At 46.3% G+C, this 144,179-nt stretch overlaps 1 protein-coding gene across 2 annotated transcripts in view; it reads right to left on the bottom strand.

Moving 5' to 3' along the window:
- Positions 1-1,092, bottom strand: part of Tmem218 (transmembrane protein 218) — a 16,461-nt gene extending 15,369 nt beyond the window's left edge. Inside the window, exon 1 of one of the 2 annotated variants that reach the window (XM_038322691.1) lies at positions 1,018-1,092. The gene's annotated coding sequence lies outside the window, so the exon portion shown is untranslated. Of the gene's footprint in view, positions 1-997 lie in introns of both variants that reach the window. The other variant, XM_038322692.1, reaches the window with a different exon arrangement.
- Between the last annotated feature and the right edge of the window lie 143,087 nt (positions 1,093-144,179).

Genomic DNA, 144,179 nt, shown 5'->3' with positions numbered 1-144,179 from the left:
TCTCAGGGAAAACTGAAAGTCCTGCATCTAGAGCTCATGAGATGGGAACTACAGCGCCCCCCACCAGGCTGAGAATCTAAAGGGAGAAACTGAGATCGGTCATAGGACAACTTCCTGTCCGCGGAGATTCCCAGGACGGAAGTGTGACTTAAGGCTTCTGGTGGATGATACCATAGTCTGTACCCCAATTTTCAGAACCAAGTCCTTGGGGGGGGGGAAAGATTGCCTTTCTGGAGAAATCATTTGCAATTCTCCTTGGCTTTCTGTTTGTTTTGCTTTTACTGCTGTTGTTTTAAGATAGGGTTTCCTTGTGTAACAGCCCTGGCTGTCCTGGAATTCAATTTGTAGAGTTGACTGGCCTCGAACTCACGGAAATCCGCCTGCTCCAGTCTTCCAAATGCTGAGACTTGAAGCTGTACACCGCTACACCTGGCTTCCCTTTTAGTTTTCTTTGTTGTTTATTCCAAACCTTCAAAAGTAGTTAGAATGGCCAGGTGTAGTGGCACACACCTTTCATCCAAGCATTCAAAAGGTTGGGGCAGGAGGATCACAAGTTTGAGGCCAACCTGGGATGTACACCAAGATCCATTTCAAAAAAAAAAAAAAAAAAAAAAAAAAAAACCGAAGGACTGAGCGTTGACACTTTTTTTACCTTAAAAACTTCAGCCTTGTTTGGACTTTAAAACATTAGGCTAATGCCTCCATCTTTGTTAGTCAAGTCACACGCAAGTCTGGGGAAAACCAACTGCCAGGCTGCCTGAAGACCACCAAGATGACACCTGACTGTAGAGAGAGGGTGCTCCACTGTCCCTAGGGGATCCTGCCCCTTTTCCTGGGCAGTCGGCTGGTCGCACTACACAGCAGCTCCCCGCAGCGGAGCTGGGAACCCGGGGATCCGAGCAGCAATCCCAGGCCTGCCGCCAGGGTGGCCTGCGGGGGTCCGCGCACCTCCCGCCCTCGCCTTCCCGGTCTCCGCGGCCGAGCATTTGATCCTCACCAGGCCTTCAGATTCCTTACCAGGGCTCACATCTCGCTCTCCATTCAGCTCACCGGGGCTTTGGTCTACTTTGGACGAATCACAAGTAGGGTTTCATTTAGAAGATTTACGATAGACCAATCAAACTCGCTATTTTAGCACTTAGCTTCCTCCTCTTTAGCTTCCGTTTGCTGTGGCTCCGGGCATCGCAAAGCGTGGTGGGTGGCGAATACGTCGGTCTCCTTTACGCCCTCTGATTGGGCTGTCATGCCCTGTTCTCAGTTTCGATTGGATCGCAATGTTTGTCAATCACGTCTCCTTAACCACTAAACCCTTGGACAACAACCGGGAGACCGTACTAGCTTCTTGCTGTTCGTGTTTAGTTTGCCCGCACCGCGGCGGAGGAGCCGCGTTAATGCTTCTGGAGGTGCGGAGAGCTGTTCCGCCGTCTAGACACCAGCTACTGTCCCTCAGTCTGTTGAAAAGCCAGTCCCCAATCTGTGGGAGGGGCCCAGGATTGCTAACACCTCTCCTGAATTGAGTCCAGATCACTAGCTGAAATAACACCATGTTCTGGATCATTACCTGGCCTTGTTTTTTTGGTCGTTGTTCTTCCCTTAGCTTTTGACACGTACCAAACTAAGGATCAGTGAAACCAAGAGACAGACTGGGGAAGAGGTCCGAGGTCAAATAAACCCTTTCATTATTGCCATGCCACCCAGGCAGCTGGTCCACACTTAGAGAGGAGTGTCTTCCCTAACTGCCACCCAGAATTTGTCAAGATTTTGTACCCAGGCTATAGGGTCTTTGATCAAAAGATCAAGTCAGTGAAAGGAAACGGCAAAGTTTGCATCCTCCACTGTGGAAGCAGGAAGGGAAAACAGACAATAACCAAAAGCTGTACCAGATTTGGGAAATGTGGTCCTCGAACGTGTGTCCTTAGACAAAATATGGAAATATTGAGAAGTCAGTTGTTCTGTCTAAATCTGATTTTGTGCATGCGATCCTCCAACCCCAGTCCCCACCCCTCCAGTCTCACTATATATATATATATATATATATATATATATATCTCCAGCTGTGTGTGGGGGGGGTGGGGGGGGTCCAGAGGGTCTCTCAAGCAAACAGGATGTTCTCACGGGAGCAGGCCAGCTGCGGGTTCTGAGGTGGGGTCCTGAGAGTCTTTCAGAACCTCTCAAGTGTGCTATTGCTGGAGTTCGAGGCCAGCTTGGTCTGCAGAGCAAATTCAGGACCATCAGTGCTACACAGAGAAGAAATCCTGTCTCAAAATAAACAGAAAAACAAGCAACAAAACCCCAAACCAAGCCTTTTTCCTTTTGATACCAAATTAAAAGAAAATGTTTGTAGCTATTTTCTCAAAAGAAAAATCCTCTGTCACATGGAATTCAAGTTTCTGTGACCGTAAGTGAAGTGTGATTGCCACACAGTGTGCTTGTTTGTTTTTATGTTGTTTGTGCCTAGTTTCCCTGTAATAACAACAGCTGGATTGTAACACAGACCATGGGGTCATAGCTTAAAGTACTCTGGAAACTTGAGGGAACCGTTGATTCTTTTACCTTAAATGTCTCCAGTAAGGTCATCTGGTATACCTATAGTATAAATGCTGAGGAAGCTGAGGCAGAAGGATCTCAAGTTTCAGAGCAGCCTGAGTTACCTGGCAAGTGTGAGGCCAGTCAGGAACTTATCTGAGACTATCTCAACAAAGCAGCACAAAATGATGCTGATTATGAATCAGGTTCAACTGGCTATTGGAGCTGAGAGGCCTTTAGAAATCATGCATTATTAGTTTATCTCAGATTGGCAGAGATTAAGTTACTTCTTTTCTAAAATCACACATTCAATGGACAGAGAAAGTTCTAGAAGCATGTTCATTGGTACAACATTTCTCCCAACTACATTGTTTCCTTTCTCAGGCAGGGTTTACCTCACTTTGGCTGAGGCCCGTGTTCTGTAAGCTGGCAGCATAGAAAGTTCATCAAAACTTCTACAATTTTTATTCCATGTCTCATTCAAACTCATACTGTGCAGCATCTATCAATATGTTAGACATTTAGACTTTCTTTTAGCGATTTTGAATTGCATTCTCTTTTCCATTCCCCTAACTTTTCAAAAAGCATGTGGCCGGCCACAGCTTTCCAAGGCTGAGACAAAAGAGTGAGCCAGCGGTCCCTTGGTCTGGCAGCCCGTGGCAACACTTCATGGTGGGATCATATGATAGAGCCCAGCTGCTCACTGTGCCATTGCCAGGAAACAGAGAAAGAAGGAGGAGCTGGCCCCCGCAGCCTCTTCAAGGTCACACCCCTTCCTCACAGTGACCTGACTTCCTTCTTGTCTGTCAGTTCTTGTCCTGAAGGTTCTACAACCTCCCCAAAGCACCATGAGTTGGGGGCCATATAAGCCTTTAAGAGAAAGAGCAGCCATCATGAGAGATTTTATCCTCACATCTTCCCTTCTAAAATCATTTCAATCCTTTTTCAACCATGGAAGTTAGAGATGCAGGACTTCTTTTCCAGCTAATGATGGTTAAAGGAGGTAAGGATGACTGGAAGATCTTAAAACACGTGGTTTTAACCTTGGAGTCCGCATGTAGCTGTGTGTACAGAAGGCAGAAGGGAGGTCCACAGATCTGCTGGACTTGTGTGTCTTAGTGAAGCAGATGTGAAATAGCTGTAGCTTTTATATAATTTGAAAGGAAATCCATGACCCCAAGAATATTTGAAATTATAGATGTTGTGGGGAGAGACTATTCAGATGTGTAACGGTGGAGACTGACCCAGATCCCCCAATCTGTCAGGCCTTGCTGGTTTTAAGTGAGGGCTCTGTGCCTGCTCACATCAGCCCATTCAAGTTTTACCCTCTCTGCCACTCAGAGGTGATAAAAATTCATCAGACTCACAGAATGGTTGAACTCAGATGGTGATAAAATCCCAGTATAATTCTCTCCAAAGAATGTTCTGATTAATAGAAACTGCAGAGGAACTAATTTTATGAAAATAGCAAATGGGATTGTTTCAGTTGAAGCGAGCTGAGAGAGTTGGTGCTGACGCCAAGCAGGAAGATACAAACAGCCCCATTGTGTGGAGCTGACAGCTCCAATCCTGCCGCTTATTTATTAAATGTCTTTCCGCTGTAAATTATTAAGCTTGGATTTGGGGAGATGTGGGAGCTGACAGAATAAGACAATAGAACAGAAAGCAGACCTGGATCCCTTCCTTCAGTCTTCTTGCAAGCATTGTGTTCTGTGAAAAGCCTTGCCCCCCTCCTCACCCACCCACCAGGGTTGGGGAAGGAGGATGATTCTCTCTTCCGAGAGCTCAGACATGGATGAGACAAGCAACATGCTTTTGATTTAGGAATTATTTGCTAGTCCTTACAAATCAGAACGGTTCTCAGAGAAAATTCAACCTGTCAGCTCAACAACTGGGTGGCAGATATTTTGTCTCTTCTCTGAAAGTGTTGTTCTTACCCAGACAAAGGAGAGCTTGGCCAGCCTTAACAAAAGGAAACACCACATTAAATATTTTAGGACACAGAGCTGCTGTATATAGTTCACGTGTCTTAGCTGGTAGTTGGAAAGGCCTTTTTCATATTAGGAGGGAGCTCCAAGGTTTGTTTTTTAAAGCCAAAGAGTAGGACAAGGAAAGGAAGTTGAATTCTGACTGTGTTTGTCTCCATTTGAAAGGCTGGCATTCTGATGAAGAGGGGAGGACTGGATTTACATGAATCTTAGGTGCAGCTTTTACTCTCTGCCTTCTGGACCACACAATGGAGGGGTGTGGCTATGTCTCTTGGCCAGATACCACCTACTTACCCCTCCAGGACTAGCAATAGCACGGTTGTCAGTTGGCTGCCTGAGCACGATCGCTTATGGCATTCACTTATTGTTACTGTGTACTTTGTGCCATTTTGGAAAGTGAGATTAATGAATGAACAAAATCACAAACTCTCATTTTAGTAGGCAGAGCCAGGTAGTCAACAAATACAGCCACAGCTGATGTCTTTAAGTGACATGAAGATACAAAGCAGAGGGAAGGGACAATGAGTGATGAAGGTGCATGGTGGATGGCCACCAAGGAAGACTTCTCTGAGGAAGTAGTAACCTGAAGAAAGTGAGCAGACAAGCTACCAGGGGAAGACCCAAGGGCTAAACAAGCGTTAAGAGTCCCGTAGAGGGGAGGATGATGGGAGCTCCTCTTTGCTGGACTTCACCGGAAAGCATAAACATTTTTCTGAATGGTACGGGAGACTGGAGCAGTTTTGAGCAGGCAGTTAATATGATCTGACTGTCCCATGCAACATCCAGAACGTCTTGTGGTTACTATAGCCCCTTCTAGAAAGGATTCTTCCCAGAACACCAAGCCCCACACCAGGTTTTAATGATTCCTTCAGTCCTGAGGGAGAAGGCTCAATCTTACATCTCACCTGTGGGGCAGGCAGAGTTTCTTTGTAGGATTATGATTAAATGGAGGTTGATATTTCTTTGCTCTAAAAATTAGCAAGAGAACATAAAACCATCTGGTGGACCTGGAGAGATGATTCAGCTCTTGCTGCTCTTCTGGAGGTCCTGAGTTCTGTTCTCAGCACATGTATTGGCTGGCTGGGAGGCTCACGGATGCCTGCAACTCTGACTCTAGACCATTGGTTCTTTCTTCTGGCCACCACTGGCATCACAGAGACATAGGCCCATATACATAGATGCAAATTTAAAAAATATTTTTAAAAAAGACAACAAACAAAAGAATATAAATCTACGAGCCCCAGCCCTCCCCATAGCTGTGTTTGCAATCCAGGTGTCTTGCCTGGGGAACAGATATTAACTGGCTGGTCAGAGGTGGAGTCCGTGAGTTCTGCTATTCTCAACTTCTGTGAATCATGTGTGTAGAGGGCTGAAGGAGAGACACAGCACCAAGCCCCCGCTGGAAAGACATGCAGAAAACCCAGTCCGAGCCCAAGAGGAACATTTGGTGGGTCGGGGGAAGAAAATTCAAAATGCTTTATGGGAAAGAGTAAGAGTATTGGAATAACCAGGGAATTTCCAAGTCCCCAGATGTCTTGACATGGTTATGGCCCATGACAGGTCTGGGCTCCACCGTTCCCCCACAGACTTGAGAAGCAGCTGAAAATGATCGGGTCCAGCTGGCGTCAGTCATATCAGCCATCACATGCTGTCTGTCCTATCAGAGCCTTCAGAAAGGTTCAGGCTGAAGCTTGATGGCTCCATCTATTTTGAAGTCATTAAAATACACAGAGAGATTTTCCTGTGACTTGCAGCAGTCAAGTGGATAAACTTCACAGATTGGCCACGTCCAGGATGGAAAGGACAAATACTTAGAATGCAGACCTAAAGCTAAAGGAGGGTCAAGACTATAGTTCTGACCAGGTTTGGGGGTCTCCTGCCTGAAACCCTAGGATGTGGGAGACAAAAGCAAGACGGTTGCCCATGAGTCCAAGACCGGTATGGTTTCAGAGTGATACCCCTTGGCAAAACCAAAACAATGTACTTCTCTTTAAAAATTATTGAGTCAAGGATAGTGGCACATGCCTTTAATCCTACAAATTGAGAGGCAGAGGCAAGCGGATCTCTGGGAAGCCAGAGATTTATATAAATGGGTTCAAGACCAGCCAGGGCTGTTTAGTGAGACCTTGTCTCAAAAATTTTTTTTCTTGCATCTATTTATTTGTTGGGGTGGGACACCACAGCACACTCGTAGATGTCAGAGGACAGCTTTCATGTGTCAGTTCTCTCCTTCCACATGTCAGTCCCAGGAACTGAACTCAGACCGCCAGCCTTGGTAGCCAGCATCTTTACCCCTGAGCCACCACACTGGTTCAAAAGAATATGGTCTCACAAATACACCATTTTTGTTTATTTATTTTGAGCAGAGAGAATAGCCATGAGGAGCAGAAAGAAGCCTTGATGATTTCAGTTTTGGCTAACCTGTGGGCTATCACACCAAAGTGGTCCCCATAAGAAGTTACACAAACTCAGAGTCCTAAAGGCAGTAGATGGATTTAAACTTAATCTAACCAGGAAATGATGATAAACAGACCCGCTGATTGCTAAATATGTGCCTGGATAAAACAAAAGAAGGAGTCAGTGGTCGTGTAGTGGGAAACACAGAGAACACTGGGGAATGATGAAGGGCAGGGAATAAAGGCACTGAAGAAATTGAAACCATGTTCCTGAAAGACAAAGAAGTACAGTGTGAAACCCTAGGTGTTACAGGGAGGGTTGACAGGGAGTGCTGTTCACTGAGTGGTCAAAACTCCCTGAAGCCTCTGTTGCCAAGCTTCACATACTGCCTGACTCCATGGCTGTGTTTTGATCTAAGGAATACAGGCCTGGCGAAACGCATTCCGCACGCCGGGCAGCTTATGGCACTATGGTAGAAACTGGGGAGCTGGAGCTAGGACACATTTCCACATCTTTCATATTCTATTGTGGAGGAAAACACAAAATAAAGCAAATCTACCTCCGTTGCAAATCTAGGGTGTTTGGGAGGTATAAAGCAGGAAGCTGGAGAAGCAGGGGACATGACCTTTCTGGACGATTGCAGATTAGGCAGTCTGCAGGAACACATTTCTGCATCTGGTGGTGTGACTTGCCTAAGCAGGTTATGGGCCAGGACCTAGGCATGTCTGTAGTGTAGGGTGTGCTGAGGTTGAAATTGAGGGAGCTTGGAGAGCAGGCATAGGGTTCTCCATGCAAGTCTGGGGGAAGCTTGTGTGACATAAAGAATTTGGACAGTATCTCACAGACGCCAATGAGCCTTCCGCTGAAAGGCAAGTTATTACAAGGGCAGGTATTTAGTCTAGACATATTTTCCACAAATCTCTTATGAGATCATTTGACTTCTGCCTGAATACATTCAGGGTTCGGGCGTCCTCAGTTCCCCAAAGCTGCCCATTTACTGTTGCATGCCTATCCTAGAAAGCTGTTTCTTACACGGAGCCAAATTTTGCCTCCTCAAGATTCCTACTCATTTGAGTCTCATTTTACCATTTGTAGCAACACACAGAAGGCCATTTTAAAAATACATGAAGGTACCTGTCAATCTTTCCCGTAGTTTTCAGTTTCCAACTTTCCACAGGGCTCCAGTACTCTGAGGGTATTTCGTTGTTCCTTTACTCCAGTCTCAAGGATCTGGATGGACTGGGGCTTGGCAGTATTGTCTTTCGGAGTCTGGTGCTGGGTGTTGCTTCAAAAGCTCTGAAAGGCTGAGACCATATTGATGCTTTTATGGCTGCCTTTGACCTGGAATCCATTTGATCAACAGTGATTCTGGGATCCTCCGTTTGATACCTTCTGACTAACCGAAGTGGCCAGGGCTTTCAGCTCCTTGACTGCTGTCAATCCCTGCCATAATTAGTCTGTGTAATTATTTTTGAAATCTAAATATAGAAATTAATGCTTATTTGATTTGTATCTTGTTGGTCTGAGCTCAGTTTTCCAGCCTAGTAGACTCATTTGGAAAGTCTTGATTCTCATTCCTCTGAGATTCGTGGCTCTCTTTTCACCTTTGATAAATGTTCTCTGAATGTTTTAATCCAAGTCCCTAAAAATATTGCCTAGACTGGGTAGCACTGGAGATCTTCTCCAGTCCTAGTGAGTGTTCAGACCGCTTCAATTTTACCTAATGACCCATTTTACAACATTATTTATAATATTGAAGATTTATTAAATAGTGTCTTGGAATCCTTGAAGATTTATGAACTATCCTGCTAAAGTCAAGATGCAATGTTTGGTGTTTCCTCCCACCGGAATCAATAAACGTACCACAGCTAGCTCTGACCTTCACTATTTAATACGTCCTCCAACTCTGGTAATGAACCACAGCCGTTTCTTGAGCCCCAGCCACAGACTTGTCTCTGCTTTGAATTTCTCATCTGATTTCAGATGCCCAGTTCCGCCATGACCTCTCTGGCATTTCTGTCTTGCCATGAATCTCACTTGATCTCACTCCTTCTGGCACATTCTTGGCTTCAGTTCTTTTGTCATGGCTCTGTGACCTACTGCATCTGGCTGCTCACTTTAACTCCAATTCTGGCAGTCACTTTCCATCTCTCCTTCCCAGAGCCTGCTGTGTAGTTGAAGAGAGCGCGCTAACTCATTATATACTATATTATTTACAAATGATTGGTCATTCGAATGTGCTAAGTGTTCTGAGTTTGGAGACAGAATTGAATGGAGAAATTCAAGAATGTTAGGAGGAATGTCTTTTTCTGGGCATTTTTTTTTTCAAGCAAAAGAGGACACTTCTTTGAACTGAAAAGGGGGGGGTGCAGGTGGAACTTCCTGTGGCGTTTCCTATCATTGGCTCCAAAGCTGCCTATCTTACAAGAACTACCTTGTCTGTGCCATCTAGTGGTTACCACCAGAAGCCTTACCCGCCTCAAGGAGAGAGCAATTTAACGCCATTTCCAACTTAAGCACCATATCTACAGGGCGTGAAATTAGTTCCAGCAAGCAGCAAATTTGCTGCTAATAAAAATATTTAGCGATTCACTTGTCTTTAAATCAGCAGCAGAATATTCTTTTACTTGCATCAGTGCCTGTTTCTCCCAATTCTAATATTTGATAATCAAGCTAGAGTTGTTTAGCTTAAAGCTCTGAGACCGCAAGCTCACCAGCTCTGCAAAAATCGCAGCTTCTGGAACAGGATTTCCTATTTCCTTTGATGGGAAGTAGGCCTGTATGTTCCTTGAATCATAGAGACAGAGCTGTGCCACTGATCTGAGGGTCTTAGAAATAACTAACCATGCTCTTCCCTCTGCCAACATTTGCTCCGATGTCATTGGACACGGAGAGTCTGGGGTGCCCTGAGAAGCCATGGCTTCTGTTTCATGTTTAAACACATTTTGCTCTGTCTCAGTGCCAAACTCATTTAGCTTTAGTACCTATTTCTTTTCATGAGAGTTTCCTAAGCCCCGCAGATATATTAGAATACTAAAACAGCTTTTTCATTAATCCAACAATATTTATTGGACATACACCATGAACAACCATTATTCCATGTCCTCTTTTGAATCAGGAGTGTTTCAAGGAGCTCAGTGTGATTTGGGGGCCATGCAGGTGACAGCTCTACCCTGTGTTGCTGGAAGGTGTTACATCGACTCACATGGTCTTCTTTCTCCTTTTTGATCTTATAAGGGAACAAAGAGCATCCATAGTCCTTCCCTGGGCTCTGAGTAGACCATGTGCTTCTTAGCCCAGATAAGCTAAAGGGAGAGTCTGGTGGGTTCTGGAGGCCCTCTTCTGTCCCACATGGACCCAATTTTGATCATCCTTACAAAATACATGGCAGCTTCAACTGCAAACTACTGCCCCCTCCTCATGAGGTTTAGAATTGAAACAGCTTCTCCTCCTTCTTCTTTTCCTCCCTCCTCCTCTTCTTCTTTCTTCTTCTTCATTGAGAGAGGGATCCAGTCAGGGTTGATAGCAGGGAATTAGAATCAGCGACTTGAGATGAACAGCCAGGCAACACTAACATGATGGGTGGGATTGGAAAGACTGAATGACGCCTGGCAGTAGCCAAAGGACCAACAAGGAGGCTCAGGATTGGGAGAAGCAAAAGAGCACTCATGGCTGGGAACCAGTGCATGCAGCCTCTATTCACGACCCTCTCTCTCAGGTTCATGACTCAACTAGAGCCCTTCCCCCCTCCTGACGTCAGCTTCTTTGGCTCTCATAGTGAACTTGACGGTCCACCCATGCTGCTCACAATACACTAGAAAGCAGAGTGACGGTGGCCTTGAAGGGCAGTGGGGACTCACCAGAGGTAGCTGTGATACACATGGGTATTTCTCTGGGTATACAGCCCAAGTACCACTTACCCTGGATGTTATAAAAATCCTCAAGACTGCATTAGTCTCAAAATCTCAAATAGCTGTGGCTCAGTGAGGGTCTACTTAAGTCCCCGACCCTTAAAACCCTGGCCATTTTCTTGGAGCTAGAGTAATGGGAGTCAGTATGTGTGAATTATTTAAGAAATGCAGCATGGCACTTGATGAATAAGCTGTAGCCATTAAGTACTTAAGCAAGACCTAGAATCAAGATGAGGAAAAAAGTAAAACCAAATGATGTAGTAATTAAAACTTGACATAAAGCCAGGTTTGATGACATATACCTGTAATCCTGGCACTTGAGACGTGGGGGGCTGAGAGTGAGGAGTTAAAGATCACTATATAGAGATGGAGGCCAGCCTCGGCTAGGTAGGATCCTGGTTCAATATAAATAAATGAATGAATGAACAAATGAATGAATGAATGAATAAATAAATACATAAGGAAGGAAGGAAAATAGAAATAAAAAATTTGGGGGGTTGGAGGAATGGCTCAGAGCACTGAGTTCAATTCCTAGCAATCACACAGTGGCTCACAACCATCTATAGTGGATCTGATGCCCTCTTCTGGCATAAAGGTGGACATGCAGATAGAGCACTCATACCTATAATAAATAAGCAAATCTTTAAAAAGAAAGAAAAGAAATAAAACATTTCTTCAACTCTGGTCTTGTCTTTCTTACATGCTAGTCACCTCTGGAACAAACACTGAAGGAAAGCAGGGGACAAGGAGGAAGCGTGCTGACCATTGCTGAGAACAAGTAAAGAGGGGGGGCAGCCTATGGCCACTAGGAAGCAGGAAACACAGGGAGCCAGGCAAAGAGAGATAGGAAGATTGGAGAGAAAGGAGGGAGCTGGCAGATAGAAACGTCAGGGGCTCTGTGAACCTCTGCAACCAAGAGACATAGACCACAGCGCTGGAGCAAGCATGAAGGGATTGGAACACAACTACAGGGCCTGAACTGGGGGAGCCTGGCCCAAATGCACCCTCCCGGCTGCCCTCTGGCTCAGCTGTTCGTTTCTCTGCTTCCCCTTCAGAAGCTTTGTGACCACAGCTACTGCACAAGCAAGAAGTCTCAGGTGTAAAACACTCTGCCGACAGGCGCCAGATTCTATCAGGAGGCCATCAGCTTTGAGCCTGGTTGACTCGAGCGGCTTAATTCCCATCTTTTCTGGAGCACTTCTTCTAATGCCATTAACCACAGGCCATGCTTAGGTTTCCCCGGGCTCTCCTTCATGTGATGTACATACTAGCTTGGCTTTTAGCAGCTCCTCTGTCAAGTCCTGATGTTCTGACCTTAAGAGGAGGCTAACTCCAAACCTAGTCTGAGTGGAGCACATGACTACGGGTCCACAGTCCAAAAACCCTTCCCAAGTGAAAAGGATGGTGTTGAGAGGCATTCAGTTCCTTTGCACCTTCAGACGGTGAAGGGAGTGTGATGGTTTATAGATCTGCTGAGTCGTCCGTGAAAGGGTTAACTTGCTAACTTCCTTAGAATCCTTATCCCAGAGGAGGAGACCCATGAGTCTACTTTTTTCTTTACAGAAATCTTAATCATATCTAGCATCACTGGGGTGGATAATTGCAGCCAGCACTACACCCGTGTACTAAGGGGAGGTGACAGTAGAGTCAGGGATAGTGAAGAATGCTTCTGTTGGGACACTCACATTCCAGAACAGGGGTGCCATTTGCAGAGCATCAAAGTGAAAAACAGAAACGACTTTCCTTAAGGGGAGCACAGTGCCCTGGTAAGCAGGCAGGTGCTCATGTGAACTGACTGGGTCTAACCCTGCCTCTGCCCCTTCCGGCCCTATGACTTTAGGCATGTTTCTAAGTCTCTGTGCTTGGTTTCTTCATCTGGAAAACTAGGAAATGGTAACCACCCAAGCCTCTATTTGGAAAAAAGAAACCCTAGAAAGTGATTGACCCATGACAAATGCTTGCAAAAACACTTTCAAATGGGAGACATCCTAGCAATATAGACTTCCCCTTGTTTATTGTAAAACTTAGGTAAGGGGAAGTCACCGCAGCTATGAGTTGGGCTTGGTGGGCCTGTGGGCCATGCTCTTCGTCACTTCTGGCTGCTCCCTTAGAGGAATTCCTCTAGCAGTCACCACAAAGCAAGATTTCTCAGTTTTGCCACGATTAACATTTTTAAGCAGGATAAATTGTTGTGGGAGCTGCCATATACATGGTACATTGTTTAGCAGAAATGCTGGTGCCTATCACTAGAAATATGTAGTGACTTGGGACAGCAATGTGATAACCATAATTATTTCCTGAATGTAGAGGGCAAAAATCACCATTCTAAACTTGTCTGACTTCCTGAAGTTCAGGTAACAACTTCTTGTAGGCAACTGCTTCTTCTGTGTTCTTCAGGAAGAGAGCATCTGAAGCTGGTGGTGACACATGCCTCTGGTTTCATCACTGGGGAGATGTAGGCAGAAGGACCAGAAGTTTAAGGTCATCCTCTACTACATATCACATTTGAGGACACGTTGGGCTACACAAGACCCCCAGAACTTTGGTTTTGAAAGGACTTCCTTCATGTTAATCAAAATTCTTCTTGAGGGGCTGGAGAAATGGCTCAGCAGTTGCGAGCATTGGCTACTTCTGCTTGTTTGAAATAGAATGGCCCCCATAGGCCTTATTTAAATGTTTGGTCCCTAACTGGAACTCTTTGGGAAGGATTAGGAGGTGTGGTCTCGTGGGAGAAGGTGTGTCACTGGGAGCAGGCTTTTAGGTTTATTCCTGGTTATTTTTTGAGGTTTATTCCCTGGTTATTATTTGAGGCTATTCCTGGTTAGTTCCTCCCTTCCTCTGCTGCATGTTTACAGTCTCAAACTGGGAGCTCTCAGCTTCTGCTCCAGCACCATGTCTGCGTGCTTCTGCCATGTTCCCAGTCATGATGCATGGACTCTGCTACCTTCTGGAACTGTGGACTCCAAAGTAAATGCTTTCCTTCATAAGTTGCCTTTGTCACGGTATATTGTCCACAGCAATAGAAAAGTAACTAAGATACAACCCTTTCAGAGGGTTTTGGTTCAATTCCTAGCACCCACATGGCAGCTCACAACTGCCTATAACTCTAGTCTCAGGGTATCCAATGCTAGATTCTTCTGCCCCCCTTTGGCACCATACACATACAGTACACAGACATACGTGTAGGGAAAATACTTATATACAGAAAATAAAAGTAAATAAAATCTCAAAAAAAATTCATCTCTAAGCCAGGTGTGGTAGGGCATTCCTATCACCTAACACTCTGGAAACTGAGACAAGAGGACTACAAGTTTGAGGCCAACCTGGACTACATAGTAGGACATTGTCTCAGAAAGAAAGAAAGATGGGGTGGGGGAGGAAGATGGGAGGGTCAGACTGGACATTGCCCTCCTTTCTTCCCCTGTAGTCTGGACTTGCCTCCTAGACTCGTGACTGCTGCACCTTTTGTTAACGCCCAGCTCTGCTACCCTTCCCCTCCCACTCACAGGGCTGCTGTTGTTCTCATCCCTCTCTGCCAAGGCCTTCACTTCTGTCTACACATGGGGTCCACGGCTTTCTTTCTTTCTTTCTTTCTTTTTTTTTTTTTTTTTTTGGTTTTTTCGAGACAGGGTTTCTCTGTGGCTTTGGAGCCTGTCCTGGAACTAGCTCTTGTAGACCAGGCTGGTCTCGAACTCACAGAGATCCGCCTGCCTCTGCCTCCCGAGTGCTGGGATTAAAGGCGTGCGCCACCACCGCCCGGCTTACGGCTTTATTTCTTAACACTGATCAGTGCTTGAATTACTCCCACTAAGCTAGTGGCCTTTTTCAAAAGGTTTTTTCCACCATCATGTTTCTAGGAAAAAGAAATAACCATACCTACTAATACTTGAGAGCACTTGCTCTGTGCAAGTCAGCGCCAGGTAGATCTGCTCTTTCCCTTAGTATCTGATACTGTGCATTCTGGCTACCCCACCCCACCCTACCTCACCCCACTTCTCCATTGGATTTACTTTTCCAAGCCAACAGTCCTTCTTGAACTGTTTTTTGGGACAGACCTCATGCATCCCAGGCTGGCTTTGAAAATGGAGGCTACCACCTCGAGGGCTTGGATTACATGCCTGGTTTATGCAGTGCTGGGAAGTAGTCCATGCTTTCCTAGGAGCCAGGCCAGCTGGGCTGCATCCGCTGCCCCCAGTTCTTTTCCTACCCTAGCTCTTGAGGCTGTGATCTGTCTCTGATGTTGGCTGGAGACATCTCCTTCCTCGGATTGTATTTTCTCGGGGCTTCCCTTTGATTAGCAGAGAGTTGGAAGGACTGATGGGAGTGATTTCTGAGGCCTCTGCAATGCTGGAACCTTTCCCATTCTGAATCCTCTCAGCCAGCTGCTGTCAGAGTACAGATCCTCCAGAACTAACAGAGTCAGGCCGCAGAGACAGGTCCTTCCATCCCTACCCCTAATCCCACTCCCAGCAGGCCCATCCTTCCTAGGGCTCAGCTTTCCCAAACACTCATGTGAAGCCAGAATGCCTCAATTTGTTGGCTGTTGGGTGTGCTCTCTGCTTCCAATTCCTCCGCTGTCTATGTAGACCCCAAACCTCTCTTACACACAGTGTCTCTCAAATAGCTCTTATTTTCCTTATTTTTGTCCCTACAACCACTGTTCTAATTCAGGCTTCCTCCTTAACTTTGTGGGGTTTTTTTTTTGTTGTCTGTTTGTTTTTGTTTTTGTTTTGCTTGAGATAAGGTCTCACTGTGCATTTCTGATTGGTCTGGAACTTGCTATGTAGGCCAGGATGGTCATGAACTCAGGGATTTGCCCCCCTTTGCTTCTGGAGTGCTGGAATTAAAGGCGTAGCTCCCATGACTGATCCTCATTAGTTTTAAATCCAGGTGTTCTCTTAGCAACATTATAGCTTCAATGCTTGACGTCTTCCCCTCCCTGGTCTTTGACAGCATCATTGCTTTCTTCCTCTGGAGAATAATAACTTAAATCCAGTGCTCATCACACATAAACGTGTATATACTGCTTCTTAAAAAGTTAATATTTGTGCTTTGAAATTCTCCTTAGTTTTCTATATACCCATCCCTGTCTGCGCCACAGTTCTCTAAAAGAACTGTAAAGTACCTCTACTTTGGTCATGGTGTTTTCGGGGGGATTTATCAGTTCCCCATCAGCATAGTTCAGCTTGAAGCTCCTACCACTGTCATCTTATTGCTTCCATCAACCAGTCATCTGAGTGCCAGTCTTTGGGGAATCCCTTGCATGCTTCTCCTAAAGGAGCCTCTGACTTCTTGAGCCCTCAGTCTCCCCTGTCCCCCTCCCCTGCTTCCCTGTCTACCTCTCTATCCCTCCCTTTTTCCCTCTTTTCCTGTTCCCCTTACCGTGTGTGTGTGTGTGTGTGTGTGTGTTATTTTGAGCAGTGGATCTATGATTTATGAGAGATAAATATTTTCTAGCACTTGCACTTTTGAAAATGTCTGTGTTGAACTTTATTACTTGACTCATAATTTGTCAAGATATAGAAATATTACTTAAAGGTCATTTTGCCTCATATTTTAAAAAATCTTGTTCCATCATTATTTTTGTATCTTGACCTATATTTCAAGAGATCCATTGTCTTTGTGACTTTTTTTCTTCAGGGCCTGGGTGCATGCTCAGTGCATACTCTGCCTGTGAGCTATAGTCTCTTGTGCTGAAATTCAGATTCTTTTTTCTTTTTACTGTGTATGTGTGCATGCGCACATGCATGTGTGCATGTGCATATGTGCTCTTACATGTGTGTGTGCATGTGTGTGTGCATGCGTGTGTATGTTTTCAAGGCAGGGTTTCTCTGTGTAGCTCTGGCTGTCCTCGAACTTGATTTTTAGACTAGTCTGCCCTCAAACTCAAAGATCTGCCTGCCTTTGCTGGGATTAAGGTTGTGTGCCATCACCCCTGGTTTGACATTAGATTTCTTAATCTTTTACATGTAACATTTTCTTCTTTGGAAGTTTTTAAGGCATTTCCTCCCTTCCCACTCCTACCACTGTCTTTTTCTGTAATACATCTACCTTGTTGACATATAATTCAGAGACCCCCACATGTCGCCCATAGAAACTATGCAAGTGATTTTTAGTATATTTAACTAAGTTATACAAGTATCACAGTCATTCTTGGAACACCTCACCATCCTGTAGAGATCCACCTCACACCAAACAATCTCCATTTCCCCTCAGTACTAACCCCTTCTCAGCACCAGACAACCACGACCGCTGCCCTGCCCCTGTGGATCCGTCTATGCTGGAAGTTTTGTGTAAACAGGATTGTACACACGTGGTCTTTCGTGACTGCCTTCTTTACTTAGTGTAAGGTTTCAAGATTCACTTACGTCATTGCATGTTCCTTGTTAAGACTGAATAACATTCCATTATACAAAGAGGCCATGTTTGCTTATCCATTAATAAGTTGATGGACAGCTGGCTTGTTTCCACAAGTTGACTCTTAGGAATAATGTACCCAAGCTTAGAATTTTCTTTAGATCCCTGACTGTCTGAAAATGTGCAGTGACCTTCCTTAGTGTCACTTTCCATTTACTGTGCTGGCGCCAGAGAGATGCTCAGTGCCGGGACATTGCGACCTCTTTCCTTTTTAGGGTATACAAATGCAGTGTATGTGTTATACATGTATGCATGACTTAGTGTGTGGGGACACATACATATAGGTGGGTGGGTGTGACCATGTATATAGAAGCCAAAGTTGAAGTTGGGTGTCTTCCTTGATCCCTTTCCACCTCTGGTTTTTTGTTTGTTTGTTTTGTTTTGTTTTGTTTTGTTTTTTTATTGAAGCAAGATGTTTCTGAGAGCTGGAATGTTCCATCTCATCTAGCTAGCCAGCTTGCCCTTGGGATCCTCTGCTTTGCCTCCCAAGTGCTGGGATTTCACAGATAACAGGTAGCAACCTTGACTAGCAGGCTTTTACATGGGTTCCGAGGATGTGAACACGGTTCCTCATGTTTGTCCAGCAAGCTCTTTCCACTTGTTTTAGTCATTGTCCTATTACTGTGACAAGACACCCTGACAAAGGCAACTTTTATAAAAGGGAACATGTCATTGGGGGCTTGTTACTCTTTAGAAGGTTAGTCCCCAATCTTCATGGCAGGAAGCAGGCAGGCATAGCACTTGAGTGGTAGTTGGGAGCTTTACAACCTGATCTGAAGGCAGAAATAGAGAAACACTGGGCCTGGCATGGGCTTCTGAGCCCTCAAAGCCTACTCCCATTTACAAACCTCCTCCAACAAGGCCATGCCTCCTAATCCTTCCCAAACAGTTTTACTCCCTAGTCACTAGGCATTCAAATATATGAGCCTATGGGAACCATTCTCATTCTAACCAGCACATTCGTTGAGCTATCTCTTCAGGTCTACTGTGGCCTTTTGCTAAGGAAATGTTAATATCCATGCTATATCTTTGCTCACCTTCCTAACAGCTCTCTCTGCTTCCTCCCAGTTGGAGTTAGGACTGCTGGGTAGATTCATTCTCAAATGTTACCCCCTTTTATTCTATTTTTTCATGCATTTGCTTTTGTTGTTCCGTTTCCTGGGAGACTGTCTCAGGTTGTTTCCAACTGACTCTTCCCATTAATATTTTGTTTTTATGTGGAAAAGTTCTTTATTATTTTCTGTTTCATTCTCTTCTTTGGGGAGAATACATGTCACGTCTTGATCCTCTCAATACTGAACTTGTTCATTCTATTTTTGAAGCTGCCATTTATATTTTGAATTGTCTGTTTCCTCAAAATTCTATCAGCTTAACTTCTGTCTTTCATGTTAGAAATTTCCCTCAGTTTTTATTAATTATTACCTATTAGCATTTTAGAACGATGTGCTAGGGAGCAGGTCACAGTATTGTTATTGTGCTGTGTGTGTGTGTATTTGTGTATGTGTATTTGTGTGTGTATTGCTATTGTGCTGTGTGTGTATTGTTATTGTGCTGTGTGTGTATATGTGTGTGTGTGTGTATATGTGTGTGTGTGTGTGTGTGTGTGTGTGTGTATTTAGGGCTTAGTCTGGGTGACTGGATGGCCTTAAAAGGATTGAACAAGGATCTGGTCTCTAGGCTGGGCGGTTGAAGCTCTGTTACTTAACCATTGTTCTGGAGCTGATAAATTTCCAATAAAGGAATTCTCATATCCTCTGCAGAGGCAAATACAGGCCTGGCTGCCAAAACCTAGTCAGAAAGAGAACTTGAGGATCCATTCAGTCTCCTGGTTCCTGAGTGATGCCACACCCCCTCTTTCAGCTGTGGCTAGTCTCTCTCTGTGTGGATTCCTGTCAGTCAGTCTCTCTGGGCTGTCCTATAGTCTGCTTGCAGTCTCACCCAGGTCACGGGCCTTGGGAAACCCCAGGGGCAGCTACAAGAGCTATTTCAAAGAGCCCATCTACTTTTGCTTGACACTCTGCTGCAGCCTCTGCCTTTGAGAGTTCGTGTCCCTTCTTTCGTTTCTGGTTGTTTCAGCAGGTTTTTACCGGGGAGCACAGATGTACCCTTGATTACGAGGTCTAGTCTACCATGCTTGACAGACGTCGTCATTGCTTTGAATCAAGTCATCCCATCCTCCTTGTGCCCATCTCTTCTCAAGTGTTTTTTTTAAACTTTGATCCAAGCTGTACATGCCTGCCAGATTTCTTTTTCTGAAACCTTGCTACGATGACAGACTCTTCAGTTAAAAATCTTTCCATTTCTATTACACTATATAAAGCTAGTATTAGAATAGACTACACAGAGCACTTTGGAGACCAAGGCAGGAGGGTTGTGAGGTTCGAGACAGCATTGGTTGCACAGTCAGACCCCTTCTCACCCACCCCCAAATCATGAAAAAGAAACCACTTCCACTGACCCCTTCAACTCCTTACATTTACCTACGAGGGGTGGAATAAAATGGTTGGAAGTGAATGTGTCTTACTTTGTACTATTGAGGACTTCGTTTTGTTGTTTTGTTTGTTTGTTTGTTTGTTTGTTTTTATTTTCAAGGCAGGGTTTCTAGGACAGCCTTGGTTGTCCTAGAACTCACTTTGTAGACCAGGCTGGCCTCGAACTCACAGAGATCCGCCTGCCTCTGCCTCCTGAGTGCTGGGATTAAAGGTGTGCATCACCACTGCCCAGCTACTATTGTTTTTAAAGCTGTTAATGATGTTTTATTTTTATATTCAGTTTACTTTTTGAGGGCATTAAAATTAATTTTGAACATAACAATGAGTTCTATCAATTACAAGGCTGCTCAAAAGCTAGATGATCCTGCAAAAACCCATTGGCTCTTCCCTGTGAAGTGAGCTTTCTTACTCTGAACATAGGGAGTACCCAGTAACGTTCTTATGATTTATGTCATCGGTTGTTTTCTGCAAGACTTCTTTTCCCAGCAACTGTAAGGTTGGTTCCTAAGGACCAAGGCTGTTTCTACTTTTAGGATCTGGAAAGCATGAAAACAATACAATTCATACCAAAAAGATGAGGAAGGAAAGACATAATTACCCTTTACTTGTGTTCATTTGTGTAGCGGGCGTGGTCGGTCTGCAATAGGAAATAACCAAACTAGCCTTATATAAAACAGTCAGCTTTAATAAAAGGAGAAAATGGGAGAAACTTACAGAGTCAGAGTTCCAGCAAAGAGCAGGAAACCAAGAGAGCAAAACAAACAAACATGGATCTTTTAAAGGTATTTTGAGCCCCGGAGGGGTCACGCCCCTCAGACAAGGGATTGGTCAGCTTCCCCATCACTTTTGAGCTCTGTCCTTTGCCCACAGGACAAGAGGATACTAGGAACTGCAGCCTCTGACTGGCCAATCATGGGACTTGTAGACTGTTGATCATTGCTTCTCTCTCTCCTTAACTTCCCCTATCTCAGTGCCCAGGTGTGTGGTACTAACCCAGACACCACAGAGACTTCAAGGAGGACAGGAGGCTCTGGAGATGAGGTAGGGAGACAGAGAGGAGATGACAGAGAGGTGATAGGCTGGGACATGGGGTGTATTGCTGAAGAATTTCACAGTTGGAGAGAGATGGAGGGGAGTTGGGATGGAACACATGAACATCCAGCTCTATGCAGACTCCAGCTCAGAGCTCTGGACTGCTTCTGAGTGTAAGGACTAGCTCCCTCAAGGGCCATAAAGGTGTTTTGTTTCTGCTGTGCAAAAATCTGTCAATTGTTGAGTCTTGGGTTGTTCGTTGCCTGAGGTGGAGCCATGTTCTCTCTCTGTCTCTCTCTCTCTCTCTGTCTCTCTCTCTCTCTCTCTCTCTCTCTCTCTCTCTCTCTCTCTCACACACACACACACACACACACACACACACACACACAGAGAGAGAGAGAGAGAGAGAGAGAGAGAGAGAGAGAGAGAGCCCTCTTCTCATGCTGGACAGTCTGTTTCCATCTCTCTCAGCTCTTTGTAGGAAGGACAGACTTGGGTGACCACTACTCTACAATCTGGTTCTTGAGGCTGACCCCATTTACAAAGAGACAAAACACGAGTCCTTGCTCACTGATCTCTTCCACTTCTGTTCTTCTGCTGATCTCCGCAGAAGATTAAATGGTGCTGCATTACAGAGAAGAGGGGAGACAGGTTTGCACATGGTCACGTAGACATGTTACATGTTTCACATGTTCCTTATTCTTGTCTTTGGGTGGCAGAGCTGAGGCAATCATATGTATTTTTGAGTGTATGCCATCTTCATCGTTGATGATTCCTACATTCTTGTTTTCCCCTTTTTCCCCTCACAGATGCCTCTCACTCTTAATTAGTTAATGTGTTGCTTAGGCAGAGCATCCCAGAAACAAATTCTGAGACGGGGGATCCAGACAGGTTTGTCCATGAAGTATCACACGGGAAGGAAGTCAGGGGGTTAGGATGGACAGAAGGTGAGGCCAGGTGAAACAGTTAAAAACTGAGCAGAGCTCACACACACTCTGGACACTTCAGAGTTTCCCAAACTGAAGCAAAGATGTCAGAGCATCAGTCAATCAGTGACTACTGGCCTTCCCCTGTCACTTGTCAGGGCAAGTCTCCCAAGAGACAGCTTGAGCCTTGTCCTGAAGCTGGAGAGTTGGGGGGATTGGACCCGAAAAAAGTGACAGTCCAACACCATCATGCCTGCTGTAATGCATGTCCTGCTAATCCACACATCGTAAGGCACCTATAAAAGTGCTGTGAGCTGAGCTGACAATATCGCCGACCACCCTGCAGCGTTCGCGGCCTGTCTTTCCACAAGTCCCCTGGTATCCCTACTAGTAGACTCTCAGGCTGCTGCCAGTTCTTTGTACTGCCGTTAGCCGGTGATGGATACACTCGTGAGAGGATGTAGCCCCAGTGCAGTTATCTACAAAGTGCCAATGCCGAGTCACAGGCCGTACGCAGTCTTCATTCTACAGGTTCAACCAAATTGTCCCTCACATGACTGTTCTTGACATTATCACGCTTTGAGTTTTGTTAATTTATTCACTATAAAGTAGGATCTTTGTTTGGTGTTTTTTTTTTTTTTTCATTCCTGGAGTTAGGCATTACTTCAGATACTTGTTAGTTAAGGTTCCTCTTTCTATCAACTACCTATTCATAATTTGCCTGTTTTTCTATTGATTCCTGTCTTTCTAACTAATTTGCTGGGATTCCCCGAGCAATTGTTGGTTGCTAATGTCTTTTCTAGGCATTACCCGTCTGCCGACTCTGCTGATGGAGTACTTCACTCAACAGAAATCTTTAATTTGGATGTAAAAAATCCACGCATTTTCCTCTGTGTGGTTTTGCTTTTGAATCTTGTTTTAAAAATTCTTTCCCTGCCTCAAGGTCATAGAATGTGATCATGTATGTTCTATTAATGAATTTGTAGTTTTGCCTTTAGTGTTCAGGACTGAGTCTCCATAGAGTTTATTCAGAAGTGAGGTGGAGATCTAAACTTATGTCAGCACTTATAAAATAGTTCATGTTTTATACTGTTTGATTTATGATGCCAGATGTGTCATGTGATAGGTCGTCATGTACCGTTCCCATTTGCTTCTGGACTCACACTCCAGTGCCCTCAGCAAGCTTTTCTCTCCCTTGCCAGTGCTACACGGTGCTAGGAGTTTGACCTTTGTGGCATCTCTCAGTACCTGATGCCATGTTTTCTGGGTTTGGCTCTTTCACTTTTAAACCATCTTAGTGTTAGTGTTAATTCTTCCTCATAAATTTTAGGGTTTTTCTGGGCATCTGTGCCCTCACCTCCGCATCCAAATCTACTGGGATTTCTGACTGCAATAAATAAAATTCGCAGTTAGTCTAGGGAAGTCATCCCTTACACAAGCATGACAGAATTGATCTTTATCCAGGTTCTCTCTGATGCCCTTTACCAGGGCTTAGAAACTTGCTCTATAAAAAGTCCTGCATACAAATTCTTAACCCCCAGTGTCTTAAGCTTATTTTATTTTATATTTTATTGCTATTGTAAATGGGATCCTATCTTACATTGGCTTTAAAACTTGTCTTTACTTTCAACAAGAGTTTGTATCTTATTTTCCTTTGGTGAGTTAATTGTTATCAAATATGATAGGGGAGTTAAGTACTGAAGAAACGCAGTATCTGAGCAGCCCCCTGCCTTTTGGTGCCAAATAACTGCTCTGAAGTTGCTGCTGTTGTCTGGGAAGACCAAAGGTATGAACCATCAATTAAAATGTCATAAATTTAGACTGGGAATGTAGCTCAGTGCTAACGTCCTCCCCTAGCCAATGTGCAAGGTCCTGAGTTTGAATCTCAGGATGGGGAGGAAAACCTTTCTCTGATTTATATTTAGTATTATTTTCAAGAACTGCTTGCTTGGCACCAGTCTACATCCCGTCTTTTGTACTTCTGTTTCCTCCCCACCACCGAGAACGCAAGGCCTGAAATGTCTGATTGAACTGGACCTGCCCTAGCTTCACGTAGGTGGGTCCAACCTTGAGTGCAATTCTGTTGATTGGAAAGTTGGGCCAGGGCCAGGGTAGAAAAACTGACAACTGTCTTTCCCAGACACCATTAAGTGATTCTGTTTCTGTCTCACTTCCCAGACTTAATGAGAAGGGGATCTTGGGAGCTAAAGAACATAGAATGCAGAGTGGGGCCTGGGCAGAGCTGTAGGGTACATTCCCTCACCCCATGGCGGGGGGGGGCAGACAGCTGAGCTAGGGGCTGTGGGCTGTATCCACTTCTTGCTAGATTCTTTCCTTCTCTGCCACAATCAAGTCTCCATATTTTACCAGAATGAAGGTGGCAGTTCTTTAATCTCAGTGACTCTGAGCATGCAAAGACAAGAACAACCTGCCTCTAATAGAGTGATTAGTGTTTAGCTTGGTGTGGTGGCACACTCCCTTAATCCCAGCACGCAAGAAACAGAGGCAGATAGATCTCTGTGACTTTGAGGCCAGCCTCAAAGTGGTCTACAGAGTGAGTTCCAGGACAGTTGGGGTTATTACACAGAGAAACCCTGTCTTAAAAATTAAAAATAAACAAACAAACAAACGAATGAATGAATAAATAACATTTAGTCCAGACAGTAGTGGTACTCAGCTTTAATCCCAGCACTTGGGAGACAGAGGCAGGAGGATCTGTGATGGAGGCCAGCTTTGGCTATAGAGCACATTCCAGGATATAGGGTGACACAGAGAAATTCTGTCTTGAAACCCTACCCCCCCCAATAGCTATGGAAACACAATTTTTTTGCACATTTTTCCATATCCATTATTAAACTGAGATCCACATCATATCAGGTTCTCAGTTTGTCTGAAAGAGAACAAAAGGTGTACCTATGGCTTCTCCTTGGCCTTAAAGTTGAGGTTCCAGCTTGCTCGGATGATATTTGTCTAGTTAGGGTTGGACTGCCACACATTTTGATTTCCTAGTTCAAATGCTCTCTTCTGTCACAGTTTTCACAGCCAGCTAATGTCCAGGGTCCCTAGAGATTGAATCCAGGGCTTTCAGAACAATGTTTAAGTATTGTACCACTGAACAACACAGCCCATTTTATAACGAGGAAAAGCATCCTCCTAGACATGTAATATTGACCATTTATGTCACTATACAATGGCTTAAAAGTTCAAAAAAATATATAATTTCCCAGCTACTTCTAGCTTTTTTTAAAAAAATAACTAAATACTCAACAAAATTCTAAAATTAAAAAAAGTCAAGGGGCTGGAGACATAGCAAAGTTGGTTGAGTTCTGGGCTAGCACGTACAAAGCCCTGGGTTCAAGCCCTGGCACCATATAAATCAGGCATGGTGGTGCATGCTTGAATTCCCAACACCCAAGAGGTAGTCTGGTATGCATAAGATCTTGTCTCAAAAAATAAATAATTAAAAAACATATGGGTGCTATTTGTCCAATTTGAACCGTAATGTTCTCCTGAAGGTAAATCACTGTCACAGACAGCATTGGTCTGTTGTGGTTATACACCATTACGGGGTGTGCCTTGCTCCTCTTACCCCCGCCATCCCTTTATTTGAACTTCTGAAAAATTCATGTTTGTTCAAAGCACCATGGCACTGTTTGTCTTCGCTTGCCACAAGCACACAAAGCGTAGCACCAGGTCCACCTCTGTCTCGTGCCCTTTTGAAGTTCATTGCCTTCGATGGAAAAAGACAGGAACTGAATGAAGTATTGTGGACCTAGTGGCTCGCATGATGCAATTAAACAGTCCTTGGGAGCAGAATGAATGGTTTCTAGATTCAAGGGTTTTTGAAAAAGTGCTCAGTCGGGCGTGATGAGTCATGTCAGGCATCCTATCACTCAGGAGGCTGAGGCAGGGGGACAGCCATGAATCTGAAGCCAGCCTGGGCTATGCAGTGAGTTCTGAGCCAGTCTGGGCTACAAAGTGACAGCATCAGGTCCTGTCAATGGGGGAGGGGGGAATCAGATGCTCCTCTTTGAGGAAAGGACATAAAGGGAAAATAAATACTAAAGAATTCAATTTTGCTCTACGAGGGCCTCCTCTCTGACAGGCAGTTAATCTATTTGTTGACATTGTGAGAAGAGAATATCCAGCAGGGAGAAAATTAAAAAATGCTCAGCGCCAGTTGCTACCCTGATGAATCTCATCCAATTATTTAACAGGACACTGCTGGGTATTCTTTTTTTTATTGTTTTAATTTTATTTTATTCTCTATTGTTTGTCATAACACTGTAAAAGTTTTCTGGATTAAACAGGCCTCCTTTCAGACTGTTTTCATTTGGCAATCGCTGCTTTTTATTTTCCCGCGTCTGTGCTTTTAACTGAGTTAGAATTAATGTAGGATGATTATTGATTCGTGTGTGGATGTATGTATGTATTTACTTTCTTCCCGGAATGCAGCATTTGAGAGGCTGGGTTCTGAAAGCAATTTGAAGGGCCTCAGTAGCAGTCGCGGAGTTTCAGGTGAGGGAGGAATGGCGGTTTCCTGTGAAACATGCGGGTCCCGTCCCTGTTCTTGCTTTGCATGGTTTTGGTTATGGAAGGTCAGTGGCAGCCTGACACTCTCAATTGCAGAATTCTGAGGTAAAGGACTCGCGTGTTTTGGGCTGTGCTCTGAGCAGGGCTCAGCAGCGTGATGAAACCTCGCGTCCTCCTCCGCCCCCACCCCGACCCCCGTGTCCAGGACGCCCAAGCTGCAGAGCTGCTTGCTTGTTGTCTCCAGCACCCGTTGATTATCAAGCCTGCTGCTGCATCTCAGTGTCCGTCTTCAAGTAGCTCTTATTTTACTTAGATTGTCCCCAAAGGCACAAGAGTGACATGAAGGTGGGGGTCTTGGACCTTTTTTTTCCCCTTGGATAAGGGGTTCTACTGTACTTGAGGAAATCAAGTGTTACTCCCACCCCCACCCCCATCATGAAGGACTTAAACAGGATGGCCTCCCAGGGAAGAGAAATTCTTTCTTATCAGTTTAGACCTTAGCCACCCCTAGAGTTTCAGCGGCCAGGTGGCTGCTCCCGAGGAATCTTTCTTCCCTGGAGAAGTTGCTCTGATCCTTTGGAGGTTCTGGCCCCCTCTTACAGGACCTGGCAGAGATGAACATGGCCACACTCCCTATGTGGCACAGAACCTTTAGAAATTAACATCATTTTTACAAGCGCCATCTATAGGTGGAGATTAACAGTCTAGCCCTGATGTGGTTATGGCTTCTCAGCATGCCTTAGTCCTGTCTGAAGCCTAGGGATAGAGGTGCCTGGTAAACATAGGCTAGGCCACCAGACGTCAATTTGTGAGCAATGAATGGGTTTTTAAAAACGCAGTCTTCCTAATATTGCAGATCAACTATAAGCCTGTGCCTCTCCCCTTTCCTCTGCCACGCTCGCTGCCCTAAATTGTACTGTACCCCTTTGGGCTGCCACATGCAGGCCAGTGCAAGGGTACACGTAGAGACGCTAGCTTAGAACTCTGCATTCTAATTCCTGTTGGAAGCATTGTTTTGCCTTCCAAGAAACCTGTGGCCCTTGACCCTAGGTCTGCAACCCGTGCTGGGGCGTGACTCTCTGCTCTGCTCCTTCCACTCTTACCTAAATAGCCACCCCTTATCCAGCCTGGGTACCTGGAGCATGGTCTAGAAGGGAGAGCAGGGCTCGCTCAGTGTCCCTTGCCTCGAGGGAGGGGTGCTCTGAAAGAGAGCTAATGTGGGCTCTTCAAAGAGCTATGAGTCCGGTGTGATGGCACATGCCTGGAATCCCAGCAGACAGGACAGCGCAGGTTCAAGACCAGCCTCGGCTCTACAGAAGAAACCCTGCTTTAATTCTCCCCTTTCCAAAAGAGAGGGAGAGACCTGATGGAGCCAAGTAGGGGTACTATGGCCCCACCACAATTCTAGAGGACACGTGTGGTAATGTCCTTGGCCCTGAAGTCTCTACTTGGTGGCCATCTTCCCTCCGCAACAGGGCTTGTGAAAACCAAGACACCCGGCTCTGTTATCCTTGCTGTGACATTTGACTTTTCTCTGTCCCCACGCTCAGTTGCCATGTCCTTCCTCATCTCCCTGCTACAGGACCTGGGTTCCCCAAATCCAAGATTATTGTGCCATGGGTGGGGTAAAGCCACCAAATTTAATTGAACAAAACCTTCCGAATGGGCAGTTTCGGTTTCTTGCCTTATTGGTGCGGCAGCCTGGAGTGTAGGAGGGAACAATCGCTTTAGTAGGAATTCACCCAGTTATTCCTCCCCCAGCCACTGGCTCCGGGCTGAACTCAGCTAGTCATTTTCCAACCTGGTTATGTGCACAGCCACACTGCCGCTTCTTTGATCCCCGCCTTTCCTGCTAACAGACAAACCGCTGCCAAAGCTCCCAGCTCCTTTCTCCATGGTGACCAAGCCCCTCATTTCCATTTAATCTCAGCCTCCCCATCCTGGGCGCCCACCCTCTCCTTTATGTGCAGCTTTCCTATTTCCTTTCTCTCCTCTCCCTTCCAGGGACTGACTCTAGCCAAAGTTTAATAAGCGTCAAATGTCGCTGTCCCTTCCGCTGTTTCTTACCTGTCCTCCTCTCTCTGCCTCCTTTCTCAGGCTGCTCCCAAATCTTTGCTTCTCCTTGCTTTGTGCTCTTCAAATGGGTTCCTCTTGGGGCCCTGCTTTCCCTGTTGTCTCTGATCCAAAAGAGATACAGTAGAGGCAGAAGCCAAGGGTCCTTCCCTTCCCCCTCCCCCTCAGTTGTGACTCTGCCCAGGCTCTGTGGTTGGGGGTGGGGAGGTGTCCAAATTGCACTATTTCCTTCAACCACAATGATCCAAGATTTCCTTAAGAGTTCTGTGGAGCAATCCCTGGAATCTCATGCTTCTAGAAACTTTACAGATGACCGCCCTCTGACTCTCAAGCAGGTTCTGCACCAGGTGAGCCGAGAAAGACAGTTGACCACCACACCTTGCTAGACTCACCTGGGGGTGTCGGCTTCACTGACAGGGCCCGGAAAGTCCACTCCCAAGGCTCCTCTGACTGAGGCCTTCAGCGTGGCGTCTGTTCATGGCTCACTTTTAACAGGCCAGTCCTGTTCATCCTTATCAAAGTTTTTTTTTCTTGCTCCTTATGGTAATCAGGTGATTTCAGTAGTGTGGGTAGAGAAACTGAAGCTGGGAGAGCTTCAATACATTGCCCAAATATTTGGACAGAGAAGGAATCGGTGAAGCTGAGCCAAGAATTCAGGTTATACTGCTCCTGGTTCCTGCCTTCAGTGACCTGTGAGAGGAAGCAGACAGGAGGAGGCTGTACACGCTGGAGAGGGCTGTTGCATTTCTGTCCAATTCACACTTATAAGAAATGTTAATTTATACTGTTCTTCTCAGTATTTAGTGATATCCGCCCCTTATGTGTGTCTGAGTTTGCCTTCCTTAGGCTCTGAGTGTCCTATTGAGTATTTCTACTGTACAGTTTCCTCAAGGAAGGCTGAAGGAAGGATTCCAAACAGGTCCATGTTGTTGAGCTGCAGACCTTGCAAGAGGCGTGTGAAAACAATCCTGATAACGTCATCGCTGGGGCCCCAGAGAAACCCAACTCTCTTGCTTTCCCATCTTCCTGTTGTACCCCAGCCAGTCTCCTTGTTAGTCTCTGTGAGAAATTAAAGCCCCAATAATCAAATCCACCCTTGTAAATTCCCTAAGAACAGCTCCAGAGTCTCGACAAGCCAGCAAACCCCAGACCCAAATCCATGTCAAATTTCATAGATATAATTTAAGCAGGGATCAAAACCCACACTAACCTAGTAAGTAAGGCTGCTCAAAATGCAGAGTTTATAGTCCATCTGCCTCTCTGCTTCAGGGAGTCTGTATTAAATTTATTGCAAAGTAAAACAAATAAACCCAGGCAAAGGCAAGATGGAAATCTGCATACTCGTCAGAGAATTAGCAGCCCTCTCTGGTTAGGAAGGCTGCCTCTCAATTTGCATCTCTAAGGAGTTGTGACTGGGCTGGGGGCTGGGGCTGCCCGGGCAGTACAGAGAGTTGAAGCATGACTGCACCCTGCTGGCTGGTAGTAGAACTGCAACCCTTTGATCTTTGAGGAGGACTTGGCAGGGTTTACCCCACACCAGCTGAAAAAGGAATCTGCAGATGAAATAGATGGTGAAAAGGTGTAGAGTTGGCAAAGCAGGCAACAAATAACACGGGAGGGCGCTGCGGGACGCAATCTGTATTTCTAGACTTAAGACTTGTGGCTAGGAAGTGGGTTGAAGGGAGGTAGTCATGGAGATTTAGACTTATCTTTTCCAGGTGTACCAACCAGGGACCATGACAAACTACACGGCTTCTCTTATTCCCCTTTCTTGTTCCTTCCGCATTGTTTTCCACAGCCATACTCACAACGGCCAGGAGGCAGGTACAGAAGCTCTAGCGATTCTTGCACTTTCGGCTGTAGAATATCAGCCAGCTGCAGCCTGAGTAACCCTGGGGTAAGCCACGCCATAGACAAAGAGCTGAGGTTGCAGGAGGACTAGCGCGCTTGGGGCCTTGAGAGGTGATGCTTCCTTCAGCCGCTGACGCCCGGCCCTGCTCAGTTTGCTCATCTGCTCTAAGTCTTTCGATGTGGACAGTTCTAAAGCTACGACTATGTGGTCCAGGAGTGCAGGCTCCCATCATGTTCTTTCTGGGAAACTCTGAGCACTTCACCTACTCTTCCAGGATGCTCCCGTCATCCTTTTTGCCGGGCTCAATCGGCACCATCTTTAGAGTGCTGTCTGTGGTGATTTCTGCAGTCAGGGGTAGGCTATGTTCTGTCTGAAATCTTATCAGTAGATGAAGAGATACATATCTATCTATAAATGTAATCATACGATAATAATTTGTTTTTATTTATTTATCAGCCCTACCATCTAGAAGGCTGGGGAGTACTCACGGCCATTCATGCTTCCCTCTGCTTGCTATTCTCAACCCCATGCCCAGGACACAGCAGGCTCAGACTCAGCTTTTGATGAGTGAGTGAAAGGATGGATGTGTAAGGGGTAAGTGGCTGCACAGTCTGCTTGGCTACTCTTCTTGATGTCCTTATTCTTCAACCACCTTGTGACAGGCCTATCTAATCTACTTCCTGAGTAGCTATCAAAGCCATCTGCTTCTTCATCAGTCCCTCAGGAGGCAGCAGTTCCCAGTGAGTGGGAGCCCAGATTCTGGAATCAGAAAGATCACAGTTCTTGTCCTGGCTACAGCACTCAAACTAGCCAGGGGAGCCAGTTTTTCCTGTCTGTCTGTCTGTCTGTCTGTCTATCTGTCTATTTCTGTTTGTCTCTCTCTGCCTGCCTCCCTCTCTCCCTCCCTTTCTCTCTCCCTCTCTTACATCAGAGCATATGGACACCAAGTCAGACTGCCAGACTGCCCAGGGTTTTAATCCTGGCTTCTCTGTCAGCTGAGTAGCTCTGTGAGCAGGTGACTTAATCTCTGGTGCATCAGGTTCCTCATCCATAAACTGGAGTTAATAGAATCTACTTCATAATGTTGATGTGAGGATTAAAAGATCTAATTCACATAAAGCCCCTAAAACAACACCTAATGCTTGGATGGCGTTAACTAACGCAACAAACGCTGGAGGTTATTAATAACAACAAGGGGATTTTTGTTAAATTGAAGGCCTATACCTGAAGGAGAGGCTGTCCTAGAAGATGTGTTGAAAGGTAAGAAGGAAGCCTTTGTATGAACAAGCAAAACCTGCCCATGAGGGGCTTGCATGCTTGCCAACAAGGGGGGTAAGAGCAGCTGTCCGTCTCTCTCCACCTGCAGAACCAATCTTGGCATTTGTTCAGCAGAATCAGAAGCATCATGGGATGAATCTCAATCATCCAAAATTCTAGCAGCTCGCTGGCCTTCGAGATCTTCAGGGCTATGTTTGCTTGTAGTCCCCATCCCCCACCCTCTTTTTCATCCTGGTGCCTCTTCCTCTGACCCTTTGGGCTATACTGAGAGAAACTGTGCTCAGTGCTTCCCAATGAACCCAAAGCTTCCACCTCTGCATCCTTGCTATGCAGGTGTCCAATCCAGTATTCTCCCCTCCTCATCTGTGAATCCTCCTGGCCCTTTAGACAGCAGGACCTGTGGAAAACCCTCTCCGCTGAAGCCTGAGCAGGGCCCCTAGCCTGTGTTCCCATAATACAGTGCTCTTCCCTTCTCCTTCCTGTGTTAGTGTGTGCCACCCAACAGCATCCCAACCACAGAAATTAATATATGGATGGTTCTGGAGGCTGGAAGTCCAAAATTAAGGTGCCAGTCAGGTTAGTTTCTGCTAAGGCTCCTTTTATTTCTGGCTTGTAGATGACTACTTTCTTCAGTTATTTTTACAGGGGCAGGGAAGAAACGACCATCTTTTCTGTTTGTTTGCTCTCTCTCTCTCTCTCTCTCTCTCTCTCTCTGTCCCTCTCTCTCTCTCTCTCTCTGTGTGTGTGTGTGTGTGTGTGTGTGTGTGTGTGAGAGAGAGAGAGAGAGAGAGAGAGAGAGAGAGAGAGAGAGAGAGAGTTTTTTCTCCAAGACAGGATCTCACTACGTAGCTTTGGCTGTCCTGGAATTCACTAGATGGGCTGGCTGGCTGGCTTTGAATTCACAGAGATCTGCCTGCCACTGCCTCTTGGGTCCTGGAATTAGTCATCCATCACTATGCCTCCCCAGTTCATCCTTTTTAATTCTTATAAATACACCAGTCCTGCTGGATCAGAGCCTCACTCTTAACCTTCCTTTAAGGTCCTTTCTCTACCTATAGATACCTTAAAGGTGAAGGGTAGGGTGCATTCAGACCATGGCACCCCAGCAGAAAACAAGTTCTATAAGGGAAGGGCTCTGCCAGTGCTTATGCATGTGTGTCCCGGAACTTACACCTCTCCCTGACCCCATGACCTTGCGATTCTGTCATTTCTGTAGCAACTGCTCATAGCGAGGGCTCCATAAAGAGCACAGTTGGCAGGCGAGGGAGTGAACGGTGATGGGAAGAGTTGTTTTTTGTTTTTTCGAGACAGGGTTTCCCTCTGTAACAGTCCTGGCTGTCCTGGAACTCACTCTGTAGACCAGGCTGTCCTCGAACTCACTGAGATCCGCCTGCCTCTGCTTCTCAAGAGCTGGGACTAAAGACATGCACCACCCAAACAGCTGTTTGATCTAGTTTAGCTTCCTCACTCTATAGCAGAGGAAACAGAGGCATGGAGGTCCTTGGTTGTTAAGGTTAGTGACAACAAGCACCCTGAAGCCAGTGCTGTTGCCTTGTGACATGGGTAATCAAAGTTCTGCCTGAGACTGACGGGTCTTTAAAACCCACCGAGTTTCCTTGCAAAGAACATATCTCCAGGTTTTCATTAGCAAACCAAAATCCTTCCTTGTTTTGCCCACTTTACCTTGTTGAAATATTTCCTGGCCCAGCAATCCTCTAACTCCTTGCCTTAGTCAGGGCCAGGGATGTGGGGAGAGCCTGGGCTGGGACTGCATAGGTTTTGAGTCCACCGACAACCCAGGTGTGTGGCTTTTCAGAACCTTGTTTCTCTGTTAATGGGTTTTGTTAACTGTTTGTCATTTGCGTATGCAAATCTACCTCTTTTCTGCATTAAAATGAACCCAATTATAAAGTGAAATCTTACAATTAAGCCACTTAGTGAAGGACATTAAGCGACCAGAAGGAATTGATTTGTGAAAATTTCAACGATAATCACCAAATGTTTCTGAGATGTGACTAAGTCCTAGGGTTTTTCTTTAAACAAACAGGTCCGTGCACATTTCCATACACACAGCTCACGGACACCGTGCACATTTTCACACACCTGGTTTTCATCTTCTCACTGCGGGGCTTGTTCTTGCTCCTTCTCTGGGTTTAAATTTTCCCCAAATAGAGGAAATTCCACCAGCCGTCAGATCATGTCTGCAAAACTCTTGGAGACCTTCCAAAAGAAGTGGCCTCTGGGCAGAGGAAGCCAGGGCAAGCAGGAACGCAGAAGAAGGTGCGGTGGCCTTAATAGTCTCTTTGCCACCTTGGGGACTGATGGATGTATTTTGGCATTTGTTTCCCTGCTCAGCTGTGATCGATAGCAGTTATAGACAGAGATGCAGGAAAGGGTGGGGATGTGGGATGGGGGCAGTATTGATTGGTCTTTACGGGAAAGAGCCCTGCCTAGGGATGATGGAGTGACCGTGAGAAGGCAGGACCCTGTTGTCCCTAGAGTAGGTTACCTTTCCTTACACCCCTCCCCTGCGTCACCAGGCAGGATGGCATCCAGTCAGACCCTGGATGGAGGTAGACAATGGAAATTCAGCCTTCCTGGTGTGCCAAAACCACATTTATCTTGTTTGTGGTGCCCACATTTAGAGGGTGGACCCTACTGTCTCCCAGGCTGGTGTGGGTGCAGGGAGCAGTGGGTAGTTGGGAACAAACACAAGTCACAAGGCAGCATGCTGCTCCTCGACAGACAGTGTACAGGGGATGGTTAGGATAGTCGCTGGAGCCAGATTGCCTGGGTTCGAAGCCAGTTCCTGATCCTTCAGATGTGACCTTGTGTGGGTCAATTAGCCACTCTGTAATTGCTCGTCTCATCACTAAAGTGGAAATGACAGAAACGGTCATTGCTAGAGTTGCTATGGTCATTACAGGGTAGCTTATACAAAGAATGAGTCTTAGGGACACTGAGCTCATGCCACTGCTGTCATCCACTGGAGGGGACGCTGCAGCCCCTTGGTGGAGCTTAAAGGTGCAGGTTTCTCTAACCACACAGGATCAGCTCAGCGTTTGTCTTCTAGCCATGTGAACATGGGGCTCAGCCCCCAGCATTCTCTGAGTAGATCGATCCATTAGCCACATGTGAGTTCTTAGCCCCCTTAGTTTAGCTACTCCGGCCCACACTTTAAAAGCTAAAGCCCAGGTACAGATGCAGAAGGGTGGGGACAAGCACATGATCAGGAGCGACACTTTCAGTGCCCAAAAGAACAAACACGAGACCTTCCTAAAACAAACACCTGGCTCTGAACCACGGCAGGCAGGGCGCCAGAGCTCTAAGGAAGGCTGCGAACCTGAACTCGGGGTTAATACATTCAGACGTGAAATCTTCCCCAGGACGTCATGTGACAAGTAGCTTTTGTGTAGCTGCAGATTCCCCGTGACTGGAATAATGCGTTTAAAACAGAAATGCTTCATTTGAAACTGCATGTGCCATTTAACATTTTTTGTTGCGAACTTAGCCGTGTTTGAAATAGTTTCACTTTATTTTACTGACATGTGTGGATTTTTACCCTCTACATATTCCTTTGGTACGTGGCGTGACTACGGAAACTGTTTCTGCTCCCAAGGCATAGACCTGGACTCTGTGCCTAAGAGAAGTAAGCACCAATGACTCCAGACTAGGGGTCCCATAGCAGCTCCTGAGAGGCTAGAGCTGGAAGAGACCTAAGGGATCATGGAGCTCATACTCTGGCCTTAGACAATAACCACTGGCTGCTCATGGTGCCACACACCTTTAATCCCAGCACTTGGAAGGAAGAGGCAGGAGGACTTCTGTGAATTGAAGGCCAGCTTGGTCTACATACCAAGTTCCAGGCCAGTTAGGGCAACATAGTAAGACCCTGTTTAAAAATAATAATAATTAATAAATAAGTAAAAGTTATTATGGGCCAGGGAGATGGCTCAGGCCGTGAAGTGCCAGCTATGCAAACATGGGAACCTGAATTTGGATTCCCCAGCATCCATGCAAAGGCCATCTGTGTCTATAACTGCATAGCTGGGCTGGAAGTGGGGTAACACAGGAAGACGCCTGAAGCACAGCCTGGCTCAGTCAATGATCTATAGGTTCAGTGAGAGACCCTGCCTTTATTTGTTTGCTTGTTTGTTTATTGAAATTTTAACTTCTTTATTGATTCTTTGAGAGTTTCACGTCATGCACCCCAATCCTGCTCACATCCCACCCCCTATATCCTGCCCTCACCCCTACAGTGCCCCCCCAAAAGAAAATTTTAAAAGAATCAAAACAAAATAAAACATGTAAGCTAACAAACAAACAAAACAAACTAAAAACAAAAAAAAAAAAAAAACCTTTTCCCCCGCCTCTCCAACACCTCTTCATATTTCCTGGTGACGCTGGGAGCCTCAGTGTGTCACACTTTTGTCCAGTCAGCTAGCAAATGCTCATCACACTGACCCACTGTCTGGTTCAAGGCCTCTGGTTTCTTACACACTATCTTCACTGGGTCCTCACTGGAACTCCTCTGGGATATCCCTAGCACCCCAAACCCCAGTCATGGAGATCCTGTGGATATTGTTCCACAGGACCAGTCCCTTCACAAGCTCCACCAGGTCCTAGATAGAGTAGATGCTAGGGTGGACCATCCCAAGGCTCAGGTGTGGACAGCCTGGGTGGTAGCTGAGCTGGTCATTCTGAGCCACTGGGGCCAAGGCCCTGCCTTAAAACAAACAAACAAACAAACAAAGATGGAGAGTTATTGAGGAGGAAATTGGATGTTGACCTCTGGTCTCTACACACCTACATGAACAAGTGCATCACACACACACACACACACACACACACACACACACACTCACTCACACACTAATTATTATTTTAATTGTAATACAAATTTATGGGGTGTAGTGTGATAATTTAATACATGTATACAGTGTGGGATGATCAAATCAGTCTAACAAACATTTCCATCTCCTTAAAGATTTTTAATTTTTTGATTAACACATAATAATTGTACATATTTATGAGGTACAGTATGACATCTCAGTATGTGTATACAGTATGCACTGATCAAATCTGGCTAATTTACATTTCCTTCTCACTGTTGGAGCCTTTGAATTCCTCTCTTTTAAGTCATTCAAAAATATATGAGCTTGGGGATGGAGAGGTGGCAAAGAGGTTAAGAGTAAGCACTCCCTGATCTTGCAGAGGACCTCAGAGTCCCATTCCCAGCACTCACATTGGATGGCTCTCAACTGTCTATAATTCTAGTTCCAGTGGATCTAACACCCTCTTCTGGCCTCGGAGTGCACTCACCTCCATGCGTACACAGAAGCATACATGCATGCATGCATGCATATATACATACATACATACACATAAAATCAAAAGTTAAATAAATCATATACATAGATGAGCTCATTGTGAATTAGGACTCTCCCCGTAGAGTGCTGCAGGATAACAGAACTCACTCTTTGCAAGTGTGTTTTCACACTCAGTTGGGTTGCACTCAGAGAAAGGGCGTGACTTCAGGGGCTCACCTGGCGTTCTGCACTCTGGTGTTCTCGTTGGTGTTTGATGATTTTCCTCATGCTGTGAGCTCAGTGTGGATGCCCTCTGAAGTAGCTTCTCTTAAATCAATCTCTCTCTCTCTCTCTCTCTCTCTCTCTCTCTCTCTCTCTCTCTCTCTCTCTCTCTCTCTCTCTCTCTCTCCAGGATCTTATCTAGCTAACACTGGCCTTGCAATATAGCTGAGGATGGCCTTGAGCTTCTTTAGGACTTAAGTGGTATGTACTTGCTCCTTTGAGTCTATGCATGTGTGCATGCCTGTGCTCATGCACATGTAGAGGACAAAGGTCCATGTCACGTGTCTTTCTCAATCATTCTCCACCTTCTTTTTAAGTTACATTTATTTATTTACTTATTAATTCACTTGGCAGGGAAGCTGTGACTGTGGAAGGCATAAGACAACTTGTGCTTGTTAGTTCTCTCTTTTGAGTATATGAGTCCCAGGGATCAACCTTGGGTCATTCGGCTTGGTGGCAAGTGCTTTTATGCACAGAGATACCTCATTGTTCCTCAACTTTTATGCTCTCTTGTAGATGGAGACTGCTCATTCATTTCCCATATGCTCAGACCCGAATAATAACATAGAAACTATATTAATTATAATATTGTTTGGCTGATGTCTCGGGTGTATTTCTAGTTACCTATTACATCTTAAATTAACCCATTTCTATTATTCTGGGTATCTCCATGAGGCTGTGGTTTACTGGGTAAGGTTCTGGTGTCTGTCTCCTTTGGTAGCTAAACTCCTTGACTCCACCTACTCTCTCTCTCTCTCTCTCTCTCTCTCTCTCTCTCTCTTCTCTCTCTCTCTCTACATATATATATATATATATATATATATATATATATATATATATATATATATATATGTTCAGATTTCCTGCCTGGCTTTACTCTGCTAAGCCATTGACTAAAGCAGCTTCTTTATTAACCAACAGTAATAAAACAGATTCACAGCATACAGAGGGGAATCCCACATCACCTCCCCTTTTCTGTCTAAATAAAAAAATAAGGTTTTAATTTTAACATAGTAAAATTACATATAACAAAGCAGGTATCAAACAAGAATTACAGTTACAATACTTATATCTAATTAATCTTTTTTTTTTTTTTGGTTTTTCGAGACAGGGTTTCTCTGCAGCTTTTTTAGAGCCTGTCCTGGAACTAGCTCTTGTAGACCAGGCTGGCCTCGAACTACAGAGATCCGCCTGCCTCTGCCTCCCGAGTGCTGGGATTAAAGGTGTGCGCCACCACCGCCCGGCTTCTAATTAATCTTGTATTATAACCAAGGAAAACTATAACTCTGTCTTCAACTTTTCAAAGGATATAATATTACCTAAGTAAACAGGAAGTGCACTGTAAGCAACTTCCAAAACTTTAGAACTGACAGAGACATCTCACTGCCTGAATAGTCACCCAAAGTTCTTCTGTAACTTTGGGGCATCCATCTTTAGCCTACAGTCAGAACTTTTCCACGAAGCAGGAGATTTAAAGATCTGCCCTATAATGGCAAAGTTCATCAGTTGCTTTCTTTTGTGTCATGAAGTTTTTTTTCTGTGAAGTAGGAACCCTGAAGAATTGTCTTACTTTCCTCAGGCAAGTTCAGCAGTCATTTTTCTGTGGGTCCTACATGTCCAGTTCGTATAGCATAGTATCAAGCAATTCAGGTAAGAGCAGTTTCTTACCCAAATGGCTGACCAACTCCATAAGGAGCCTCTTCAATGCCCATTTCTTCTTGAAGTAGATCGGTACTGCCAGGAAATATGTCTCATTGTCACAAAAAGTCTAAGGTCTTTTTTTTTCTTTTAAATTATTTATTTATTTATTATGTATACAGTATTCTGTCTGTGTGTATGGCTGCAGGCTAGAAGAGGGCACCAGACCCCTTTATAGATGGTTGTGAGCCACCATGTGGTTGCTGGGAATTGAACTCAGGACCTTTGGAAGAGCAGGCAGTGCTCTTAACCTCTGAGCCATCTCTCCAGCCCCTCTTAAAACATTTTAAATGATATATTTTGTAGGTCTTTGAAGCATTGAAGATTATCTATCTAACTGAAATATATCTCTATATATCTAGAAAACCTAACTAACATGACAAGTTTGACTATTAAAAATGACTATCATTAATTTGTAATTTTTAGTTATACATTACATTTTTAAATGAGCTGCACAAACACATAATACCTTAAACAATTGTAGAAATATACATATAACAAAATTGACCTTTGATGGAGGACTCTCATTGGTTAATAAAGAAACTGCCTTGGCTCTTTGATAGGGCAGGATTTAGATAGGTGGTGTAGACAGAACAGAATGCTGGGAAGAAGGGAAGTTAGTCTGACGCCATGCCTCTCCTCTCTGGGTCAGTCGCTATGAAGCCAGCCATCAGGTCAGACATGCTGAATCCTTCCCGGTAAGACACCACCTCATGGTGTTACACAGATTACTAAATATGGGTTAAGCAAGATGTGAGAATTAACCAATAAGAGGCTGAAACTAATGGGCCAGGCAGTGTTTAAATGAATACAATTTGTGTGTTGTTATTTCGGGGCATAAGCTAGCTGGTGGCCGGGAGCTGGGCGGTGGGATGCAGCCCGCAGCTCCTTCTACAGACCTTAAATTTGTATCAATAAATCAAAGTCCATACCAATGCAAAGTATTCATTTTTTCTATATCATATCCTGCTTTAAAGCAAACATTTATAAATAATCATTAAGGAATTTGGACATTGTTTTCTCTAAACTGCTTCCTGCTACTTTTGGATAAAGTATTTTTAGGGTTCATGGAGACCTTTCAGGGGGGTCTTGTTCTGGTGTAGGAGTTCCTTCTGGCTTTGTATTGCTTTCAATAGTTAATAAAGAAACTGCCTTGGCCTAGTTGATAGGGCAAACTTAGGTAGGCAGGGGAGACAGAACTGAATTCTGAGAGGAAGAAAGCAGAGTTGGAGAGACGCCATGGATCCTCCACCTGAGACAGATGCTCGTTAGAATCTTTCCCAGTAAGCCACTGCCATGTGGTGATATACAGATTAATAGAAATGGGTTAAATCAAGATGTGAGAGTTAGCCAATAAGAGGCTAGAGATAATGGGCCAAGCAATGATTTAATTAATAGAATTTCTGTGTGGTTATTTCGGGTGTAAGTTAGCCCCGTGGTTGGATGTACAACATTGTTCCATCAAATCATATTAGCCTGGAAGGAATCCACAGGTTCTCATCTTCTGTGAAAACAAAAACAGAACCTCTTTTCCAAAGAAACATATCCTTAGACCCAAAATTTTAAGTCAAGATACTTTTATGTTGGTTTAACTTAGCAGCCCCAGAATCAAAATCTCTCTACCATCAAAAAATTCAAAGAAAACACAATGATATACATAATCCAGATTCTCTGTGTTTATACATCTTTATGTGGCTTATTTTTCTTTACTCCTTTAATCTATGACTGCCTATATTCTTTTATATTACTTTTACTGTCTCTTTGAAGACTTTGTTCAGAGATTTACTTCTGTCTGATTCTGTCTTTATTGCATATCTGTAATCATTTTCTGACCAGGAGGGCTTCTTAAAATGCTAAGTGGTGTGGCTAGGACTAATTGGGTGTTTTGCATTTTGGTTCCATCCAGTCCAACATGGCGGAGGTACATTCACTGCCAGCTCTGCAAGCTATGCTCACTAACCCAGCTCCAGGAACACAGCAGGTCTAAGCAAGTTGTAGCACTCTGCTCATAAACCCAAAATGCTCTGTAGTAAGACCTCTAGAAAGAGCCAGAGCTATTCATGCAACTAATACAAACCTGGAAGCCTTCTTAAAGAAACCACAAAGTTTTTGCTGATACTGCTGAGTCAGGAAGCCTTCTCTTAAAGGAATCATGACTCTGCTTGCCTCTAGCAAACAGAGCCTATCTGAAAAAAAGTGGTTATTAAGAATCGGTGTTTAACTCTGTTCTAGAATTCCTTCTCAGAAAGCTCTCTCAGTTTTTATGTGGATGTAGTTGCATTACACTGGAGCCATTTGTAGAAGGAGACTGACTGTTCATTTCTTGGCCACCAAGCCCAAATAAACACACAGAAACTATGTTAATAACAATACTGTTTGGCTGATGTCTCAGGCATATTTCTAGCTAGCTCTTATATCTTAAATTAACCCATTTCTATTCATCTGTGTATCACCATGAGGCTGTGGATTACCAGGTAAGGTCCTGGTGTCTGTCTCCTTTGGCATCTCCTTGACTCCACCTACTCTTTCTATATATCTCTGTTCAGATTTCCCACCTGACTTTACTCTGCTAAGCCACTGGCCAAAACGGCTTCTTTATTTACAAGTAGTAATAAAACATATTCACAACATACAGAGGGGAATCCCACATCTCTCCATCTCTTTCTCTCTCTCTCTCCTCCTCTCTCTTCCCCCTCTCTGTGTCTTATACAAAAATAATTTTGTTTATTCTTTGAGAATTTCATACATGTATACAATGTATTTTGATCATATTCAACCTCAAACCCTCTTCAACTCCCCCACTCAGACTACCCCCAACATGTTCCTCTTCCAACTTCTCTTCTCCTTGTTTCTTTATAATCCACTGAGCCCAGTTCCTGCTGTCAGATGTGCATTGGGGTGGGGCCACTGGAGTATGAGCCACCTATCAGCAGCCACACAGCCAACGGAAATGACTCTCCTTTCTCACAGCCATCAACTGCCAATAACTCCGCAGCTAAGGATGGACCTTATGACCCTCCTCCATCCATGTTGGATATTTTTGTCTTTTAATTATTCTTTGCTAATTTCATACATGTATACATTGATCATGTTCCCCTTCCAATTTCCCAACACATCCCCCTCCCATCTTCATGTCCTTTCCATTTTTTAAAAAATATTTATTATTATGTGTACAATATTCTGTCTGTGTGTATGCCTGCAGGCCAGAAGAGGGCACCAGACCCCATTACAGATGGTTGTGAGCCACCATGTGGTTGCTGGGAGTTGAACTCAGGACCTTTGGAAGAGCAGGCAATGCTCTTAACCTCTGAGCCATCTCTCCAGCCCCCCCCTTTCCATTTTTTTTAATAACCCACTGAGTCCAGTTAGTGCCACCTGCTGGAATGTTAACGGGTCTTGTTGGCTTGATCTTGTGCAGGTAGCCAGAGCCGCAGTGAGTGTACTAGCACAATGGCCATGTTGTGTTCAGAAGCAGCATTTCACAGAGCACCTCCCCATCCTCCCCTTCCCACCTGCAAAGTCCCCTCAGCCTTGGGGACAGGTGGGGTTGATAGAGAAATTCCATTTAGGGTTGAACACCTTCTGCTGCCTGCTGCACTAATCTGTGTGTGTGAATATAAATATCCATCATTTTGTGGGCTTGCTTTGGCCAGTGAAATTCAAGGAGCAATACTATGTCGCTTCTGATTAGATGCCTTCAGGGGCTTCTCATGGTTCTGCCTCCATTTTCTCTTTTCTCTCTCAGGAAAGGAGGGCATGTGCTTAAAATGTTTCACTGCTTTCCCAACCCTAAGTCCCCAAAACATTGTCAGGCTTACCAACCCCTCTCCTGGTGCCAACTTCTGTCTTAGATTTTTCTATTGCTATGAAGAGATGTCTTGACCATAGCAACTCTTATAAAGAAAAGCATTTAATCAGGGCTGGCTTACAATTTCAGAAGTTTAGTTCATTGTTGTCATGGGCAAGAGAGCATGGCAGCACATAGGCAGATATGGTTCTGGAGAAGGAGCTAAGAGTTCTACATCTTGATCCACAGGCAGCAGGCAGTGAACTGAGCCTCATTTCATCCAACAATTCCGCACTTACTCCGACAAGGCCATACCTTCTCATAGTATCACTTCCTATGAGCCTGTAAGGGCCAATTACATTCAAACCACCACAAACCCATCTTTGTGGGGGTTGTCAGGATTGTGTGGCAAGCACCTTTACCTACTGAGCCATCTCCATGGCCCAGTCTGAGTCAAGTCCCCCAGGGGGTCTCTAATAAGTATACATTATTTATTACAGTTAGGGCTTGATCTTGAATCATCATCTGAATCTGTATCTTGAAGAGTTAGGTGTATCATGTGTGAAACATATTGGTTTTGAAAAAAATTGGTTTAAATCAGATACTATAAATACAGAGTTCAGAAATCAGTAGTTGTCTCCCTTGACACTTTGAAGTTCTCAAAGACAGTCACATCATTCATGTGCATATAGTTATGTATATACATATTATATATATTTTACATACTTTTTAATGACTTGTTTATTCTTATTTTATGTGCATTGGTGTTTTGCTGCATGTATGTCTATGTGGGGGTGTAGGATCCCCAGTAACTGGAGTTAGACAGTTGTGAGGTGCCATGTGGGTGCTATTATCTAACTCTATGTTCCTCTGTCTAAAAACTTCCTAAGAAAAGTTGCCTAGAAGGTGAGGTTCTTGAGCCATTGAATATTTACAAATATCTCTACATCCCTTTGAAATGTGACTGATAATTTATTGAAATATAGAATTTTAGATTAAAAACATTTTCTTTCAGAACTGAGACGATATTCCAGGGCTGTCTTTTAACTTCTGATGTTGCTTTTTTAAAACTTTGATGTTGTTCTTATGGTTTTTTCTTTTGCCTGTTCTTTTTTTTTCTTTTTTTTTTTTTAGAAAGTTTTAGAAACTTTTCTATCTCTTACGTTATAAAAATGACAATGGTTGTGGGCATTGGAGTATATCTTTATTCATTCTTTTTGCTGAGGAATCAGAGCATTTTATCCCCTAGTATCCATTTATCGATCTCTTTTTCTTTTTATTTCATTCTTTGGAAGATTTCTTCAACTTTATCATCTAAAATATTTAATTTTTTAAAGAAAACCTTTGTTTATTTTGTATATGAGTGAGTACACGGGTGTGGTACAATTTTACCAGTTGGCCCCTCTTGCTGTCCCTATATTTAATTTTTGAAAAATAAATTTAGCTATATTATTAATTTTATCTTTAGTTTTGGCATTGAAAAGTAAACCTGGACCCCCAGAGACTTTCTGAAATTAAAAATTTCATTTTCCGATATAACTTATTCAGGAGTTTTTTTAAATATTTATTTATTTATTATGTATACAATATTCTGTCTGTCTGTATGCCTGCAGGACAGAAGAGGGCACCAGACCCCATTACAGATGGTTGTGAGCCACCATGTGGTTGCTGGGAATTGAACTCAGGACCTTTGGAAGAGCAGGCAATGCTCTTAACCTCTGAGCCATTTCTCCAGCCCTCAGGAGGTTTTTTTTTTTTGTAAAAATGAAATGTTTTTGAATTGCTTTTGTTCTTTGTAGCTTATTTTTTACTCTTTGTAATAGTCCTATTGCTCCAGAACTCCATTTTCCCCATTTATTTCGGTCTCCTTTTCCACATTTGAGGCTTTTAAATAAAATTTATGGTGCTTGTGGCTGTTTGTTTATGTATCTAGTTAGGAAACACTAGAGTATGGTCATGCCTAACATGTACAAAGGCTTCGGTTCAAGCCCCAGGATGGGGAGGAAAAAAAGGAATTCTAAGAAAGAAACACTGTAAGTCAATTCGATTCTGGAAGCTTGACTGGTGACATCAGGTGATCAGGTGGCAAGCAATCCTTTCTCTTCAGCACACCAGGGCTTGTCTCTGGGTATGTTCATCTCTTCCTGTCTCCTAATTGGAAGCTGCCATTGCCAAGTACGATATTGCTCCTCCAAAGGGAACACTGCGGTTTCTTGAGGGACAGAGAAGACTGGCTGCCATTCACGTGAAGAGAGACCTCTTCTACCACATTTTCACTACCGTTCCTGTCTGGCCAGATCCCCGTGTCTGTTCTGGCACTGTGTTCTACCCCAGAGGACTTAGCTCTGTACTCAGGGCTCTCTGGAATGAGCAGCCATGCCACAGTCCCCAGGCTTGTGGTTCCTCTCTGCTGAGTGTGTTACATGCCTCTCTTCATTCTTTCAGAAAAGCCACTGTAGAGCTCTTAAATACAAGATTTTCCATGAGGATAGGAAGCTGTCTGTTTTACTGATGAGTGTAATCCCAGCACCCTGAGCGAGGAGTGCTTGACTTTGTAATAAATAAAGAGAAATTGAGCGGGGAAAGGGGTGTTCTGTACATCTCTGTCTTCTTATGAGGCTGGTAGAATTCCATGAAACTGGAAGCCCTTCCTGCTTGTGAGGAAAACAAAAGGCCAAACAGGCATTGAGGTGAGGCCCAAAGAGGCAAGCACCCCAAGCCCACGTGCCTCTGTGAACCCACATAACATTTCAGGGCTTCAAGAAGGGCAAAATTCTTTTTAATTTTTTTTAAAAAGTATTCTTCTCTTATATAATACATCCCTCCACTCTGGCCGTCCCCTATACCACCTCCCCTATACCCTAGATCCTCTGCTCTTCTGTTTCCCTTCAGAAAAGAGCAGGGATATCAGCGTACACAGCATAACAAGATGCAATTAGACTAGACACAAACCCCCATATCAAGGCTGGATGAGGCAACCTAGTAGGAAGAAAAGGATCCCAAGAGCAGGCAAAAGAGTCAGAGACACCCCTCTCCCACTGTTAAGAGTCCCACAAACACCCCAAGCTAAACAAGCACAGTATATATGGAGAGAACCTATTGCAGACCCATGTAGGCCCCGTGTTTGCTGCTTCTGTCTCTGTGGGACCCTATTAGCCCTATTTAGTTGATGCTGTGTGCCATGTCCTCCTGGTGTTCTTTACGCCCTCTAGCTCCTACAGTCTGTCCCCCCAAACTTCTGCAGGGTCCAAGGGGGAGTTCTTATAGTCTCTAGTAGGTGACCTGAGGGAACCTGTGACCTTGACTTCTGTGACCATCTTCTCATCTAAGTCCAGGACTATAGGAAGTGCTGCTTTTCCAAGAGGCTAGGTAATGGGTTCCTCCAATCCCCTTCTGTGCTTTTGGAGCCCTGGTGGGCTGAAATAGAATGGGTTGGCAAAATTAAAATTGCCACACCTGTCAGAAAGCCACACCTTCTGGTTTTGGGAAGGGGTCTAGTCACCCCTTTACAGATCGCAGTGAGGATGGGACCACAGCTCTCTTATCTATGCAGGGGAAACTCTTCATATTGTATCTCCTCATATTGTCCAGAGGCCCTGACTGGGCATTTTGGTTATCAGGGAATTAGAGGCTTTATTCCAAATCAGAAGCTGAGGAAAAGAGAATCCCTGGGCTACTGCGCATTGAGGCTTCCTTGTGTCTTTGTTTTAAGCTGCTGTCGTGGGAATGTGTAATGACCAGAGCACTGCCCTTTTGCTGCTAGCTGCCTGCAGCTCTGGGAAGCTGGCTGACCCAAGGTGAAGCCAAGGGTGGCTAATAAGTCATTAAGAGCCTTTATCAAATAAGGATTATAATCCATCTCAACATGCATGGGAAAACGCTTCAAATTATCCGCTTTCTTCATTGCAACTCCAAAGATTTGGCAGGAAATTATCATGAGAGATGTCTGGAAATTGACAGGCTGTGCTGATGTGTGGCTAAGCTTCCATGACCGTACTAGCTGGAAAATGCAGCCACACAACCAGGTCCATACGTTTATGCTGGAGCTGGTACACAGAAGCATTCCTGCCATAAATACTAGATCAGGACACTACCTAAGTAGACAGATAGGTGTACACACTCACAGCAGGTCAAGCCATTAACATTTATTCATCAGTTTATATAGGTTGACATTATTGCCAAATACAGGAAAATGGGAAAGAGATGGGAAGATAGGGAAGAAATATGTGGTCCTTTTCCTTATGAAGTTCTAGGTCTATTTGGGATGGGAGCCAAGGCACAAATATATACTTGAAATTGTAGAATATGAACAAAGCAAGCTCCAGGTGCATCATGTTCTGGAGAGAACTTGAACTCAGAAGGACCTTGGATCCGTGTACTGACAGCTAAGTAGAGCTCTTAGAGGGGATGGGTTATGATTTGGGTATGAATATTGCCACTGCCGTGGTGACACTAACCAATAGAGATGAAGCAGAAGAGCTGATAAGAACAAAAGGAGTACAGGCAATATAGAATGGTGACCATTCTATAATGTGACTTCTGAGTTCATATCTGGTGGCATGTAGCAGGCCCACTGGGGTGCTGTGGAGTGGTGATGAGGAATTAGGATTTTGGAGCTGAGACACAGTCAATGGACACTGTTATTATTGTTGCTATACTTCTTTCTTCTTCCTTGCTAAGCGAATCCTGTTCCCAGCGCTAGGTGAGCTGGGCTACCTTGCTCCTTCATTTGCTAACTCCTTGTGGACCTTCCTTTACAGCACAAAAGACAGACCCAGGTCCTGTGGGAAATGTGGCTTGCATCCTTCCCGAGCTGTTGGTAGCTTCTTCCCTCCCTATAGTCTGATAGCTGTAGGTTCTGGCAGCCAGAACAAGGTTGAATGAAGCCAGCCATGCACAGTCCTCAGCTGGGAAGCATTTATGGTGGGAAGCAATCTCAGAAGCAACAGCTGTGGCCAACAGAGTTCATCCCTCAGGGCGGAGAGGAGCAGAAGGAAGCAGCAGGGTGGTCCTGCGAGGATGAGGATGATGAGGGTGGTAAGAATGGAGAGAGATGGAGCTATGGAGACATGGGGACAGAAGGGTGACACTGGGGATGATGATGAGGGTGTCGGGTCCTCCGGGACAGAAGAGAGGGGTCTTTGTTTGGGGAGAGATGGGATTTTTCCCTCTGCAGCTTGAGGAAGGCAATGGATATCTTAACAATGTCCCTCATTCCTTGCTGCAGTCAGGTAGGGCTTGGGGAAGCAAACGAGACTGAAGAGCCAGAGTGACATGTTACAGTGATGACCGACAGACGTCAGCCTAGAAACACAGCTGACAGTACGACGAGATGACTCCAGTCAGGGGTCTTCAATGACAGAGAACGGAAGCCACATGGCAATTTAAAATTTTCTAATAGCTACATTTAAAAAAGAAAAAGAAGCAGATGGAAATATTTTTTTTCTAAACTCTTCTGTGTATTTAAAGTATTACACCACCTGGGATTGGACTCAGGGCCTCACTTACGTCAGGCAAGCCTTCTACCACTGGACTACCCACCAGTCCTAGAATAATCTGTGGAGTGTGTGTGTGTGTGTGTGTGTATGTGTGTGTGCATGTGTGTGTATGTGTGTATATGGGTGTGTGTATGTGTGTGTATGTGTGTGTGCATGTGTGTGTATGTGTGTATATGGGTGTGTGTATGTGTGTATGTGTGTGTGCATGTGTGTATGTTGTGTGTGTGCATGTGTGTATGTGTATGTGTGTGCATGTGTGTGTATGTGTGTGTATGTGTGTATGTGTGTGTGCATGTGTGCGTGTGTGTGTTTTCTTGGAGATCAGGCCTAAGGTTTCCCCATGTGAGCAAACATTCTTCTCTGGAGCTATAGTCACAGGGCTTGGTTGTTCTTATGTTTTGTTTGTTTGGGTCTTTTATTTTGTACTCCTTGAGACAAAGGGTAAGGTCTTGCTGTTCAGCCCAGGGCTTGCTGTGGAGTCCCAGTCTTCCTTCCTCACCTCTTGCACCACCACCGCCTGGCTCGAAAATCATTCTTTTTTTCTTATTTCAAAGATTTCTTTATTTATTATGTATACAGCGTTCTGCTTGCATGTATGCCTGCAGGCCAGAAGAGGGCACCAGATCTCATTACAGATGGTTGTGAGCCACCATATTGGTTGCTGGGAATTGAATTCAGGACCTCTGGAAGAGAAGCCAGTGCTCTTAACCTCTGAGCCATCTCTCCAATCTCCCTAAAATAATTTGTAATGAAATATTTTACACTCTGCATACTAGGTCTGCTACACCTGCTCTGTGTACTCCATTGGCACTCCCCCTCAGTTTCGATGGGCAAGGTTTCGAGTCTCAGGTGCTGTAAGTGGCTGGAACTTCTTTACTGGCCGGCAGAAGGCTGTGTTATCCTTGCTCGAGTTTCTGCGGCCATGCTCTTGGGATTTCTCAGAAACGGCTCAGCTTTAAACTCATCATGACATTCTTTTTTTTTCTTCCTAGAGCTGAAATATTTTATCCCAATCTCACTCTTTCTCAATTCTTTCAAACTGATAGGGCTAGTTCCCTCATTTCATCAGACCCTGCAAAATCACTTGCAATCCTCAGGGCGATGGTTCTCAACCTGTGGGTCGAGACCCCTTTATATTATGATTCATAACATTAGCAAAATTACAGTTATGAGGTAGCAATGATATAATTGTGTGGTTGGGTGTCACCACAACATGAGGAACTGTATTAAAGGGTCGCAGCATTAGGAAGGTTGAGAACCACTGCCTTAAAGACTCTCATCTGGATCTGAGGGTTGACCAAGTAAGCACACTTGAGAGAGAGGGAGGAGAGAGAGAGAGAGAGAGAGAGAGAGAGAGAGAGAGAGAGAGAGAGAGAGAGAGAGAGGGAGGAATGAATATGCACCTGTATGTGTAGTTGGAGAAGGAGAGGCGCTAAGAAGCAGACACAAAGAAGAAGCCTGCACTGCCATTATGTTCCCAGTGGTCAAATTTTGTCCTCCCACCTCAGAGGTAGGGAAAGAATCAGCAAAGGTGCTTCCTCAAGGTCAAAAGGAAGAAAGGTGGGAGGAAAGAAAGGGAAGGGAAGGCAAGGGAAAAGTGAGGAATCCAAGCTGGGCCAGGAGCTTGGATTCTAATTAGAACTCAGTGGCCCCACCTTTCAGGAGGCTTACTATGGCCTGGATTCTACAGAGTCCTATCGTGCTTTGTCAGGAAAGAAGTGAACCTTTCTCTTTTGGCCCTGGCCCCTCAGGCACCAGGGCCCAGGGTGGGAAAGGAGACCATGGCAGTCAGGATTCCCCTTCCTCTTTCTTTTACTTCCACTATCTGTGTTATGGCCCTCAGGGCCTGTCACAGCACTCTTAGTGTACAGTGTCCCTTTTCCTCAGGCCAATTAAATAGGCAGTCTAATCAAAGTCCCAGCAAAGTGCTGTGGTAGCCCCGAGTAAAGAGCTATTAAACCTAATGGCGGCCACATATTGAAGAGCCCCTCATGTGCCAGGACTGTGCTAAGCTCCTTACGTCCACTATTCTACTTAATCCCCATGGCCCCATGAGTTGGTTTCTATTGCCATCTTCATTTTATAAATGCAGAAAACAAAGACCCGGAGAGCACCAGCAACAGCCCAGATGGCCAGTTACTTTGTGGCAGTCTGGAGATCTGAGCCAGGTCCTGGTGACCCAAAAGTTGGAGTGAGACCCAAGATCATGATTAAAAGAGGTGATGTTTTGGCTAAGTCTTAGAGACAGAATGTGATATTGAAGTGGCTTTTCGGACTTAGCTGGAGAAATAGCTAGAGCCAATATGGGAGAGAAAGGGCACAGGGTTTGTTTTGGGACCCGAGAGCCTAGCAGTATCAGGAATGGTTGTCCCCAAAGCTCTCCATCACAAAGTTCCTAAAATATAGATTCCAGAGACCTTACTAGGACTACTTTCTCTAGAATTGGACCTCGAACCCTGAATCAAAAACATTCAGAAGTTCTGATGCAGGCAATCCACACACTATGATCCAGTGGATGGTGGAATGAGGAGGGAGAGAAAGTAAGTAGAAGAATACAAGGGAGATGAGAGAAGGGGAAGAAAGGAGGAGGGGAAGAAGGAAATGGAGGAAGAAAAAAGGAAGTAGAGAAAGAGGAGGAGGAGGAGGAATTTGAAGTCCACTCTTGGTATTGTAACGGCAAGGGCCCTCCTTTTTATTTTATAGCCCAACAAACTTTGTGGGGGTTTTGTTGTTCTTTTGTTAGTTTTTGAGGAAGAGTCTCCTATACTCCATGCTAGTCTTAAACTTGCTATATAGTTGAAGGTAATCTTGAACTTTCTCTACTTTCTAAGAGCTGAGATTACAGGCATGAGCTACCATATTCCTGGCTTATGTGGTACCAGGAATCAAATATAGGGCCTCCTGCATGCTAGGCAAAACCTTTACCAACTGAGCTATATACTTGTTAAAAAAAATACTTCTTATGTGTAATTGATAAATAGTGATTATGTGTATTTATGAATCACAGTGTGATATTTTAATATTACCAGTGTGTACCACATAATCAGCTCAGTACTTACTTGACATCAACTTTTTATCTTCCACATATAAATAAGAACACTGCTTGTGTCTTTCTGTGGCTGACTTATTTCACTTAATGTGATGTCCTTCTGTTCTATCTATAATGCCATGACTGATAACATTTTATTCTTTTGTGGTTGAATAATATTCCATTTTGTGTATGTATGTATGCAAATAATTTTTATTATTTATTGAAAATTTCAGCCAACCTTTACACTAAATCTCTTATGTAATAAAAATCACTGTAATTTTGAGGGGAAATCAAAATGTGATCCAATCTTTTTTTTTTTGGTTTTTCTGGTTTTCACAGGGTTTCTCTGTGGCTTTGGAGCCTGTCCTGGAACTAGCTCTTGTAGACCAGGCTGGTCTCGAACTCACAGAGATCCGCCTGCCTCTGCCTCCCGAGTGCTGGGATTAAAGGCATGCGCCACCACCGCCCGGCTTCCAACCTTTTTTTTTTTTTTTTTAAAAAAACTGTTTTATGTATTTTTTTTTAGGTATGAGTGCTCTACATGTATGTATGCCTACATGCCAGAAGAGGGCATCAGATCCCACAGTGGCTGTGAGCCACCATGTGGTTGCTGGGAATTGAGATCAGGTCTTCTGGAAGAGCATCAGGTACTCTTAACCTCTGAGCCATCTCTCCAGCCTCGTGATCCAACTTTTGTTTTAGGAAGAATATTCTGTCTGTGGTGGTAAGAATCAGAAGTCCTTAGACCATTTAGGAAAACAAAGTATCCCAGGTGACCGGTGAGAAATCTTTTACCTACAACTGGAGCCTTGACGAAGAAATACGTTCTGTTCCATTCAATAAGCATTTATTTAATATGTTTTCTATTCTGGGCATAATGCCAGGCTTTAGGGATCCTAAGAGAAAGTGAGATATTGTCTCCCATCACATTCTATCAAGGTTCATTTAAAAACAATTAAGCTGGGAAGGGAAAGAGTTGGTAGATGGGCAGTGTTATAGACTGACTTGTCTCTACCCCTTGACCCACTTATATGTTGAAGCCCTAACTCTCCATATGACTGTATTTGGAGATGGGTCCTTTAATAAGGTAATTAAGGTTAAATGAAGTCATAAAGTTGGGGCTGAAATCCAATTGGAATGGGGCCTCTTAAAAGGAAGAGGCACAAGAGTTGTCTCTCTGTTGCATGCACAGGAGAAAGGCCATGTGAGGACACAGAGAGGAGGTGGCATCTGAAAGCCACGAAGATCAGCCTCCCCAGAAAGTGAAGCGCCCTTGCATTTGGACTTTCAGCTTCCCAAACGGTGAGAAAATAAGTGTCTATTGTTCAACAATAAACCATCTAGTTTGTGGTATTTTGTTATAGTGGCCTAGGCAGAGCAATACAGATAGGTCCTAAATTTTCATTCATAGAATGATACAGGAAGGATTCAACTGGTCCACTATCCAAACACATCTGGAGCATAGAGGAACTACCTGCTGTGGACTGCTCATCTGAAGGACAAATAAAAACAGGTGGAAGGAAAAGAAGTCATGGATAATCTTAAGAACTCCAACATGCAGGTGTGTGTGTGTGTGTGTGTGTGTGTGTGTGTGATGGATGGGATCCGTAGGAAACTGCTTGCTTTTACCATTGTGGCAGTGAATTATGTGACAATTTGTGTATGGATGATGGGGAAGAAATTGCAACTTATACATTGTAAATCTGGAACAAACTCTACAGACTTAATTTCTATTCTATCTCTTCATGGACAGATCCAGGATTTAGATGTGGAGCCTAGGAATTTGACATACTGACAAATGTTCATTAGTTATATGCTAGCTGGAATCTTGGATGGCTCTTTTCCTGCCTTATATATTACGTTTATCTCCCTCTATGAGAATAAAAGTGGCTTGGGGAAGAGAGTTGTAATGTGGGCCTCTGCCTCGAAGCTGCCCTTACCACTAGTAGCAGGCCAAACATTTCTTTTCAGCAATTATAAAAAGAATGGTTACATGTTAGATACCGTTTTTAAGCCTTTGCAAGCTACAAGAACAGCCAAAGCAAGCTGTAGTGACTAAAAGTTTCAGTACGCATGGTAAAGTATGAAAAGGGTATTAGTGGCAATTGTACTATTTGAGAAGACTCCACAAGTCAATAGTAGATGCCAATGGGTCTGCTGTCTTAGATGAGTTGGGCATCAGAACTGGGTTTTAGGAAATGAGGATTTGGATAAGTACCGATGGATGGTATGTGGCTTTTGTCTATAGTATGCTCATCGGCTAAATATTTACCTCCAGCCTGGTTCTCCCTCCGACTCTACTAGCTCTCATAACCCACCAGCAAACCTCCTGCAAAAGAGAGCAATCCCTTTTCCTGGAAGTCTTGTGTGGGGCCAAAGGGATAGCTCCTCTCCCCATCTATGCTGCAGGTTTCCCTCTGAGACTTTATGGCAGGCTGACCTCCAGTGTCTGGGTTAGTGAGTCTGGCGTTTCTGTACTACATAAAAAGGGCAAGAGGATTCATTATTATTATTTTATTATACAATGGGTAATATATAGTAGCGATTATGCTGTCAGCAGCCATAGTTTTTGGCCACAGATCAGAGGTTGGGGTGACATAAATCCACCTAGTGAAAGTCTTTGGGGGCATCTACAGAAAGATGAGAGGATCCAATCCCATCTGTAGCAGCGGATCTATAGGTGAACGGTTGTCTCCCCACCCTCCACAGGAACATTGCAGATGAATGTGGACATCTGGATGTGATGCAGTCTCCTTTGAGCCTTGGGATCTAATAGCTCTCATTGCTGCCTGTGTCTGAGGCAGGGGATGAGTGGCCCAGAGTCTTGAAATGGAGTAAAAGGCAGGTTCCAACTTCTTGGGTCAGATCTGTTCCCTTTCAGCTTCCCTCGCTTCTATCAGGCACTTTGTCTAGGCTTCATCCAGGCTTCCAACCTGGCGAGGGGGTTACAGGATCAACTACCACCTGCCCGAGGCTGAAGCAGCTCCTCTGTATGGGCAGGAGGCATCCTTTCCTCCTCTGTATAGGAACTGAGGCAGTCTGCATCCTGGGTTGATGAGCCTATACTTGACACTTAGGGTGCTTGTCTCTGTTGACTAAATGGAAACATGCATGGTTGTCACCGGCTTGCTTTGGTCTTCCATTGTAGAGGTGACTTAGGTAAAGAGTCTTTTCTGTGTCCGGAACAGATTAGGTCACCCCAGCAGGCCCAAGCGGAGACAGAGCTGCCCCCAACCTTAACTGTGCCCCAGTTCCCAGGATACACTGGCTGGCTAAGTAAGAATGAAGCAGCAGTGGTTTCCAGGCGCTTGCCTGACATTTGCCCAGGGATAAGCTTCTGATAAAGCCTCTCCCCTTCTTATCGCTCCCCCTGAACCACCCCATCATACTGTCACCCCCTGGATGAACCAAGCGCCCCAGGAAGCCCACAGCAGAAAAAAAAGCTCTTGAGACTGGGGATAACTAACCATCTGAGCACCTTTGCTGGGGCCAAGGTAATGAGAATTATTCAAATGCAATCATAAAAACGAGGCCAGCCAGGCAGGAATGGGGTGGGGGTGTGATGGAAGGAGGGAACATTTCTTGCCAGTTTGAAGACTTCTGTTTTCTGGGGGTTCTCTTGAGGTTCAAAGAAAATTTCTCCTCTTCTCAATCTCTTCAGCACCTGCTGTCTTGGAACTCTGCACCAGCTGATCGCTAAGGAGGACATGGAGTAGGGGTGCGCCTGAATTTCTGGGGTCCACTGCGCTGCCTATGCCAGGCAACCTGAGTGATCTGGAGGTTTCTTCCCCAGTGCGTGCTGCCTCCCGCCAGCAGCAAACAGGCCGGCATCGGCTGTCTGAGCCTATCCTCCAGTAGAGGGAGACACTTTAGCAGCTCCTCGCCTGGGAAGGACGGGGCTGGGAGTGGGTGGGGGCGATGGGGGGGTGAGAAAGGGGGAGTGGGGAGAGGGGAGGTGTGCGCGCGCTGGGCCGGGGGGGGGGGGGAGTCCGGGGGGCGGGTCCCTGTGCCGCTGACGTCCCGAGCAGTGCTGGGAAGTATAGGCTGTGTTGTCACGCCGGTGTCAGTCTGATGAAGATTGGCATCAGGTAAGCTGTCATTCATTTCCATGTCAGAGACGCTTTTGCAGGCGGCGGCGGCGGCGGCGCAGCGGCGGCGGCGGCTGCTGCTGCGGGCGGCTGCCTCAGAGCGCGTGTGTTTTATTCCAGTCCCCAAGCCAGAGTATTATTCATTGCGACAGGGCAAGGAGGAGAGAGGGAGAGAGGGAGGCAGCAGGGAGGAGAGAGGGAGGCAGCAGGGAGGAGGGAGGCAGAGAGCAGAGAGGGACGGCGGGAGCGTGCAGAGAGAAGCTGGGGAAGCGCCGGGAGAGCGCGGAGCGAAGCGGCGCGAGGGGAGGCGAGGCCGGGCGAGGAGGCGGCGAGAAGCGCGGGGCCCACCCGCTCCCGGACCCGGTCGGTGTGCAGCTCCGTAGCCGCCGCCTCGCCCCGCTCCGCTCCGCTCTGGCCCGGGCCGGGTGCGCATTGTCTGCGGGTACGAGCAGCCGGGCGGCGGAGTCAGAGTGCAGTGGCCCGCGAGCCTGGAACGGGCGGGCTGGGAGCCGTGCGCCTGGAGCTTCCCGGGACTCGAGCCTAGGGACGAGCGCGTCCGCCCGAGTCCCGGCGCCGGCGGCTCCTGGCTGGGCGCTCGGCGGGGCTAGGCTGGGAACTGCGGGCCGGCTTCGGCTTCTCCTTTCCCGGGCTCTAGGAGTCCGGTGGCTGGCTCTTACTCGGCGTCACTAGCCAGGAGCTGCCTTCAAGTGGCTGGAAGCGGGAGCAGCCCTTGTGTGGACCAGCCGGGTGGCTGGAGTCAAGCGGCGGCGGCCGCGTCCTGCGAGGCCTGGGAAGGCAGGGAGAGTGGAGGTTTGCAGGAGTATCAGTAGAGGGGACCGGGGAACATGCGTTGGGGGTCAGAGAAACCAGGACCCGAGGGGCGACGATCTAGGACTCTAGCCGGGAGTAGGGAGAGAATTTGTAGGGTCATTGGCTTTCTGCGTATTGTTGGGTCCTTGGGGCGGGGAGGGGAGGATTAGGGGCCCTTGAGAAGAACTAGGAGATGAATTCGTAAAAGGGGGGTGGGTGGGCACGGAAATCGACCCGGAGCCGAAGGGGATGGGTCAGGGTCCTGAATGTGCCACATGAAGTTTCTGTTTCTTTTCAGTTAGGCGAGGGAGATTTGCTGGGCTCCCAAGCCGAGGAAGAAACGAGCGCAGTGGGCCGAGCTTTCTGGAGAGTCCTTCACAGGGCAGCCAGGGTTCCCGCGCGGGCGGGAGACCCGGGTTGGGATTGGGAGGGGGATGCGGATCAGCCCCAAAAGAAGGGCTCGGCTTTGGAGCAGGCTAGAGTTTGGGTTATAGGATCCAAGGTTGTTTTCAAAATTGGGACGGAAGGGTCGCTGTGTAGTTTATATGCCGGCAAAAGAGAGAGGGCTGGAGGTAGGCGCTGGGCTCCCAGTTACATCTGACTCCTGAGTGCGTGACGTTTTTTAGGACCGAAACACAGGATCAAGACTCGTTATTGGGGTTCAGGCTATTGGAATCTGGGGAGAACTGCGTGTATGGGTCCTGACAGCGTGATGAGGGAGGATAAGCTGAAACACAGGCAAGAAAAGTAGTTGATCCCAGTCGTGGTGAACGAGCCCCGAATGTCTGTTGCTTCACCCCCAAAGCCAGTTTTGAGGAGGAGAGGATTTGGGGTGCTCAGGGCTGGGTCCTAGGAGAAGGATTCCGGAAAGCAGACAAATCTAGGGAGATTGCGTGCGATGTGATCAGGTAGCCTCACCCAGCTCGTAGTGGATCCGAGGACCTGACCCTGCAGGCGCAGCCACTCTGCGGCCGCAGCGTGACGAGGTGGTTGCTGGTGGTCCGCCGGGACAGCGGCTGGCGACGTGGGCAAGGGGACTGCTAGTAGCGAGGTGCCACTGGGGCTTGTGGAGTAGTGGCTGACGCCAGGGAAAGATACTTCCGAACTCGGGAGCCCTGATCCGACTTGCCGCCTGTTCATCCCTAAGCGGTGCTTGCTTCATCCTCCGCAATGTCGGAGAGCGCACAGGCCGGCCCATCGGTGCAAGGTTTTGCGCTAGGGGCAGGAGGAAGTTCGGAGTTCCTTACCCTCACATGTTTTCTTGGGACGTCTCCAGGATGTTGACTTTTTGGAATTCAAATGCTCATCGCCTGGTAAAATCCAAGTTAACAAGCTAAAGCAGATTTAAACAACGCCCTCCCCCCAAACACACACCCCCAAATCTGTGAAATGACGGTGTTATCCCAAGATCTGGATCCTTTGCCCTCTCACTCTGCCTTCTGACCTTTCTGAGGCCCCAGGATCTTAGTGCAAATGTGTGTGTGTGTGTGTGTGTGTAGGGGTGTTTCTCATTTGCAGGATGATATCTCACACTCAAACTGCTTTCTCAAGGTTTGGGCCTAGCTCAATAGTGAGTGGAGTGTGAAGAGGTCCTGCAGAGGGGAAGAGCTGGGGGGCGGGGAGGGTTGTGGGGGGTTACACTCTGGTCATTTAGATAAAGAGTGGTTGAGTGATGGAGGTGTGTGTGTGTGTGTGTGTGTGTGTGTGTGTTGGGGGTTGATTTCCTCCATGCACGCTTGCACCCTGAATTGAGAAAGCCAGTCGGCCCTTTGGGGCACTGAAGCCGCAGAACCCACGAATGGCCACCGCGGCCCGGGGCGCGGCGACAGCTACCGCGGCGGAGCTGTTGTTTTCCAGACTTGGAATTCCTGCGCGCTCTTCTCCAGCCGAGAGCTGAGCGGGGGAGGGAGCGCTGACCCTACCGAGACTCCCCGGTCACCGCCTCCCTTTTGTGAGAGCGAAAGGCATGAAAGACTAGAGAAAGAGGAGCTGCAGGGAATGAGGGCCAGGGGGTTACTGGAGATGGGCCTAGCAACGACCATAGTAAAATGCCTCGTGCAAATCGCAGCGAAGTGTACCCAACTCAAGACTGGCTGTTTTATGATCCTTTCTAGGAGTTTACTGCTCTGTGCTTTTAAGTCTATAGATTGCTTTAAGTTAATGAAAGTACTGCTTTCAGAAGGGCCTTTTTATTGTGCGGCAGCGACAAACCCAGTACCTCCCCTTGACTCTTCCAAAATGGGCCCATTTAGAAAGAGGGAGCTTGCTGGGGCTCCCACATGAACAGAGCTCGGGGGAGGACACCATGTGACAATGAGGATTAATAAAAGTCAGTGTCCACGTAGTTCAGAAAGATGAGTTAACTTCTCGCCTGTCCAGTTTCGTCTGTGCATCCTTCAGAGGCTACCTTTAAAGGGCTGTTCAGTGCCTCCCTGGCCGCCCCCTCCCACACTGCTTAATTCAACCCAACCTGGGATTCAGGATTTCAACACGATTACCAATTCAGACTGTTACTAAAACCTTTACTTGGGACCTGGGGGAGGGGCCTTTCCTTGCCCTTCAGTAAGATAGATGGGTTTAAAGGGCTGGGAAACCCGAGGAAGAACAAGGCAGGCTGTTTTTCAGCGTGTTTTTTTTTCTTTCCTTTTTCCCGCCTGCCTTTCAATCTATTTGGCACAAAAGGTGAGATGACAAGGATTTTGACTAACACAGAAACTGTAGTGGGGCCTGCCTGTGGGTTTGACCGCATGTCATAACCATTTAAACTGTGGTTGGCTGTTCAAAGCTCAGAGCTTCTCCAAGCTGGGTTTCATTAACTCTACACCAGTTGCCTGGAAGTTCAGTAGCAATAAATTGCATAAACACATTTGAAGTAAGTTAGTGATGAAATGAGGAGAACTCCTGTCTTGTGAGTGGAGAATCCTAAATTCATGGCGTTCTAACTTAACTGGAAACATACTTCCTCTCTCTTGGCCTTCAAGTTTATAGGTGCACAGGAGTGTGTGTTATATTTCTCTGCCATGCCCATCTTCAACCCTGGGCTGTAACTCATTAGAGACCAAGGCATGCCTAAGAAACAGAAGGCTGGCTGTTAAAAGGGCCTCTATTAGCTCCATTTAGGAACTGAACCAGAGCGAGCGATCAACCTGATTACCTTGCCCTTCCTGAACTCATCGGGCAATATAAACCGCCACAGAGTTAGGACAAATTAGATTTTTAAACGTTAGAAGCTTAATAATACCGTGTTGTTAGCAATTGAAATTGTTTTTTTTATTAAAGAAACAACCAATAAAATTTATAGGCTTCCAACATGTTGCAAAAATTCCTTGGTATTTATTTGCACTACCACCCCACCTTTTCAGAAAGGCGACCTCCAATTTTGGACTTTTGTTCCTGATGTGCTTAATATGGAGCACATTTCAAAAATTTAATTGGAGACAAGTAAATGGTGCTGTTATGAATTTTTCTTTATCCTCTGCTGTGTTGCACTGGGGCTGCCACACTAATATATATATATATATATATATATATTCAGGTGTGTGTGTGTGTGTGTGTGTGTGTGTGTGTGTGAGAGAGAGAGAGAGAGAGAGAGAGAGAGATGCAGTTGCTGGAGGTGACGGTATGTGAGGCAAAGTGTCTGGATCAAATAAAATACAGATTCCAGGATGGAGACGGTGGAAAGAGTGCCACCAAGGAAAGGCAGAAGAAGTGATATAGAAGATGAAATCATCATGAGTCTCCATGAGCCTTGAATCTAACCAATACACCACGCTTTGTATGAGACCCTTCATATAAAACCCATGACTTATTGAAAATTGAATTATATTGAGAAGCAGAATTTAGAGGGAGGAGCTGAACTCACTGGGTTCTATCCAGACAGCATGCCCAGGATGGTTGCAATGGGGCTCTGCTAATTTAATTAAATCTAATACCTGGTGGGGCGGGAGGAAGACGCGAAGGAAGCAGAGGATAATAATCAAGGCTGGCAGGTCAGCATGCTGAGCTAGTGTTTGGGCTGGAATTTGAGGGCCTGGCTCTGTGGCTCCAGCGGGTCCCCCAGCTGCCAGGCTTTGGTTTCTTCATCTGTTGAGTGGAATGTAGCACGTGCTGTCCCTTGGTAGGGTGCAATGAATGAAGGGTGGGCATGGGGCAAGTCCCGGGCTTGCTGTAAAGAGAAGATAGCCACAGAGGCTTCCTAGCAGCAAGGTCGTATTCTTCTTCGGGCACTTCCTCTCCTGCCTGGCTCCAGAACTTGTCTTCACAAGGTTTCTAGACTTCTTCTGTGAAGGAAGGGCGCAACTTCTGCCTAACTTTACATCTTTGAATCTGAAATCTGTTGTGATTTCATATACCGTTCACTTCGCCAAGAGGGGTTGTCAAGGCTGGACTGGGGAAATCAGCCTGGCTCTCCTCCAGTGGTTCCCTGGAATATTCTTTGTGCCTCCATTGGACACAGAATCTGATTTACCAGAAATACAGTCTCTGCTTTTTTCATACATCAGGGGAACAAGGGCCCAGTCCTGAGTGGTTTGTGGCATCTGTTCCTGCTGGGGTGTGAGGGAAGGATGGGTGCTGATCTGGAAGGAGCCATAGCCTGGAGCTCACTTAACAGTCTCCATTCTGGCAGATCAAAGCAGATTCTAGGTGAGAAAGTCCCAGAAGTTACACCGTCACTTCTTCAAAAGCTGTGCTTGCTATAGATGCCTTCAGCTCCAGTGCAGGAGTCTGAAACCCAGTGAGCACTGTAACTCACATATGCTGATACTGGAGCTCTGATACTGGCTCCAGCAGAGTGAGTGTTTCCTCTTTAAATCTCCCCTACTCTGCTGGGGATTCCTAGGGGGTAAGCCTTTCTGCCACGCACCCTTTCCAACTGGGCAGGTTGCAGGTCACATTTTGGTCTCCATTTTGATTAGGGGTGAGAAGGGGGGGTGGGTGAGACTGAAGATGGAGGCAGAAACTGGCGTAGTTAGAGAGCTGGAGCCCTCTCCCAGAATTCTTCTAGAACCCCTAGCCACGAGGAAACACCAAGCCCTGGGACACCCCAGTTCATAGTGCTACATGGAACTTGGAAAGAGCTTGACGCAAATGGGGGGTATGTTTGGCTTGGACACCTATCCCTAGGTCTTCCTTGCCTGCCTGGGTCTCTAATTACAAGAAGGAGCGTCGCCGCCGTTAAGACCTATCTCACTAAAAACATACCCCCATGTGTAAGAAGAAACCCTAAACCAGGCAGGATATTTTAAAACTGAGGCAATGAAGATTAGATTAAGTCTCCACCGAACAGCCTGGTTCTCATATTATTTTTGGCTGGAATGTGGAGAAAAACAGCTGGCCCTGGGGCCCCCGGGCAGACTCTGGAGGTTTCAGACAGTGTTGGAGGGGCGCATGATGGGGGTGGTGTAACTGTTCTCTGCCCAGTAGGACTGTGGCCAGTGTCTGTCCAGCTTGTTTCAGGGGAACAAAGGGGGAGGTTGTGCTGGGAGAGGGGCAGATGCAGATGGGCCAGAAAGGGGGTCACAGAAGGTGTAAGTCACAGAGTATCAGGCCAGTCTTTCAATTCCCCCCACTTCAAGAAGAACTAGTCATTGTGTTTAGTGTATGCCCCGCTCTCAGGTTTGGGAATCCAGCTGTTCTTCACTTGGCCTTTGGAGGAGCTTCATGTACTCGGCCTGATTTGGGTGGATAAAGAGAACAGGTAGCTGTCCAGATGTTGGGCATCACAAACTCTTGTCCTGCCTTGCACAGAACTTACAGTGCCATTGGTGTGCCTGGGACAGTCCTAGGCATTGAGGACGACAAAGACAAACCACTGGAGCCTGGCCTGAGGGCCCTACAGAGGCAAGGACACGGGCCCCAGCATAGATGGTGTATTTAGAGTCTCATTCCATGTTACTTGTATGGGTTTAGAGGCTTGCTCAAGATTGTTGATTCTGTTTCCTCACCTGTAACCCGGGGGATAGCGGGTAAGGTGGAGGAGAGATTGTGTATCACCCGGGGCTATGCCAGCCACAGAAGAAAGAGCGTTTCAACTCTGGTTCTCTCCACACTCTTCACAGCTTTTTGGAAAAAGAATCAATAATAAGTGGCTCTTTCAGCTTCCTCCTTTAAAAAAAAATTCTTCTCTGGGACAAGACATGGGGCCCCTTGGACCAGCATGGAGAATTTAGCAGGTTGGTTGGAGGCTGAAGAGAAAAATAGATGCCCAACCCCCAGGGCAGCTGGGAGTCTGGGAGACACAAACCCAGGAGGGAGAGAATACAGACATGGGAGAGAAAAGGTGCCCACCCGTTGTTAACCAGAGGAGGCAAGGGAAGCATGGGCCTGGAAGTGTGGCCACACTTCCACACTTCCTCAGCTCCTTCCCTGAGGACACAAACGTGGAGAAGGAGCTCTCCTCAGTTTGGAGGGGGAGGACTGGAGGGGGAGGGGCGAAACCTGACACTCCCCAGGTCACTGTGCTCTGGGCTCTCAGATGGACTGTCAGGATGACTGGGGGTAGGGTGGAGCGGGACAGCTTGGATTAGAAAGAATTACTCAGTCCTTCTGTCTGTCCCAGGTGGCCAAAAGTGCCTGTTTCTTTCTCCACACGGTAGATTCTGAGGCAACGTTTTGGTGTAGACTTCTCAGTGGAGGCAGTGGCACTGAATAAGTTAGTGTGTGAAGTCCACGCCCTCCTTAGAACCCAAGGGGAAGAAGCAGAGACCCTAGGCCCAGCCCTCCCCCTTTCCATGCTTTGGACCCTTCAGGGGAACAGTCAGTGTGTTAGGATGGTTGAGAGGACAGGGGCTGCAGGCAGTGGACTCCACTTTAGACCCGGCTAGTGACTGACTGTGTGACATTTGACAGGTGACTTTCCCTCTCTGAATGTTAGTACTGTCAGGCAACCAAACAGGATCTTCGGCTGGCTCTGAGTGTCTCCTTCAGCTCCAAGTTCCCTGACTATGTTTCCTCCCATGTGGATCCCTTCATGAACGGGAGGTCGCTGAGACAGTGATCACAGCACAAATCCCAGTGAAGAATCCTGACAATACACAACAACCAGAGAAGCACAGTCCCTGGAGAACCAAGGGCCGTGCGCACAGAGGGTTGGAGCTGATGCTCCCAGTGGCCTTCCTGGGACCCATGGGAGTAGCTTTTTCAGTGTGAAGCACCATTATTAGAAGGCGCAGTTCCTTCTTCTGCCGGTAAGGCAGCGTATTTGGAGAAAGAGTCATTGGCATTGATGTCTGCATCTGCAGTCTGACCCTTATTCTACTGTCACTAAACTGTGTGTCCTTGGGTACATCCTTTAACCCCTCTGAGCCTCAGTGTTTTTATGCATAGGGTAAAGATGATAATATGACTGCCAGGCATCGGAGGACTGTGGAAACTCTAGGAAAAACTTGCAGCAGTGGCGCATTGCTTGCTGGCAATGGTACTTTCCTCTTTCAGAAAATACATTCCCGGCGGGGGCAGTGGTGGTACGTGCCTTTAATCCTAGCACTAAGGCAGAAACAGGTAGATCTCTGTGAGTTCGAGGCCAGCCTGGTCTACAGAGCGAGTTCCAGGACAGGCTTCAAAGCTACACAGAAAAACCTTGTCTCAAAAAACAAAAACAAAATGAAAGGAAGGAAGGAAGGAAGGAAGGAAGGAAGGAAGGAAGGAAACGAAAGGAAAGGAAAGGAAAGGAAAGGAAAGGAAAGGAAAGGAAAGGAAAGGAAAGGAAAGGAAAAAGGAAAAAAGAAAATACATTCCTTGGGCAGGAGAGATGGTTCAGAGGTTGGGAGCACTGACTGCTCTTCTGGAGGACCTAGATTAATTTCCCAGCACCCACGTGGTAGATCACAACTCTCTGTAACTCCAAGATCTGACACCCTCACATAGTCATACAAGCAGGCAAAACACGAATGCACATAAAATAAATGAATAAAAACAGAAAGAGAGGAAAAAGAAAGAGGAAGGAAGAAGGAATGAAAGAAAGAAGGAAAGAAAGAAAGGAAGGAAGAAAAAGAAAATACATATCCATTTGATCCTCTGATCTTTCTGAAGCAGGCCAAAGGATACCATTAAGTCATCTGACAGACAGGAGAGACTAGAGTTGTGGTGGCCTCTCTGTGATAGGACATTCTTTAAGATGGCCCAGGTCTCTCTGGCTGCCTCTGTCCTTTTCCTTTGCCGGGACTCAGCCCCTTTCTGAGTTCCTGCAGGGTTTTGCCAGGCTTTACCTGTGTTTCTCCTGAGAATTTTTTTAAAAACAGAAACCCAGCTCAGTTCACCTCCCCCATCACCAGCCTTTTGTCTCACAAATACTGAGGAGAGCTATTGGCTGTCATGGAAGCCAAAACCTAGAAGATAGAAATTAAAAAAAAAAAAAACAACAAAAAAAACTCCCCTAAACCCTCAGGCCAGGCAGGGTTAGGCTAAAGGCAAAGCTGGCTAGGGCGTGTGTGTGTGTGTGTGTGTGTGTGTGTGTGTGTGTGTGTGTATGTAAAAAAAAAAGCCCTTGGGGGCTCAGCACTAGATCCTCAGGTGACCTGCCTGACATCAATAGAAGGGCAGCTAGTCTGCTCATAATAGGGTCTAATTCCTTACTAGGTGTGGGTTTCTTCCTTTCCATGCTGGTCCAGTATGCAGAGCACAGGGTAGAGAACTGTCCCCATGCTTTCTCTAGTGCTGCTGAGCATGGCTCTTTCTGCCCTGGTCTGAGATCCCCAGGCTTTCTCCCCTCTGGAAGCTGCTCCTGCGTCCTCCTGCATTCTGACTATAGCTCCAAGCCTAAGAGTTGGGAGAGACAAAGCCACAGAATCATGCTGAGGGCTTAGGATGCATGATAATGGCTTATTTTCACTTCTGTGTCCTCCCTGAGGCACCACTGGTCACTTAACAGATGTGGCCTGAGCCCACTCTCCATGGAGACACAGCAGTGAGCTGTGTGGGCCTCACTTCCCCAACCAGATTAACACACTAACTGGGAGCAAGCGCGTGACTTCACAGTCTCTTAGACTCAGACTCTCAGGGCGTAAGCACGATCCTTTTGCAGGAAAAGGAAGTTAAATAGATAGTCTTCCAGGTTTTTCTGGGTCTGCTATTAAATGAGGATGAGGATGTTGTCGATTACCCAGGCTGCACTGTGCCCACTGGCCTATCAAGCACCACGCTTTTTGTTGATGATTGTGAGATGCCCAAGGACATTCAGTTTGTGGGTCTGGCCACCTTCAGTTCGGTAGAAGATGGGAAGGCATGCACTTGTTTGGCTATATGGGGTTGGGAGAGCACCTATGGAAGGTCCTGCTGAGCTCTCCAGCCTTGGGGAAGACATACAGAAGCAGGTGTGAGAGCTAGCTGGTGTGGGAGCTGGAGGCTGCTGCTCCTGTCATTCCAAGCAGTGTGGAGGGGACACTCCTGGCGGCTCCTCCCTGGCTTGGCCCCTGTCAGTGTTGGAAGAGTGCATCTTCCCCAGATCAATGGAGCTCGTTCCCAATGAGTGCCCAGCCCCTGCCTGGGAGTACTCTTTCACTGAGCTATCATCAGAGACCCAAGATGGAATGTGAAACTTAGAGCAAACTGGAGAATTGGTCCAAGACCCAGCAGATTGTATATGATTCGTCTCCAGTGTCTGGGCCCAGTTCGTTTTGCTGCTTGTGCTCAGAAGCTGTGGGGGACATAGCCGGGTTCCTTTCCCACAGAGGGTGGTGTGCTCACAGGAGTCCTCATCCACACTGTAGGGTAAGGTACAGGGCACCTCACTTGCCTGCCGTGAGCTCTAGAGTACCTAGGATGGCACGCTCACAGGATCCTCATGCACAATGCAGGGTGAGTTCTCCAGCTCTGGCTGGGATAGGATAAGGGTGATAGGGAAGTGATGGATGCAGATAGTGAGGAAGCCAACAACTCAGGCTGGAGATGCTGGCCCAGCCATGTGCTCACTGTGTGACAGCGAAAGCTGGCTTCGTTTTCCTTGTCAGTCAACTAGTGGTTGATGATACTTCCCCACAAGGCTGTGGGGGAGATCATGAAAGTTAACGTATGTGAATGTGTTATACATGCTGTATAAACATAAGTAACAGCGCCTACACAGTGCCTCCCATATAATACGGGGAGGGGGGGAAAACTGTTTGGCACAGACTATATGTTTCTTATTAGTTTAAAGCAGAGCGTACACACACAAGTACATGCTCCCCCTCGTGCCGGCTCGCAGAGTGATGGCAACCGTGTTGACGTGATTGAGAGCTGGCAGAATGGCTTTGCATGGCTGCCCCACTACTGGCACATGAACGGTCCCCTCGAGGATTTCGGAGCACCTGGAAGTTTTTTCAGACCAGCTCAGAGTCACCCAGGCAGAACTGTATGCCTACTAAGTGCCTGCACACTCTCCTTAAGCATGCTCCGTGTACTCTGCCAGGTCCCTCAGTCGGAAACGGGCCTCAGTTTCTTCCCGGCTGGCATCGTTTATTCGGTAGATTTTTACTGAGCACCTTGTTCAGGTATGGAGTGAACAGCCATGAACTAGAGCTGGGCTTCTCATTCACAAGGCTTTCTGGAGAGGAAGACATTTAGGCTCTGTAGGAAAATCAAAACCATAAAGAGAGTCACAAAAGTCCAGGAAGTTACGGGAACACAGGCAAAGCTCAGCCTACTCTGAGGGCCTTGTACGGTGGAGTCAAGGCATGAAGGAGGAGTAGCAGAGAGCAAAGGGAGGCCTAGGGCCAGAATCCTAGATACTCTGGTCTGGCCTTAGGCTGTTTTTCTACCGAGGTCTCTCTCCCTGTGCCTTCCTGCTGTGGCTCTTTTCCCCTCCCAGATGGAGACAAATGCAAGGTGAGAGATAGCTGCCTCTGTTAGAAGTGTGCTGCGGCCTCTGCTTCTGCCCAAGCCCTGTCTCGGCCATGTCACAGGCAGGGGAGTGGATGTCTGACGTCCTAAAGCATTAGCGCCTCCAGGGCTGAGCCGGCAGAAGCTGCCTCTACACAATGCAGGCACCACCCCCATCCTTGCTGCAGCCTCAGTTGGGTCCTGAGCACACTGGGTACAGGAAGTTGTCACACTCAGATCCAGTCTGATTTCATGACAGCCAGTGTGAAGTGGTGGCAGTGACCCAGCCACCCCCTCCACACCAGCCACAGAAGGGCTGTACGTACTCTTTCTGCTGACTGCTGACTTGAAACCAGGGTGAGCAGGTCAGACCACAGACACTGGCACTGTAGCTGGGGAAACCTGCTTACCCCCTGAGCCTCTGTTCTCTGGCCAGTGAGATGTGACGGTAATTCTCAACTCAGGTGTCATCAACAGTCATGAAATGGCACAAGGCAAGGACTCACTGGCTCCATCCGTGCTTCATTCTCAGTTTTGGTCATACCCATAGTGCCCCAATTTTGTGCCTCTTCTGTTCCCATTGTTCTTGGGCATACATACCTTCATTCTTTCACGATTTCATGTGATTACTCTTGGGATCTTTTTGGGTGCCTGGAGTGTATTCCCAGTGGTGTTTTAGTGCCTGGGCTAGAGAGGTGAGCGTCAGTCGATGTAGTCTGTGTCCCGATGTTAAAAAGCCATGGTTTTTAGTTACTTTTCTGTCACTGTGATAAGATACCATGAGCATGGCAACTTATAAGATAAAAGATTTAACTTGGAGTTCATGGTTCCAGAGGGTTAGAATCCATGACCAGCATGGCAGGGAGCATGGCAGCAAGCAGTCAGGCAGGAATAATGGCAAAGAGAGCAGTGACTGAGAACTCACATCTTGAGACACAAGTTGGAAGCAGAGTCACTTGGAATAGTGTGAGTCTTTTGAAACCCCAAAGCCTGCTCCCAGTGACACACCTCCTAAGCCTTCCTCAACAGTCCCACCAACGAAGGACCAAGTAAAGCATTCAAATATATGAGCCTATGGAGGTCCTTCTCATTCAAACCATCACACCAGATGCGGTGGTACATCTGTAACTCCATCACTGAGGGAGCAGAGCCAGGCAGCTCGTTGGGGCTCACTGTCCAACCAGACTAGCTGAAACAGTGAGATCCAGGCCCACTGAGAGACCCTGGCTCAAAATAGAAGATGGGAAGAGAGAGAGAGAGAGAGAGAGAGAGAGAGAGAGAGAGAGAGAGAGAGAGAGAGAGAGGAGGGAGGAGAGGGAGGGAGGAGGGGAAGGAGGTGGGGAGGGAAGAAGGGAGGGAGGGAGGGAGGGAGAGAGAAGGAGGGAGAGAGAGAATGAGCTGGGGAATGGTAGTTCAGTCCTGAAATCTCAGAATTTATCAGATGAAGACTCAGGAGTTCAAGGTCAGCCTGGGTTCCATGAGCCATTGTCTTAAAACAACAAAAAGCCAAAACCAGTCAACCAGCCAAAACCAACAGAAACCCCACACAAACACAAGACTCTAAGTGTAACTTGAGTTTTCAGAGCCCCTCAAGGATGGGGTTAGTGACCAGGAAGACGCCATAGGCATGGGGACCCACAGGGATATGGGGTATGACAGCAAAGATGGGTGAGAATTGTGTTTTAGGCAAAGGACAGTGGTCCAAAGGCCCTGGGGGAGGAGGAAGGAGCGGAAAGCAGCTGGGGGTTGGAAAGAGACAGGTCAGGAAGATCAAAGGGGGTGGGGGTGAGGGGGGAGACCTTGGCAGCTTCAGGAGAGGTCTGAGGATTTGAAGTAGTGACCAGGCTCAACACTAGCACCGGCATGGGCAGGGAAGGCGACGGTGTCTACTACCTGGGTTTATCTTTCCAGATGGAATCAATCCAGCAAAATATACAGCTGGCTTTTTGGTCCACGGTGGAAGGAGGGGGCTCGCAGTGAACACGTGCACCAAATATTTGGCCTTCACGCGTACAAGCAGTATCATTTATGAGACGCATAGGGGGCTCAAGCTTCATAACTGAATGGAAGGCAAAGGCTTGACATCTGTGCAATGCCCGGTCTCCCTCCCTCCCCCACACTCATGTCACTGCCTCCTCCGTCCTGTCTACCCTAACCTCCTCGGTCTTTGTTGCAGCTGGAACAAGTCACACATGCTCCTGCCTCAGGGCCTTTGTGCATGCTGTTCCAGCAGCCTGAACACCTTTCCCCTATATACCTGTGTGGTCAACACTATGCTAGGCTTACACCCAAATGCTGTTCTATAATGTGAGCTCCCCTAAAGACTCTAGCCAAAGAGGAATCTCTTTCTTCCATTCCCTGGCATGCCCTTAAACCCCAAACTCAGTATCTTGAGCTGACTTCTGATCTCTATGCATCTCCTTGGTGCCGGAATACAGGGCCTGCATCACCATGCCTGGTTTATGCAATGCTGGGGAACAAACCCAGGACTATATCCATGCAACACAATTGCTCCAGTCATTGAACTGCACCCCAGCCTTGCATCTTTGTTTTTCTTCACAACACTTAGCAGCTTTTTAATCTCTCTCTCTCTTTTCTCTCTGCTGGAATCCAGAAGAGTACATAGCTGTAGTAAAATTTCAAGCAATGTTTATGAATGAATGAATGAATTTATGAATGGAACTGGTTGTTGTATTAGAGTTCAAGGACTTTTATTTTTTAAACTATGTTCTGAAATGAACTCATGACCTATCAGAACTGGAAGAGGCACTAAGTCTCTAGTCTTTGAGCAACTCGCCCATTTAACAGCTGAGCAAAGTGAGGTCCAGAGAGGTTAAAGAGCTTGTGAAAGGCCGAGCAGCACAGCTCATGAGCACACAGCTCACAGACTTTGCTGTGGACTCTCCTCACAACGCGTTGCCTTTGCAGCTCCTGGGAATGCGGGTCCGCTCTGCTGATGCTGGCTTCCTTGATTCTCCTCCCCAGTCATGTCATCTCACTGGACATTGCTTCGTCCCAGGGGCTCTGGTACCACTGCTTATGTTTCCTCTGAGATGCTTGGGAGCCGTCTTTGGTAATGCTGGGAATGGCTGCTGTTGGTAACCAGCACAGACAGGCTTAGCTCCCTAGTACCATGAAGCAAAATGAATGAACCATCAGTGTCTCCTGTCAGCCCACAGAGAATGATGACTCGGTCTGCTTTGACATCCTTGGCCAAAGTTGGTTGGTTGGCCACCTGATCAGTTGTCAGGATGAGGTGATTGGCAAGGGATTGGGGGTTCATTGCTCTCTTTTCAGATTTCACCTCCTGGTGACAGCAGAAGTCAGTGGAAGAAAATAGATCAGCATTCCAGTCCCTGCCTATGTGTGTGGTCAGCTTGACTTTGGCCAAGTGCCTTAATGGCACACCCCTGGGTCCTTCCTCACTGTACAAATAGGGGCCATGATAATTGTACCATGGTGCTGTTTAGAAAGACACATGCCCCGAGGCAGGCGAATGCCTGGCACCTGCTGGGTGTTACATGTAACAGGTTGAACTACAGGAATATTGCTTTGGTTCACAATGTGGGGGCTGAGGCAGGCAGAAGTAACACCCTCATTGTCAGAGAATTCGGAGTGAGGATGCAGCTTCTAGCTTCTCTGCGGCCTTTGTCCTGCTTCCTGCCTGTGGCCTGACCTGGCAGAAGGGCAGGAAGTAGGGAAGAACACTTAGATTTTTTTGGAGAGAGAGAGAGAGAGAGAGAGAGAGAGAGAGAGAGAGAGAGAGAGAGAGAGAGAGAGATCAAAGTAGGTATTATTGCCCCTGCCACAGGGACTCCTGGGACCTTAAGTGGGGATTTTTCCCTTTGGCTTTCTGGAAGATAGAAGGGTTCCTTGCTGTTTGGAATCCACTGAGCTTGTAGGGGGACAGTTGGGGAGGGGCGCTCTAGGTTCCCTGGGGTGAGGACATGAGGCCTGGGGAGGACCTGGTTCAACTAAGGCTCCAATGGCAGCCAGCACTCTGGATCTCCCAGGTGCTAGGTTCACAGTCTGGAGAGATCCTTCAAGTTCCAAGGAACACAGCTCATGGTGGCTGTGTGTGCAACCAAACAGTTTCCTGACAGGAGACTCTCATATGTCACTGGTGATATATGTTAAATCCACAGACCACCACCGCTGGCATTTTGGCCTATTTGTGGGTCATCTCTCCCCAGTAGAAGGTGAGATGTGCTCAGGGGACATTGGTTCCAGCTTCATTCCTCCCTCCTGGTCTCTCTTCCACATCAACTTCTTCTTCTTCTTCTTCTTCTTCTTCTTCTTCTTCTTCTTCTTCTTCTTCTTCTTCTTCTTCTTCTTCTTCTTCTTCTTCTTCTTCCTCCTCTTTCTTCTCCTCCTCCTCCCCCTCCTCCTCTTCTTCCTCTCCTTCTCCTTCTTTTTCTTCTTCTCCTCCTCCTCCTCCTCCTTCTGTTGAGAAAAGGTGGCCCTGAATGGCTTATAACTCACAGAAAGCTTCCTGTATATGCCTCCTAAGTGCCACAATTAAGGCACATGCCACCACGATGCAGCCATCTCTGGGCCTTCTTTTCGGGCTTTGTTCATTTCTCAAGCTCCTGCATTTAGAACAATATCTTAGTATGCTGTCTTAGTCTGTAGAGCAGCAGTTCTCAACCTGTGGGTCGCCTTTCAACAGGGGTCATCGGAAAACATAGATATTTACATTGCAATTCGTAACAGTAGCAAAATTACAGTTATGAAACAGCAGCAAAAATACTTTTATGACTTGGGTCAGCACATGAGGAACTATATTAAAGGGTTGCAGCTTTAGGGAGGTTGAGAACTACTGGAAGTAGTGTTGCAAAGGCAATACCCTTTTACATTTACCAGTTTGAACTGGAAAGAGTTCTGTTATTTGACTTGACTTTTTGGGTTCAATGACGTCTCATGCAAAATTAAATCATTAGCCTTTCCCATATTTTCTTTCTTGCAGTAAAATATATACTTTAAATATATGTAAAATGGCAATTTTAGCATATCATTTTCCATTTTAATAATTTTAATTGTGCAACAATGGTGGCATTAATTATATTTACAGCAATAGATACTCTGTATGCATTGCAACAATGACTTCACAGTCTGTCCTTCCTCCGCCCATGGTCACTCCATTTGCGTGAGTTTTGTCACTGAGTTCCATGCCTGCTCCTAACTACTGGTACCTTCTAATCTGATTCCTGTCTCTATAAATTTGGCTGCTCTAGACAGCTTCACAGAAATGAAATCATAATGTATTTTCCCTTTTTTTGTCTAGCGTTTCACTCAGCATGATGCTTTTGTTCATCTGTGCTATATCACGCATCCCAACTTCGGTCCTTCTTTATGGATGAATTATATTCCATTGTGTGTATAAACCATCTCTCATTTGCCCATTTATCTGTTTACAGATACCTGGGTTGCTTTTATCTTCTGTGAATGATGCTATCATGGACACTGGGCGCGTGTTTCTGTTCAAGTCTCCGTTTTCACTTCTTTCAGGTCTATATTTAGGAGTGGGGCTGCTTTGCTATATTTAAGGCACTTCTGTGTTTAACTTTGTAGGAAACAAAACCCCAAAACATTCCCCAGAGTAGCTGCAGCACTTTAGACGCCAGCTTGCCCTGCGTGAGGGTTCTATTCTTTCCACATCCTTGCCAATACCCACGACTGTAAGTTCCTCCAGTAGGTACAGGAGTGTCTCATTGTGGCTGATTTGAGTCATGTGCACCCCCACCCTTATGGATGCTGAGTGCCTCTCTGGGTGCTTATTGGCCCTTTGGTTATATTCTTGGGGAAATGTTTATTCAAGTCTTTGCCCATTTCAAATATTGGTAGTTTGGCATTTTGTGGTCAGGTTGTAGGTGTTCTTTATCTAGAGTGGGTATTAAGCCCTTACCAGATATATGATTTGTAAATATTTCCTCTCATTCTGTAAGCTGTCTTTTCATTTTTTGATAATATCCCTGTATCACTTGATAATGAGAAAACTTTAAATTTGATGAGGACTAATTTATGTATTTTCCTTTTGATTTTAATTTCTTTTAGATTTTATCAAAAAATTGTTGCCAATCTAAGTCCTAAAAGTTTTATGGCTTTAACTCTTAAATCTAGGTTACTGATCCATTTTGAGTTAATTCGTGTGTATGTGGGGGGATGGTATGAAGTAGGATCCAGCTTCATTCTTCGGCTAAGGATACCTAACTGCTTCAGCCCTGTTTATTAAAGAGACTGCTCTGTTGAATGGACTTGGCACTATTGCCAAACACCAATTGGCTATGGATTACGGAATTTCTTTTAGAGTCTGGCTTCTATTCCACCGGCTTCCATTTCCATCCACATGTCAACAGCACACTGTTTTGAGTACTGTAAATTAGTGGTAAAAATCTGAAATTTGGAAGTATAAGATTTCCAAATTTGTTCTTCCTTTTTTGGATAGTTTTGGCTCTTAGGGGCCTTTTGTAATTTCATTTGAAAGCCTGTTGGAAGTTTACACTTGATCTTTACCAAAAGGCAGAGAAGCAATTGTTGAAGTTTTTTTGTTTTTAAACAGCAATGAAAAGATGTGTGTGTGTGTGTGTGTGTGTGGTGTAATGTGCACACACATGTGCATGTGGAGGCCAGAGGTTGACACAGAATATCTTCCTCTAAACCTTGTGCTTTAAAGCAGGACCCTCACTGAACTCGCACTTACCAGTTGGCTAGATTGGCCGACTGGTGAACTGCAGGCCGGCTTTACAGGGATGCACCACTACGCCTAGCTTTTTATTTCAGTGCTGGGATTCGAACTCAGGTCCTCATGCTTGCATAGTAAACATTTTTCCACCAAGACCTCTCTCCAACCCCTACTTTGGAATTTGTACAGCGATTTCTATCTGTAGATTCACCTTATGTTAAGACATTGGCATCTTAACAATAAATATTAAGTCTTCTTATCTTTGAATGTGAGGTATCTTTCCATGTAGTTAACGTCTTTTTTATGTCAGCAATGTTTTGTAGTATTTAGTGTACAAGTCCTTCACCTTCTTTTTCAAATTTACTTCTAGGTAGTTCATTCTTTTAGCTTCTACTTTAAATGAAATAGCTTTCTTAATTTTCTTTTTATCTTGTTCACTGCTAGTACATAGAAACATAGCCAATGTGTATGTTAAATTAGAAACTTTTTGATTAGTATATATTGACTGTACAAAAATAGGTGTCATAACATTTTCTTTTTTCTTTGATTTTTATTATTTATTTATTTATTTAATTTGGGGGGGGGGCAGGATTTCTCTGTGTAGCCTTGGCTGTTCTGGATATTGCTCTGTAGACCAGGCTGGCATTAACTTACAGAGATCCACCTGTTTCTTCCTCCTTAGTTCTGGGATTAAAGGCATGTGCCACCACCGCCAAACATGTTATGACATTTTCATACATGTTTGTAATATACTTCAACCAAATCTATCACTCACTCACAAGGCCCTTCCCTCCCACTGTTTCCTTTCCTTTTCCATGAGAATCCTCCGATTTTTTGTGTCTTTTAAAAAAGATCTAGATTCTGTGCATGAGAGAAAACATGCAACCTTTGTCTTTCTGAATCTGTGGCTTAACACAGAGATCTTCAGTTTTATCCATTTGCTTGCAAATGCCAGAATTTCATTTTTTATAATTCATGAATTATTTTCATAATTCATAGCTGAATTAAATTTTGCTAAATACACATACCATACTGTCTTCATATGTTTATCTGTTGATAGGCACAGAGGTTGATTTCACAACTTAGCTATTGTAAATAGTGCCACAGTAACATGGATATGCAGGTGTATCTATTGTATCTATTGTATTGACTCTGATCCCTTCAGGCATGTATCCAGGGCTGGTGTATCTGGATCACATAGTCATTATGTTTGTAGTGTTTTGAAGAGTCTCCACTCTAATTTCTATGTGGCTGGACTAACATAAATTCTCACCCATTGTGTATAAACATCCTACCCTTCCTCATACCCCCTTCTCCCAACTTCACTAGTATCTTACTTTTGTTCTCAACAAACAAACATTCTGACTGAGGTGAGATGTACTCTCAATATTGTTTTGACTGCATTTCTTTGATGAATAATGTTTTTGCATTTTTCATACATTTATTGACCATTTACACTTCTTTTGAAAACTGTCCAGTTTATTTACCCATTTATTAATTGAATAATTTGTTCATTTATGAGTTCTTTATATATGTTGGATATTAATCCCCATCAGAGGAATAGTTGGAAAAGATTTTCTCCCATTGTGTAGGCTCTCTTCACCCTAGTAATTATTTTGTTGTTATTGTGCAAATACCTTTTAATTTCATTGAATTACATTTGCCAATTCTTATCATTGCAGACCAGCTGGAGCCCTTTTTAGAGACCGCTGCATATGTATATGATATAGATGATATATACATATATTCTGAAATGCTTTCCCCTAATAGATCTAAAGTTTCAGCTCTATCCTTGAAGTTTCTGATCTATCTATTTTTGAATTGATTTTTGTAAAGGGTGAGTTTCAGTCTTCTACATGGAATATCCAGTTTCCCCAGAACCATTTGTTGATGAGGCTATCTTTTCCCTAACATATGTTTGCTCTTTATTGTTTTTATTTTGTACCTTTGTCAGTAATCAGCTAGCTGTGTTTGATTTTATTTGTTGGTCCTTTGTTCTATTCCATTGCTCTGTGTGTCTGTTTTTATGCCACTACCATGAATTACTTTGACTATTTGGAGTCTTTTGTATTTTTGTGAGCATTTTAGGGTTGCTTCTTCTATTTATATAGGAAATGTATTGGAGTTTGGGTGGGGACTGTATAGAATTTGTAACTTCTTTTGGCACTATGTCCATTTTCACGATGTTAATTCTACTGATCCGCCAGCATAGGTGGACTTCTGGTGTCTCTCCTTGGTGTCTTGTAAGCCTTGCTGAATTTGTTTATTAATTCTAGTAGCTTTCTTGTGAATTCTCTGGGATTGTCTCTCTATAGAATCACAGCAGCTAAAAATAGAACTGTTGCCTTCTTTTCTACCCATTTGGGATTCTTTTTATTTCTTTTTCTTATCTGATTGATCTGGCCAGAACTCAGAGTCAGTGTTGGCTAGCAGAGGTGACAGAGGCCGTTTGTTTGATTCCTTATTTGTGGGGGAGGGGAAACTTTCAGTCAGTCATCATTGAGTCTGGTGTTAGCTGTCTGTAGCCGAGGATAGCCCCTCCTGGGGCTGGCTGTGCTCATTTGCCTTTGTTGCCCAACATACAGGTTTCTTCTGGCAGAGGATCATATTTAGAGTCTTGCTGAGAGAAAATGCCTGTTAATTAAAAAAATATCCCTTTCATGGCGGCACTAACCACATTATTAAAATGTCAGCTGAACTGAAACCTAAACGTTTGTTAAGCTCCTACTACGTTGCGGGCACTTTTATTACCTCGTTTGCTCCAACAAACAGTCCTTGGAAACAGACTCCTTATTATTGCTGCCCCCACTTGTGTGATGAGGAAATGAACGGTAAGATATGAGGTGACACACACAGTTGGCAAGTTCTAAGTTCAATGTAATTGCTAACTTTCCTGGTTTGTAGGTTGATGTGGTCTTTGTTCCCCAATTCTTAAGGATAGAGGGGGACAACTTTCCTTTGTGGGATGCCTCAGGCCGTGTCTCCTGGGGTTGCAGGACTGCTGTCCCTTGGCTCATTCTTGATCATGTCTGGAGTCTTTCTCCCCCATAAGAGAGTCGTCACTGGGAGCCGTGACTGACAATAGCTCACTGTGACCTGGGTCTGCAGCGGTGGGAAGGGTGAAAACCATTGCTAGCCACAGCTCGTTTTTATTCCTGTGCTGTTGCTGAGGCTAGCTGAGCTAGAGTCTTGTGGAGGGGATGCTCTCAGAAAGGTTCCAAGAGGGAGTTCCGGTGGGGGGATGGGAAACGAAGCTTTTCAGTGTAATGAGATGCTGCTGGGCCTGGCAACTTTGTCCTCACCCCAAGCCCCTGTCCCGTTAACTCAGGAGTAATCTACACTCCCCGTGGAATCGGCTTTATCGAGTAACTGCAACCGCAGGTGCCTGGATAATTCATAGCCAACGGCTCGTTTCTGCCTCAAATTTCTGGGTCAAGAAAGCTGTGTAAGATCCGATTCTGGCAGTGCTGCAGCAGCTGACCAGTGGACTGTATGTCCTTTCTGGGATTTTGTTTTTTTGAAGAAGTGTGAGCATGAACGTGGGACAGCGTCCCAGGTGTTGGCCGCCTATCGATCATCCTGGAGTCTTCTGTGACCTGGAGCTGGATGCTCAGCCTCAGCAGATGTTACTGTGGGTGGCCTGGAAGATGCCTGCACATAAAAGTCTAGATGGGTTCTGAGCAGGGGAAGGCTGTGTTTCTGCTCGCATGCCCTCTTTCTAATGGCTGACTCTCCTTTCCTCGGCCTCCTCCTCTGCTCTGCAGGCTTCTGAAGGGAGGCAGGTGCACTGAATCTCTGCCCCTTCTGTAGTGTTCAGAGCAGTCTTTGCTGAACTATTTTGTCTTGTTGGCCATTTTGGTGCCATGTTCATCTATCTATCTATCTATCTATCTATCTATCTATCTATCTATCTATCTATTTTTTATTTAAAAGTTTTTTTTTGAGACAGGCTTTCTCTGTGTATCCCTGACTGTCCTGGAACTCACTCCACAGACCATGCTGACCTTGAACTCAGAGATGTGCCTGCCTCTGAGATTACAGGTGTTTGCTGCCACTCCCTTGTTTGTTTGTGTTTTTGCCTTACACTGGTCAAGTCCTCTTAAGGGTTCCCTAGGCTGCCACCTGTCAATTCTATAAAGGAGGACCGCCATTGAAATTCCAGGCAGGCACATGCGAACAAACAGAAGAGGGGAGAGGGCAGTGGGCAACTCCCCCAATAGTCTATTTAGATTACCCTCAGCAGGTCTTTGTTGTCTCAATTCAATTTAACAAATATCCGTGCAAAAATTTAAATGAGACACAGTTCTCTTCGGAGAAACCAGAATGTTTGGCAACTCAAGGGAGTGAAGTCCTCTCAGAGTCTCTCTCCTCCATGCTTGGATCCACTTACCTCTTCCACCCTCCCAGCTTGCCAAATTCTGTGTTTTCTTCCGCCCTCCAGGTTTGAAATCCTAGAGACTCTCCCTTCTCTGTCCCATTCTCTTAGGACAGTCACTGTCCCTCTCATTTGCCCAGGAGGGTCCTGGTTTCCATCTGTTATCCCAGTGTGGGTTGTTAATAGCTCCCTTTCCACTCCGAAAGTGTCCAAGTTCAGACAGTAAATTAAATGGTCAGCCAGACTTTAACCTACCAGAGGCCAAGGCTGCCCTCTGTCCGTGCCTGGCATGTCACTGCATTCCCACGGCCACCACCCTCGTTCCCATACTGTCGCCTCCAGCCAGATTACTTCAACTGCTTTCTCTCCGGTGTCCTTATGTGTGTGTCGCAATTCTAAGCCCCTCTGCAAATCATTGCCTGATTAATTCTCTCAAGATATGGCTCCTCGCAGTTCGCGTCTCTGGATCCTTGCTGTTTACAAGAGATTGCTCAAACCTTGTAGCCTGGCACTTAGAGCCCTTGCTTGTAGCCTGGTTTCTGCTATAGTGGACATGTTGCTTCTTCTAGCTTCTCTGGATGGGATCTCAGTTCTGCTCTAATGAGTCACCGTTCCGTGCCCCGCTCCTGCCTGGCGATGGTCATCTGTGAATACTTGCTCACTAAGGTCTGTTTGCCTGGGCCATCCCCACAGACTCAAACCAGGATGTTCATGCTTTAAGGCCAGCATAAATTCCAACCTTGCGCCTGCCACGCTTTTGACGAAGCCTACCCCTCAGTACTCTCCTCCTCTGAACCCCTCGACCTAGAGCAATTATTGCCTGCACAATCCATTTGGCATCTAATCACGTACTGCCTCATGGCTTTTCATAGATTGCTGTCTTGAACCAGTGCTGGAAGGCTCTGCTGTGAGTTTGCTTTGCATTTTTGCATGTCTGTTGTCCTCCATAAAATTGCAGGTTTCTTGAGGACAGGAGCTGCATCTTCGCCATCCTTTTATTCCCATGGCAACATCAAGTGCCCACTAAGTGTAAAATAACCAGTAGCTGTTCATTAGGAATCTCATCGGGGACCCTTCTCACCCCACAGTTTAGACTCTGTTTTGTAGATGAGCAAGGAGAGAGAGAGAGAAAGAAAAAAAGTCAAGAGAATCGCGCAGAGGTCTAGCTAATTCGAACGAGAGGGCCAGGCTTCGGATGCAGATTTTTGACCAGGCCAGAGTCCTTTCTGGTCACCAAGCTCTGTGTTCATTTTTTTTTTTTGTTTTTTTTGTTTTTTTTTTTTTTTGTTTAAGGATGAGCAGGAATTTAGAAAGTAGAGGAAAAGAAAGGTGAGCAAACCAGGGGTGGGGCATGGCATCAGCAAAATCCTAATGCTAGAAACGTGTTGGGTAGAATTTGGGGGATAGTAGCAATGAATACAAGATAATTCCTATTGTCTAGAGTTTAAACACACACACACACAGAGACACACACACACACACATACATACATACATATGCACATACACCCAACACAAACTCACTGTGTATGTGTGGGACATGAAGATAGAATGGGGATTATTTTAGGGGAAGGAAGTTAGTGGAGGGCCAAAGTTTCACTAAAGAAGGTAAAGGAGGTGAATAAGAGTAAAGTATATGGCATGCTTGTGTGACGATACCGTAACGAAACTCATTATTTTGTATGCTAATTTCAAAATAAAAACAAAATAAGTGATTTGAAAATTTAAAAGGCGAGAGAATTGTAGGGGAGGAACAGGCCAAGGAAGAGAGTGTCAGGATTTGTGTCTAGAATACTAGAAGTGCCTCCTGCCCATGCCTGAGATGCAAGACTCACCTCTGTACGCTGTGGTTCAGAAGTCGCGGTGGGATGGGTGTGGGGGGTGAGTGGGGTGCTGGTGGGCCACTCAGGAGGCCCAGGAGAGGGCGTGGGAATGCCTGTTTTCAGGCAGCCGGTCACATGTGCTTTGGACAGCACGGAAACCCAACCCCACGGCATTGAAAAGCGTCACCGGTAACACTGTTATATATAGCTTTCAACTTTAATAAGGTGTTGCAGAAACTACAAAAATACATCTAACCAAAACCACATTTCACTGGAAGCTTGATCTGGAATCCCTTTCTACTGCTCCTGTGTGGTGCTCTGCGCTGTCGACAGAGCTGTTAAAACACAATGGAGAGTGGGTAATTGTGCATTATATGGCTTTTGTTTTCTGTTATGAAATATCGACATCGGAAAAGAGAGCAGGATTACGGTGGCACTGGAGGGCACTGTGAGGAGACCCAGGGGGACCCTGAGGTGGGGGTGGGTGAGGGCAGATGGTGGCCGACCAATCTGTCTGAGTCTGGATTTTTTTCTATCAGGAACCTGGAGAAATTCACACATCTCACTGACATGAAGAGGCTCTCAGTAAGGATGGGGTTGGCTGAGGACTCGGGTCCTGGCATCGTGGTGCGGGGAGGCAGGGCTGTGAGCTCAGTTGTGGGTACAGTGGCTGAAATATGTGTCTGACCGTACCTTGGGGAGATAAGGACCAGCTCAGTCTGAAAACAGGCACTGGGATCATTTCCCAGGAAAAGCTGGGCTTGTGTCCATCTTGTGTGCTGTTGGAGGGTGGGGGCTTGGGGGGGGGGACATAAATGATGTTTTACTGTGATCCTGGGGAATCCTGGAAGGAGTCATGTCCAGGGAAAGTGGAGGCTCACCCGAGTGAGCTTAGGGTACTTTGTTCCTTCCAAGTAATAACAACAATAAAAGAATACAAGCTCCCTTTACTAAGTACGAGTGGCAGGTGCTTCACATGTGCTTTCTTACGCTAGCCTCACCATAGCCTTGGAAGGCCAACGTTGGCCCATTTTCTAGACAGGGGCCTGAGGCCAAACGAGGGACTCCCTGCCTTGTTTTCTGAGTCTTCAGCCTCTTTATCTCCAAGAGTCAAGGGAAGCAAAAGGATGCTGGGAAGGGCTGAGGAGGCCACAGCCAACTAGCTTGATGAGGTGTGGTCTCGTTTGCTTAGGGAAAAGAAGAGCAGGTGCTGGCAGAGAATTCACTGTGAACTGTCATTGGACCAGCGGCTATGAGGGACAGATTGCCTCAGGTCACCTGATGACAGTCCCAAACCTCGTGGGCCAGCTTCCTACCTCCATGCAGGTGAACCGCTGGCCCTTTAGGGCATCTTCTCTCTGCTATGCAGCATTGTGGGGTCCGCCATTGGGTTTGAGCGATGGCCTGTCTCTCTAGATAGATTACGTTTGGTTTGTTCAGAAGGCATTTATGGCTTTATAAAGCTCTTAAATTGGCTCTTCCCCCCCCCCCAAACATTTCTTCAAGCTTACAAGGCCAGTTTTAGAATAGCAATTACCAGCTCCAATATCCCCCAGCAAACTCACGCTGTGCTGTCGTATGTAAACTGCTTGGGACATTTGTAATGCTGCCACACGGCATATCTGCAGGCAGAGAGCCCCTGTCTTGCGGAGGAATGCTGCAGAGGCCCTTTCTCAGCCCTAATTTATGGGCCACATAAAACTCTTGTGAAGTTGGCCCTGCATCTTTCTGAGGCAAAGTTGAGGATTTTTACTGTTTCAAGCTGCTAATTTTTTCCATTTAAAGCCAGCCTTCTGTCCGTGCCAGCGTGCATGTGTGCATACAAGTTGGCCACTTTAATTTATGTGCCTCCTTCTCTGTGTGTAATGCTTATAACTCACAAATGTGTGCATAATAGACCACCAGCTCTTCTTATTACAAGAGACTCAGCAGCTTTGTCCTGTGGCTACAACAACCTGGATCCCTCCCAGCAAATCTCTACCACTGAAGCCCAGGGAGGAAGTCCCAGTGCAAAGAAGGATGCTAGCCTAGGAGCTGTGTGAACCAAGGCCTGGGGTCTTTACCCTGTGGCCTAGTTTGCTGTTTGTTGCTCTGATAAACACCTTGACCAAAAGCAACTTGAGGATGTTTGTTTCATCCTGTAATTACGGTGTATCAGAAAGGGAAGTCGGAGCAGGAATCAGGAGGCCAGGAGCTGAAGCAGAACTAGGGAGGAATGCAGCTTACTGGCTCACCTTCCACGGCTTCCTCACCTTGCCTTTTTAAACAACCCAGGACCACCTGTCCAGGAGTGGTACTGCTCCCAGTGGACTGGATCCTCCCACATCAATAACGAGTCAAGAAAATGCCCCAGAAACTTGTCCACAGGCCAATCTGATGGAGGCACTTCCTCAACCGAGACTCTCTCTTCCCAGGTCACTCTAGCTTGTGTCAAGTTGATGAAAACTAACCAGCCCAGCCTGAAAAAGGAGGGTCTTCATGAGAGGTAGTGGGGTGCGGTGGGGGAATTGGGCGGAGGATGAGTGGAGGGGGCCTATGGCACAAAGCAGAAGTTCAGATCTGGGAATTAGGGTTTAGAGCCCACATGGAGCACGTTCTACATGTGCCACCTCCAGCAAGCCACAGAACCCCTCAAAGCCTCAGTTTCTCCCATTTGCAGCATAGGGGTGGGATTATAAGTTTCTCACCAGGGTACTCTGAGTTTCCAGTATGCTAATGACTGTAAAGGCTTTTCATAAGCAAAGGCGATATCCAAGGGCTGGCTGGAAGCTATTCCAAGCTCTCAACTGCTGGCAGGGCCCCCTAGGAAGGAGAACAGCCAAGAGCAATGTGATGTCTCAGGGCTTTCCAAAGTCAAATCTCATGCCTTTGCATGAGCCCCGCCTCCCTAGTCTCTGGTGAGCCCTGAGCCTGGAGCTCTTGTGTAACACAAGCTGGAGTCGGAACTCTACTCATGACTCCTGCTTTTCCACCAGGGTCCTCTGTATCCCAAGATCTCTGTTCTTTTGATGAGAGTACATTAATAGCCAGTCTCTACCCTGGCCAGTTCCAATCTCTGCTCCTTCTTGAGAGCAATAATTCTCTCTTGGTCTTCATAGATGCCTCCCACCTGGAAATCACCAGGCCTCCTTCACTGGGTTTCCTGAGAGTCTCAGTGCTTGCTGGGTTATGGGGAATCCTAGGCCAGGAGGCTCATAGCTCCCAGTTCCGGCCCTGTTCTTGCATGAGGGTCTTCATTATACAACAGCATCTTTGACAGGGGCCTTGGTCCCGTGAGCGCAGTCTGTGATTACTCTAGCTGATAGTAGGGGGACATTCAGCTCCTCCTGGGGTTTTGGTGCGCCCCTCAGCATGGAGGACCCCAATCCCAGTCTTGCTTCAATGTCTCTGAGGCCTCATCTCCCCCTTTTTTAACTGCTTGAGTTGGAATGCTCCCACTTGGATATTTTGCCACTAATGCGAAACTCTAGGAGTTTAAGGCGGACTCATTCGGTGCATTTCTAGTAAAGGGAAAGATGTTGTCATTTATTGAGCATCTACGACATGCGAGCCAGCTGCCAAGGTGCAGCGTATGCTCCAGGTAATTAAATTCTCACCACAAACCCTCCTCGTCATAATCACTAGCATGGCTTCAGCACTGTGTATGCCAAGCGCTGTTCTGAGTTCCTTCCATGAAACCCATCCTTACCACACTCTGGTAAATGATAAAGCCGCGACATGGAGAAGTTAAGGAACTTGTCCAACATCACACAGCTAGTAATGCGGGACGACGGGATGAGCAGCCAGTGAGTTTGGGTTCCAACCGGAGCACTTATTCACCAGCCACACAGGAGACTGTTCTCATTTTACCCCGCCTAAATTCACATTGCAATGGAAAAGAATGTTCAGAGGCGCTGAAGAGCATGCCCAGTGGCACACAGCCAGGAAACGGCAGAGTCCAACCTTGAACCCGTGCTGATCTGCTCTAGGGTCCCGTCTCTCTTTCCATGTTGCTTCTGTCTCCTCGTTCTCTCGCCCACCTCTAACTCACAGTGTCTTAGGCAAGTGAGTGAGATTATGAAATTAAGATTTTTTTTTTTAAGATGAAGATGATTTGTGCTCGGGAGAGCTGGGAGGCAGGAAGAAGAGAAAGGGCTTGGCAGTGAAAGGAGAGGTTTCCCAATACATCCTGTTGTGTTCCCCAAGACAGAGAACCCTCTAAAGAATAGAGATCTCTTTTTTTTTTTACTTCTAGAGGCAGGCGAGTCCAAGGCCAAGGGTCTTCTTGTGTCATCCCCTGGCAGAAGGTGAAGTGACAGCCCCAGAAGGAGCAGAACTCATCCTTCATCAGGAGGCCACTCCTGGGAAACAGTGTTAGTTCATTCACTCACCGCCCGTTTACCTCAGAAAGCTCCCACTTCTCTACCTGGCAACAGGACCACGTCTCCATCACAGCAGCCTTGTGAGACACTCTCAGTTCCTTGTCCTGCTGTGGGACAAAAGCCACGGAAGGGAGAGAGAGCTTATTTGGTTCACAGTGCAAGTTGCAGGGAAGTCATCAAGAAGGTGAAACCGCAGGTCACGTTCAGGCGACAGAAGAAGAGAACAATGAACACAGGTATTCTAGGACTCAGTATACCCTTCCATCCATCCAGGTTCCCCTTTGCAGGGAACAGCATCGCTCACAGTGGGTGAGTCCTCCCACCTCAAGCAGTGTGACTGAGAGACTCGTCCACAGGCGTGCCCAGCGGCCCATCTCCCAGGTGAACCTAGGTTTTGCCAAATTGGCGATTAACATTAAGCACCACAGGCAGATACATTCTAACTGCCTCAGGTGGTGAGACCTGGGCTAGGGTAAGGAGACTGCAAAGGGAACAAGGCTCCAGAGTTCTTCTGGAGAACCACTAGAACCCAGAGACTGGCCAGGTACTAGAAGTCTAGTTTAGAGTGGGACCTCCAGCCTGATGCTTCTTCAGTGGGTCGACACACTAGTCATGCCAACGAAAGGCAAGTGCTTGTAGGCAAGAGCCTCATTTTTACAACAGAGAAACACCCGGCGTAAGATTCCTGGTGGTAGCAAGTGAAGTTTGGTACTCTTTCCAAACTCCAGAACTTATTCTGGGTATCATGGTTCTTAATATGGTTGGGTCATGGCCTCGTTGACAGTCTGATAAAATTCTCTCAAGGGAATTTGACATGCAGGTACTCTTGGTTGACGATGCTCCAGTTGGGAGCATCATCCTGAGAATTCCTAAGATATAGGGCTTCAGGTTCAGAATGCCAGGATTAGGGCCTCTGTCCTGGCTCGCAAGCTTCTCACCCAGTGGTTCTACACTTTCCTAATGCTGTGCTCCTTTAGTACGGTTCCTCATGTGGTGGTGTCCCCCAACCATAAAATCATTTTCACTGGTACTTCTTAACTGTAATTTTGCTACTCTTATAAATCATAATACCTGTGTTTTAGGTGACCCCTGTGACCTCCAAAGGGGTCATGACCCATAGGTTGAAAACCGCTGCTCTATAGGCCCCACCGCTACTTGGGCAGGGCACTATCTCTATGGAGGAAACTGAAGAGTCCATGTTTTACTGAGCCTCAGCTTGATCTCTGGGTGTGACCTGTAGAGATCTGTGCTGGGATCCTCAAAAGGGTGACTGTCCCATAGAACACATGCTGGCACCTACTGGCCACAGCTTCCTCCAGACTCTCAACCAAGAAGAGGCCCATTTCTCTGAGCCTGTGTATCCCCGTGTGTGACCCACAACCAGCCTAGAAGTTTATCAGCCGTTCAGTCTGCTGAACACTATGTGCTCGGGGTTGGTCCACGCGTTGGGTTGCTTCTTGTTGCCCGAGGACTATACTCTGAGAGGTTACTAAGGCAGGAGGTCCTCTTCTGTGGAACCAACTATCTCTCCCTGTACCAGACCCTGAGTGGTAGGAAAGAATCTCCCAAGAAACTTCCTGAGAGGCCAGTGTGCATTTCTAACCAGGCTTTCTTTCATCGGGAATGAGGGTGGGAGAGGAGCTGTCAGGGATTGGTATTCAGAAGCAGGTTCCCCATCAGTGGCCACATGCAGGAGGAGAATCTGAGAATCAGTAAAGTCTTGTCTGGGTCAAACCTCTTACATATTTTTCCCGTGACCTTGGGCAAATCGGCCTCGCGTCTCTGGACCTGAATTTCCTCTCATCAGTACAACAAAAAGAGGCACCGGATCCAAGCACTCCCAAAGCCCCAGATGTGCAGAACTGCAGCTCACCTGTAAGACTACATGCTGGGACTGGAGTAGCCCTGCTCACCCATGAGAGGAAAGAGGCACCTCTCCTACTTAGCAGAGAGCATCCCTCCCCCAACCATGACTTTGAGAAAAGGGCTTCTGTATTAGCTCTTGATATTGAGGTATGAAGATGGTATGTCCCTGAGATTATTTGATTTTGCCCTCCCTGAGAGCTCTGTGGCTACTTAAATACAAATTTAAATGGAGTCAAACGAACTCACATTAAAAATAAAGCTTCTCAGTCTCACTAGCCACGTTTCACACATTCGGTAGATGTCTGCCTACTGCAGCAGGTGATGCACTGAAGGTCCTTGTCTCCAAGACCTTCCTTACCAAGGGAAGTGGTGTTGGAAATAGCTGAATGAAAATGCTTGTGGACACTTTGGTCCTTGTGTCGCTCATTACATCTCAGATGGGAGGGAGCTGACATCTCTCAATTAATTATAGATACAGTGACCTTCTGATTCACTTAATAATTGCCCAGGCTGTATGGATGGATGAGCAGCAAGCTCAGGGTCAGTCTCTCGTTCCCCCTGACTACTCACAGTATCATAGAACCTCCCTACCAGCTCCTCCAAGCCAGGGGTTAAGCCTCCAGATCTCTCTTCCTGAACCCCCATTTTACTGGACATCCAGAGCTACCTGGGAGGCAAGTTGTAGCCTTTGTCTTCCGTAGAGTCCTTGGAGACAACTGGTGTCAAATCTCTGTGGTGAGGCTGGGAGTGTGGCATGTTGGTAACATCATTCTGCTTCAAACAGCACCCCTGACCAAGCAGGGAGCAAAAGAGACATTGGCTATGGCTTTGTCAGGGTAACAACAAGGGTCAGCTGAGCGTCCTTAGGAGCTAGTGCACATCCCTTGGCTTTGGATGATAGCTGTCTGTTCCCAGATCTCATGGTACTCCTGGAAAGGGTCATGGTGACCTCAGGATAGGTCATCTCTACTCTTCACTGTACCTGTCCTTCACACAGATGTGGGCCACCCCAGCTGAGGCTTGCCCACCCCTTTTTTCTTCTTCCATCTCCTTTTCCTCTTCTTCCTTTTTTTTTCTCTTTCTTTTCTTCTTGCCCTGGGTGGCCCCATACCCTCAGCCAAATCTCAGACGATAACTTGATGTGCATTTCTGCCCCCCTGCTCAGCCTGGTTCCTCTGACCCTTCAAAGGGACTGATGGAACGTGTCTAAAACACTCCGAACAGCTTCCCTTTCGTTACCCTTGCTGTGGAAGCAGGGACAGGTAGCTCACTTCCTTTCTGTGTGATCTCCCATCTACAGAACAGTGACATGAGATGCTGTATGTGTGGAGAGCACCTTGGATTGTCACAGGGACCTCATCAGACCTGGCTGCTGGCCTTTTGTCTTCCGAGGGCAACTGGGCCAAAGGGCAGAGGCATTTTGTTCTTCACTATAGGCATTAGTTATATGAGGACATAGAACAAAGAGATGCGAGAAGGAATCAGGCCAGCTTGTCCTCCTCCCCGTGCCCCACCTCACTGCCTCATCTCATCACATATCCCTGGCTGTGAGGCTCAAACGCCTGGGCATCGTCTTTGCCTTTGACTCCTCCCCTCATGTCCACTGACCTCAGGTGTAAGTTCTGTCAACTGGAGTCTCGACCTGACACCTCTCCATGATGGAGTTACTCCCTTAGCCCATGCCTCTCCTCCTGTCATCTACCCGGCTTCCTCTCTTGTCCTCACCTCTTTTCTAGACTCAGACTAGAACATCTTTCCTGCCCCATTTCTTCTTTGAGGCCATCATGGTTTGTCGTCATATGTATCAGTGTGATTTGGAGTCTAATGTCTAGTTTCTCATTAGGCACACTTCAGGAGGCCATGCTCAGTGCCTGCCTGAGCATCACTACACGGCCAGTTTTGTTGATAAGGGACAGGGGAGCAAAGGACTGGCTCAGGCGGGGCACATGTATGCTGACTCTTTTTTTGCCCCTCTTCCACAGGGAGACCTCCCTCTAAAATGTGTAAGCTCTCGCGAGCAGCAGTTTGTCTTTCTCAGACAGGAACATCTCTGTAGAGCACGTAGGACTTCGTCCCTCCATGGGCTTGGGAGTGAACCCCGTGAGAGCCCTTGAAGTGGGAAGATCACACCCACTACTTTCTCTTCTCACTTTGACACAAAGCCTGACAGGAACAACTTGGGAGGAGATACAGGAATCACGGCAGGGCAGGAATGGAGGCAGGAGTCATTCAGTTTGTAGCGGTAGGACCTGCCCTGTGGCATCTCTATGTCTTGATGGGTCAGGAAGACAAGAGTGGTTCTGGGGATGGGGGTGGGCTATAGTCTTTAAAGGGCCACCTCTACTGGCCCGCATCCTTCCATCAGGTCCTGTATCCCAAAGGTTCCACAGAACCATCAGCTGGGAACCTGAGCCGTCTTAGACCCAAACCACAACAGAGATTGACTAGGCTGCCTTAATTCAGACTTACTGTCTTTAGAGAAGGGATTGCCTTCTCCTGACGTCATTCCTCACCTGATCTCACTCATGTCTGGGGTCCTGGTTTCCATGAAACCTTTCTGATCCGCAGGCTCAGACTGAAGATAAACACAGACTTCCACTTGATTCTGTCCAGATATCCTTGGGGAGGAAGTGGGGGCTTACCTGCCGCAAAGGGGTTCTGTTTGGGGCTGGAAAGGTAAGCTAGGAACACTCAAATGAAGCACTGGTGCTATTGCCACTCAGAGCCGTTGACCAGAGGAGCTCTAAGACTCTGTGCCCTTCTTGGGCTACACTGAGTGAAGCTGAAATCCTTCTCCGATTGCTGGAGATGGAGGGTGGGGAACAATCCCCCACCTAGAGCATACTGGGAATTCCAAGAAGATATGGAACAGCTACAGAAAAGACAGCAAAGCTGGAGAGAGAGAAAGGGAGGAAAGGGGGGGATGAAGAAAAGAAAGGGGAAGGGGCTGCAGAGATGGTGTGGGAAGGCTCCTTGATGCCTTTTTACCCCCATCCCCCACCCTCCGGGTCTGTAGCCTCCACCTGTGATGTGGGCTTATGTTACTTGTATAGCTACCAGACTAAGAGGCCCATCTGACAGATTCCAGGATGTCATATCTCAGCTAGAAAGTGAGTGCTGTTTATCCTACACCATCAGCAATCCCTTACACTTAGCCCCTTCTCAGTCTCCTGCTGGGAATGGCCATGGGGACCCAATTCTTCCACCTCACTTCCTCGCAGCTTTTCTTCCAGAGCCTCCTCTTGGACACTGCCCACTTCCTCTCGGTTCCTCCTGCTGTGTAGGCATTTCCCCCAGAGGCAGCCCAGATTACTTTGAGCCAGGGGTCAGGGAAGGCTGTGTGTTTGGAAGGTGGTGGGCTCGGCTGGGGGCTGGGGGTCTCACGCTGCCTTGTGGCTGCTCTGCGGGGTCTGGCAGAGCCCCAGCCTCTGGCTGTGACATACAGCCTCCTTCATGAAACCAGACAGAATTAAGCCTTTTGTTTCCTGTTTGCTAGGCCAGCTTAAAGAAAACACAGAGGGTCCATGGGGCTGGGGCTCCCAACAAGACGGCCTTTGTATTCATTTAATTAATCAGTTAGCTGAGGGAAAGGAGGGGAGGGAAGTTCATGTTATAAATACATGTTTTTCTTTGCCTTTTTTCCCCCCAAAAGACAGAGTCTGAATGGCGACCCCATGAGAGCTCCCTCCCATCTCACTCTGGATGTGCTAGAGGCTGGGGCTAGCCAAGCTGCAGCTGTGACCCTTTTTGCCCCCTCCACTCCCTCAAGGGGCATTAAGTGTGATATTTGTGGGTTCTGGGGAAGCAGTAGATGCTGGCAGTGTGGCAAGGTGACTGCTAGCCTCTGGACCCCACTCCACCCTTTCTCTTTTGCCTCTGAGCCTGCACCTCCTGTAATCTCCTTGGATGAGGACTTTCACTGCTACATAGGACATGGCCATCACCCAAGAGGCCAGAGCCATCTGCCGGTGAACCGTCCAGGAAGAAGTACAAACTGCACCCCAGAGCCGACCTTCCCCACCCACATTGCCTGGAGCTAGCTAGAGGAGACCATGCCATGCTCAGCCACCTCCAGGGGACACTAAGGCTATCTGTAACCTTGCTCTGTCCAGAAGGCAGGATACAGGAGAAAGGAGAGCCCTCTGAGGGATCTGGGGAGGGCAAGTTCGTGAGGGGGCCACAAGGGCAGACACACTCATGCCCACTTCCATCTCCATGGAGATCTTCGAGAAAGCGTCCCTTGATGATACTATTTAAATAGAAAATGTTTTAAAACATTGATTTTTTTTTTTTTTTAGAAACTTTTTGGAAATGGGTGAATTCATTTTTCATGCTCCTGCCCCCTCCTTACCCTCAGCTGCCAGGTGTTTGGGGAGTTAAAAATCTCCTTTATTATGAGGTAAAATATTTGCCGTCTGTAAATATACGACCCTCGTAATGGAATTTCACTGTGGTAAAATTTTCCTTCTGTGCTCTTCATTTTAAGTCTGAGTTGGAATGCTCTGGTATCTGGTAACCATGACTCCAGCCTCCTGAATATACTGCCCAGAAAATCCCCAGACCTGGATAGAGGTGGAGGGCCTGGGCCTTGAGCCTCACCTCTACCCTCTAGGTTCTCGGTCTTTTGTCAGAGTATCAGGTCAACTGCAGGGCAATGGGAGGACCCCAGAGGCCAGGCAATGGGCAGAGTTTGTAGGATGTGCTGTCAGAACTGCATGGGTGGGTACTCTCAGCTTTTACTTTTCTTCCTTGGGGACACACTTCTCAGTCACTGAGAAAGGCCCATGTTTTTAAACCATAACCTCCATGCCCTTCCCTTCCCTCCAAGGGTCCTTGGGAGCAAGTTTAAACTGGTAATCCCAGTACATGGGAGGCAGAAGCAGGACATTACTGCCAGTTCAGGGGCAGCCTGGTCTACATGTCAAGATCCAGGCCAGCTTGGGTGACAGATAAAATAATAGTAAAGCTAGGCCGAGTCTTTCACCGGGGTTTGCCTTGGGTCATCCAACTGTCCAGCTCCCCATGCTGTGTGGCTAAGTCAGGCATAACCACCCACAGGTGCCCAGTCTCCAGAAACAGTGAATAAAACTTGGTCTGTAGAATTTGTGTCTTCTCCAGAGTGATTTTGAGTTAACCCTTTTCTAACCAAGTTGCGTTTGCCCAAACTGGTGCTTCCCTTGAACATTTTAGTATTTCCTTCTCCCCAGGGTGCTAGGGGCAGAGATGGGGAGTCATAGGCTCTGAGGAAAAAATAAATCATGCTGCCTTTTGCTTAGTGCTCCGGGGATTGTTTTTTCCCAGAGGCCCACAGAGAGAGCAAGGGGGGGATGTCAGACAGAAGAGAATTAATTTTTCTCTTCAGAGTCTCTTGAATCCTAGACATGTGAGTTGGGAAGGATCCCAGGGATAAGGACAAGGGCCAGTCCTTTCTGAAAAGGGGAAGTCTGACTTGTGGCATGTTGGCCAAGGGTTAGGCATGGTTTTGTTTTGGAGAGCTAGATCTTCAGGGAAAAGGAACCCATTAAAGCGGTGTTTCTTGGTGTTGACATACACGAGTCACCTGTTAAAATGTGATGGATTCTAAGGTGGCAGGTCTGAATGGGACAGAAATCCTGGCTCCAGGTGGTACAGATGCTGCTGGCCTAAAGGTCACACTAAATCCTTCAGGGTGCCTAGCTAATATATATACATACATATATATATGTATATATGTGTATATATATATATATTTGTATATATAATCCTTGGATGGCAGCTGCTGGTCCTTTGTGCTTTCCTATCTCCCAAACGCAACATAGTGTCATGTACAGAGTCTTTTAGTTACATGTTGGTCACTTAGTCACTGAAATGATACCGATACTGGACATATTTCAGTTGTGAATGTTTTGAAGTCTGAGTGCTTGATTTTTTTTTTTTAATTTAATGGTGCTAGGCCTGGGACATGTGCTCTACCACTGAGTTATATCCTTAGCCCATGCCCTTTAAAATACATTAATTTGTGTGTTTGTATGTGTTTATGTATGTGAGCACTTGCATGCTGTCGTACATATATGAAGATCAGAGGGCAATATATAAGGGTCACCTCTCTCTTTCCACCATGTGGTTACCAGGGATCAAACTCAGGTCGTCAGACTTAGTAGCAAGTGCCTTTATTATCTGCTGAGACATCCCACTGGCCCAAGCCCTTGATAATGTGGTCCAGACTGGACTCAAATATGTGACTTACTTGCCCTTGCTGCAGAATTGTTGGGATTACAGGTGTTCGCTATTGTCTTAGGGTTTCTCTAGTTGTGCTGAAAGACCATGACCAAAAGTAAGTTGGAGAGGAAAGGGTTTATTGTGATGATACCATATCACAGTTCATCACTGAAGGCAATCAGAAGGGAAACTTAAACAGGACAGGAACCTGGAGGTAGGAACTAGGACAGAAGCCATGGAGGAGAGCTGCTTATTGGCTTGCCCCATATGGCTTGTTCAGCCTGCTTTCTTATAGAAATCAGCCTTAGGCACAATGGGCTGGGCCCTCTCTCATCAATCACTAATTAAGAAAATGCCCCACAGTCTTGCCTACAGCCTTCTGGAAGCATTTTCTCCTTTGGAGTTCCCTCTTCTCAGATGACTCTAACTTGTGCCAAGTTGACATAAAAACCAGATAGGATAGCCACCATGGCTGGAGTTACCATTTATGTTTATATCCATGATGTATCTGTTAAATACTGTCGGGTCATAGCAAGGATGCTTGTTTGATTTTAGGACATGTGGTCTATCCTGGAGAAATCTGGAAGGGGTGTCTCTGGATGCCTGATCTGGACCAGCTTCTGAGCACACATTCCCCCTCCACTGTTATCTTTGTCTTCAGTATTAGGAAGGCTAGGCAGGTGGCTTCTTAATGAGAGAGAGAGACAGAGAGAGAGAGAGAGAGAGAGAGAGAGAGAGAGAGATTAGAGAGAGAGAGAGATTATTGGCTTAGTCATACTGTTATACACTGTGACTCCTGTTTCTGAATTGCAACTCTGTATTTTATTACACATAAGTAATAATTCACCCCAAAGTGATCATGACTCTTGCTTGGGGAGGGAGAGTGGAGCTTTGCAGACTGAGCTATGCCTCTCTGATCCTCATGTACTTAACATCTCTAAGCAGGCCCTGCTTTAAATCTGGGACTCTCACCTCCTTTTTCAACCCATGGTTTTCCCTGACATATGGGCCACCACTCAAGGCTGGCCTCCCCTTACTATCTGCAATTAAATAATCACAAATTTATTAGCTACTCAATATGTTAGAGACACTTAAGAAGGATAAAATACAGTTGAACCCTAGCCCCAAACTTGTATCTGTGAGGGCTTTGTCCTCTAATTGGGGGAGCAGTTTGTGAAAAGTAATGATATAAAGTTAAATAATAATGAAGATTATAATGCAGGAGATGTCACACCAAGGAACAAAATTAATTAATTACTAAATGAATAGTGCCACAGATTCCATGTGTTGAGGGAATTCCAGAAAGAAATATGCTGTACACTGGGGTGATGTCACATGACTGGGGGGAAGGGCAGGGCTTGGCAGGGGTGGGCGGAGTCCAGGTTAGCCCGGCACAGGTTTATGGACCACCTACTATGTTCCAGACAGACCAAAGTACTCCAAAAGTACAGAGATGAACAAGGCAGAGTCTCAGAGGCTGAGAGCTGTAAGTATAAAAACCCAAGTTTGGGTTTTATAATGGTTTGAACGTAAAATCTCCTCCACAGGCCCATGTATTTAAGCTCTTGGTCCCTAGCTGGTGGAGCTCTTCATGAAAGATGTGGAATCTTTAGGGGGGATAGAAGAAATACATCACTGGGGGTACACTGGGAGAGTTCATAGCCTCTGCTTTGTGTTTGCTGTTGAAATGTGATCTCTCAGCTTCCTCCCCTGGCTTCTTGCTGCCATACCCCCCCTCACCATTATAGACTCTCCCTCTGAACCATTAGCCAAAATAAGTTACCTTTGGTCATGGTATTTCATCATAGCTCTGAAAAGTCACTGATCCAGATCCCCAGAACCTACGTGAAGTTGGATGTGGAAACCTTCATCTGTAATCCCACTGATCCTACTGTGAGATAGGAGGCGAGGGTATGGGGATAGGAGATGCTCAGAAGCACAAGGACTAACTAGCAGCAGTAGTGAATAAGAAAAGCCCTGTCTCAGACAAGGTGGAAGGAAAAAATGGACACTTGAGGCTGACCTCTGACTTTCTGTGGAGCCTACTAAGAATTCAGGGTTTCTGCCTTACTCAGACATGCCACTTTAGAATCAATTCTACTTGAAAAGGTGACTCCTCATTTGTCTGCTTACATCAAGAAATGCTGTTTGGGGCTGGGCGGTAGTGGCACATGCCTTTAATCCCAGCATTTGGGAGGCAGAGGCAGGCGGATCTCTGTGAGTTCGAGGCCAGCCTGGTCTACAAGAGCTAGTTCCAGGACAGGCTTCAAAGCTACAGAGAAACACTGTCTCGGAAAAAGAAGGAGAAGGAGAAGGAGAAGGAGAAGGAGAAGGAGAAGGAGAAGGAGAAGAAGAAGAAGAAGAAGAAGAAGAAGAAGAAGAAGAAGAAGAAGAAGAAGAAGAAGAAGAAGAAGAAGAAGAAGAAAGGAAAAAGAAATGCTGTTTTGGTGGGCTCCCCTTCCCTGGAGATTCCACTCTCCAAACCACTGGACTGATGGGGTCATCATCCAGCTTTCAGGCAGTCAGGACAGAAAGAGTTAAGAGGAAGTGGAACTGTGAGCACAGGTCACCCTTTCAATCATTTATTTGTGAAAAAGAAGATAGGCAGTGAGAGGAATCTAAATATAAAAGAATAAGAAATGATTTTTAAAATTAAATAGGTCTATACGTCCATCTTATCATTTACAAGTGCTTTAAACCTATGCTCTAATCTAATTAGTTAAAAGTCCAGGCAGGGATTATTGCATATGCTTCACAGATTTAAAAAAAAAAAGGTCAAGGGGTGTCACAAATGGGGCTCTGCCTTCTGAGTCAATGTTACTTACACTTCACTGTAATCCCTGCGGTCTTGAGAGACTGTGTGCTATAGATCAAGGCAGGTAACTTAAGTAAAACGCTGAACACACACACACAAAACCAACAACAGCAACAAAAAACACACGCAGATGATGAGTACCATAGGTGGACAGAACACACACACACACACACACACACATGAAACAACAACAACAAAAAGCCCACACACAGCACAGTCTATGAGTAACATAGGCAGGAGAAATATACAACTCATAGTTGATGAGTACCATAGGTGAGAGGAATACAGACATAAACACACACACACACACACACACACACACACACACACACACACACACACACCACAGTTGATGAGGGCCATAGACTGGAGAAATGCACAGAAACACAGACATGCACACATAGTTGATGAGTACCATAGGATGGAAGAACATACACAGACACAGAGACACACACGCACACAGCACACACAGAGTTGATTAGTGTCATAGGCTGGAGGGGTAGAGCCCAGGTAGCGTTGGTGTTGAGAAGCAGAAGGGAAGAAAAGTTAAAAGTACAGCATGTTGAGGAAGTGAGGGAGGAGACCAGACAAAGTTAAATGACACAGAACCAATGGACACCAACACCACTCAGCTGATGCATTCAAAGAGCGTTTACAAGCAGCGCAGCGTACTACACAGTGATGAGCGAGGAAGGATGGGAGGACGAAGAAGACAGTTGGGCTGTGAGTCCTTACAGCTCTAGACAAAAGACACAGGTTGGTGTTGTCTTTGTTGTTTTAAAATGATAAAGAGGCAAAGGGGTCCCTCTCCTAAGTCCTCGAAAGTAGAAAGCTTGTAGGTGGGAGGGAGTTGCATCCCATGCAACCACCAGGACCCACCCTAGTTTCTTTCTTTATCCTTTCTTTCACCTCTGTTTGGTCTCTACTGAAGTTCTGGGCTGGGGTTGACTTTATGATAGTAGCCCTGGCCCTGGTGAGGAACAGTGTATCTGTTGTCTCTGTAGCACTCATAGTCAGAGGGGAGTCAATTTAAGGTGAAGCAAGGTGTTGTAATGATGGAGGAGAAAACCTGGAGTTGGGAACGGACCTTGGAGGGGTCAGCTACAGACAGGAGAGTGAAGCTGTGTGCTAAACATTCTGCCCATCCCTCACCAGGGAGTGGACGGATGGGTGGCTTCCATTACAGGAGAAGAAGTCCACAGAGGCAGCCCTTCTCTCTGAATCCTTTGATCTGAGCGTCCTGGAGGGTTCATCCCAAGAGCCCTGTGGAAGTTACTTCTGAGTAACTTACTGGCAGTCTTGAATTTTAGTCCTTTGTGTTGGAGGTGATCTGCTAAAACCAAAGCCACATTGATGGAATTCCAGGAATCTGCCCTCCTTACTTTGGAGAGGTCATCTCGCCCTCAGGGAAGGAGCCCACACGGTTCTTGTTCTGAGGCCAAAGTTTGCATTCAGGGCTTGGGGAGGCAGTAACTCCCCTCAGGCTCCTGCTTCTCTGCACCAGAGAGAGCTTAGACCTACCTCTCAGAGACATGCTGCGGGAAGATGAGGAGTGTGTGCTCCTAGGGGTCTTTACAGTTTACAGTCTCCAGCAATGGCTCCATTCCACCTAGGGCTAGCAACTACTCCCTCTTTCCTGGAACAAAGGGATTTCCTAGGACAGGAGAATTTAGTGGTAAATTAAATTCCAGAAAGTCCCAGGAAAACAGGATGAGTTGATCGCTTTAACCATTCCCATCACTGTCTTAGAAAAGTTCAGAATCTGAAATTTCCCTGAGCACAGCCTGGATTTTCTGCTGGATACTCAGGTAAAAGAATAGACTTGAGTGTGCAGGCACCATGTTGCTTGGAAGTGGCTTTAGGATCTGCAGACCTGAATCAAAATTCCTAGCAATTTCCAGGGCATGTTAGTATGAACAACTCACTTTGTGTTTATGAGTCTCAGTTTCCTTACCTGTAAAATGGGGATTATGCTATGAGCTTCAGAAGGTCGTGGTAAGGAACGGAGGGGGACAGTGCCTGTCAGTGGCTGCGTGTCTGACCCTGCGCATTAGCTCTCCTGATTCTTCCCATTCTTTCTCTTCTTTGTTCTGGGGCAACGGGCATTCTGTTTGTTGTTGTTGTTTGTTTGCATTGTTTTTGAAGGTCTGATCATTTATTTGTTACTCTTAAATTTATTTTTGACCTGACTCAGAAGTAGAAGTTCATAGCAAAGATAGCCTTACATCTCTGGGCAATTTGTTCCTGGCATTTTTCTTGGGCTTCCTTCATTCTCTTGGCCAAAAGTTGAGTACATTCTGCAGCCTTCTCCTTATTTTTCTTGGTGGTTGGTTTCTTCAGAGTAATACATCACTGTTTGTGCAGCAGGATGGACGGGGTGACAAGACACTGACTCTTGGGGTGTTTTGGTTCTGGGTTTCTTACCTTCTTTGTTTAAGGGCTTTTTGACAACATAGTGGTGGACATTATTTTCTTTAGAGAGATTGAAAAGTCTTTAGATGCTGCAAGCTCCTTTGGGACCCAACCACCTCCCTCCTCGCCTCTCTCTCTCTCTCTCTCTCTCTCTCTCTCTCTCTCTCACACACACACACACACACACACACTGACTACATTGAAAACATGTGGACTGGCACCCACAGTGCATCCCTGAGCAGACCTGCACCTCCTCTCTCCAGTTCTCTTCCGTTTGTATCAGGAATGCTTCTTATCCAGCAGCAGGCACTCTGACACCTGACTTCAGGAAAGCCTTGCTTGTCATTCCCACATCAGATCTTCTCCAGGAGCATCAGCAGCTAATTCTGGGGCCATGCACTTCTCAGAGAAAGAGGCCACTTGTGTTCATCCTTCACTTCAATGAGTTTCTGACATCCAGTGGCTGGGAAGGAGATACTCAGTTTCATCATGACAAAGCTGACAGATTGGGAGATGCCATTAAAAAGAAAGAAGAAGAGGAAAAGAGGTGATACCCATTCTTTATGGAGGAGATGAAGTTAGTGAGAGGAAAAGTTGACTCTGGTTCAAAGTTATAGAATCAGAGACAAGCAATAGAGTTCTACCTAACTCTTAACTGTATCTTCCTATTTTGAAGTGGACAGGTTTTACTATTGAGAATGTTCCCTGATTGAGAGGGATGAAGCCATTTTATTTATTTGTTCATTCATTCAGCAAATACTTTCTGGATACCTGCTATGTGTCAAACACTGTTTCAGGTCCTGGAAATAGAATGGCCAACAAAAGACGCAATTATTCAGCCCCCTTGAAGCTTATGTCCTGGCAGGGGAGACACAGTAAACATCCATGTCATATAAAGTCAAGTAGTAAAAACTGCTTTCGTGAGAACACATAGAAGGTTAAGTTATCAGAAAGTAGCTGGCATGGCATCATTCTGTGGGGTGGATAGCAAGGCCTCTCTGAGAGGCCAGTGTACAACTGGGCCCTGGGATAAAATAGTCACAGAACTGTAGTGGTCTCTTCTAAATCTCCCAGTGCCCTGTGGAGTCTGCAGCTCAGGAGACAGCCAGTCCCTGACTGGGGTGAAGGGCTAGATGGGAATGCAACTGTTTCTATCAGCTGCCCTTCCTCTGGGCTGACTTCTCTGCTGATCTGAGCTTTATGGAAGGGGGAGGAGGAAGTCAAGCTAGAATCCACTCTGGAGTTCTGGAGGTCAGACTGCAGATGGGAATGGCATAAATGACTTACTCGGCCCTTCTTGGAGATACTCTCTACTTCTGGTGACAAATCACAGTGTATTTGATTTCCTTTATGGTTCTGTTTCGTTGGTATCACCTTTTCCTTTAAGAAAAAAATACAGCCCTGTTTGGATTGCATGCTAAATGATTTATGAGCATTATTCTTCTCTGTTCATCCTACCTGTAGGAGCTCCAGCCCTTGCGATCCTATTCATGTTGATTAAGTACATTTGAAAGCAAGAGGAGACTGAAATCACTTCACAATACAGATTCAGCTTCCCCTGGCTCAGGGGAATTCCTCATCTCCCCTTTGAAAGAGCTCCTTTTCAAAGACTGAGCAGGAGGCCCATCCAGACTGGGAACAGGAAGCCCAGGGGAGCCTTCTCTCAGGAGCTAGTCATGGATTTGAGATTCTGGTATTTCAGGGCAGATGTACCCTCAGGAGTCTTCCTAGGGTTGTTTTGCTTCTCACCTGTCTGCTAGCTGGCCCTGTGCCTGGCTTGACCCTGGCAGGACAACATTGGTCAGGAGCACAGGAGGGATTTTTGGATGATCAGAGCTTAATGCTTTTAGGGATCCCATTGAAGAGCCTGTGGGAGGATGGAGGGAGATCACTGTCTTTGTATATGGACTGATGGACTGTGTGTGTGTGTGTGTGTGTGTGTGTGTATAGAGAAACTATTGCCCATGATGAACAATGTGTGTGTGTGTGTGTGTATAGAGGAACTATTGCCCATGATGAACAATGTGTGTGTGTGTGTGTGTGTGTGTATAGAGGAACTATTGCCCATGATGAACAATGTGTGTGTGTGTGTGTGTGTGTGTGTAGAGGTATCATGGCCACAGAGCGATTCTTCAAATTGAAGGTTTTCTCATTAGGCTCTGTACTCAGTGCCCTTCCCAGTTTCTACCCCTTCTTCATCTATTCCGGTGTGCTGGAAATCTTGAAGGTAGATGGCTAATTAACGATCTAAACTTATAACTTGGCACACATGAACACAGGATGTAGACTTCAATGATTTCTTTGACTTGGTGCATGTTAGCCTAGAAAGCAGACCTCAGTAGATTCTGTTTCTCCTCCAGTCTCTCCTCTTGTGTCATTCTGGTGCAAGGCTCCCTTCCATAGACCCTCAAGTCAAAGAGGAGATGGGACAGTGATGTCTGAACTCATAGTTTAGCTGCGAACGCATGGGAAGTTGCCCTGGCGTCCCTGATTTTGCTCTTTCTGTCCAGTCTTTCAAATCTAGGCTGTAACAGTCTTATTACTTTCTGTATTTAAAAAGCCACCATCTTTTGTGACTTTCGTTGAACCCCAAGATGCCTCATTCACCACCTTCCTGTCCTTTTTTAGGACAGCCTGGGGTTCCCACCTGCAGCAGATGTTAGACTAGCCGGCGCTAGTCTTGGCCTAATGCTCTTCTGTTTGGTGACTTTGGAGAAGCCACCTCGTATCTGTGGTTCTCAATTTCCTCATCTGCTAACTTGGAGTGAGACCATTTGGAGAACAAATGAGACGTTAGCTTTGAAAACTGTGAATGGTGCTGTCTCTTCTGGACAAGTTACAATAAATCTTTATGAGCGGGACATGATGACACACACACCTTTAATCAGAGTGCTTGGGAGGCAGAGGCAGCTTGGTCTACAAAGTGAGTTCAGGACAGACAGGGCTACACAGAAAACCCCTGCTTGGAAAAATCACCACCACCAATAAAAACAATAGTAATAATAATAAATAGAAAACCCTTAAGATGTAGGCATTTGGTGGAAAACTTATTCTGGCCTTGGCATGTATAAGCCAAGTACGTGCTCTTCCCCAACCCCATGCATGTGCAACCGCACATAAGCAAACATGAATACAAACATACCAACACCCCCACAAAGTGTGAAAAGCTAAAATTCTAATGTCTGACTATATCCAACCTGAGAGAAGGGTTTGACAGTGCACCCTGAAGAAAAACCCTGAAACCGTTTGTGTAGAAATAGAAAGCAGTACTACGGTGCCAAACAGTCCTTACAGCGGCTAGAGGCGGGGGGATGGGTCACCCACTACATGCCAGGCGTCTTCTTGCCTATTTCATGTCTGGTGTCGCCTTCACACCAATCTGGAAATGGTATTATCCTTGTTTGAGCAGATGATGGGATGAACCCAGAGGGGTTCCGTTGCTTTGGAAGATCACCAAGTGAGTGGATTGGAAGGTGGAGGCTCTTACTCCAGTCTGCTCAGCTCTCGGGGCTGTGTTGTGCCATCTTGTCAGAGCCTGTACCATCCATACTCGATCCCATCAGCGGCCCTGGCGCACAGCTACCTTTAACCACCACCCATCACTTAGATCTGTCATGTGACTGCTCAGTGTGTTCCTTGGAGAAATTCCCCTTCCTCCCTCCCTCCCTGGGTCTCTCTGTTCAGTTCACTTACCAGAGGGCTGTTCTAGCGCCTGTATTATATGGATAACTAAGCCAGAGCCAAACCTCAGTGCTGTGGACTCCAGCAATCCTGAAAAGGGCTGGGAGGAAAAGATTTTAACCTAAGCTGGACCTGTCTCCATGCACGCTGAGCCACACTGTGGGAACAGACTCAAAGATCAGCTTCCTCTCCCTGAAACCTCTAGTTAGTGTCTCCATTATCAGGGAACACAGTCCTGGATGGAGGGACATCGGAGTATGGCCAGGCTCCCCCTCCATGACTTCACTGGACAGAGTCTTACGTCCCCACCCCTTCCGCTGTCTATTCCTGTCTTCTCCCAACCCTGATGTGCAGGGTCGGCCCCACTGAAGCTCTTGCCTACTCTGGGACGCCCTCCTCTGCAGAGCAGCTCAAAGGGTCTTTTGAGTGGGGGGAATGAGCAGCCTGTGGGCTTGGGAGGAGAGATAAAGGCGAGTGATCCCCAAGGACCATGGGGTCAGGGGCTGTGTATCTGGTGACTTCTGAATGCAAGCGCCAACAAAGAGAAATCTGTGGTGGGAGAGCCTCCGTGAAGGAAATAAAATCTCCATGAAAACAAACTTTTGTTGGAAGCTTTCTCCTCTTGTTTTGGCAGAGCTGCTAGGTCCTGGGAGGGGAAGGCCGAGTCTTCCGGAGGAGTCTGGAGGCCCCCAGATTGTCCAAATATCGCCTCACTCTGAGAGGACTGTTTTCTTCCCTGCAGGAAGAAAGGCTTGGGAGGCAGTGTAAGAACCACTGGTTTTCTAATCAAGGCTGGAATGGGCAAGAAAGAGCTGGGGCCACAGAGCGAGCACTTGGATTATGAGTTAGGAAACATGGCTGACACAGTCCTGTGTATCATATAGCTCTGTGGCTCCATGAACCTCAGGATCCCTTCCAGCCTTGGTTTTCTCATCTATAAAGTGGACATTGCTTGCCCAGATTCCTTCGTCTAGAAACGCAGGAACAGTCCTGAGCGAGCACGGCTATTTCCCTGTATCCTGTAACCAATGGAGACTAGCAGGCAGGATGAAGGTCCTCGGAGGAGACTTGGATGAAGTCTTTCTCTTCTCCTTGGGGCTGAGTGGTCACAGATGACACTCAGCAGTTTACCGTCTGCATCTTGTTTTTCCAACTTCAAAGAAGTTGGCATGGTGAGAGCAAGGTCCTCGGTCTACCTCTGCACCAGCGTCAGCGGACCACTGCGTTTAGAGGCTGGATGGATGTGCCAATCAATGGAGGCATTCCCCAGCTGCTGAGACGCTGTTAAATAAACCCAGGATGTTTTCTCCCTGGAGCTAGCAGGAGAATCAGAATTTGTGCTGGGTCCAGGCCCCCAAGGTTTGCCTCTCTCTGTCCCACTCAGGAGAAAATCCTGGTTGTGACTGCCGTGCCACAGAGGTCAGGGCACCGGGCAGTTCTGGGTGGCCAGAAGGGATACAACTGGGGCTAGAAGCTGAGCTGTGGTTTTGAGTCTGTTTGCTTCTGTCATGCTGTGTGACTGTGGGCAAGAACTCTCCTTCTCTGATACCTGTTTCTCTTACCGTGAGCACGCAGGCTGAGTAGGTCGCTCTTACCTCTGCAGAAGAGGGAGAAGTAGATAGTAACCTGGAAGAGGCCTGCGCAGTTCCTGAGGGCAGCGGAATCAAGCCTATCCCTTCATTCCCCAGTATCCCCCTCAACTCCTTTCCTTGCTGGGCAGTCGGGGATGTTGTTTCTCTTTTTCCAGATGAATTCTTAGAGACAGGCTTGTGTCCACAGCGCTCTGGACATCCTTGAAAACCGATAGGCATGTGGCTCTCTTTTTGACCCCAGGGGGACTGACTGGGGAAGGGCTCTCCTTGGAAGCCAGTTTGAGTCAACAAAGGCTTCTCCCTCTCCCCTCTGCCTTCCCTCAGAGCAGGGCCTCTGACTTCACATGGCTGGCCTGAACTGTGGGTAACAGGGAAGCATTGTTAGAAGTAGTTAATAAATGAGGCTTCCTCTGCTGACCACGTGGAGAGTTCACTTGGAGCATATTCAGGCTTGGCTGACTGGGATGTACAAGGAAGGAGTGGACTATGGGAGTTGTTTTCTCTTCCCCCAACACACACGCACATGCATACACTCACACACACTCATACATATACATACATATGCATATATACATTTGCACACGCACACACATGATACATGCAATGCACACACACACATGCAAACATGCACATAGATGCACACATAGACATAGATATGTATGCACAAAGACACATAAACATATATAATATATACAATATACACATACATAATATACATAAACACACAATACACATATGCACATAATATAGACACATGCACACATACACATAATATAGACACATACACACATACACATTCAAATACACCCACATACATATAACATACACACACAACACACACACACATATATATAGTTTATTAACACGTGGACCTTTGGGGGGACACTACTATGTATAGTGCCATGCTTAAGGCAGACTGTTTTTATCTGGTGACGATGCTCATCTGCTTCTCTCCTTCCAGCAGGTCCATTTGGATGGGGCTTTCCTTTCAGCTGCTCTCTAAGGTGGATGAACTTGGTGGGAAGGCTGTGATTCTAAAGAACTGGGCTGCAGAGAACTCAGGATCACCCATGGGAATAAATGGGTGGGGGAAGGATCTCAGTCTGCTTGTAAGCACTGGGAAGCACCTGCTTTTGCAGGGCCCTCAGCTGAGTTCAGGAGAAGCAAATGTGGCAACCTTACCCTTGCCTTCAGCATCTCACCAGGTGGGGGTGGGTGAGTAGCCATGGGCTCAGAACGTGTAGGCTCATGTATCTATAGAGGAGGCCATCGTGGCCATGATGGGGAGGGGACAGGTACTTGGTCAAAACTTTGTTTGCAGGAGGTAATGTTGGTACAGACTGTCCTGGGCTTTACTCGGAAGAGGGAGGGAAGGAGCTACCCAAGGACAAGCCACACCATGGCCCTGTGCACCAAGAAGGGAGGGGGAGGCTCAGCTGGACTGAGCTCTGAGGCACTTGGGTTTCAGTATGCAGGTAATGGAAAAACTAGTGAATATATTTAAATAGTGGGTGACATTGCCAGGGTATTTAGAACACTTGCCCGAGCAGCAGGTAGACATGGGTCCAGACCTTTTCAAAGATATTTGAGGCATGCCTCTGTTGGAAGGCCTTTGTAGCTGGCAGGAGCAGATCCAACCCCATACGGCTAGAACTATACATATTTTTAAAATTTTGTTTCTTACAGTGAAGTTCAGGGGCAGGGGTAAACAACATAAATAGGAACCCGGTTCTTCCTCTGTCATAGTCTCAGAGAAGGCTGGTCTAAGTAGTTTTTCCCTGGGTCACAGGATGGCGGTAGAAGTTCCAAATAGCACACTGCCGGCTAGGCTGGCAACTGCAAAGAGTACAGAAGGGAGTTACACAATTTCGGGGAGTAGTGGGGGCTGAAGATAACAAGAAGGAGTTTTTTCTCTTTGCTGGTATTTGAATTTTAAAAATTATAAAAACAGAACAAAAACCACGGGGAAAATTATCAGCATTGCCAAGAGACAAATGATAAGTCGGGACGGGAGCTCCTTACAAGTGCCTCTGCCCCCTCAGAGTTACGCATGTCTATGGTGGAGGCTCACCTTCATAGTTCAAGCATTCATGAGGCCAAGGCAAGAGGATTAGGAGTTCAAGACTAGACTAGATGACACAGTAAGCCTGAGGTTAGCCTGGGATACGTGAGATTTCCTCTGAAAACAAAAAACAAAAGGCAAACCAAATCAAATGAATGATAGCAGCCGCACCACCACCACCACCACCACCAAACCCACAAAACAAGACAGGGCTGGAAATAGAGTTTGTTTAAAGTGTGTGCTTTGCAACTGAGCACCTGAGCTTGAGTCCCAGAACCCACATTTAAAAAAAAAATCTGGGTGTGGTGCCATGCCCCAGTTAGGGTTACTGTCGCTGTGACGAAGCACAATGACCAAGGCAACCTGGGGAGGAAAGGGTTTATTTGGCTCACACTTCAATATCGCTGTTCACCTCTGAAGAAAGTCAGGACAGGAACCTGGAGGCAGGAGCTGGTGCAGAGGCCGTGGAGGGATGCTGCTTATGGATTTGTCATCATGGCCCAGCATCAATTGCTCAGCCTGCGGCATTATAGAACTCATGACCACCAGCCCAGGTATGACACCACCCACAATGAGCTGGGCCCTCCCCCATCAGTCACTAATTCAGAAAATGCCTTACAGCCAGATCTTAGGAGGGCAATTTCTTAATTGAGGTTTCCTCTTTTCAGATGACTCTAGCTTGTGTCAAGTTGCCATAAAACTAGCCAGCACAGTGGTACATGCTTGGAATCCCAGCACTAGGGAGGAGATGGGCAGATGCCTGAAGCCCACCTGCTGGCCAGCTTAGCCTAGGCAGTCAGTTTACAGGGCAGTAAGACACCTGACTCAAAAGATGTACGGCTCCTGGGGAATGACAGCTTAGGCTGACCTCTGGTGCATGAGTACACACATGAACATACATGAACATATACACATAATAGAAAAAGGGGGGCTAAGGATGAAGTCAGTGGCCTAGTGTGTGCAAGGCACTGAGTCTTATCCCTCCCACTGAAAAATAAAAATTTACAAACAAATAAATTTAAAAGATAATTAGTCCTTTAGACTACAATTTAACTTGCAATGTTCATATCGGGACTCTGATGCTCAGGGGATAATTGTGTCTATGTGAAAAGGCATCTGTATGTTCTTTGCAGCATTATTTGTGATAGCCAAAACTTGGAAAGAACTCAAGCATCCATCAATCGAAGACCAATTAGATTATGGAATGTCCTGACAAGGGAATACTACGTATTTAATATAAGGAAGCTCTTTGCGTTGATGTGGAAAGATCTCCAAAATATATTGTGAGTAAAAGCAGAGCCCACTAAAAGCGCTACAGATGTACACAGGACTGGAAGGTCAAGAGTCCGTGTCTGTAATTGTTTGAACAGGTGAAGGATAGACGTGAGAGGCAGACATCACTATGTATACCCTTTTATACTATAGAATTATGTGAACTGTGCTATATATGTAGTCTATTCTAAAACTAGATTTTAAACAAAATAAAGCAAGCAAACAGAAAACCAAACCCAGACCACTACCATGAAAAACACCAGCAGCAAAAATGCCTCCTAAACCAATTCCATAAAACATCTGGGACTGAGCTCTGCTAAGACCTTCTGATTTTCAGCCTCTAAGCTCAACGCTATGCAGTAGCCATGTTGCTGTAGGGAGAGATTTGAGACATTATTGGGGTGGTCAGTGACACCCCCTGTGCTGGGCGTGAGAGCGAAAGAGCTTAGAGATAGACAAGGATCCCAAAGAGAGCCTCAGTCAGATGGGAAGACTGAGGAGAAGCCTGTTGGGGACAGGGGCAACTTCCTGTTACCAGGGCTGTCACCCCAGAGAATCAATCAACAACTCTGGCATTCTTTTCCCATTCATTCCAGAACTGGTCCTGGCCCCGCACCCCTTCTCTATCCACAGAGGCAGTATTCCTTAGAGGGGATATTCCTCCAAAATTTCATGTTGTGCTGAAGTCTGCCCCACTGAAGGTTCTAGGCTCTAGCTTGCCAGTGAAGATCCCTCCTTCCAGAGTGGCTCCATAAATCCAAATCCCAAGGAGGTGTTGGCTCTGCAGGTGGGGTCTTCAGGGAGTAGAAGCACCGAGACCACCTATAGGCCAGGGTGGGGAAGAGGCCTGATCGGTGCACACGCCAGCAGAAACCTCTCTGGGTCAGTGTGTTCTAAGACGTGGTACTCCTGATGGAGAAGACACAGGCTATGAATAAAACTGGGTCTAATCACCTGGGCTCAGTCAGAATTCAGGCACCCTGGGGACTGATGGCAGAGTGAGAGATAGACAAGCATATGTAGTGTGTGCCTGTATATTGGGACACATGTACTTCTTTGGTGAGACAGCATGTCCATCTGTAAAGGTGGGGCTAGAATGAAACATGGAGTGGGCAGCCGTGGGCAGCCGTGGGCAGCCATGGGCAGCCGTGGGCAGCCGTGGGCAGCCGTGGGCAGCTGTAGGCAGCAATGTTGTTCGGTGTTGGAAGCATGTGAACTAGCGTAAAATATGACTACAGTCTTGGTTTTGGTTGTAGGTGGGAAGGATTCGAGGACAATTAATAAATCATTTAGTGGCCCAAGTTTAAGTAACTTATTATTATGGGCTGCATATATTTATTATGCTTCGCTAAGCAACACTGGCACACTTCCGTCGACTGTCACACAATTTGCATGAAATTTGTTTCAGCAGGTTTTTTTTTTTTCTTTTAATGAATCTATAAATTATTAACTCTCATTCTTCAGGACAGATTGCTTGAATTTCATCCCCTCCCCCGCCACCTGCAAAAACTGCGTCCTCCAGTGATGGCAGTGCTACCTACCTGTTGTCTGAGGGACAGGGCAGGCTTGGAGTGGCGGGGAACCTGGAGCTGGTACCACCACGACGGATCACTGGGGTCATGAGCTGGTGCCTGGCGAAGAACTGTGAATGCAAATGCTGCCGTCCAAATCTGTGTGAAAGCTAAAGAAATGTGGGGTCAGGGAGAGGCAGCCCAGGTCATGTGGGAGCCTGAAGCAATTCAAGACCCCAGTGGCCCCACGTGGTCATTATGCAGATGAGGAAGCCCAATCCTGCAACCTCATCGCCCTTACTCCCCCCAGCTCGGATTTTTCACCATTATCTCCCTCTGTACCTTTTTCTAAGATGTTCTCCACACCTTTTTTTTTTTTTTCCAGGCCTGAGACGTTTTGTTTTGTTTTTCTTGGTGACATAGTTTGAAGCTTTTGGTTCTGTGACATTTCCAGCTGAATCCTTAATTATCATTGCCTCCTCTCACAGAAATTCTCCTCAGAGCACTTAGGGCCTGGGTTAAAAGATGGTTGAGCTTGTTTGCCTCTCCACTGCCAGCATCAAACAAATGCTTGTTGAATGAATGAATGGACGAACCAATTAGAAACTCAAGCAACTTCTTAATGTGTTTATCTAATTATTCTTTATCAAGAAAACAACGGAGTCAGATAACGGGGTAAGAACCTGAATGATCAGAGAAGCAGAGAAGCTACCAGTCACCTCCTCTCTCTTCAGTTCCTCAGTCCAAAAGGCTTGAGATCCTCTCTCAGCCCTGCTGTACTACTTCTTGTCTCCTGTCTGTCCTCAGTCTAAGACCTCTATGGTTAATTTTGATCAGCTAGTGGCTAGCTCTGCCCTCTGACTCAAAGCAAACTTTATTGTCAGAATGCGATGGAAATATCACCCAACAACTTCTGAATACACAGGCAGCCCACAGCAAGGATTCAGCACTCTAAGGCCTTCAAGGACACTGGACTCTAGTACCCGGAGGATGCTTAACACATTGTGGGCAGGCACTCACCTCTATTATCAGTCTTCCATGACTAGCCTTGCAGGATGACTCATAGGCTCGCCCCGTGGCCCTCTCTGGCCATGCAGACCCCAAAGTTTTCCTTTAAGGCTTACCTACTCCCTACTCCTCCTTTATGATGTCTAGACAGTGGAGGCCTACCCTAGGTTAAGGTATCTAGGTTAAGATACCTTAACCTGCTAAAATGTGTGCAGAAATAAAGCAAGAAGCCCTAAGAAAAGCTCTAGAGCCTCCTTTCTGAATAAGGTTCATAAACGTGATTCCGCGAAACATATTTAGACTGCTCGGAGATTTTTTTAAAAATTGTTCCCTTTCCTGTACTTTTATTCAAGGTCGGATTTATGAAATTATTGAACAGCTAAATCATCAGCTAGCAAGGCTGGCATTTTTGTCATGGAAACCGTGACGCGTCTTCTGGGAGGCTGAGTAGAAGCGGTGTGCACTGGAAAAGGCGTTCTGTCTGCTGTTTTGCTTTTGAGAGGGTCACACCGAAAGCCCTCCGATTTAAATACTCTAAGACATAAGAAGGCAATTCAGCGGTGAGCAGGGCCTCTTGTTTACTGGTGGTTTTGCACATGCAATGCACAGGAGAAGGCAGCTGCTTTTCGGGCCTCGGCCTCACTCACCACCTCTTCCCCTTTGCCCCTGGAGGGTGATAGCTCTTCAGTTTGCCACAAACAGAGCTTAGCTTGGGTTTCCTCTGGAGGTTGCCTATGGGGAACCTTTCTGTAGCCCAACAGAGGGCATTTTGAGCAAGTCCTGCCCCCAGTGGGCCTTTAGACCCTTCTATGTAGGCAGAGTCTCCCCCCAACCCCCAGCCTTCTCCTATACCCTCCGCCACCTGCAAGCTCTTTTGCAGGCAGATGCCAGGTGGAGACAGTCAGCTGCACAGGAGAGATTGTTATGGGTAGTTACTGCTAGCAAGGGACCATATTCTATCTCCCTGCCATCAGAATAATCTGTCCTCTGCTGGAGGCACCTCGGAGGAGCAATGAGCAGGTGAGACTCAGCAGATGGCACTGTAGCCGGGGTGCCTGGGAGCTGGAGGGCAGAGATACCATCTTGCCTTGGTGCAGGAGGCCCTGCTTCAGTGCCCAGTGACTCTGCCACAGTGCCCAGTGGTCTGTGCTGTGAACCCAGAAACCCTCCCGACTCCTCCCCTGTTTATGGTAAAAACCGGGTCTCCATAGGAAAGGCATGGTTTTCCTACTCCGTTTGTTCTCAGATTGGTGTTATACCCTGGAGCCAAATTAGTGGCTGAGAACAATTGGAAGCAAATGCTCTTGCAGCATCCTGCTGGGATCCAGGGATCCAGGTGGGGACACCAGCCACGTGGTTGCTTTCTCCACCGGTCCACCCCTCTGCTGAGAGTCAGCATCCCAGAACCATTCAGCACAGCCAAAGTCCCTCATCATCAGCCAGCACTGTGCACATCTGCCTAACCCTGCAGCCCTGTTCAGTTATTTATGAAACAATATTCAGGGCTGGCCCCAGGAGGCGAGTTGGGATGTAATGAATGGGAAGTGTCTTAACGCTGTTTGGAGGGGTTCTGGGACTCCTTCTCTGAGAGGCACAGGATGGTTAGTTTGGTCTGGACCTAATACCAACATTTTCTTCTTTCCAGTACTGCTCTAAGAAAGGTGGCTAACCCCACTGTCCCCCACTGTATGGGTATATATCATCTTCAAAGGGACCTAGTAATAGAAAGTTCTGGGAGTCCTTGCTGGGGAGACTCTGTTGCTGTCTCTTCATACTTCACCCCAGGATTGTTCCACCTTTGACATCGTCATGACAGGACATCACCGCTTACAAAGATCTCGCCAGAAAACTCCTAATTTTTTATGTTTATGATTCTTATTTGAGACAGTATTCATTGCTATCCAAGGTTGCACACAGCACAAGGACTAAGAACCTGCCTACTAGGATGTAGGTTCCTGCAGGTCAGAAAACTGGATTTGTTTTTCATCATTGAACTCAACCTAGCGAAAGGACTGGCATGCAAAAACCATTTTGTATATGAGTGAATTCCTAGCCTGTTCTCCCGTCTGCGAGTCCCTAAATGCACTACATCCTGTCCCCCAACCCATGTCTTAAATGTAAAATAAAAAGGAGGGTTTTATCAGTTGGTTTGGTGTTTTGAGACAAGGTCTCTCAATCTTGTCAAGGCTGGCTTAGAACTTGTGGCAATCCTCCTGCCTCCAAAGTGCTGACATTGCAGACTCATGTTACCACTTCCAGCCATGTTCCCACTTTGAGCCAGCTCTAAACTCCAGCTTGTCTTTTGCTGTTTTTTTGTTTTTTGACTCCTAGGGTTGCAGGCGCTGCCCCTTCTGTTCCTGCCCTGACGACCCTGGTTTAGTCCTTATTACTTGTTGGTGGCAAAATGCTGTGCTTCGCCTGCACTGCTTCCCTTGATGAATCCTCAGATTGTCACTTTCTCTTGTCACACAGCTGAGAATTCTGTGCAAAGTAAAGCCAGATGCCAGTGGGGACTTGTTAGCACAAAGACGTGCATTTGTTCTGCCTCGGGCTGCACCTCCTGGGTAGGCTGTATTTACTTTTCTTTTGGAGCCAGACCCCTCTCCAGAGGGGACTTTGGGGCCTCTTCAATTCTAACCAAATGAGGAATGTCCAGGGTCATCCTGCAGCTGACCCTTCTCCTGTGTCACATGGCTTTGTTCCCCAAAGCAGGAGCAATTTCTTCCCTCCCCCTCCATGCCTGGTTCACAGTTTCTCTTCTAGCCTTCTAGCCAAACAGTGCCCCAAGAAGAATATTTACTTGCACGAGAGACAGCATTTTTACCTTTCAAAGTATATCAGGATACCATTATTGCATTTTTACAATGTCTCCCACAGGCAAGGCAAGCATAAACATTTGGGTTAAGACCAAAAGATTTATTGATGTTTCGTCCAAAATTTCTTGGAATCTTAGGACTTCTTTGGCTGAATATGCACCTGGTGGACATCTTTCCTTCTGACTTATAACTCTGGGAATGTGGACAGCCTCAGAATCTTGCTATAATTCACAACACTTTCCCAGAATAACATACACACCATTCTGGATAAAAATCTAAGGGGCTTGCAGGCATCTGAAATGTTACGGCTGCTCTTGCTCTAGTCTTGCCACTTGGTCCAAAAGATGAAAACATTGAGGCCCAGAGAGTTAGAGGGACTTGTGCAGGGTCCTAGGTCTGGGGTGACTAAGGCCGTTCTTTTGTATTGTCTGTGCCTCCCACTCGACATCGAGAGGTTAAGAGTTCTAAAGGGCTCATCTTTTCTTTGCCTCCCATTCCCCTCCCCCTTTTGGACTTCGTGCACATCATTTCTTGCTGTGTACACATTCCTAGACTGTCTCTCATGTCAGATTAGAGAGCTGCTCTCCCCCACTCCCCACTAGGCCATCCTCCTCCTCCATTTTAAAATGTCAGATAATTTTGTAAATCGTTTCTAATCCCAGCACCAGCCCTTTGGAGTCACTGTGGTTAAGGTGCTTCCTTCCGAAGCTTCCCTGTTGAGCCACAGCTTTGGCAACTTTTTGCATTTGGGAGAAGACAGTCCTCCTTTCTTGTGGTCTCTCCTCTGTGGCCGCAGGGACTCTGGATTCCTTGCTATCTCTGCCAACTCTCCTGGGCTCTCCTTGTCTTATCTTGTCTTAGGACTTCTGAGAGCCTCCCTTTCCTACCCTTTAGGATCCTAAATGCTTTCTCCCCACCTGTCCACAGAAACTAGGCAACATTCATGGTGGTTGTGTGTGTATGTGTGCACAGTGTACATGAGATAAAACAATTTTGAAGTGCACTGAACATTCAGTGGCACAAAGTTGTGCGGCCATCACCACTAGCCTTTTATCTTGCAAGACTGAAACACCCCTACTGAACGACTCCCCACCCGGCCCACCCCACTCTCAACCTTTGGTAACCATCCTTGTGCTTTCGGGCTCTGTGGATTTGACTAGGTATCGCCCATGAGTGGAATCAAAGAGTATCTGCCCTATTGTGCTGGCTTATTTCACTTAGCATAACGTCCTCATGGTTCACTCGTGTTGTAGCATGTTTCTTCTGCACCATTATGTGCATCTACCCATGTTAGTGAGTTGTGTGTCAGTGTTACAAAACACTGGAGAAAACAGTCCCAGTCAAAGGTGATGTTTATTTTGATTCCTGGGTTTAGAGATTTTAGTCCATGCCATGGCCCCTTGGCTTTGCAGTGCGTTGGTGCAGTGCGTGAGGGTAGGGATGTGTGGAGATGGAGGCCTGCTTCCTGAAGGGTGGCAAAGACAGGGAGGAAAGGGCAGGGTCCCAACATCTCTCTTTTTTAAAATATTTATTTATTATGTATATGATATTCTCTCTGCATGTATGCCTGAAGGCCAGAAGAGGGCACCAGACCTCATTACAGATGGTTGTGAGCCACCATGTGGTTGCTGGGAATTGAACTCAGGACCTTTGGAAGAACAGGCAATGCTCTTAACCTCTGAGCCATCTCTCCAGCCCCCCAACATCTCTTTCAAGGACACACCCTCAATGACCTAGCTTTCCTCAGTAGGTCCTGCCTCCTTCCATCACCTCTCAGTATTGTCATTGATTGTGAAGAACCAGCCAGCTTCCATCTTAGGTTTAAAAGCCATCTTAGACGAAAGACAAACTAGGTTCATTCCTGTTTATGATTAAACCTCTGTTTCTCAAGGACTTGGCTATGCCCCACCTGTAACCTTAACCTCAAATGGTTCTGTACTGCCTGTTCCAGGAATGGCAATCACATCTTTGTTTCAAAAAGTTGTTTAGAACTATCTTGCAATGCTACTTTTGTTTCAAAAGATTGTGAGGTAACCCATGAATACCTTGTTATGAATACCTGTTGACTATCTTCTTATGCCCACCTTGCAACCATATCTTTGTTTCAGGAGGGACTAATGTGTTATGCTTATGTTTTTCTCCCATTGTTGGACCCTAGTGTCCAAACACTGAGGAGGAGGAGGAGTCGCCCCAAGAGACCATCTCTCATCACAGCTGATGTAAAAGCATGAGGATTTTATTAATTCTGTCATGACAGGGTCTTCCATCAGTTGGGAGGATAGAAGACCCTGAATGTCTGGTACAGGCTATTTTTAAAGGGAAAAACCACAGAAGGAAGGAGTGTCTGGGGGTTGTTCATTAACTATTATGATTGGCTTATTCAAAAAGGCTATTACCAATAATTGGCTGGAGAGTGGTTGCCAGATCAGATGAGGTAAAGGGAAACTTCTGAGGGTCACTTTGCCCCTTCCCAGTGACTAAGTCAAAACATCAGTAACTGAGTCAACACCTAAGGGTTATCTTGCCTCTATTCAGGGAGATGGAAAGTTCCCAACATCTCAGTACGTGCACGCATAGACATAAGTCTTTGGTTCCCAGGAGAGGGGGGGAAGTACTGAGAGTTGCCAGAAATTGCTTCAGAATTGTCTTAAAGTTCTACACTGTAACGCCACCTATTTTGCCTACCAAATCCCTCATATGGAAACCCTCTACCCCTCACATCCAATGCTGACCACTAGATCCCCTCCTTAGGGGGAGGCAGCCTGTGTACACAAAGAACTTGCTATTAAGCAAGTGATTACACTTGCTTGTTTTAATTAATTAAGCCATGATGATTTGGGTTGGTGGTTTTTCTCCTCCCATTTTTGGGATTAGTGGTTGGTAACCAAGTCTTTAATACATGGGTCTTTGGGGGAATTTTCAGATCCAAACTATAGCAGCCACATGTAATTTCTCCATTATTTTGTTGATGCTTCCACTTTTTGACTATTATAGCTAAAGGGACCATGCATGAACCTGGGTGTGGCTCCAACCCCTGCCCCCATGGCCATGGAAGATTATCACTGGATTCTAGTCCTGGAGTTGGCCACTCATTCACTGTTTGACCTTGGCCAAGGCACCTAACTTTGTGTGCACTGGTTTTGTCGTAGTAGAAGTGAGTTGAGAACTCAAGTACCGCCCTAGGGGCCACATGTGGCCACCTTACTCTTGACATGAAGATGCCTGAGTCTAGAGGCTGAGCTTTGCATTGTATCTTATTTTAATTAACTAGCATTTGACTGTAAAGAGCCACCTATAGGTGGCCGGTGTCTACCTCACAGCCCTGTGTGACTCTACAGAATGAGGATGAGGTCTGCGGAAATTCAGTAGACAGGAAGAACTCAGCCAGCCAGTGTCTGGCACATAATACGCACTCAATAAACGCTTGCTATTATTAGGCATTCTGTGTCTTGCTTTCCAGCCCACCACACCTGATGGCCCTCAACGACGCCCCGCACTAGCTGTCCTGAGTCACCTGGGGGAGGGAGGGAAGGCGTTACCGCCGTGGTGCGCGTCAGTAATGAGCCTTGCCCTGAATGTTTCTGGTCTGCTACTTTCCCTGGAGGGTCATGTGAGCCAGAGTGGTATGTGGCCTGCTTTGCAAGTGATTAACATGGTGTAAGCAATCTGCATAGAGAGAAAAAACCCTCCGTTGGTATTCCATTATTCTATTAGAGTTTCAGAGCTGGGATTAAGTGGACATGATTTCTTCCTATGGGCCATTAATTTTGTTTTATTGCTGGTCTGATGGCCATTACCCTTTTTTGCCAATGCATTCCCCCATTAGGTTTGTACAATTAACAAAATATGTGCTGTTAGGGCTTTGATAGGAAGAGTGGGATGGAAATAAAGGGAGGGGTGCAGCTGCCACAGAAGGGGGGTGAATCGGAGAGTCTAGAACTAAGGGTAGAGCCTCAGGAGTGGGGTGGGGTGGGAGTAAGTCTCTTGAGCAGCCTCAGGCCATTGGCATTCCTGGAAAGCTTCAGAAAGCCCTTCCTGGCTCACTCCCTATAGCAAAAGAGTAGAGGAAGCAAGAGAGTGGAGCACTCATTGGGTCTGGGTAGGAGCACTTCCTTGCTTCTAGATGTCCTCCTTCAACTTTTAGTTGGGTCCAACAGAGATGAGAACATACCGTGCTACCCTACCTGTCCCGCTCTGTCACCTTGAACCTGAAACTCCTCCACAGGCAGCAGGAGTTAGTCTTCAGATACCTGGCCCAGTGACAAAAGAGACTTCCGGTGCCACCTGCTTTCTTCTTAGGCAGCAAACAGGAGGACGTGTGCCCAGTAAGATTTTAGGGATGACTTATCTCTACTGCCATTCAGTGGATGTGCAAGCTTGGCATGGCTAAATCACCTTTTTTTTTTTTTTGAGCAAATTTGTAAATGAGCATTTTTAAACTTGAAATTTCCCAAGTGTTTCAGTGTTGTCAGAATTTAGAAAAACAACGGTGTTAGAAATATTCTTAAGATGAGCCTTTCTGCCGATGCAAATAATTCCAATCAGACCAGATTAGACCAAATCAAAGACGCCCACGTTTAATAAATGCAGCGCTCTGGGGTGGCAGGAGCGTGGCGAGGGAGAGAAAGAGAAACAGAGATGGGGGGGGGGGGATCAAGCAAAACCCGAGACCACGTGTTCCTGTGCAAGCCTAAATAGCCTGCGGGAGTGGTCCTGACCCTCCCTGGGGAGGGGTCAGCACTTGGCAGGCTTTTCTGGAGGTGGAGTCTGGACCAAGGCAACTCCCAGGCCAGAGGCTGGGGATAAAGCTTCAAGCCAAATATCCTAGGGGAGGGGACTTAGGATGGATGCCAGGGACTGGGGTGATGCTGCCAATCAAACGGATACTGAGTCTTGGAATGGTTGAGTGAATGTGATCTTACTTGTGTTTCAAAAAACTCTCCAGAAATGGAGAGGGGATGGATGGGCAAGATCAGGCTGAGTCTGGACCCAGAAGGCTAACTGGGAGTCTGCAGAAGGAATATAAGACACAGGGTGAGCTGACTGATGGAGATAGCTGAGCTAACTGATGGAGATAGCAGGCCCTGGGTCTTGTTCTCTTTGCACTGAGAAGGATGTCAGGATAACTGGCCCTGTGAGTAGCTGGTCTGTGAGCTCACATGTTTCAGTATAGGTGGGTCTTCTCTCTGGGCTCAGAGAGCAAACCACAGGCTTCCACCCAGTGTTCAGGAGTCAGAGAATCTCTGATTCCTTTTTCTTTATAGCTTAGTAATTAGGGTTAGGCTACCAGTGCTAAGATTCCATATACACATACAAGTACACTATCAAGATTAGAGGGAGTCAGGAATGTGGTCCAGGGACTAATGTAGATCCTTTGCCACTCGGTGCTCAACCGACCTGTGACCCAAAGAGCCAAGAATATGGTATAAAAGTAGAATCTATGTCTATTTAGCCTTTCCTCTGCGTCAATGAGTTAAGACCTTCAACCCCTGTATATTTGGTTCTAAGTAATGATACGTTTGTTCACTCAGCTACCACGTCATGTGGAACTTGCTGGCCAGGAGTTCCAGTGCCTGAATGGAAACCTCATAGAGAAAATATAAGCAATGACAGAATATTATCCATGACAGGTGGAGAAGTGTGGGGACTCTGGCGTTATAGCAGTGGGACACAGGATTGAGTCACCTAAAGTCACTAAAGACTTTAGACATGTCCACGAATGCCTTGTCCAGCTAAGGTTTTCACTCGTTTCTGTTTTGGAAGGTTTGCTCATGTGCCTACAGGAGCTTTTCAGAGAAGAGGAGCCTCCAGGGAACCTGAAAGTTCTGGGCAGTTCATGAACACAGAACCCCAGTCTTCTCCATTTGCCTGTCTTTCTCCCACTGAGTTGCTTCCAGTCCCTTTCAGACACTGAATAGCATCAATAATCCTATTAAGTTACTAATATTGTCCAAGTTGTTCAGTCCATATGGTGCATGCATTTTCTCACTTGTTGTTTGCAGTGTCCTCTTCTCCGTAGAGAGGTGAAGACTGAGCTGAGCGAGGCTGGGATGAAAACATTCATGGGCCCCAGCTTGAACCTCACATGTCTGACTCCCGCATCTTTTAATCTTGCCACAATTATTGCACCCCGAGACCCTTTAGAAAGAGACTCACCATGTCCCCTGGAAATTAATCAGGACCTTCTCATATGCAGATGATGGAAGAATTTTAAGCATTTAACTATCGGTTTCTAACGGGGAAATTGAGGCATAAAGTGGTTAAGGGTCCTTCTCCAAGATCAAACAGTAAGATAATTGCATAATAAGCATGACTCTACATGCCCGGCTTAGACTACTCTTGACAGTCTGTATTGGACCATGGTTTGCTTAGGGCAACACCATCTCCTTCATCCTTCTACTTTACCTGGTGTGGCTCACAAATGGCTGCACAGCTAAGGATACAAAGTCAAGTTCTGGAAGTACTTCCAGGGGAAGCTTTCTTCTTTCCTTCACCTTATCTCGTTTCCAAACAAGCATGCACATCCAGCAACTTCCTTTTGTCTATTATTTTACAGATTCCTTCATGTCTATGAACGTGAATGCTCAATTTCATTTATAATTCTATATCAGGTTCAGAGTGAATAAGAGAAGCTGAAGTTCTAATTGTCATATTTACTACATGGTTGCATGCCTTTGACATGGTATTTGCCTGCTAAGGTCACATGGTGCTCGCTTTGGAAGACTCTAACACATCATGCACATGGGTGTAGGCGTCGTGGTGGGGTCTCCCTTGGTACATGGTGAGGAATGAAAAATAAAGACAGCATGGGGAAATTGCATATGCGTGTGTGCGTGCATGTGCATGTGTGTGTGTGTGTAGAGAGAGAGGTGTGTGGGGCAGAGACAGGAGAGAGGACAGAGATGGAGAAAGAAAGACACACAGAGAGGAACAGAAACAGAAATGGAGACACACAGAGAGACAGAGACAGGTGGAGATGCCAGGATGGAGACTAAGACAGACAGGTGAAGACATGAGGGACAGTGTGTGTCCCTGACATCCCTAACACAGATGCAATCTCCAGTTGGTAACAGCTTGCAAATGAGCATTTGGTTTCCTCCAAGGGAGTCTCACTGGGGAAACAAACAACTCTTAAGAGTAGGCTACACACCCTGTGAATGGCCAATAGAAAACAAACTTAATGGCAAGGTTCCTTGTCTCATAATGTTCTACCAGGGCTTTCTTTTCTTCCATTTTTAAAATTTTTATCTTATTTCTTATTTTATTTTATTTATATATTTATTTTTTAAAATCGTTTTCTTCTCTCTTTTTATTCAACAGGTCCTTTGCATCTATATTATGGCTTCCAGTTTAGTGTTTTGTTTTTTTTTATGGGATTCCTGAGTGTGTGATGAATGGGTCTCTTCATTTATATCTGTTTCTTATGCATTGTCTTGCACTCTTTTCCTTTTGTTTGTTTGTTTGTCCTTTTCCAATATGTCAGCATTTGTTTTATGTAATTATATTATATTTTATTAATATCCCTTGACGCCTGTTCATTTTTTAATCAGAGACAGAAAGGAGGTGAACCTGGATGGGAGGGGAGATTGAGAGGAACTGGGAGGAGTAGAGGGAGGAGAAACCATAATTAGGATATGATACATAATTTTTAAAAATCTATTTCAGTGAGGTGAGGAGAAAAGAAACAAGTAGAGTGAAAAAAGAGAAAAGAAGGGGGGACAGAGAGTTAGAGAGAGAAAAACAGAGACAGAGAGACAGATGAAGAGAGAGACAGACATTTGGAGACAAAGAAACAGCGATGGCAATACAGATGGAAATCCAGAGACGAGGGGGAAAGGGAGAGAATGTGACTTGACATAGTTATGTTAATTCTTTGAGAATTCAGTGCCCTGTATTTTGATCATATTCACCCCTCAGCTCCTCTCCTATCTGCCCTCTCTACCTTCACCACACTGCACGCGGCTCTTTTCTCCCATGGAGTCCCCTTTGTGTTACCCTGCTTCTCTTGGGGGTGAGGCCTGCCCCGGAGTATGGTCAGGCTCCCAAGGGTCGCATCATTAAACAAAGGTGACTCTTCTCCCAGAAGCTATCAAATGCCACCAGTTCCTCAGGTGGGGGTGGATTTTAACCCATCCCCTGCCCCCGCCCCCATTCGTGCTTGAATTTGGCCTGGCTGGAACTCGTGCAGGCCTTGTGCTTGCTGTCACAACTACCGAGAGTTAATATGTGCAGCTGACTGTTGGGAGAGGACATGATCTGGATGATACTTTAGTCGCCCCGCTGAAGAGATGACCCTCAACTCTCAGATATCTGCTCTGCTTCTGTAGGTTGAATTGCGTTATGAGATGATGGTGAAAGATGGCACAATCAATATTTTATCAAAATATGAATTATGAGGGATTTTATGATAGCTCAGAGGTTAAGAACACTGTGTGGACAGTCATGAAGACCTAAGTTCAGATCCTGGCACTCAAATAACTAACTGGTTATGATCTTGCATGAGCCTGGAACCCCAGTGCTGTGGGGTGGGGGTGGAGAGAAGGAGATGCTGGGTCTTACTGACTACCAGTCTAGTCAAAAACCATGAGCCCCTAGGTTCAGTGAGAAACTCTGCTTTGAAGGAATAAGGTTTAGCGTGATAGGTCAGCTACCTCAAGTCCTCCTCTGGCTTCTGCATTTGTGCATACCTGCAAACATGCACACATGTGCTATGCCACATACATACATGCTCACAGAAGTTAGAAATGCTGCTTTTTAAACATGCGCATGCACACACACACATGGCACACACACTCTCAAATGTGTGTGCGTTTTATTTTGCTAGTGGCTGAAAGCCAAACCTGGGACACTGTTCCTTGGCACAGCCTTCCTCTATCTAGTGCAGGAGGCTCCTCCGGTACGATCAGTCACTATTTGGAGTGGAGCCTTATTCATTTCTGAATGTTTCTCATTATTAGGGAATCCCTTGTATGTGAAGACTGACTCTCTCTCTCTCTCTCTTGTCCTTGATTAGTCTTGAGCCTACTTTCTAGAATAAGACAGTCCCTCTTCTAGAATAAGACAGTCCCTCTTTCGCGGTTTCTTTACGTATTTGGCAGTCTACCATGAGGAAGAGGAGCAGGTTGCTTTAGGCAATGGTATTCCTAACTCTATTACCAGGGGGAATTACTAAGAGGGACAAAAGGCAGATACAGGTCCTGTTTTCTCCTCTGTTTTCCACCTCCCAACCTCTTCCCAATGAAAAGAATGCAATGATAGCTGGTGTCCAGCAGGCGCTCATTTTGTATGGGATACTATTCTAAGCCACCTTAGGTTGTATGGCATCTCCCAACCTCACAGCCACTATGAGAAGTCGAGTTTCGTTAGTCCTATCTTAAATATGAAAAACTAAGGCACAGAGAGATTCAGGAACTTGCCCATGATCAAGTTTAAATTGAAACATGTACGCCCTTGTAACCACTAAATTTTAATCACCAAACATCTCTTCTCCCCTTTCTTTTACTCATCAATGTCAAAGTTCTTAAAATACGACAGCATTACAGCATACAGAACTAATATGAGCTGCTAAGTCCAAAAGTGCATCACCCGCACCTCAGCCAGACACTGTACAGCTACTGAGATCACATTCAACAACTTGGCAGCGTCAACGGCATATCCTGAGCTTGCACTGAACTCAGATGACCCACGGTTCTTCTGTTGTTTTTCAAACTGATTCAACCCATTCTGGTTCTGCAGTTAATTTTCTTAGTATAAGAGCCAAGATTTGTGTGCACATACTTGTCAAATCATTTCCTACAATTTTATTAAGAAAATGGATTTGCATGTGGACATAGAGTATAATTTGATGGTTCAAGTAATGAGATTGTGGGCAATTTTGCCCCTGACTTTCAAAAATTATTTCATTTGTGGTTGTCATGATGTTGGTGTGCAAGAAATAAAAGCTAGTGATGGAAAAATGAATGTTCTAGTTTAGGCCATCTTTTTAGCTTGTTCAGTGCCTTATGGCAATCTGGATTCAGATGCTCTAGCATAGATGCTTCCCTTCTTGACTTTGCATTGTGTGCAGAAGAAAAGTCTGCTATGGTTTCTAAGTTACTGGTGTCTCAGATGGGCAGTACCGAAGGGAAGACAGAGAACACACTGCCTCATTTCATAGACTTAAGATGTCCCCAGTTCATGAGTACTCAGAAATAATGTGGAGGGCAGAAGAAGAATACACATTAGAGCCCACCGCCAACTAAGAGCTGGCGCTTGGTAGCTCTTATAGATTCTGGAATGAACAGTGTCCATCATCATCTCAGCAGACACTTACTGGGAATCTGACTCATTTGAGGCACTCTGCAAAACTCTAGGGATATAAAGATACGTAAGATGTGTTTCCTTTCCTCAGTGACTAACAGTCTAGTGACATGGTCCTACCTCATGAGGGACCTGCATCAACTATGACCATGAATGATGCAGCCTTTAGTAGACAGCCACAAAAGAGCCTTTGCCTAGAGTGTATCATGGAAAAGAGGGACAATTTATTTCCATGTGTGCATCTTGCTATACTTCATGCCTGCAGCTAATTGAAAGTCGACTTTTCCCCGGGATGCCTCTCTTGTCTTAGTTAAAGTGGAAATGCCCAGGTGAGTGGGAGAGTGGCACCATGTCCTACTATTTCCTTACCAAAACAGCTATCAGTCACTAGGAGCTCTGATGCCAGACCTGATCTTTTTTTGCCCGACACTCAGAGTCCTGGGTGGTTTCCACCACTGTGCTTGCTTGGCATCGTTTCTCCCTTTAGAATGCACTAAGCAGAGAAACCTTGACCCTGTCCCCGGGCCCTCCACACCCCTCGCTTCGTCTTTCCTTAGATGGCCTCCCTTTTTCAGCATGTCCCCGTGTGAATCAGCTTCCCATCGCTATCACAGAGTATCGTAGACAATCATTTTATAAAGATGAAAGGTTGATTCTGGCTCATCGTCTTGGAGGGTCTGGTCTGTAGCTGATTGGCCGAATTACTCTGGACCTGTGCCATGGTGTGCTCTGGTAGAATCATGCGGCAGAGTAAAATCGCTCACCTTCTGACTGAAGAGCAGAAGGCAAAGAGGGAGAAACTGGGGTCATACCATCCACTTCAAGGCCCGTCAGTGTTCTAAATACCTCCCACTAGGCTCTGCCTCTCCATCTAATAGTGCCACTCTGGCAACCAAGCTTCTGACACCCAGGCCGTTGGGAGATATTTAAGTCCAAACGTTCCATGCTTGACACCCTCTCCCTCCCACCAGCCGAGTCATGCCTATTCAAGTCTTCAGACTCACATCCTACCTCCGGTGAAACTTCCCTTGAGTGCTTCAACCCTGCTAACTTCATTGCATGGTGGAGAGAGAATGACGTTCTCTGCCAGAACTTAGCATGACTCTGTACAATGCTGCCTTTGCTGGGATTCTTCCTTGGGGGCAAGCTTCCTTCCCCAGTGAGGTGCTGGTAACACCTTAAAAACAGGCCCCAACGATCCTGTTGTTTGTGCATTCAGTGCTTGTAGATCATGGAGCAAACACCTGATAAACATATGCTTCTGCTTTTGAAAAAATATCCCAGAAAGAAAATAAAAAATAGTTAGATTTCTTTTCTAAGTTGTCCCCATCATTCCTCTCCATGCATATTTTCATTGCTACTCAACTGGACTTTTTTTTTTTACCTTATGTTCCTCTTGTTAGGAAAAGGAAATGATGTAATTATATTATAATCTCAAAAATTTTTTAAATGAAAAAAAAAAAAAAAGTTCCGGGGCTGGAGAGATGGCTCAGCGGTTAAGAGCACTGACAGCTCTTCCAGAGGACCTGGGTTCAATTCCCAGCACCCACATGGCAGCTCACAACTGTCTGAAAATGCAGTTCCATGAGATCTGACACCTTCACACCAGTGCACATAAAATAAAATTTAAATAAATCATTAAAAATTTTTAAAAAAAATGTTCCTCCTGCTGCAAGACTTTTATCTTCTCACCATGAGCGATGGGGTCCGTTTTGTTTGTTTGCCTTGTGCAGACTTTCCTGCCCACCCTTCAGCCTTTTCTAAGGGCTCTCAGCTCTGTGCCCCTGCACGGGGTCTTTCCAGGCACACAGTCTTCCACCAGGTGAGAAGTTCCTATCAGCAGTTATCACTTTAGACAGCATGTGGCATTTAGACACCGAGAGCTCTTTTTTTTTCCTCCTCTGTGGTCACAGGGCTGCCAGTCCCAGCTTTGCTGTTCGGTAGGCTCACCCCTGGGTCTACCCCATGCCTACCCTGCTTCTTACCCTCTGGTCACCCCAGCAGAGTCTTACCCAGTCTATAAACATGTCTCCTTTTATTGGCAGGTGAAGCCTGGAACAAGACTTTAAAGCTTTCTGTCCTCCATGCTGCTCACCAGAAAAGAGGCCCCAAACTGTAAGTAACTTTGATTGGCGTTTTCCACATCGACCTTATAAAGTTATGGGTTCAGGACCAGCCTCAAGCCTGATCCTTACCTACTGCACATTGCAGAAGAGACACACTGAACAATGAACCGGTCACAACGTAAAATACGGTGGGGTTCTAATTAGATTACGTCTGAAGGCGACAACGAGGCTCTGTAATGTGACATGCTGTTTAATTAGACTGTATCGATTGGACATAAAGGTAGAGTTGATATGTTACACGTGTCGTGAGTGCTGGGGAAGGAAGTCACTGAGTTCGCAAGGCCAACCTGATCCTCAGCCACTTCTGTCTGTGGCCTGAGAAGGGCTGCAGGGAAGAATTGGAGGACATTAGGCCCCAATCCAGGCCATGCTCCTAGCTCACGCTCTCTTTTCTGGTCAGTTATTTCTGGGGATGAACAAAGGAGAGAAAAGGAAACACTGCCGATCTCTTCCTTCCTTCAGCACTCGAACGACTCCACCTATCTGAGGCTGATGGGCTCAGTGTTGGCCACCACACTCGGCATCAGTCTGCCCACTTGTAACACCTTTGTGGCCAAAGCCTGCTCGGCTCACCGTTTCTTGGTAATTTCAGCTCACTGTGACCTCTCCCATCTGGGTCTCTGCAGCGCTACCCTACTGCCCACTCCTCTGACTTGTGCTCCCTCCAGCAGGGCATGAGCTCCTGGTGGGGGCAGGGCTGGGACTCACCTTATTCCTGGTTTTCAGTTGATGTGTTAGCAGGGGACTGGGTTACCCTGGGCCGGCCTAAAGACTTCTCTACTGTGCTTCAGGGGCTACCTGAGGCTGAGGTACTACCACTGCGACTTTGATAGTACATTGGCTTTCAACCAGTCCATGGAATTATAAATGATTAACCGTTATCAGTGCACATCTTCACCTCTGTGTAAAAATAGATTGACTGTAATGAGTGTTTGAATAAATCATAAGAATGGCCGACTTGCGATCGGCTAACATCCTGCCGATGACTACCCGATGAGTGAGCAGGGCGCCGGTCCTCTGCCTAATGGCCTGCAATTCAGTGCTGGTTGCCTGAGTGAGTGATTGACGGGCCTCTGCTCCCAGGGCACCTCCTCTGAAGCCCTGGCTCTGGAGTGGTCGAATTCCCATGCTGGAGGGGTAGGGAAGGGTGCCTTTCTCCATCCCCTTCCTGGAAAGCTTGCCTAGAACCAGGCATAGGGGTGCGGTGTGGATATGGGTGGGGGGAGCTGGATGACCCCTGTGAGAATCGATGTCTCCTCATACCGGAGGTTACTGGGACCTCATGAAGCAAGCTGAGCGTGAACCTTAATGAGAGCTGAGAGTAGTAGAGAAATTGTATCTTCTCTCTGCATTGTGTAGGGAAGGTGGGCAATCTGAGCACTGGGCACTGAAACCCAGGAAAAGCTCCGGCAAAGGGACACTCTTGGACCTACCGCGAGGAGTCGAAGAGCAGGTCCAGGGCTCTTTGATGGGCAGGAGTCAAAGGTTTTTCGGGGTAGTAGTTACCCAAGCCACCTCAGGTGCGAGGATCCTGCCCTTTGGAGAGGGAGACAGAAGAGAGACAGTAGTCGCAGAGTGACAGGGACAAGATAAGAAAGGAAGAGACGGAATATCTGAAGTGTCCGAAGGAATTCAGAGGAATCCAGCGATAGCCGGATTTGCGTGGAAATAGTGGAAATGATACTGGATTTGCTGGAAACAACAGGGAGAGTTTTATTCTATGGTGTCTTGGTTATTAGTTTATGTAACAAACTGACACACAAACACAATAGCTGAATGTGTATTCTGCCCAAATACTCTGTGAGTCAGGACTTTATATAGGAATAGAGAGGACAGCTTGTCTCTGTCTACTGGTTACGGGATTTCAGTTATGGCTCAAAAGCTATGCAGTATATCCACCACAGACTTGTTCCTTCAAAATTCTGGGCTTTGGTACTAGCTCTTGATTGAGACCTGTTAGTCAGACCTTCACGGCCTTTCTACCTGATCTGAGCTTCCTTACAACATGACTGCTAAACTCCAAGGCGAAGCAGCCTGAGGGAGAGCAAAAGCCAGGTGGAGGCTTCGTTGCCTTTTATGACCTGCTATATAAAGCCAAGTAGCCCCACTTCATCCTGTCCAGAACAACAGGTCCAGAGGTCCACAATCCTCACCGCCTCTCAACAGTATCAACATCTCGTTAAAAGAAGAGCAAGTGTGAGGTGTGTGTATGTGCGTGTGTGCAAGTGTGTGTGCATCCCTCCATATTTACAGGGGATGGTTCTGGACTCCTCGCAGAGCCTCAAATTTGAGGATGGAGATGGCTGGCATATTATTTACAAGCAGTCTATGTACATCCTCCCACATGCTTGAAATCATCTCTAGATTGTTTAGACCACTGAGCACAATGTAAACCTGTGTGAATAGTTGCTAATACTATGTTGTTTAGAAAATAATAGGGAGCAAAAATACCTGGACTTGTTCATTACGGGTACGTTATTTATCAACTATTTCCTATCTGTAATTAATTGAATTTAATATATAACCTACAGACATGGAAGCCATTGCATGCTGTTGCATTCATCTTTGGAAACTATGACCTATGACAACTGCTATTGGCCCTGTACAATGGGCCTCACCTATTTCCCAGAACAATTGAAATTGGCCCTTCCTGGGGGGATGATGCATTCTGTATGGTCTGGAGAATGATCTATGATAGCTGTACTATCAGTTTTGAATGAGTGAGTTTATTAAGTAGATAGCAAACAAAAGATAAAAGAATAAATAGTGGGTAGCATAGAAGCAGCAGACAGCAAAAATATCATCAAACTAGGTGGTAGAGGTAATTGGAGTATCCCAATTGAGAGCACAAAGAAAACGTAGAATCAAATCAGGGGCTTAGGAACAATCAGCAGAAACTGACAGCGAAAGCCCCATTGGGGCATCCAGCTCGAGCTCACAACTCAGAGAGTCCTATACAGAACAAAGGGTCCCTTGAGTGAGACTCCAGATAAAAGAATAAATAACAGCAGAAAGATGATGTTGTTGCATTAGGTACCCACAATCATCCAGAAGAAACCAACTGGGGAAGTTGAGGCAGTCAGCTGGAGTTCCCAGTTGAGCTCTCCATCCAAGGCTTAGCTTCCCATGGCTGAATTTCTGGCCTCCTGCTCCCACTGGAGGCCTCCTTACATTGTGGGATAAACAGTAGCGACCTGGGTTGGAAATGGTTTACCATCAAACTATTCTCAAGGGCATGATGTTTTTAATACCACAGCTGCTAACTACTTTTCTTTCTCCCTGTCAGAACCAGAAGGCCAGCCTGGTTCAGGACATGGGTTTTGTTTTTTTATTTTTTATTTTTATTTTTTTGGATTTTCGAGACAGGGTCTCACTATGTGGCCCTGGCTGTCCTGGAACTCGCTTTGTAGACTACACTGGCCTTGAACTCAGATCTGCCTGCCTCTGCCTCCTGAGGGCCAGGATTAAAAGCGTGCACCACCACTGGCTAGAATAGGGGTTTTAGAGGACACTTTACATAAACATGCTTGGGTCTGAAGTGTGCTGAGGGACAACCTTGCTTCTAGAGTCTACTTCTCGGTGAGCTTAAACAATGCATGACAATTTGCCACCATAACACACATTATACCCTGGGAAGAAACCTTAGCCTTGGAAACCCCTCCAAGCCAAACTCAGCTTCTTCCCAGGCAGAGTGTGGTAGTACCAGGAGGTCCTGGGCTGGGAGAAAAGGTGATCTCATGGTCTGCACCAGGGAGAATGTGGGTTATAACCCATAGCATGAACTCTCGGAACTAGAGGATTCTAGACCTGTAGACAAGGAGTCTGCAAGCCTGGACCCTTTGCTAACATCATCAAGGCTTCCCATATCTCCATTGTCATGGCCATCAAAGCTGGGATAGGCTCCAGGCAAAGCTCAGAGCTTAAAAGACTACAAGGGACTTGATGGACACCAACTTCCCCAGGGTCCTACAAGCCCTCTGCTGGTTTCCTCTCCCTCTGTCACCTACTCTGGTCTGGGAGCCTGTACCCTGAAGGAATTACTCTCATTCCCCTTTCCCATGCCCGATATAGATGCTGCTACATTTTGAAGAGAATCTGAGAGCTCTGACTGCTTTACTGGGGCTTAAGGGATAAAATCAAATCCCAAGTCACCCAAGAGTAGAAACAGAACCAGTCCATCTTACAAGGGCTGACACTTGGGAACAACTAGTGCCAGGAGCTAGGCAGGGAAGAGACGGGGTCTTAGTCTTGATGAAAAAGTACTAGAGTTTGGCTTCCTTCCACATGAAGTCAAATTTAATATTAGTAAGCAATGCTTGCTGAGTGTTGACTATATACTGGGCACTATACTTAGCCCTTGGGGTGCATTCTCTCATCACACTGAACTTCATGGGATTCTGTTATTAGCTCTGTATATACGAAGAAGGGAAGGCCCAGAGGACAAGGGAAGTGCCATAGGAAGGAAGTCTGGGCGCAGTTGAAATTCAGCTCACTGTTATTGAGACTTAAACTACTTCATTATCTGGTCAGTGTATATTGTATGCATGTACAGACAACCACGGAACTTCCTCTAATAATTATTATGTCAACAAAATCTAAACTTAAAAGGAAGAGCCTCAGTTAACTCTTCTGTAACAAGAGACTGTCTGATGACATCATCCCCAGTGTCACCTTCAGTGTTGAGATTCTATGGAGAGAATATGGGAACTTCCTTAGGTATAGTTAAAGTGGGCCTACTTTATGAAGACAGTCTGGCATGAAGGTGTGGAATAATTTCCTTTCTTTCCCCTTTCATAATATTTAGGTCAGAAAACCTGTTAAATTTGGGCAGTTATAGGAACCACATTGTTGCTACTCTCTAGGACTGCTGTGGCGGATCCAGATGTGAATATGCTAGAGTTATTCCTTCTATGCAGCGCTCAACTGTGATTTTGCCATTCATCTGTTCAGTAAATAAAGATTTTTAAGAAAGGACAAGAAGGAAAGACGCCAGGAAGAAAGAACACTCCTTTCTATTGCTTCTGAGAAATGGTCCAGAATTTTGCCTTTAACCGTACTTGCCATAAAAGTCACTCATAAACTATTGATATTCTAATAATACACATTAGCATCTTGCCCTTTGACAAATGAATATTGAATGAGCAATAAAGAGGAAAAAGAGTATCCAGGTATACTGCTTCAGAAAGGCTGGAGTGCGGGGTGATTGTCCAAGGGAATAGCGCACTTCAAGATGCCTTGTGACTCTCGCCTCTTTCCCAGGACCCTCTGAGAGGCTCTTCAAGGAACTCAGAGCCAGGTTTTTGTCTTTGCTTTCCCACTGTTTTTCCTCCCCTGGGCTGGAGAGGAGAGAAGGTTAATAAAGAGCTGATAGGAATTGGTCTTAATCCTCTGTGAAGTACCTGGCTTAGACACTCTCCCACCCCCCACCCCTGCCTCCATTGCTTTTGATTAAAGTTACACTTTCCTCTCCAAAATCCCAAGTCTGAAGCAAATGGCACAGTGGTGCACACTTGTATTCTCAATCCCTGAGAGAAGCCTGCAAATCTCTGTGTGTGTCTGAGGTCAGCCTGGTCTGCAGAGCTAGTTTGAAGCCAGCGATGAAGCGATGACCATATACAGAGATGCTTTCTCAAAAATAAATGAGTAAATAAATAAATATAATAATAATATTTTTTAAAAAAACAATCTACAGTCAAGACAGAGTGCAACCTATAAGACATCAGACAATGAGCCTAAAGAACACAGATCAGCTTCCCCTCCTTGCCATACCAGGTCCTTTTGGAATAGTGTGTGTGTGTGTGTGTGTGTGTGTGTGTGAGAGAGAGAGAGAGAGAGAGAGAGAGAGAGAGAGAGAGAGAGAGAGAGAGAGAGAGAGGTGGTGTGTTAAGAGGGATGTTGTAGGTGGGGGTGCTGATCAAGTTTGTAGACTAGAATTCCCTGCCTCTTCCTCCTCTCAGTATCTGCCTCCAACCCCACTACCTCAGCCTCCAGTGTCCCACAGGACACATCCTTCTGTGGGCTGGAGTGAACGGAGAGCCGTGGCAGGGTCTCTGCATAGGTCCAGCTTAATTGGTGTGATTTAATGGCGTTTTGGCGGATTCAGATTTATACGGCTTTCTGAGCTGCAAATCTGCTTTCTAAATGTAGAATTTTTGTGGAGTGGTAAAAAATAATGGCTGTTCTGTGATTCCTGCCTCCCAAGCTAGGAGATTGCAATTTACATTATGCAAATAGACATTATGCAATCAAGGCACTTTAGCGGGAATCTGGCAGCAGAGAGGCCGCTGATGAGATGCCTAGGTCTGCAGCCCTTACCGGAGGGGCCCTGGGAAGATGAAGTGGGGAGGAGGTGGGCTAGGCTGCCAGAGGAAGGAGGCCAGAGTCTCTTCCCCCGGTCCACGGAGGCAGAGTGGAGCCTGCCCGGAGATGAGAGCAACTCGGGAGCTGCCAAAGCGACTCTCTCAATTAATGGCTTTGTTTAATCATACCCCCTGTCCAGAAGAGTATTGTCTTACGGATAATTTCGTTTGCCTAACGAGATTTTGCTAATTAAATCTCCTTTCAGTTGGTGTGACTGTGCCTGCAGGAGAGGGGGCTATTTGGAGACTTGTCTTACAAAAAAAAAAAAAAAAGTTTTTGGTGAGGGGCTTGGATAGAGTTGGGGGAGGGGAAGGAAAGGGAAGAAGACCCCGTCCTGCTGGAAGCACGGTTGAGCAGGATTTGGAAACTCCTACCTCTCACTCTTCCCCTTGCCCACGGAAATGTGGTCGCTCACAAATGGTTCGCCCAACAGAAAGGCTTTGCGCTTCCCTCCTCCTCCCCATCGCCTGACACGGCCACTAGTATAGTAACCACTCTTAGCTTCTCCCCGAATCCTCCAGGAGAGCTGCGAACCTCAGAAGGAGGCTTCCAAGGACTTCCAAGTGCTGTTCCTGCTGCACCTGGCCGGGATGGGGGGTCGGGGGTGTCTGTGCTCGACTGTTTGAGGGACTTCTGTTGCTTTCACTTAGTCAGCCAGTCTGTCTCTTCAGAAAGAAAAACGCGCTCCTAAATTGGCCATTTCTCCAGGGATAATTAATTATGTGAATCGAAGAGGAGACCTCCTTGTCAGGCTCATTTGTCATCAGAGCTGGTCAAGGAGAGACTTTACGGAGAGGAGGACAGGCCTGTGCCCCCATAGTCGGAGCCCAATTAGTACTGTGTGTATAGCAGCCACCCTGATCTGTTAGTTTGCCTTCTGAGTGTGGGTTCTCTACTGTCAATCCCTAGCCAAAAATGCTACAGTGAAACTTTCAAAGTAAATGATTCTTAAAATCTGAATGACTTTTATTGTAATATGTGGTGATAATCTGTAATAAAATTATAATTATTCTATTTTATTTAGCTATTGTTAATCTCTTTCTTAATTTATAAATTAAACACTATCGTATATATGTGTGTGCATAGGAGAGAATAGATAGGTAGGTAGGTAGGTAGATAGATAGATAGAAGATAGATAGATAGATAGATAGATAGATAGATGATAGATAGGTAGGTAGGTAGATAGATAGATAGATAGTTAGATAGATAGATAGATAGATAGATAGATAGATAGATAGATAGATAAAAGATAAATAGGTAGATAGATAGATGGTTGGATGGATGGGGCAGGCGAGAGTGTTCAGTATCTTCCATAGCTTTAGATATTCACTGAGAGTCTTGGAATCTATTTCCTGAGGGTACTGTAGGACTACTCCATGTGACCACGCAACTCCTGTTCTGAACGACACCTAGTGGCCTTTCATGGCCTGAAGGTCAGCTTCCTTGGCCTGGCTGACCCTGGGATACATGCATCAGTCACGGTCTGCTTTTCAGGTTCTTCTTCCCTTCCCATGCCATCTCCCCCCTATCCACAAGCCCTCAGGGGTGGTATATTCCTGCCACTGAGGTCCCAAATGGCCCACCCTTGCTGTTTCTCCTGTGCTTTTCTGCCTAGCTGCTTTGGCACTTGCTGCTTCTCTGTGTGGAATTCCCTCATCCAGAGCCGCCCAGTTCCTTTGTGGCTGCCTCCGCTGGGTCTTGCCTGCTTCCCCCTCCTCTGCTGTCTGCTCTCCTTCTTTCCCTGTAGGCAGCCATAGGCCCTCATTCCCATCCCTCACATGCTTCCTTAACCCAGGCTTCTACAGTTGTGCCTGCCTGGAACACCTAGGTGAGTGGATGGAAAAGAGAGATGTGGTGTGATGGAGGAGCACATCCCAGCAAAAAGAAGGTGGTGGGGGAAATCATGAGGCTTGTTTCTGCCGAGCTCACACAGGTCACCGGTAAAACTGGTGCTTTCTTCTGTGTCTTCTTGGGAGCCCTGGCCCTTGTGCTGCAGGTGCACACAAACCCTGTAAAATGAGTATTACTTCGACTGAGTGAAACGCAGCTCCTCCTTAGGGAAACGCAGCTCCTCGTTAGAGTTGCAGGCCCATGATGGCCCCAGGAAGAGCCTCCTGTAGGGACCTAGAGGCTTCTGTGCTTTCTCCTCCTCACCACCTCACTCCATCATTCACCCACTCATCCACCTGCCCAACCCAGCATCACCTTGGGAGTGTGGACTCTTCCCGAGACCACCAAGACTCAGACACGTGTCAGGCTGCTGACAATGCCTAGGGGTGCATTTCTGTGTGTGTGCTGCTGGGAGCCCGGGACCCAAGAGTGACCTTGTCTGCTGCTTCTGGACCGTTTTAGACTATTGTACAACCAGAAGTAAAAGTTTGTTTTATGCTAGGTAGGGTTAGCCTAGGGAAACTGGCTCTGATCTTCAAGTGTGATCTATGCGAACATGAATATGTGTGTGTGTTTTGTGTTTTCCTTAGTGCCTGGATTTTGGTGCCTGTTCCCTTTTGCTCTGGAAATGTCTTTCCGTGGGCTATCTCCTCCCCTCGGTTGCATTTTGCAGAACTTCTTGACAATGCTGAGGTCTCAGAGTCTAACTCTAGGTACTCAACAAGCACTGGGCAAATGTGCCAGTGAAGGTTTGCCCTCACGTGCCCTGAGGTGCGAGAAGGCTGAGTCTGAGTCCTGCTTCTGTTGCATATTTAGCTGGGGCCATGAGACTTGATTTTCTCATCTAGAAAGCAAGAATAATCATACTCCCCATGCTGTCTTTCTGGAAGGTGGTGTGAAGGAATTTAAGAGACATATGAAAGTGTTTTATAAACTATAAAGCACTGCAGAAGTATAAGAGGTTATTATTATAATGATTATTGCACTTGAAGTGATCATTGTATTTGAAAATTAGGGATTCTGTTTTCAGGCATATAAACTCATCCAAGCCTGGCTTGAACTCTGAGACTCACAAAGCAAGGATTAGAAGAGCTAACTGATGCCAGACTTACCTGTTAGAACTTTCAGGGACTGAGACCTAGTCGGAGACCTCTGCTGTCTCCCCTTCAGTTGACTTCATAAGGTGGGAGCAGCCTCGGAAAGCAGCCCGTCTTCACGTATGTGTTCCCCTTCCCCCAGGAGTTCAAGGTTGCACTATCTTTGCAAACTCTGTTCTCCAGCCAGGAAGGAATGCCCTCCCACTTTCCCTGCTGATCTTTGCATGTGTTCATGTGTCTGTGAGCACACATTCACATGCATACATACGTGTGTAGAAGACAGAACTTAATATCAGCTTCCTCAAGTGTGTCTCCATTTTATTTCTTAGGACAAAGCTTCGCCCTGAACCTGGAGCTCGCCTATTGGCTAGAATGGCTGGCCAGCAAGCCCTAGGGATCTCCTGTCTCCACTTCCCCAGTTCCCACGCAACCACTTTAGCTTTTTATGTAGGTTCATGGGTTTCCAACTGAGGTCCTGACGAATTCAGGTCCTTATGCATACATGGCAAGCACTTTTCTAATTGAGCAAACTCTCTTGCTTTCCACTGGCCTCTGACCCCTCACGCCAAACTGCTGGCCCTTCTCCGGCTCCCAAATTATCAGGTATACCTACCTCCCTAAAGCATTCTCTCACAGTGTACCTGGGTCTGTTAATGTCTGCCTCCCATGCCACAGTGCACACAGTAAGTAAGTCAAACCCCGTACAAGCAAATGATGCCTCAGCTAGCTGGGTAGAGGCCTCCAGGTTGTAGGCGTATTCTGTGGATAGGAGCATCTGTCTGTTGCTGACCCCTAGAGGTAAGCAGGTGCCCACCTGTGAAGGCAGATGCTGCCTACCTTATCCCCAGCCCCTCCCCCCTCCAGATTCTGTTTCTTAGCCGGATGGGTCCCAGCTGGTGGAGGATCTTCTGGTAGCTCTCCCAGGGCCCTGGTTCCCTCGCCTCCTCCTTGGTTCAAGACTTCTTGTCTTCCCCTTGTTCTGGGTCTCTCCCCTAGACCCTCCTACTCCCAGCCCCAGGCAGCCTCTCCAAAGTGCCAGGGGGCTGGGAGGCTTTTCATTACCAAATGCACTGAACCTATTTGTGAGTGTTTTGCAAAGTGTTTAATCCAAGGTGTTCCCTCAATTAAATTAGTGCAAACATCTGTGTCCCACATCCACCTCCATTTGCATTCTGTGCCATTTATTACAGCAGGAAATTGGAAGGCACCTTAGGAATACTTAGGACCGAATTAGGCTGGGCTGGGGGAGGCATCAGGGGGAGGCCTAGTGCCTGTGAGGTTGACTCACAAGGCAGATCCCTCTCCAGGCTGGGACTTGCCAGGAACCAAGTCACTTTCTGGTGCAGGAGATCCCAACTGCTGTGGGGATGACCAGGTCACTTGGAGGCGACTGGGGGTGTTTAATTAATGCCCCTGGTCTCACCAAGGGCCAAATAAATGCCTGCAGGAACAGGAAATGCTCACTGTTGTCACTTTTCATTTTAAACCTAATTAAAAGGAAATCTAAAGTGGGACTGGAGAGTTGTCTTAGTGGTTAAGAGTACTTGTTGTTCTTGTGAGGGACCTGGGTTCGATTCCCAGCACCCATACAGAGGCTCACCACTTCCTCCAGTAACCAGGTATGCATGTGATGCTCAGACATATGTGCAGGAAAAATGCTCTTATGAGTAAAACAGATCTAAAAACACTTTAGAAATCTAACGCGTATCACACTTAGGTCACCCCATTAGGAGTGACCTTTCCTTCACCGTTCCTGGGGAGGCCTTCCCTGCTGGAAGGTGGAGTTTTCTATCATGAAACTGCTTAGCTTTGGTGACTGGCTGGGCTTGGGTGGCAGCTCCTCAAGCCTCGGACCATACAATTCCCATCACTGTCAAGTTTGTCAGGTGTGTTAGGAGCCGACTATCCTTCTACTGTAGGAGGAATGACAGAATTATCTGTACTTTGGCAGACAACCTTGAAAGCCCAGTGTCTGTTGTAACTCTCACCTTGAGACAAGCCTCAAAAAAGGGAGCCATCTGCTCACGGGACCAAGGCTAGAAAGTGGGGCAAACACTTTTGCCTGAAAGTTTCTGTGACTCCAAAAGCAGTTTCCCACTGTTCTCGGGATGACTTTCTCAAACGAAGCTGTTGGAAATGGCTTTGGATTGAAAACTTGCTGTTTCTCCTAACTCCTCGAACCACCTACCTGGCCTGGTTGTACTGAGGCCTGTCTACTCTTAGGATGACTTAAGATAGCTAGGACTTCCCAGGACCTGTGAGGGTCAGCACTGGCTTGCAGCCAGATCACCATAAGAAACCCTGGGTGTTGGGCAGGGAAAGAGGAAAAGAAGCCTGGAGGCAAGGAAGAGGCTTAGGGTCTGTTAAGACACCTTAGAGGCCAATGAATTTCTGAGCCCAGAGTGGGGAAACTGAGGCTTTTAGAAGAGGCAATCTCTTATCAAAGATACATAGGAAAGGGGCCAAACTGTAACCCAGGATTTCTAGGTCCCAAGAAGGGCACAGTGTCATGGTCTGGAGGCCCAGGGCAAGGGGGCAGGGAGTGGGGTGGGTACTGCCTTCCAAGATACAAAATGCAAAGCTAGGGTGGAGCCAGGAGCTAGTGTGGGAGAGAACTCTAGTAGCTGATTTATCTAGTAAGGGTCCTTCTTGGACCAGGGAACTTTCTTATCCTGGGACCTTCCATGGCCCAGGGAGCAGCTGCCATGTTTACCCTGGTCCCTTTAGGGAGGGAAGAGAGGTCCTGAGGTCCTACAGACCTCGGGGGGGGGGGGCAGCAGAAGAGCCAAGAGAGTACCCCAATCTAGGCCAGTAGCTTCCTAATAGTTCCTGCCACTTTTGCCTTTCCCAGGCTCCCTGCCTTCCAGGGAGCAAGGGTGCAAGGCATGAGCAATGGGTTCCAGATTAAAATCCCGCTCCCTCATTAAGACAGAAACTTATTTTTGCTTGGTTTCCCAGCTAATTAAAGAGTAATGATAATCTCTGAAAGGCATGTATGGCTCTGGCTAGAGGTTTAAGACATGTCATAAGTTTCCATCTTCCCTTCATAGGCCTGGAGCCTCAGTTCTGGGAACTGGGAATGTGTGGAGGTGAAGGCAGCCGCCCCTGTTTCAGTTCTCCCCTCTCTTTCCTCATCTTGCTTCTTTCTCTCATCAAAAGACTTTAATAAATATACCTCAGTATGTGGCGCTGCCTGGGGCTTTAGAAGAATGAATTGCTTATCCCAGCTCTTCCTTCCAGAAATGGCAGTCTCCAATCAAAATATATTTACTAAGCATTGGCTGTGTGTGGTACTCAGCCCTAGGCCCAGTGGGTCACCCTGAAAATGGCCACAGACTCCTCTCATCTCCTCCCAGGAACCAACAGTCCTTCCTTTCTTTATAGTTGCCAGATCCCAAAGGCTTTGGGCTTCTGTGCCTTTTTGAGATGCTATGCTTGGACACAGAGACTGTTTGCCTACAATGTTCTCCATCCCCTTCCTTCGCTGAGAATTCATTTTCTCTGTTGATGAGGACCCATACACACTAGCATCCTATGACGTCATGGCAATGGTCTTCGGTTATGTCTTTTCCAGCAAAGCCTCAGCTTCTCTCCCATAGATGGGACTACTTAGACCCTCATTACAAAGCTCTCCTCTCTCTTTAGAATTGGTTCCCAAAACATGCTTGTTTTGTTGGGCTACCTTTAAGGCCTCTACCAGAGAGCTGGATGATGGGCTGTCAGAGTAGCAGACTAGATCTCTAGTCTTCAGAGTGTTGGTTCAGTCAGAGAGCCTTTGTTAGCCCTTTTTGTCTGTTTCTGTTTGTTTTTGGAGACAATGTTTCTCTGTAGCTTTGGATCCTGTCCTGGAACTTGCTCTATAGACCAGGCTGGCCTCAAACTTACAGAGATTCCCCCATCTCTGCCTTCCAATGTGCATGCACCAAAACCGCCCCAGCTTCTTTCTTTCTTGTGAGTATTTACTTTTTACTGCCCCGTATCTCTAGATGGGTGTAGGATAGGCACAGATAGTTAACCTCTTAATGTAATGTCTCTTTACCTTGGTCAGGGAGCCTAGCCTTTCTTTTCCCTCCACATGGCCAAAGCCTGCTTATCTTCCTAGTCCTGATGCCATCTCTTCTACAGAGGTTAATGTTTCTCTTCTGGTAGTAAAAGGTTAATATTTCTTTCCTTGCTCCTGGCCTGAACTTCCCGATGTTAGTCAGTGCACCTATATCCCAGATAGCTTTTGTTTGTCCTTTTACATGGAGAGCCCTGGCATGTTAGTATGGTTCCTGGCACATTCTGATTGATGATACCTGTTTGCTCAATGGAAGAATAAACAAGGCCATTACTCCGAGTTTATCTAAGAGGGAGACACCCAGGTTCCTTTCTCATCCTTGGCTTTGAACTTTCTCCTCCAAGGTTCTGATGGACCCGGAGGCATCTTCGGTCCCAGGACTGGAAACTAGATGCTATGGCCTGCAGAAGAAAAGCAAATGTTGAATTCTGCTTGGTATTCAGAACAGACTAGAATTGCTTTTGTCATTATGTTTCTTAAATCACATCAAATATTAGCAATGTGTTTGATATGCATGTGTGTATACAACCATGTACATAGCTATTGAGAATGTATTAAACATTTGCTGATAAACATATGCTGAGAACCATAGACTTGGGCCAGTGGGCCACTGCTTAGGGCAGGAGACCAAGTTTTTAGAGTATTGGCCTTATCTCATGTGTAGAGTCTTACATCCTGGATCTGTATTATTAGTAGTATTTAATTTATTTATTTTGAGGCAGGATCTCTCTATACTATAGCCCTGGCTGGCCTGGAACTCACTATGTGACCTGACTGGCCTCAGACACACAGAAATCTGACTGCCTCTGCCTCCCAAGTGCTGGGATTAAAGGTGTCTTCTCCCACACCTACTTTACAATCTGAATCTTGCTAGATAGCAAGTCTCTTAAGGAAAGGAACGTGGGGGTCCAGCTCCCCAGTGTCTGGTACATAGCAGGCACTCATAGATAAGTGTGGCTGGAATAGTATTAGTTTGAATTGATTATGATTGTTAGACAATCTTTGGAAGCTTTAAAATTTGATTTTCGTTGAATCCTCTATTGTTTACTTTCAGACAGTACATTTGTGAATTAGTAGGGAGCCATCATGTGGCATAAATAAACAATGGGACAGATTTTTATTGTTATTGTCTCTGGGAATTCTCACAGGTTCACACATTTGAGATCTTGGATCTCAAGTTTTACTTGTATTCCTTTTTTTCTTTTTTTTTTAAAAATTAAGCAAGACATTTTCCTGATGTAAATTTTCAAACAGAACGCACTGGGCCGCACACTGCCAGCCGTGCGTCTAGCCGCAACGCCAGCTTGGCCCCGCCCTGTTCAGGCCAGTCCCAGGCAGCCCATTTCCTCTGCAAATGCTGCAGGACTCAGTCTTTTAGGAAGAGCCAGCCCTCTCTGTCAATTTCCAGCGTATGGCAGGAACCACACTGGGCCTTGCTGGGCAAAGCCGCTAACCCACCAGCAAACTGGAGAATCAGCCTTCCTGCAGGAAGCAGAGAGGGCTGGGAATGATCTTATGTAATAGTAAATAGACCCAGTTGTTAAGCGAAACTTCTGGGCTCCCGTGTTGAAATTTCAGAACTTAAACGGAGACCGATCAGATGAGAACATGCGAGGAAGACAGGTCCACAGAGAGAGTTGGAGACACGCCGAGATGTGAAAACCGAGGCCCGGAAAGCGACCAGTTCATGCTTGTGGTTACGCAACCAAAAAGCAGCAGTGGCAGAGTCAGGCTCATGCCTGGGTCCCCTTCGCCTGTTCTCAGTGGGTGGGTATAACTCTGTGGCAGGCCAGGCCCGCCTTTTTTGCACTCCCAGGTGTCTGTGTGGAGGAGGAGTACACGCTGAGCCCTCAGTGGGCCCTGGGTTGTAGGCACTTTCTCTGTCCCTCAACAGCTTTCCAGAAGGGCCAGTGGCCCACAGCCCCTCAAAACATGGTTGGCGACATGTGACTTCTTCCTTCCTGTACAAGTTGAGCACTTGCCACCCTGCTGTCTGTTTTTCCTTGCTAAGGTTCAGTTCTAATTATGTTGATTTTCTTCATCCCACCCCCTCCTGGAAGCTTATTAGGTTGAATATTTTTATTTATTATCATTTCGCCCAACTCCTGCCAGCATTTCCAATTACTCTCCCCGCTTCCTTGTAATTGTCTTTCTGTAATGGCTCTGAAACAATTGCGCTAAATGAGGTGTCTCCTGCAAGATGAGAGTCTCACTTCATTAAAGGCTAATGTATTCTCAGCTCCAGCTCTGTGGGGCTAGCTTGGAAGGAAGACATTTAAACAGCTTCTTTTATTTTATAGGGAGCAACTTTTCAGCAAAGAAGATGTCTGTGGGGTATATGTATTTGTGTGTGTGCGTTGCCTGGATTTTAATTTAAAGAAAGTTTATGAAATAGTAGAAGTCCCCCTATTGATGAGGTTATTGTCAGGTAGCTGCGATTTATTCAATGGGTAGGAGGAGGACAGGAAAAGGGGCTCTCCACACACATATATTCCGTGCCTTTCTGCAGCCCCCACTCCTTCCTCTGTTGCTCTCTGCATGCTGGATTAACCCCCAAAGTTGTTCACCGCTCCATCCTGCCTCTACCTTTGGTATTGTGTGCCCAGATTCCACAGTGGGGACGCTCTCCTGTTATGCATTTCTGTAGAATCCGGTCTTTTCAGTTCATGTGCCCTGACTCAATCGCTCATTTATTCGTTCCTTCACTTGCTCATTGTCTATTCATTTGTCCTTTTGTCATCCATTCAGCTTATGTTTATTGCCTACTCTGTCTGAGCTCCATTCAGCAGGGGCTATGTCCTTTTGGAGAAATAGAGACAGATGATTGGTAAGCGGGCACCACCGGTACAGGATGGTAAGTGCTGTAATCAGGTACAGGCAGACACTCTGTGAGCAGCCAGCAGGGCACCTCGGGAAACCTCAGGGGATCCAAGGAGGCTCCCAGAGGCAGAGTGGTCTGGTCTGATACCTGGAGGATGAGGAGTCAGCCAAGCGGCAGGGGGTGGGCGGAATAACTCCAGGCAGAGCTAACTTCGTGCATTGAGTCCTGGTCGCCAGAGATAGCTTGGCAGGTGAGGGGAAAATGTAAAATTTCCATCTGGCAGACACACTGTGGGACAAAGGCTGTGGAGAGAGGTGGGACGAAACATCAAGGAGGGTCTTGAAGGCTATGCTCCCTAGAGAGTAGTCGTGGGACCCTGAAGAGTCCTGAGCAGGGGATTAATTGGCAAGATTTGTGTTTTGGAAGGATTGCTACTATTTCAGTACGTACAGTGGGTTGGAGGGAGGCAAGCACAGAGGTCAGGAGATCTTGTAGGCAGCTGTTGCAAGAGCCCATAATGATCCGCAGTAGAGACAAGCGTATTAATCTGTAAGATTCCCAGATGGAGCAAAGGCACACTTGGGAGGTGACTGGGCAAATGTGCTAAACCAGGGCAGGGTGTGACTCATTGAAAAGTCCATGCAGTCTGCAGGTTGTGGGACTCTAGGCTCAAATTCTAGCCGATGCTGGTACCTTGATCATTGTCATCAAAAGCAGCAGAGCACTTTTGCCTGTGGGGCCTGTGGGTTGCCCGTGAACATTTGCTCCCTCCTTCAAGGGATTCTAGGCTGTTAATCTGGAGAATCTTTCAAAGCGCTCCTGTATTCATTAGATTTTTTCATTGCTATGATGAATATCTCAGAAAAATAACTTGAAGTAAGGAAAGATTTATTTGACCCCATGGTTTCTGAGATTTCAGTTTGTGGTTGCCTGGCCCCGTGGTGCTAAGGCAGAGCATTAGAGCGGAGAGGGCATAATGAAAGGCTCATTTCATGGCATTGACAAAGCAAACAAGGCTGGCAAGATGGCTCCGTGTGCAAAGGCGTTTGCTGCCAAGCCCAGCAACTGGAGCTCCATATCTGGACCCACATGATGGAAGGAAGCACCAGTGCACACAAGTTGTCTCCTGACCTCGACATGCATGCCGAGGCATACACACATGCTGCTCATTCACCACCAAAAAGGAATGGAGTACAGTTTTTCTTTCATAATAATCAGAACAAAGAAGAGATTTCAGACATAGTAGAGCTCCCAAGTCTGCGATCTGTCTCTTCCAGCCTCTCTTCACCTCCGTCATATTGCTACAATGCAATCAAACGATAGATCCGTCAACGTGTTAGTCCACTGATTAGATAATAGTTCCCACAACCCAATCTACCTCTTAAAGATTAAACCCACTAGCTGAGGACCAACCTTCAGTATGAATGAGTTTTAGGGGTCACTTTTTTTAAAAAAAATTTTTATTTATTATGTATATAGTGTTCTGGGCACCAGATCTCATTATAGATGGGTGTGAGCCATCATGTGGTTGCTGGGAATTGAACTCAGGACCTCCGGAACAGCAGTCAGTTCTCTTAACCTCTTTACCACCTCTCCAGCCCTAGGGGTCACTTTTATCCAAATCCTAAGAACCCCTGTGCACTGAACTGAGCAGCTCTCTATCAGCTCCGGCTTCTGCCCCCAGATCATGACCTATGCTAAGACTTCAGTGTGGCCCCAGGAGCTCCCGGGCCAGAGGGCTGCTTCTTCCCAAGGAGTTTCTAGTTCAGAGTCCAGAAAAAGTAAAAGGCTCATCCTGTCATGTTTGGGTTGCAGGGATTTAAGTAGAACCCTCAGTGTCTTAATGCCTCAGGCAACTTCACTAGGGTCCTTGGATGCTTGCCAGCAACAGTGATATGAAAGATAATCATCACAGCAGCCCCCGCTCACACTTACCAAGGTGATAACCTTTTCACGCACTTACACACATCTCACTTTGCTCTCGTATCACTCCGATCATGTAGCTGTTGTTATAGTGTCTATTATGGAAAGGAGGAAACAAGGGATCAGAAAAGACACCCATGGTTGCATTTCCTGCTCAGAATAAAAGAAGGAAGAAGTCTAGCTCCCTGAGAGCTAGCATGGGTGCTTTTGTACAGAGGAGAGATGGCTTGGTTCTGTCCCCATTTGCTGATTCCTCTTACTGTCTTCATTAGGACACATCCTTCCAGGTTCTATGCAAATGTCACTCCCTCCCTCCTTCCCCTAAACACAGCAAGTGGTTCCTTCCTCCCCAGTTCCCAGAATACATGTATTGCTCAGTTAGAGCCCTGCTGATTTGCTTCTATTTCTTTGCATGTCTGTCACCTCTACTTTGGATTTTTTTTTTTTTAAGGAAGGGATCTTGGCTTTCTCCTTTTTATATCCTGGGCATGCAGCACAGAGGCTGGCCCACAGTAGGTTTTCTATGAATAAATAAATGCTGTCAGGGAGCCCTAGGAACTCAAGGGGAACCCTTGAGGCCACAGCAAAAGATCGTCAGTTCTCTTTCCTTACTGGGCAAGCTCCCAGAATAGGCGCCAGGGTGGACTCCATGCCCCTAGGAGCTGCCTGGTAATAAGGGGGCAGTCACTGGGACCAACGTCTCTCTGTGCACCCTGGGAAGATGTGGGGCTGAGGTAAATGTTCCTCTTGGGTGGGAAGACCAAGGAAGCAGTGCTGGCTGGAAGTTAATTCTGATGAGGAGCTTATGTAACACCAGGCTCCCTCCAGCTTCCAGGGACCGAAAAGCGCATGCGCCAAGGAAACAAGCCAATGGAGGGGCGCTGCACTTTTGCCATTAGACAACTGGAGAAAGGAGCTGTACACATCTGATGTCCTCAGCAAAAATTTAGCATTGGGCAATTTCCAAACAGCCTTTATGAATAAAATACAGCTTTAAAGATTGCAATAGAGAAGTTACCCATGGTTTCCCATCTCTGCAAGCTTCAAACCACGCACTGATAGTCACTCTGCCAAAGCGGCTGTGAAAAGTCTTCCCTCCAGAGGAATGGGATTACAGCTTCAGCAGCCCCCTCCTCACACTACGCAAGCAGGGCTCTTCTGCATCCCAAGGCAGCCAGCAAGGGCAATGGGGGTGGGGGGCGAGGGTGGGTAAGTAGAAGGATGTAGTCGCCCCCAATATCTGCATGGTCTCCATGCCGATTTCACCAGGCAAGCATGAAAAATACTCAAGAAGAAAAAGATTTGCAATTGTACCGAACATGTGCAGATTTTTTTTCTTGTCATCAGTCCTTAAACAATACCGTTTATCCACCATTTTACACAGCGTCTATGCTGTGGTAATAACTGTTATGGACAATATTTTAAGAATATGGAGTCAAGTATGGTGGCACATACCTTTAATCCCAGCACTTGGGAGGCAGAAGGCAGGCAGATCTCTATGAGTTCAAGGTCAGCCTGGTCTACAAAGCAAGTTCTAGAACAGCTAGGGCTGTTACAAAGAGAAACCCTGTCTTGAAAAACAAGCAAACAAACAAACAGAACATGGCAACATGTTCAAGTTATATGTAGAAACTATGACCCATGTTATTTATTTATTTATTTATTTATTATTATTTTTTTTTTCCGAGACAGGGTTTCTCTGCACCTTTAGAGCCTGTCCTGGAGCTAGCTCTTGTAGACCAGGCTGGTCTCGAACTCACAGAAATCTGTCTGCCTCTGCCTCCCGAGTGCTGGGATTAAAGGCGTGCGCCACCACCGCCTGGCTATTTTTGGTTTCTTGAGGCAGGGTTTCACTGTAGCTTTGGAGCCTGTCCTGGAACTGGCTCTTGTAGACTGACCTGACCTCGAATTCACAGAGATCCACCTGCCTCTGCCTCCCAAGTGCTGGGATTAAAGGTGTGCGCCACTACTGCCCGGCTACCATTTTATTTATTTAAGGGACTCAGTCATCTATAGATTTTGGTATCTGTAAGGGATTCTGGAACCAATAGTCTGGACACACAAGGGTCAGTTGTGTTGTGCAAGCTCTGAGATTCAGGGACCTTGGTTTTGAAGCAGGGTCACTATACAAACAGCTGCCTGACTTTAAGTCACGCCCCCTTTCTGAGCCTCGGTTATCAATGTTTGTAAGATGAAGGGAGAAGTCAGTTTTGCATTGCCTGACTCATAAGCCTTTTGGAAATCTATACCTCGTACACAATAGGGGACCACAATTATTAAGTTTGCCCCTTCTAATATTTTGGTACAGAGTCCTCTGTCTGCTCTGATAAGCTCCCCTTTTCTCCTGCCCCAAAGCCAAATCCTTCCATATGTTGCTTTCTCTGACATCAAGAAAATGTCAGGCGAAT

Source organism: Arvicola amphibius, chromosome 3 (genome assembly GCF_903992535.2).
Source record: "Arvicola amphibius chromosome 3, mArvAmp1.2, whole genome shotgun sequence".
Lineage (NCBI taxonomy): Eukaryota > Metazoa > Chordata > Mammalia > Rodentia > Cricetidae > Arvicola > Arvicola amphibius.
The sequence above is the reverse complement of the archived record's forward strand: the minus strand, read 5'-3'. Positions and strand labels throughout refer to the sequence as shown.